At 48.2% G+C, this 138,426-nt stretch overlaps 8 protein-coding genes and 1 long non-coding RNA gene across 20 annotated transcripts in view; 5 read left to right on the plus strand and 4 right to left on the minus strand.

The window, feature by feature from the left end:
• The first annotated feature begins 16,966 nt into the window (after positions 1-16,966).
• Positions 16,967-18,919, plus strand: HIPK4 (homeodomain interacting protein kinase 4). Its single transcript, XM_053963184.1, has 2 exons — positions 16,967-18,415; positions 18,586-18,919. Exons 1-2 carry the CDS (start codon positions 16,967-16,969, stop codon positions 18,886-18,888), a joined length of 1,752 nt encoding a protein of 583 aa, XP_053819159.1. The 3' UTR covers positions 18,889-18,919.
• A 5,752-nt stretch (positions 18,920-24,671) lies between these two features.
• LOC128798922 (uncharacterized) lies at positions 24,672-27,041 on the minus strand. Its single transcript, XR_008434596.1, has 4 exons — positions 26,730-27,041; positions 26,119-26,224; positions 25,548-25,629; positions 24,672-25,449 (listed from the first exon to the last, which is right to left on the minus strand). It is a non-coding gene; the product is annotated as an uncharacterized LOC128798922 (long non-coding RNA).
• A 23-nt stretch (positions 27,042-27,064) lies between these two features.
• On the plus strand, positions 27,065-35,326 carry PPIH (peptidylprolyl isomerase H). Of its 2 annotated transcripts, none has more exons than XM_053962884.1 (10): positions 27,065-27,181; positions 27,552-27,616; positions 28,221-28,244; positions 28,738-28,782; positions 29,195-29,237; positions 29,686-29,778; positions 31,305-31,392; positions 32,252-32,292; positions 33,455-33,543; positions 35,129-35,326. In XM_053962884.1, exons 1-9 carry the CDS (start codon positions 27,116-27,118, stop codon positions 33,521-33,523), a joined length of 534 nt encoding a protein of 177 aa, XP_053818859.1. In that variant the 5' UTR covers positions 27,065-27,115; the 3' UTR covers positions 33,524-33,543; positions 35,129-35,326. The 2 variants fall into 2 exon arrangements, with proteins under 2 accessions (XP_053818859.1, XP_053818861.1); XM_053962886.1 differs by lacking the exon at positions 27,065-27,181 and adding an exon at positions 27,365-27,451.
• Positions 35,327-38,869: 3,543 nt separating this feature from the next.
• YBX1 (Y-box binding protein 1) lies at positions 38,870-48,310 on the plus strand. 3 transcript variants are annotated; one of them, XM_053962906.1, is made up of 8 exons: positions 38,870-39,213; positions 39,561-39,624; positions 42,965-42,998; positions 45,062-45,151; positions 45,371-45,673; positions 46,027-46,106; positions 46,197-46,474; positions 47,940-48,310. In XM_053962906.1, exons 1-7 carry the CDS (start codon positions 39,057-39,059, stop codon positions 46,441-46,443), a joined length of 975 nt encoding a protein of 324 aa, XP_053818881.1. In that variant the 5' UTR covers positions 38,870-39,056; the 3' UTR covers positions 46,444-46,474; positions 47,940-48,310. The 3 variants fall into 3 exon arrangements, with proteins under 3 accessions (XP_053818881.1, XP_053818880.1, XP_053818882.1); XM_053962905.1 differs by having other exon boundaries at positions 38,871-39,213; positions 47,935-48,310; XM_053962907.1 differs by having other exon boundaries at positions 38,875-39,213; positions 46,209-46,474; positions 47,935-48,310.
• Positions 48,311-50,470: 2,160 nt separating this feature from the next.
• On the minus strand, positions 50,471-63,843 carry LOC128799013 (claudin-16-like). The gene is given in 9 exon segments (XM_053963062.1): positions 50,471-50,579; positions 51,147-51,338; positions 51,488-51,652; positions 52,614-52,716; positions 53,018-53,080; positions 53,082-53,214; positions 61,411-61,498; positions 61,731-61,895; positions 62,808-63,843. Coding segments are annotated over 9 exon segments (1,236 nt in total). The 5' UTR covers positions 63,031-63,843; the 3' UTR covers positions 50,471-50,475.
• A 493-nt stretch (positions 63,844-64,336) lies between these two features.
• On the minus strand, positions 64,337-72,160 carry P3H1 (prolyl 3-hydroxylase 1). 2 transcript variants are annotated; one of them, XM_053962785.1, is made up of 15 exons: positions 71,666-72,160; positions 71,123-71,275; positions 70,772-70,961; positions 70,181-70,312; positions 68,237-68,376; positions 67,444-67,533; positions 67,281-67,333; positions 66,797-66,918; positions 66,494-66,621; positions 66,293-66,388; positions 66,029-66,179; positions 65,442-65,559; positions 65,191-65,266; positions 64,885-65,025; positions 64,337-64,807 (listed from the first exon to the last, which is right to left on the minus strand). In XM_053962785.1, the coding sequence occupies exons 1-15, from the start codon at positions 72,158-72,160 to the stop codon at positions 64,688-64,690; spliced, it is 2,205 nt and encodes a 734-aa protein (XP_053818760.1). In that variant the 3' UTR covers positions 64,337-64,687. The 2 variants fall into 2 exon arrangements, with proteins under 2 accessions (XP_053818760.1, XP_053818761.1); XM_053962786.1 differs by lacking the exons at positions 66,797-66,918; positions 67,281-67,333; positions 67,444-67,533; positions 68,237-68,376.
• Positions 72,159-77,279, plus strand: C22H1orf50 (chromosome 22 C1orf50 homolog). Its single transcript, XM_053962787.1, has 4 exons — positions 72,159-72,491; positions 73,383-73,469; positions 75,759-75,890; positions 76,555-77,279. Exons 1-4 carry the CDS (start codon positions 72,159-72,161, stop codon positions 76,744-76,746), a joined length of 744 nt encoding a protein of 247 aa, XP_053818762.1. The 3' UTR covers positions 76,747-77,279.
• A 2,786-nt stretch (positions 77,280-80,065) lies between these two features.
• Positions 80,066-108,003, plus strand: CDC42 (cell division cycle 42). Of its 4 annotated transcripts, none has more exons than XM_053963118.1 (6): positions 80,066-80,140; positions 92,785-92,926; positions 97,230-97,302; positions 100,539-100,648; positions 100,744-100,941; positions 106,597-108,003. In XM_053963118.1, exons 2-6 carry the CDS (start codon positions 92,822-92,824, stop codon positions 106,684-106,686), a joined length of 576 nt encoding a protein of 191 aa, XP_053819093.1. In that variant the 5' UTR covers positions 80,066-80,140; positions 92,785-92,821; the 3' UTR covers positions 106,687-108,003. The 4 variants fall into 4 exon arrangements, with proteins under 4 accessions (XP_053819093.1, XP_053819092.1, XP_053819091.1 ...); XM_053963117.1 differs by lacking the exons at positions 80,066-80,140; positions 106,597-108,003 and adding exons at positions 80,645-80,899; positions 105,120-105,993; XM_053963116.1 differs by lacking the exon at positions 80,066-80,140 and adding an exon at positions 80,660-80,899.
• Positions 108,004-136,267: 28,264 nt separating this feature from the next.
• WNT4 (Wnt family member 4) overlaps positions 136,268-138,426 on the minus strand; it is a 14,993-nt gene continuing 12,834 nt past the window's right edge. For 3 of the 5 annotated variants that reach the window (XM_053962934.1, XM_053962938.1, XM_053962936.1), the window contains exons 3-5: positions 137,687-137,818; positions 137,178-137,320; positions 136,282-136,957 (exon numbers count right to left, since the gene is read on the minus strand). In XM_053962934.1, coding sequence (XP_053818909.1) covers positions 136,490-136,957; positions 137,178-137,320; positions 137,687-137,818 — 743 coding nt within the window. In that variant the 3' untranslated portion in view covers positions 136,282-136,489. Of the gene's footprint in view, positions 136,958-137,177; positions 137,321-137,686; positions 137,819-138,426 lie in introns of all 5 variants that reach the window. The other 2 variants (XM_053962937.1, XM_053962935.1) reach the window with 2 other exon arrangements.

A 138,426-nucleotide genomic window follows, 5' to 3' on the forward strand; every position in this document is an offset into this window, starting at 1 on the left:
GGACATTTTGTCCCAATGGGGTGCCCGACTTGACATCCCTAGTCCTGCGTGGGATTTTTAGTCTGGGCCACTGCGGAGCGCACCTCCCCACCGCTCAATTGGAAAACAGACACACCGGTGTGGGTGGACCAGTGGCCCTTACCATCTGAAAAATTAAAGGCGCTCCATGAACTTGTGGAGGAGCAGGTGCGCCTGGGGCATTTAGTACCTTCCACCAGCCCCTGGAACACACCTGTCTTTGTGATTAAGAAACCCGGCAAAGACAGGTGGCACCTGCTCCAAGACCTACGCAGGGTTAATGATGTCCTCGAAGATATGGGCCCCTTGCAACCAGGCCTTCCCTCTCCCTCCATGCTGCCCCGGGATTGGCAGCTTGCAATCCTTGATATCAAGGATTGCTTCTTTAACATCCCTTTGTATCCCGGAGATGCTCCCAGATTTGCCTTCTCGGTTCCCTCCATCAACCGAGGAGAGCCATATAAACGCTATCAGTGGACCACTCTGCCCCAGGGATTGAAAAATTCCCCTGTGCTCTGCCAAACTTTTGTGGCTCAGATCCTTTCCCCGGTCCGTCGCCTCTTTCCCGAGGCAATTGTTTTGCACTACATGGACGACATTTTAATTTGCGCCGCTGACGCGACCTACTTGAAAGCGGCCTTGGAAAAGACAATAAAGACCATCAAGTACTCAGGATTCCAAATTGCAGAGGAGAAGATCCAGCTGTCATCCCCCTGGAAGTATTTGGGCTTCCTAATCACGGGAAGAACCGTCATGCCCCAGTCCCTCACCATCAAGGACAACCCTCAAACCCTGCGGGACTTGCAGCAGCTCTGCGGCACCATCACGTGGATCCGACTGCTCCTAGGACTCACCACAGAGGAGCTGTCGCTGCTGTTCCAACTGCTGAAAGGAGACGGCGACCTGGCATCCCCACGCCATCTCACCCCGGAGGCCCGTGAGGCCCTGGAGAGAGTCGCGGCTGCTATCAAGTCCCGCCAGGCACATCGGGTCGTGCGGTCCCTCCCCATCAACTGTGCCATCTTAGGTAAGTCCCCGAACTTACATGCCCTCTTATTCCAGTGGGACAACAGCCAGAGGGACTCACTTCTGATCATCGAGTGGTTGTTCCTCCCACACCAGCCTGCAAAAACAGTGACACCTTTTCTGGAATTGATGGCAAAACTTATTATTAAGGCCCGCCAGCGCCTCCGGACCCTTGCAGGGTGTGACCCAGCATGCATCTACTTACCATTAAATTTGGACCAATTGGATTTCCTCTTACAAACAAATGAAAATTTACAGATTTCGGTAGACAGCTATCCTGGTCAAATTTTAATACATTATCCCAAACACAAGCTTTTTAAAGACACCTTGTATTTGGCCCCAAAATCTTTCAAAAGTAAGATTCCATTGAAAGGTGCTCTCACGGTGTTCACCGATGGGTCAGGTAGATCCCACAAGTCAGTGATCACCTGGAAGGACCCGGACAGTCAGAAGTGGGAGTCTGACGTCCAAATAGTTCAGGGTTCCCCCCAGATCGCTGAGCTTGCAGCAGTCGTGAGAGCCTTCAAAAAATTTCAACAACCTTTCAATCTCGTCACTGATTTGGCTTATGTGGCTGGGATAGCAGAAAGGGCTGAACACGCCCTGCTCAAAGAAATTCACAACAAAACATTGTACAGATTGCTTTCAAAACTCATTTGGCTCATCTCCCACCAGGAGAAACCATATCACATTCTGCATGTTAGGTCACACACAGACCTGCCAGGTGACATCACTGAGGGAAACTGGAGAGCAGACGCCCTGGCGATGCTGGCCACCTCCACCTCTGTAAACCCTACAGTTCTAAGACCCACCTTGCCAGATGTCCACATGCAGGCTAAGATGAGCCACGCCTTTTTCCACCAAAATGCTCCGGCGCTTTGCCGTCAGTTTAAAATCTCCAAGGAGCAGGTGCAGGCCATCTTAGCCACCTGCCCCAATTGCCAATCCTACGCCTTACCATCCTTAGTGACGGGGGTTAACCCCCGGGGATTGGGGGCATTGGAAACCTAGCAAACAGACATAACACACTTTCCCTCCTTTGGGCGGCTGAAGTACATCCATGTGTCTGTAGACACGTTCTCGGGGGCAGTGTTTGCCTCCACCCACATGGGTGAAAAAGCAAAGGATATCATCAAACACTTATACATGGCTTTCTCCACCTTGGGTGTCCCTAAAACGATCAAAACAGACAATGGACCAGGGTTTGTGTCCAAACAATTCATGGAATTCGTGCAACAATGGGGCATTGACCATATTACAGGTATCCCACACAATCCTACAGGACAATCAATTGTGGAGACAAAACATCAAGAAATTAAAAAACTGCTAGAGCAGCAAAACGATTTGGCCCTTACCACAAGCCCTGTAGAGAGGTTGTGCAAAGCCCTATATGTTCTCAATTTCATGAACTGTTCGGACCGCGAGCCAAACCCCCCGATACTACGCCACTTTCACAATAACACCAGGGCGCAGTTGAAAGAAAGACCACCAGTGCTCGTTAAAGACCCTGAGTCCAGGAACATCAAAGGTCCGTACCCGCTGATAACGTGGGGGAGAGGGTATGGCTGTGTCTCCACAGAACAGGGCCCCAGGTGGATCCCAGGCAAGTTTATAAAACTATACTGGGAAGACATCGTGAAGGAAAGCCACCCCCCGGACCATTCCCCTGAGACGACAGCTCCAGCGGAGACCACCGTTGCCTGGAGTCGGAGGAAAAGGAAGGGAAGCAGACCCATCGACGCCGCCACAAGGATTTTGATAACTAATCGATACTTCCCACCGGCTTGGACAGTTTACCCCCTGACCCCATCCCCAACCATTCCTTACCCTTTCCTGTCCTACAACTTTCCTCGCCCCCCTTATCCTCACACCTGACCCCACAATTTTTCTGTTTCAATGTTAATTTAAACGGGGGAGGATGGGGATTTGAGGGGACCCTTGGTCTTATTTCTTTTTGTATGTTCGAGTTATTAGATTATCGACCACCCAGATGGCGATTAGATCAGCCAGAACACCCCGCAGTGACCGGCTTCCTGCAGCTGCCTTCGTCACCATCTTATGGCTCCACCTGGCAGGAAGCTGGCTCGTGCCACAGCCCAAGGAAAACGTCTGGGTCACGCTGGCAAAGTCTATAGGACAAGAACAGCTTTGCATGGCCATGGGCAGTGTAGACAATCTGTTGTCTACATGCCTGGTGGGAGTCCCCCTGTCCGAAAATAATTTTCCGTTCACAGGGATGAAACTCAACCCGGCGGACTCCTGGATGAGTTGGATGAGGACACTACCACAGGCACCACAGGAACCCCAGGAATTGGACCTACTGGGGTCCACAAGGGTCCACTTTTGTATTCGGTTTTATACTAAGGCCCCACAAAACCAGGGCAAAACATCAAAGACGTAACACCAGCAAATAGAAAATACATCAATGAGTGGTGCAATTACACAAGCCCTGTGTTGTCCAAGTCCTACCCATTCCCTAAGGAGCTCCCTCGGGGTGTTTTTCTCATCTGTGGGGACAGGGCGTGGGCTGGGATCCCCTCCAATACCAAAGGGGGTCCCTGTAGCCTTGGCAAGCTTACGACACTAACCCCCAACAAAACCCAAATTCTGGATTGGAAGAAGAAAAGTCAATTGGCACGCAAAAAGCGATCGTATGGTGAATTTGACCCAAATTGTGATTCCGAAATTTATGATTGGAGTGAGAGAAAGAGGGTTGCCGCTTCTATTTTTCTACCATGGTACGCGGCAGCGAAAGCCCTCGGTGAGATTTCTCACCTGGGGTGTTGGATGAGTAAGCAGGCCAACGCTACATCTGCCGCATTATCAGACCTCTTGGCAGAAGAAGAGACCACCAGGCACGCCACCTTACAGAACAGAGCGGCCATCGATTTTCTGCTGCTCGCCCATGGCCATAGCTGCGAGGACTTAGAAGGGATGTGCTGCTTCAACTTGACATCGAAGAGCACATCCATCCAAGCCAGCATCCAGTGGATCCAGGCATTGGTCAAAGACTTAAAGACTGAAACCAGGGCTGTGGACACAGTGAACAAGACCTTCTCCCAGTGGGGTGTTCCTGGGTGGGCCATGCCAATCGTTAAAGGTTTAATTTGGATTTTGATTATTATTTTCTTAATTTCTGTAGCCTTAACTATCTTAAAGAAAATGTTAAGGAGGAACTTGGGGAATGTTTTTTTAATAAATCAGAAGGGGGGGAGTTGTGGGAGGGGTTCCTGCTCTCCCTTGGGAGGCAGCAACAGTGTAGAAAAAGGTTGCCAACCAGCTGCTGCTCTCCACCCCAGAAGAGCTGTCCATCAATGTTTAGCATACTCCCCAGTTCCAGAAAGTTCAGTTATTCTGTTACCCCCATTGGCTCCTGTTAGAATACCACTCCTCCTCTGTACCCCGATTAGTTCTCTGTATGTCACCCCACTCTGTCTCCCCCCTTTACCTGTTGCCCGTTGGCTGTTTTGTATCCTAACCACTCCCACTTCTTTGCCCTTAATACCCAATCCCGCCTTTCCTCGGGGTTTCTGGAGTTCGCTCCCTTCTGGAGAGTTCGTGCCCCTCGTTTCACCCTCCTGTTCCTGCGACGCTCCTGAAATAAAACCTCTAGGAATAAAGCCACTTCGGAGCCCTCTCGTCCTTACGGTGGAGCTATCCGGGTCCCGCCACATCCTCCCCACGGACCAGTCCTCTGAGGGTTTTCCCCCGGACAGGCTGGGCACCCGGGTGAAGCCCGGAGGACTTGTATTTTAATACAGGATAGCTGATGAAAAACAGTTTCAGGAAGACTAGGGGTGTCAGGGGCTCTATCTGCTGGGGACAAGAGAAAGAATGGAGCCCCTGGTAAAGCCAAAGATAGGTCCCCAGCAGCAAGAATACGAGTTCCTTGTGGACTCAGGGGTGGAAAGATCAACCGTCCAGACCCTTCCTCGGGGGTGTAAAATTTCATCTGACACGGTACAGGTAACTGGGGCAAAAGGGGAGCCTTTTGGAGTACCTGTGATAAAAGATGTCTTTTTGGAGACTGATTCTAAAGTGGGGGTGGGATCCTTTTTATTAGTTCCCGAGGCAGATTATAATCTACTCGGACGGGACTTGATGATTGAACTAGGAATAGGAGTGGAAGTAATAGAGGAGAAATTGAGCGTAAAACTGTGTCCCCTATGGGCCGTGGATGAAGCTGAAATCAATCCAGAAGTGTGGATTGATGTCCACACTGTGTCCCCGATACTGTAGGAAGATTGAATATCGAACTTTTTTTTGAAGTAACCATCCGGGACCCTGAAATACCTGTGAGAATAAAACAATACCCTCTGTCTCAAGAAGGGAGACAAGGGTTAAAACCCAAAATTGAGAGACTCTTAAAACAAGGTCTCCTCGAACCATGCATGTCTCCTTTTAACACACCCATCTTACCTGTAAAGAAACCGAATGGTAGTTACAGGCTAGTTCATGACTTAAGAGAAATTAATAAAAGAACTGTTGAAAGATTTCCCGTAGTAGTTAACCCATATACACTTTTAAGTCAATTAGGCCCCGAAAATAAATGGTACAGTGAATAGACTTAAAAGATGCTTTCTGGGCCTGTCCTCTTAAAGAAGCCTTCAGAGATTATTTTGCCTTTGAATGGGAAGACCCGGATACCCATCGAAAGCAACAATTAAGATGGACTGTCCTCCCTCAGGGATTTACAGAATCCCCTAATTTATTTGGACAAGCATTAGAGCAAATATTGGCAGATTATTCCTTAGGTGAAGGAATAGCTTTGGTATAGTATGTAGATGATTTGCTAATCGCAGGCAAAGAGGAGGAGATAGTAAGAAAAGAAAGCATAAAGCTACTAAACTTCCTGAGTTTGAAGGGAGTTAAAGTTTCAAAGTCTAAGCTACAGTTTGTAGAGGAAGAAGTTAAATACTTGGGACATAAGTTAACCAAAGGAACTAAGAAATTGGATGCTGAAAGGGTCCAAGGTATACTCTCATTACAAGCCCCACAGAGTAAGAGACAGATACAGCAGTTGTTAGGACTTTTTGGATACTATCGACAGTGGATAGTGAACTTTAGTGGGAAAGTTAAATTCCTGTATGAAAAATTAACTCAAAAAGGATTACTCAAGTGAACACCTGAAGATGAGGACCGACTAAAGGCCCTAAAGGTTGAATTGGTAAATGCACCAGTCCTCAGTCTCCCTGACCTAAAAAGACCATTCTTCCTATTTATTAATGTGGAAGAGGGAACTGCATATGGGGTGCTGGCCCAGGACTGGGCCGGGAACAAAAAACCAGTGGCGTATCTCTCAAAACTTTTAGACCCTGTTAGTAGAGGGTGGCCCACCTGCTTACAAGTAATTGTAGCTGCTGCTCTCCTAGTAGAAGAAGCAGGGAAAATAACCTTTGGAAGTGAGCTGCGGGTCTTATCTCCTCATAACATCCGGGGAGTTTTGCAACAAAAAGCTGAAAAATGGATAACAGATGCCAGGCTGCTTAAATATGAGGGCATCCTAATATCATCCCCTAAATTGACTATAGAAACTACCAGTTTACAAAATCCTGCTCAATTCCTATATGGGGAACCAACTACTGAGCTGGTACACGATTGCCTCCAACAAATTGAGGAACAAACCAAAATACAGCCAGATTTGGAAGAGGAAGAACTAGCCTCAGGGGCCCGGTTATATGTAGATGGATCCTCCCGGGTTGTTGAGGGGAAACGGAAATCTGGATACGCTGTGGTGGATGGAAAAACCTTCAGGATAATAGAATCTGGCCCCCTTAGCCCTAGCTGGTCAGCACAAGCATGTGAATTATATGCAGTACTCAGAGCATTAGAATTGTTAAAAGAAAAATCCAGAACCATCTACACTGACTCTAAATATGCTTATGGGGTAGTACACACTTTTGGTAAAATTTGGGAAGAGAGAGGATTAATTAACTCACAAGGAAAGGGGTTAATACATGAGGAATTAATCCGACGAGTTTTACAAGCTCTCAGATATCCGGAAAGGATAGCAGTAGATGTCCGTGGCCATCAGACAGGAATAGGAGCCTCCATTAGGGGAAACAATTTAGCTGATCAAGAGGCCAAGAGAGCTGCGCTACTGACTTTAAAACATAAGCTTGAGGTTACACAAAGGGAGGATTGCTCTGCTTGTGGAGATGATTCAGGAACAACACTGTGTTGGTCAGGTTGTAAAATGTTTAGAGATGATTCCATCAGAAGTGCTTGTGGTAACCCCCAAAAGAAACATTGCTGGTATCATGGCTCAAAGAAATATTTATTAACATTCACAGTACAAGAAAAAGAAAAATTAGACCAAATGGGAATACGGGAAAAGGAGGAAGGCAAGTGGGTATTACCCGATGGTCGAGAAGTACTCCCGAAAGGAGTAGCCATGAGAATCCTGCAGGCTATACATGATAAAACCCATTGGGGCACTCAGGCCTTAGTCGATCAGTTTGCTATCAAATACATGTGCATAGGAATCTATACCCTAGCTAAACAGGTAACCCAACGCTGCCTAACCTGTCAAAAGGTAAACAAGCAGCAACAAAGAGAGAGACCAATGGGTGGGAGAGAGTTAGCACAAAGACCTTTCTCTCATATACAAGTAGACTTTACTGAACTACCCAAAATAGGGAGGTACAAGTACCTGTTGGTATTGATAGATCATTTGACACATTATGTAGAAACATTCCCCACCGCCAGAGCAACATCTCATGCGGTGGTTAAGATACTTTTAGAACAAATCATACCTAGATACGGGATGATAGAGATCCTAGATTCTGATGGGGCCCCCACTTTACTTCAAAAATAGCAAAAGATGTTCTCACCGCCCTGGGGACCCAGTGGAAGTATCACACTCCATGGCACCCGCAAAGTTCTGGGAGAGTGGAGCGGATGAATGGGGAAATCAAGAAACAGCTAACTAAATTAATGCTAGAAACAAAGATGTCTTGGGTCAAGTGTTTGCCCTTGGCTCTATTAAATATCCGCACTCAACCCCGAACTGATGTGGGGATATCCCCTTTTGAAATGCTATTTGGAATGCCCTATGATATGGAGGCCCCTGTAGATCACCCTTGTTTGAAAGATTCTCAGACCAATACCTATATTGTGCAAATTATGAACAGAAGGAAAGAATTGAGGGAAAAGGGGCTGTTAACTCAGAGACCTCCATTAGACCTAGCAATACATAAGATTAAACCTGGAGATAGAGTACTCATTGAATCATGGAAAGAAAATTCTTTAACACCTCGTTGGGAAGGCCCCTTCGTTGTTTTGCTCACCACAGAGACTGCAATTCGGACCGCCGAGAAGGGATGGACCCACGCAAGCCGAGTTAAAGGACCGATCACTACGGCTGACCATTGGAGAGTAACGAGCCAACCCGGAAACCTGAAGGTCACCTTGAAGAAGAACTAATGGACTCAGTGTGGGTAATCCAAATAGACCAAGAGGGGGAACAAAAAGGATACACTTACCCCTCGGCTGATGATTATAGAGTAGTATCTGAAGAAATACCTTGTGACTGTTATCCTTTTGTGTGCTTTGTTTGTAAAACTTGCCAAGAACGGTGGTAAGTCCATTGCTACAAAGGAAAGCCACCTACTGGGATTTGCTCCAGCTGCTACAAGCTAGAGCGAGGATTAACAAGAATCATATTAGAGTTAGGGGAATTGGAGAATAAGTGGGTAAGGTCCAAATCAGAAGACTGGTGGGAGGTTTACAGAAAAGGGGTTAACCCTGAGAATTTTTGTTTCCACCTGAATGAACCTGCCCCCTTGTTGCCCATATTGTAAACCGGTGTTGTCGGAAAGAGCTGAAAGAAATCCCATGTGACTCATCCCCGGTCAAGGATAAGAACTGGGAGCAGTATAAGGCTAGAAGGGGAAAAGGGAATGGATGCGCTGGAGAGTACCGCTGCTGCCAAGAAAATGGTAATCCCCGCGGCTCGAAGCACCCGAGTCAGCGGGCGAGGCAGAGGGGAAAGAACCAGGCTCTTCCCAATCCCAAGTAGAATAATGCAGAGATACTCCAAATATTACCGACTGGGTATTGATAATCTCCCAAAAAGTACCGACTCAACCACCCCGGGTAAACAAAAAGGGCAACAAGCTAAAAGGGAAATGGTAGGAAATTATGAGTTAAATGCAAAAACAGGACTCCACCCTCCTTGGCAAGTTATCATTATTGTACCTCTGATTATGTTATTGCCAGGAGGATATTCTCAATTCTCACATCAACCCTTTAAGTGGATACTAACCCAAGTAGATGGGAAAGAAATCCAAACTCGGATATCATCCGGATCTCCTAGCTTTACACTGTCATTATGCACACTGGCCCCCATCGAACCATGTCTAAATAAAATAGGTTTCTATATGTGTCCAGCATCAAATCCAGGAAAGGGATATTGCAATTACCCTGGGGAATACTTCTGTGGGTATTGGGGCTGTGAAACAATAGCATCGGATTGGCCAGTAGAAGGAGATCAATGGCTTACTGTTTCTTGGGGACCCCACGGCTGTAAAGCTCCACAGAAGGACTGGTCGGGCGGCATAGTCAATCAGGGGAATTGTCAATTTGTGTATCTGAATGTAACTAAACCATTAGATCCAGGATGGACTGTGGGACGGACATGGGGTTTTCGGTATGTGGAACCTGGTAAGGACAGAGGCAACATGTTCACCATAAAGAAGGAGCCTATCTCACCAGATACCCGACCAGTAGGCCCTAACCCGGTAATAGCTAAAGATGGAGAGCCAAGCCATGTTGAAATAATCAATAATCAAAGTAACGCAGGAATGGAAAATTCAACTGTTGTCACCCGGACAATACCACCCCCTAGCAAGGATTCTCGATTTAACACCCTTTGGAAGCTGGTAGAGGGAGCATACTGGGTCTTGAATGTAACTAACCCCCGGCTTACAGAGCATTTTTGGCTCTGCTTTGATGTTAAACCCCCATTTTATGAAGCTATCGGAATATCAGAAAAGGTGAGACGTGCAAATGGCAGTAACCCCCCTTCATGTAATTGGAAAGATCCGCGGGGGCAAGGAATCACATTGGCCTCAGTAACAGGGAAGGGGAGATGCATTGGCCAAGTGCCCCAGCACATGGAATTCCTGTGCGAAATAATAACTACAGCAAAACGAGAGGATAAGCCAGCCAAGTGGTTACTCCCTGCTAAAAACACAAAGTGGATCTGTGCAAAAGGAGGACTCACACCCTGCATCTCCCTGGAAATTTTCGATGAGACCTCAGATTACTGCATACAAGTAGTCATAATCCCAAAAATTATCTATCACCCTCAAGACTATGTATATAACCTACAAACTACCCCAGCACACCATCTACAAAAACGAGAACCTTTTACTACACTTACAGTGGCTGCTTTAATGCTCATGGGGGGAGCAGGTGTAAGCAGGGGAGTGGCCTCCTTAGTAAAACAAACGAAAGAATTTCACTCTCTAAGGGTAGCAATAGATGAGGACTTAGAGCAAATAGAGCAATCCATATCAGCCTTAGAGAAATCAGTGAGATCTCTATCTGAAGTAGTTTTGCAAAACAGGAGAGGATTGGACCTCCTGCTCCTACAGCAAGGAGGGCTATGCGCAGCACTCAGAGAGGAGTGTTGTATCTATGCAGATCACACAGGGGTAGTCAGGGATACAATGACAAAACTAAGGGAAGGATTAGAAAAACGAAAAAGGGAAAGAGAAGCCCAACAAGGTTGGTATGAAACCTGGTTCAACAGGGTGGCTGACTACCCTATTGTCCACAATGGCAGGGCCCCTAATTTTACTGATTTTGGGAATAACCTTTGGACCGTGCATTTTTAATAGGATCATAGACATAGTAAAGAGGAGATTGGAGGCTGCTCACCTCATGTTAATAAGGGCCAAATATGAACCTGTACTGGAGGATCCTGAGACTAATGAAACCTTAGCCCTTAGCTTACAAGAACTAAAAAGGTTTGATGAACAAAATAAAGAAAAAGAAAAGGGGAGGGATTGTGATAAGTTAGAAAAGACTCTTTGTTCATCAAGACAGAAAGAAGAAGCCTTGTGTAGATAACAGAAAATCAAAGGAGAAGCCTTGTGTAGATAACAGAGAATCAAAGGAGAAGCCTTGTGTAGATAACAGAAAACCGCCAGACAGAAACTAGTTAGTATGTTAAGCTGGTTGTGTAATTAGAACTTAGGTGCATATGGAAAAGACCATTGCAGGGCTGTGGACTTTCGCCGGGGAAGAAGAGAGGAGCTTCCCTCGGGCGACCAAGAGAGTAGAAGACGACCCCCTAGCAACAGAAGGCGCAAGCGCAGAGTACACCCAGAGATACCGCGGCCCCGGAAAAAAAAAAAAAAAGTATAAAAAGACTGTGGGAAGGGGGAAAACGGTGTGTGGGCCGTTTTGCGGAGCGGGGACTCCCCGGCTGCACCCAGCGCTGTTTGCTTGCCATTGCTTGCTGTAATCAATAAATTTCTGATTGACTCTTGAAAGGGTGAACAAATTATTCGCCTCTATTTATAACAACTTTCACTTTCGCGGCAGCTGCAAAGAGCTGCCGAGGAGCGCCAGCACCAGGGAACAGGCTGGGAGGGGACCCCGGGCTGATTGGAGGCTGTGGGGTCCGCTCCTGCGCAGAGCCAGGCTGCTACTGCTCGCTGCTGTCACTCGCCGTGTCGCCTGGAGACCCAACGAAAGCCACGAGAGGCAACGGGACAGCCAGGAGCGGCAGGGCCGGCGCAGGCGGCGCTTCATGGCCGATGCCGGCGGCGGCGCAGGGGGACTGCCTTCCGAAGGCAGCGGGGGGCAGAGCGAAGCTGCTGCAGAGGCAGGTCGCGGATCGGAGGCTGCAGCCACCACAGGCAGCAAGCACTCGCCCTCCGCGGCGTGGTGTGCGAAGAGAACAGTCGCTTCCGGCACGGCGGGACCGGCCGCCGCCGTGGAGGGATCGGCCACCGCCGCAGGGGCCACGGCCACCACCGCCGGAGCGGCGGCTCTTTCTTCAACGTCACCGCTTGCAACGAGAACAAGTTCCGGGCGAGCAGGAGGGGCCAGAGGCGCGGCTGTCGCCGCCGGAGGTGTGGCCGCCGACTCCGAAGCTGTTTCAGGCTGGCTCTCAGCGGCGGGTGTTTCTCTCAGCTCCGAATGGAGCAGAGGAGGCGGCACGGCTGCTTGCGGCGGAAGCGGCGGGCGCAGCGGTGCGGGGAGCAGCCCTGCACCCTCCGAAGGGACGTGGAGGCGAGGCTCACATGCTGCAGGAGGAGGAGGTGGTGAAAAAGGCTCCTTCTGCGCAGAAGCAGAAGAAAACTTCTGAGCCAGGGACAAAGTCTTTGCCCCTTCTCCGTTCACGGGGGGCACCTGCAGCGAAGACTGTCCTTGAACAAACTGGTCTCCGTCTGGCCGTAACGGGGAGGCCAACTGTATTGGGCCGCCCGCGCCCAATACAGACATGCTTACTGGGGTCGTACTTGGACTATCGGAAAAGGGGTCCATTTCTGGACTGTCGGAAGAAGCTCTAAATAAACTCTCATGTACTGAACTGCTTGGAAATCTCGCCTGATGCTTTGCCGGATGAGGAAATACAGGGATCTCCAAGCCTCTGGATTCAGGGAAAAAAACAGATCCATGAAAAAAACACAACTGTCTGCATATTCAAGAAACTCCAATAAATCATCATCGGGGACATAAATTCTATGGTTCTGAGCCAAACCTCTCCAGACTGCAAGTATAAGGCCATCTACACAATAAAAACCAGTGCTCAGCTCTGCAGACATCTTTTCCCAAAGTTAAAGTCCACCCCAGGTCAGGGCAGTATTATAATCAGAAAATACCTTTCAGAGGCAGGCAGAGGCGCCTGATTACAGCAGGTGCTCGGGCCTGCACCTGTTCCTATAGAGAGGGTTCCCACGGCGTCTCTCCTCTCCTATCCCTCGCAGGGACGTTGGACATGCCTTTGCAAGAGGGTTCACCTCATTCCTGTGTTAAATCACAGCTGTGAACCAATCCAGGTCCTGGTTCTTTATCCAACATTCGGCGTCACTACTCGTTGTAGATACCGGTAAACCCAATGGGCAGAATGATGATGTCTGACTCAGTTCAGAAGGCTGAATGATTTCTTTATTATAATTATGCTATAATACAGTAATATACTATATAAAGGAGGATACTAAAAACTACATGCTACTTTCTCTAACTAGCCTATCTAACTACTCACAACTTGTGACCCTCTCTCCAGAGTCCAGACACAGGTGGATCTTTTTGGCCATCAGGCCCAAACAATCCACCATGATCCAACCAAGCATTCACTCCAGGTAAACAATTCTCCAAACACATTCCACAAGAGAAAAACAAGGAGCAGAAATAGAAATTGTTTTCTCTTTCATTTCTCTCTGTGCATCCTTATGAAAAATCCTGAGACAGAGAGAGAAATGTACTTGCCACACAATTATATCCTTTTTGGCCCTTGAAATACATTCTCTAGAGGTAATCTGTGCCAAGGATGCCTGAGGGCCTCTGGACCAGTCACAATCAAGCACCTGAAGGTCCCCTGGCACCTTTTGGAGACAAGGGTGCTGTCTGTGAAGAGAATCCCAAGACACTGGCATAGGGATGAAGCTGCTGTGGTTTAGAATTGGTAAGTCATGGGAGGGGTGGTGGGACATGAGTGGAACCAACGTCCCACAGGACCTCTCAGCTTCAGGGGGGGCATCTGTGCTGGTTTTAACACCAGCAGGAAATTAAACTTGAAATAAGCCACTCCCCTTCCCCCACCCCTTCTGGTAAAGATGGACAAAAAGCCAGAAACTATGCGTTGAGAGAACAATTTACTAAAAGCACAAAGCAGTGGAATAAGACATGCATAATGTTATGGATGGATAATGAGATGATTGGCTTTCGCAATTAAGGGATGACTATTGTGTGTATATTAAGAGAAGCTTTATTGATGTATAGTTATGTTATTGTAGTTTAAATATCCTCTGTTGTCTCCATAGTCCCCTTTTTCCCCCTCATATTGTTGCCATCAGACAGCCTGGCTTGTCTAGGACATGTAGAAAGAAGGCATGCACATGTGCCCCTTCCATGGAGCAGCTGGGCATGGAAAAGCTTGTTGCTGGGGGGGGGTGAGGGGTGTGGCATGACAACCCCTGACCCTCCCATCAAGTTGCAAGAAAGCAATCTCCACCAATAAACGGCAAAGAAGAGTTGACTGACAGACTTTGGGAGGGGCCAGATGTGGCTGATGCAACCCCCAGGAGTCTAAAAGACTGAGCATCCATCTTGAAGATGAGCTAGCCATGTGGTAGGCAGCCGTGAGGGCAGTTCCCAGCACTGTAATTTTTCCTTATTTAGTCCTTTTGTTGTGTTTTTGTACAGGTTAAATAAACTCTTTAAAAATTTTAAAGTGAGCAGTTGTTTCTCACAATAATTACAATGGCAATATTAATAGCAAAAGTATACAAAAAGAGAAGGTGTTTCACCCACAGAAAGGTGTTTACCACTGGGAACAAAAAAAGATAGTACATGCTTCCCATATATTGTGTCCACATGACTAATATGGTGAGCATTCCCACACAACACCCATGTGGCCATCAGGAGCTAAGGAAAGATGGCAGGGAAACTCCTATGGCTAACATTTCTTCCTTCCCCAGCCTGAAATAATGAAAAACAGTGACAAAATAAACCCCTGGAAGCCAGGTCATCCAAGTAGAGGTTGCATTGCCACTCTGCTGAGCTCAGTTTTGCATGGGTGCCTCTGGCACTCATGCAGCATTGTGGGGTCTCCCCTGCCAGTCCTTTCCTGCAGTAGCCTCCCTGTCAGTGTTGTCAGTTTAGCACTACAGTCAATAAGTGTTTTGTATGCTGTCCATTTCAGCACTCTGGAGGAAAAATTGGAGAGGGGACTGTCGCCCATTCCTTTGAGAGTTTTAAAGTTCTTCTAAAAGTTTTCTATGCCTTCTGATGTTTGCATATTTCTACTGGAACTTTCTCACACTGTTCATATAAACAATGATGGTTTTTCATTCTTCTTTGTGGGTGGAGAGAATTGATGAACTGTTGGTTTGACCAGTGTGGTTGGAGAGGTGGCAATTTCACCCTCCAGTCCACTGTCATTTTTGAAATTCTATATATAATGGAGTCAGAAAATAAAATCTCTCTTTTGTTATGAACAGTTTCCACGTGTTCCCTAGAGATGTGGGCAGAGCCTTCCTAGTTCCCATGGCAACACTAAAAAAACGACTCACCCTAGCTAAGTACCGATATTGAAATGCTAAGTAGCTAATTGCTCTGTTTGTTTTCTCTAAACTACCTGGAGATAACTGGCCTCCCACCCCTCCACGCTGCCACTCTGGGACTAACATGCAAATAAAAACCCTTAGGATCATGGGAGTATTTTTAGGAGATAAAGAGGAATATAAATCAAAAACTGAACACAATAGAGGAGTCTAGACAAATGCCCTAGCTGTGGAAGAGGGAAACACATCCCCTGATTGACTTTTAACCGTCGCCATCACCTAAGAAAGAACAGACTATATTAGGCTCTGAGAAGCAGGGCGATAGGGACAGAGAGCCCTGGTGCTGCCCCCATGGAAGGAGCGGGAACAGCTGTTGTTCTGGACTTCAGCAACAGACTCTGCACGCCACGCCTCCTCACACTCTGGCCACCGGTGTGCCACAAGGAAAGGAGAAAGGACAGCTGCTGCTCTGGACTCCAGTGACAGACTCTGCACGCCTCCTTCCTTTCGGCTGCCTGGGAAAGCTACAACCGCGGGGGCGAGCTCTGCGTCGAGCCCCCTGCCCAGCTGATCTTTTTAATAAAAAGCTGAACATTAATAAAGGCATTAGCCCTGTTCATTTCACTGTGGTCGGTCCCCACCAGAGCCCTCCATCACCCAGCACAAGGGGAAGAAGAGGCTGTTACCTTGAGCTCTTCCTCAGGCGCCCCCAATTCAACCACCAGCCAGTTTCAATCTGGGGTGAGCCCAGATGTTTCAATCTGGGGTGATTCAGGGGTGAGGGTACCCTTTGATTTCAGCTGCATGAGCTAGCACTGAGCCCCCAACTCTGTGGTGAGCAATGAACCCCCACCAAGCATGGGAATCTTTGGCGATCCCTTAAAATGGTGGTGGAGTGGTGGAGAATCATTGCCCCAAACCCTCTTTAACTCACTTACTCCCCCAAATCCATTTTTTTTGGAGGGTGCTCAAAGATTTTATGCATACTTTCAAGCAGTGGGGGATGTTTAATAGCTCCTTGCACTTGGCTTGGCTGAAATAAATGTTAACCCCCAAAAAAATCATGAGAATGTCTGTGCAGTCTGGGCATGGGGTTTGGGGAGCCAAAGACAGGTTCTCTGGGGCTGGCAGTAAGAGGGGGGAGTTGGGCTGTGTTTTAGGAGATTTGGGGGTTGGGGATGTATCATGGAGTGCTTAGATGGGTTTGGGAGACTAGGGAGAGGTTTTGGGAGCCTTGGATGGGTTTTGGGGAATTGGGGAACTTGGGGGGCTTGAATGGCTTTTGGGGAACAAGGGACTGTGTTTAGAGGACTAGAAATTGGTTTTGGGTGGCTGTGTATGGGTCATGGAAGACTTGGATGGGTTTTGATGGACCAGGGAAAGGGGTTAGGGGGTTGAAAATGAGTTTTCAGGAGGCTGGGATCCATTCTGGGGGGACCAGGGATGTGTTACTGGGTTTGTGGATGGATCTGGGGACAGCAGGGCTGGATTTGGGGGAGCCACTGTTGGTTTCAGGGGGTTCCTCCACCCAGGTTGCTTCTGTTGTGACATCATGTGTTGTCATGGTGATGTTGGAACCGACAGTGCTGTGAGGCTGGATTGGGAGAGTTAGGTGTTTCCAGTCCCCTCTAGGTGTTGAGCTGGAGGATCCTGAGCTCCTGGTGACGAGCCAACCCACCATGGTGACACTAGTGGTAGGTGCAGAGTGCTATGACATAATGGCCATGGTGGGGAAGGGGACTTTTGGACAGGTGATCCAGGGGCAGTGCAGGAGCACTGGGGAGATGGTGGCCATCAAAATCCTGAAGAACTGTGATCATGATGGCCAAATAGTGAAGAATGAACTGAGGCTGCTGCAGGCTTTGCGGGAGGGGGACACAAAGGACTCTCACATCATCCATTTCCTCGAGTCCTTCAGTGACACAGTCTGGACCTACCTGGTCTTTGAGCTGCTGCAGCAAAACCTCTTTGACTTCCAAAAGCAGAACAACTTCTCACCGCTGCCAGTCCAACACATCCGTACCATCACAGCACAGGTGCTGGTGGCACTGGTCAAGTTGAAGGAGCTCTCCATCATCCATGCTGACCTTAAGCCAGAGAACATCATGCTGGTGGACCATGCACGCTATCCATTCCGCATCAAGCTTGTTGACTTTGGCTCAGCTATCCTCCTCCCTGAGGTCTGCCATATCCAGGAGCCCTACATCCAAACCCGCTTCTACCGGGCACCAGAGATCTTGCTGGGGTTGCCCTTCTGCGAGAAGGTGGACATCTGGTCTTTGGGCTGTGTGATGGCTGAGCTTCACTTGGGTTGGCCACTCTACCCTGGCAATGATGAATATGACCAGGTACGCTACATCTGCTCCACCTTGGGGCTACCCCGGGGTGAGCTGCTCTGCGCTGCCCAGAAGACACAGTCCTTCTTTCAGCATGTGCCATGTTCCACTGGTACCTGGCAGCTCAAACCACCAGGGAAGGTGATGGCAAAGCCAATGGAGAGGACGGAGCATATCTTTTCCTCACTGGATCAGTTGGCAGTGGTTAATGTCTGCCCAATGCCTGATCCTGATCAGGAGGAGATAGCCAAGCACTGTGATCTGTACAGGATGGTGGAGCTGGTCAAGAGGATGCTCACTTGGGACTCGTGTGAACGAATCACACCCAGTGCTGCCCTTCATCATCCCTTCATCTCCATGCAGGAGGTGAAGGCCAGCTTTGAGGCCACCCAGTACTACCAGCTCAGTCAGGAAGACGTGAGGGCATCCTGTAAGGATTCCAGCATAGCCAAGATCCTCCCAGGCACAGAGAAAGGTGCCTTCATCCCTGCCAGCCAGAGAGGCATCCAGAAGGCCACTGCCCAGATGGACGGGCTCAGCCTGGCTGAGCCAGCTGGGGACACTGGTGACAAACGTCAGAAGGATGTCTGTCAAGCCCCCAGTCTCGCCCACTATGGAAGCCAGTACTGTCAGCATCACTGGTGTCCTCAGATGAAGCCTACCGAGGGTCACTTGGCTGTACTGCAGTCTCCTAGCAAAATGAAACAGTACAGCCACTGGTATGGCAGCCCAGTCAGTGGCATCATGGAACAGAACCTGCCCGGAAGATGCTACAGCTCACCATGTGCCAAGGTACAGGGAAGGGGCTCCCGGGCATGGGCACTCTGGGACAAAGGGTGCTTGGGGTCCCTTACATACTTGGGTTTCCTGGTGTCACATGTCTCCAGGTGCCTGAGGTTCCCACGAAAAAGGAGGTAACACTCACCCCTTCCCCATGCTTTCCCCCCTGTTCCCCACCACAGAGAGCTCTTGTGATGTGGCGCAACCCCAGTCCTCCAGGGATTTGGAGAATGGGCTCCAGAGGCTGGGCTGGGATGCCCCTGCAGTACTCAGCACACTCCTTCTACCACAGAGCCAGTGGCAGTCCCAGCACCACTGAGACCCCACAGCAACCCTTGCAGCCCAGAGCTTGCAAGAGACCTTCTTCTTCTTCACCCTCAAGCACTCCAACCACCAAAACCCAGCGCCTTGCTGGTGGAGACCACAGTCAGGGCTGCAACAGAACATACTGTGCCAGATGCTACCGGCTATGCTTCTCACATTGATCCCTCAATAAATAGTTTTGCCAAAACCTGAGCATTTCAACTGATTATTTGCCAGGGGAGTTTGGTACTGCCAAGACTTGAGGGGTGTCCCAGGTTCTCAGCCGGGCTGGCAGAGCACTTGGCAAAGGCCTGTCACTTTTCACCATCGCAGCATGGAGGACCCTCATCCCCAGGCTCAACAATAACACGTACTCCGGAAAATTTGGGTTTTCTGTTTTTTCTCCTGTAGCAGGGCATCTCACACCCCACAAAACTTATCTGTAGCTTGTTAACTGGTCAGATAACTCAAACAGGGCAAGTTGTCTTGTATGAATTATTTTGGTGCCATGGGGTTAATATTAGTCTGGCATCTCCCAACTGCCAATAAACACCTTATTGTTGAAGTGAAATTGGGCAAGATAAGCTGGATTTCTGACTGACAGACACCTCACTTCACAAACTATAAAAGCTACTTTCACAAAGCAAAAATCTGCACATTTTTCTGGAAATGTGTGTAGTTTCTCCCCATCACAGGGATGCCTGCTTTCCAATTACTCCTCTGGAGGCTGAGTAAAAGAACTCTGTGTACATTATCATCATCTTGGTAGTAAGTTACATCTGACTCCTAATCAGTACTATTTCTTTTACTAGCTTTAATATAGGTACCTTGGTATTGTGCACTGTTCTTTATGATCTACTAGTTGTTCCTTTGATTTTATACTGAGCAGTAAGTAACTCTGATTAAAATCTTTCATGTTATTTCCTGTCTGCTTAATAAATAGCTCATTTTATAAATAGACCTTATGTGCTATCCTTAGAACTTGTGGGCCAAGGTAATTTCTTAAATTTAAACTGGCAAGGCTTGTCTAAAGCTTCTACTCACCCTGTGACATTCCCCAAACTGGAGTGGGAAGCCAGATTCAGCACAGCCAGACCCAGTGGTTCCTCAGTGGTCTATTCCTTGGCCTTGAATGGAGCCGCAGAGGCTCTCCCAGCACTTGGCATTGCCTGCTTACAAACTGCCTGTAGCTGCTCTTGGGTGGTGCTGGTGGCATGGCGTGACCAGCACCATCTCCACTCTCCCTGAGCTTCACCACCAGCACTGAGCTTTCTGGCTGCGCAAAGTAGTCCCAAGACCATTTGGATATTCCTGCAAGGAGATTTTTGGGGAAGGACAAAACAACCCAAGAACCACCCCAAAGCCACTGTCAGCAGCAGCTTGTGGTGACTCAGCCAGAAGCATTGACCCCAACCAAAATCCAGAGTGGAGGTGACACAGGCATTCAGGACACCCTCCACCAATATCCCCACATAGCACCCTCAAATGCAGCAAGGGGCAAACGTCCCCACACCACCCGTGGGATGCCCAAAATGAGGGCAGGGAACCCCTCCATGACACATGAGGCCCCCTAAAAGAAGCCAAGACTCCCAATAGGACAAAGACAACCCCCCAGCACTCCTGTGATCTCCGAATGGGGTCTGGAACCCTCCCAAGCTGGGTTCTGAGTCCCCATCCACACTTTTATCCCAGCTTCTCATCTCCCAATCATGCCGTTGTACTTGTGCTGGTGGGAGTCAATTTTGGGGGTTCGTCTCCCCACAAACTCCTGTCACACATGTAGGGGTTGTCCTGCTCCTCCAGAATGGTATCCATGATTTTCTTCATCCCCATCCTATACCTGGGGGAGGTGGGGATTCCCAGCTGTCCCTCCCTGCTGCCCTGCAAGGAGTCACTTTGCCCTTGTTCTTGCAGCAGGGATAGTCATTGTCCAGCTCGTCCCCTTCAGGGTCATGGGGGAAATTTGGGGGAAATTGGGTGGAGAAGGCTGATTGAGGGGGTGGGGGCCAGGGATAGATGGATGGACAAACACCTCCCTCTCTCCACTGGGGGGATGGATGGATGGATGGATGGATGGATGGATGGATGGATGGATGGATGGATGGATGGACGGATGGACAGCAGGACTGGCCAGCCATAGGCCATATGGACAGACAGACAACAGAGATGGCCAGGCCAGGGAGACAGATGGCAGGGATTATCTGGACAGATGGATGGATGAATGGCCAGATGAAATGATGTTTGGGTTGGATGGCTGGAGAGATGGACAGCAGGGATAGGGATGAGGGATCCCATGATGAGGGATGGATGCACAGCTGGATGACTGGCTGGGGTGGTGTCATGCCCCGGTCTGCTTGGAGGGTTTAGGGGAGGGTTCTTTGATTTACTTTGGGCAGTGCGTGGGAGAAACAACAAAATACTCAGGAAGTTCAAGAACAAACTTTTGTTTGCAAACTTTAGAACATTAAGGTAGAATAAGGTTTTTAGCAAGTTTTAAAATGTAGCTCTTTTGGTTATTATCTATAGTAACAGGCAGAAAATCACACAATGAAAAGCCAGTGTCCATAAAGAAGACAGAGGAGTCCTGCAACTTTATTTGAATAAAGGGAGAGAGTCCACTGGGGCCAGCTGGGTTTTGTCTCTCAGATTTTCAGAGGGCGCAGCCTCCTTCTATCCTAAACTCCCAGCCACATGTTGCCCTCTTCCTTTCCCCATTGGCTGAGGTACTAGGAACATACAGCCTTCCCAAACCACCTACCACATATTCCCCCCTTAAACATATAATTTTGGCCCAAGTTCAGAAACTCAGACTTTTGCAGACCCATTTGCCATTGCAGGAGTCAAACAGTCTGGGTTCTGTAACAAACCTGTGGCTGAAAGTAGAGACATTAAGACTCATTTCAAAGACATTAATACCCATACCCACACCCATGGAATTGTTTGTAAAGACATTAGTATTCATCTTTCCTATCAGTAATATAAAAGCATAAAAATAACATTAAAGAAAATTTATAAAGAAAAAGAAAGAGAAAGGATAAGAACAGAATGGTTATGTAGTTATCACCCATAGGCAGGTCCAGCGACAAAACCTGGTTGTTGCAATTTTCATGTAAGTTGGTCAAAATGATGTTCACAGTCTTGATCTATTGGGTGGAGGAAGCCTGAAAAATGCAACAATCAATAGGATAATATATGCCCAGGCTTGGTGGGAACACCCAGGTATCTGCCTTGGAGCAGGAGTTCTACACTGTATGATGTAACATTTCAGATGTGGCACAATTGTTTTGAGTCTTTAACCATAAACTTTCCAGTCTCTCATAGGTAGATGGCTGGACAGATGGAGAGAGCGGGGACAGCCAGGCCAAAGGGAAGGATGGTGAGATGGATGGGCATAGGATAGATGGGAGAGTGGACAAATGCTAAGTTGCCTGGATGGATGGACAGACAGAAGGACAAAAGGACAGATGAATGGATGGACAAATGGCTGAGTACTGATGGACATCTGTGACAATGGGTGTCCCTCAGGGATCTGTACTGGCACCAGTGCTATTCAATATCCTCATCAATGAAACAGACAGTGGGATCAAGTGCACCCTCAGCACATTGGCAGATGACACCAAGATGAGCAGTGTGGGAGACACGCCTAGAGAACAGGGCCATCCAGAGGGACTTGAACAGGCTCAATCAGTGGCTGATAGGAACTTCATGAGGTTCAACAAGACCAAGTGGAGGTGCTGCACACGGGTCATTGTAACACTCAGTATCAATACAGGCTGTGGGATAAAGAGATTGAGAGTAGCCCTGCCAAAAAGGATGTGGGATGCTGGTGAGAGGCTGGACATAAGCTGGCCATGTGCACTGGCAGCCCAAAAACTAACTGTGTCCTGGGCTGATCCCCACAGCATGGGCAGCAGGTGAGAGGGGGTTCTGCCCCTCTTCTTCGCTCAGACAGGACCCCACGTGCAGTGCAGCCTCCAGCTCTGGGTTCTCCAGCAGAGGAAGGATGTGGACCTGCAGTCCAGAGGCCATGGAACTGCTCAGAGCAGCTCTGCTCTGGAGACAGACTAAGAGCCAGGGATGTTCAGCACAGAGAAGAGAAGGCTCTAGGAAGATCTTAGAGCCCGTTCCAGTGCCTAAAGGAGCTCCAGAAGAGTGGGAGAGGGACTTGGGACAAGCTGGTGTGACAGGAAAAGGGAGAATGGCATCATACTGATATCTGGCAGGGCTAGATGGGACACTGGGAAGAAATTCTTCCCTGTGAGGGTGGTGAAGCACTGACGTGGCTTGCCCATAGAAGCCGTGGAGCTGAGAATGTGTCACTTTTACTCAAGAGCATCCCTGAACCAGCCTTGGGACTTGATGCCAACTTGCCTGACTGGCAGCCTAGAGAGCTGCCTTCCAATCAGCTCTACCAGCAGGACATTGCCGAGGTATTACTGTGAGTTTCACTCTTCTCCTTCAGGAACCATGTTCCACACACGGAGACAAGCCTCTACTGGGAGGTGCTGTGATGGTTCCCACCAGCTGTCCAGGTCAGAAACACGCAGGTAAGGCACCAAAGAGGAGACAGCACCATGGAGGAGACACTGACTGTCACTCCTCTAGCAGGAATTGGGTTTAACAGGAGGAGGGAACCAGGGCATAAGGGCTCATAAGATCAAAAAATGCATCAAACAGCAGCAAGCGAAGAGGAAAATGTGCAGATCACCAACCCAGGATAGTGCTTTTAGGTAACATCTACCAGCACAATTACAGTGAAAAGCATTGGGAGGTCAGTGAGTGACAGAAGAATGCCCAGCAGAGAGGAGAGCCCAGGGAGACAGGAGAAGAAAAAGAAGGAGATGAAAAAGATGGAAAGTGGAAACTGAGGCCACTCATAGTGTGCAGGCCCTGGAGAGAGACACTGTTGGTTGAGCAGATGATGGGGAAGAGCAGTAACCTGGCTTGTATTGCAAGTTTTACATGATTTGCAAAGGTGTTTTTTCATGTTGTGTGTACCTGAGAAGGTAAGAGGACAAGGCACAAAGAACTGGTTTATGCAGATGCAATACATGTAGCTAAATAATAAAATCATTTATCTTGGTAATTCTATAGTAAAGTATCTTTCCCTTTCTCTGAGGCTGCTGAAGAAGTGACTTTTACACAGGTCACCAGAACATGACTGATGCCAAGGAAGATCCCTGCACTTGGATGCTCATCTGGACCCTGCTCCTGCTCACATCCCCTACCCCCAACATGTTTCTCACTGGACTAGGTTGCTAGAGGGCACAGCAGTCCAGAGCACTGGCAGTGGAGCTCGAAGAGGAAGCTTTCCTCATTTTGGAGTGAGCTTCACAGCAGGCTTGGGAGCTGCTGCTTTATACTTTCTGTGGTAAGAAATGCCTAAATGTGTCTTGGTTTTGCCTCAGAAACTGATTTCTGGGATACCTGAGAAATAGGGCAGAAGGTATATGAACTGCAGCTTGTGTGAGACACTGCAGAATCATCTTCAAGGTGAAGTGTTGTGTTTTTTAATCAAACTCCACTGCTCAAGTCTGCCAGGAAACGAATTTCTTCACCAGAAGAAGTAGAAAGAGTGGAAACCCACCTGCTTAACCAAACAACCCTGTTGATGCGGACTGTTAGTGTCCATGTTTGCAGTTGCTTAGTTTCTTTGTCTCTCTTACAGAGACATCTCTCCCTGGATGTTGCACTTGGGAGAACATGAGCCACACACAGGGGAGCTGAGCCTCTGATCCAGGAGCCCTGGAGGCACTGTTCCTGAGAATTCTTTTTCCCTGAGATAGCTGCATGCTCTTTCAATACAGGTGTACAAAGCTCCCACCTTTCTGCATCACAGGGAAGTGTTCATACAGGAAGTCTTGAGTTAAACAAATTTTTAAAAACCCTGTATGTTGTTTCTTGCATGTCCCTTTCTGAGTAGTTTTTCACCCTCAGGAAACAGTGACAGACAAACTCTCTATAGGACAATCAGAAGCACCACTTGGGACTGGGTTTGGTTTGATGGTTTTATTGTTTCAATCATAAATGTCAGGTTTAATGGTCAACATTCTTCTGAGATATCTGCAGCCTTTAATGGTCACTGGCAGGTTATGCTGGGAAGCTTGGTGACCAGTACTGAACAGGTCTATACAGAAGCCATATGCACTTGAAATGATTGGCAAGGAGTGAGGCAACTGTTGCAATGTTGCTACTTTTTAGTTCTCCTCTCTTGATGATGAACGAAGAAAGTTCCCTTTCTTCATTCTTGCACCATCCTCCCCTGAACTTCTGCCATCAGGAGGCTCTTTCTCTCCCTGTGGAAACAGCTAAGCAGGTTCCCATGGCCATGTCCCAGCTGGTAGTGAGGGTGCCCTGCATTTCCTGGGAGGTAGAATGTCTGGCTGGCTTCTATTCAAGTTCTCCCCCTCCTCAGTGTGTGTGGGCTTTTTACACCTCCTTCATTTCTTGCAGTCTCCTTGAGGCTTCAGCCCTGTCATTTTCTGGCACATTTGACATGACATGCAGAAGACTAAAGCAGCACAAGGCTTTGGAAAATAGATCACAGTTTTCCAGCCATGTCTGGCCCTTTCAGGCAGTGACTCATCTTTGTACTCTCAGATGTCCATTTTGCCCCTTTTCACAGCTGGCTCTTCTCAGAGAGCATGCATCTGGCAATTTACACAAGCCCAGTTTAGTGCCAGACTGCAAGGGAGAAGAAATGGCAGGACAGACAGAACTCACCTGGACAAAGTCATTCTCTCCTATGACAAAAAAGCAAAACCCATCAGAGAAGAACAGCAACAGGATCAGTAACACAAGAGAGAGTATATTCTGAACATCCGTTCACACTTGTTCCTACCTGGCATAGAAAAGTAAATATGTATTTTGGCAGAGAGAAGTCTTGAGGCATCATTCATCTTGTACCACTGCCCATCCCTGGCCTGCAAAAAAAGGTATTTTCAGATGAACTGCAGGAGTTTTTTAAGCAAAACCACAGCTGGGACACACTGAAGGACACAATTCACCAATGCAAATCACTGAGTAGATTTTTACCCTCAGGAAGCAGTAACAGACTCAAAAATTATCTTTAGAGTTGTTAGGAAATGCCCTGAGAAAACTGTCACTAATCACAGGCTGAAGGTGTAGAAATAGATCACCTTTGTTCACCAAAAGCAGGCACTGCCATTTTGGCATTTCAGTGGCAGAACAAGTGTTCTGTGCCAGCCCAGTTCTGTACATGCCAAGTCAGATCTTCACACTGGAACCTTCTCTTGCCACAAGGAAAGGGCAAGGCCCAGCTACAGCACTGATTGTACTCAGACAGCTGCACTCAGCCATTGAGTGCATACATAACGATTTCCAAATCAGGATTCTCATGCAGGAAAGGTCTCTTTCCAAGCAGAAAAGTTGCAGTGCACTTGTTTACATACCTTGCTCATCCGTCTGCCACAGAAAGCATGACTTCTGCTCAAGCACAGTCAGGACATTGAAGGATGTCCTGTAAACCTCTCAAAGGCAGTGTTCAGCTGATCAAACCTTGAAAGCAAGCACAGACCTAACTGTTGCAATCATGAAATTAGTAGAAAAGATCCTGAAGATTGAGACCAATTGCTCTCCCACCACTGCCAAGGCCACCACTAAACCATGTCCCCAAGTGCCACATCTACACAGCTTTTAAACCCTTTCAGGGATGGGGACTCCACCACTACTCTGGACAGTCTGTGTCAGGGCTGGATAAGCCTTTCCAGAGATTCTTAAGGATGTCCAACCTGAACCTCAACTGCAACAACTTGAGGCCAGTCCCTCTTGTCCTGTTCTTTGTTCCCTAGGAGCACAGCCTGACCCTCACATGACTGCATCCTCCTGCCAGGGAGTTGTGGAGAGTGAGAAAGTCCCCTCAAGCCTCCTTTTCTCTAGGCTGAGTCCTCCCAGCTCTCTCAGCTGCTCCTTGTGCTTCAGACCCTTCCCCAGTTCTATTCTCTTCTCTGGACATATTCCTGCCCCACAATGTTTTTCTTGTAATGAAGTACCAAGAACTGACCCCAGGACTAGAGGTGCCCCACCACAGGTGGGTGGTCACTGCCCTGGTTCCACTGGCCACACTGTGGCTGGTACAGCCCACGTGCCATTGGGCTCCTTGCCCATCTGGGCGCAACTGGGCTCATGTTCAGCCGGCGTGTGCCCAGGGGGGCAGGGAGATGAACAGGCAGGCCTTCCCACCCGAGCAGTGGTCTACTCTGGGGAGCCCGAGCTGTCCCAGCAGGATGGAGCTCCGGACGCCACCCCGATACCACAGACACGGTCTGGACACACCACACACATCCCAGACATCCCGGACGACCTCCCCCCCACAGCCCGGCCCTGCCTCTCCTTCCGTCGCCGTTTCCACTTCCGCTGCCATTTCCGCTTCCTGCGGTGGTAGTCGTGATGTCGGCCCTGGCAGCGAATCCAAACAACCCCGTAGTTTTCTTCGATGTAACCATCGGCGGGCAGGTGGGGGTGCTCCAGGACGGGGAGCGGCGGCGCTCGGGGAGGGACTGCAGGGATAACTGGGGATGTCGGAGTGTTGTGGGGATGAGAGAGCACAGGATGTGCGGGGGTTCAGCGTGGGGCTTGCGGGGCCGCAACTGGAAGCGCTGGGAGGGGCGGTGCCAGGAGACGGCTAGCGGGCCTGTGAGGTCACTGGGCCCGTCGGGAAGGGCTCGCAGGGGAGAGAAGAAGGATTACGTCAGGAGGGGCCTGGAGGGATGGGCATGAATGGGGGTGAGTGAGGTAACCGGATTTGTGGGAGTACCCGGGGTCGGGCGACAGGCGTCTGTGTGTGAGAGGACCTGGAAGACTCACCTGGCCCCCGTCTCCTCAGGAGGTCGGCCGCATGAAGATCGAGCTGTTTGCAGACGTTGTACCCAAAACAGCAGAGAACTTCAGGTAACGAGCAGCTACCATTCCTGCAGCTCAGCCTGGACTGGAACTGCAAAGGCTTTCTGGTGTAGGAATGGCTTTTGGTGGCAAACTGATTAGCTGACTCCCACCCCAAACTGCTTCACCTGCTTTGTGTCTCTCTGTTCTCAGAGATGCTGTGTGGCATCCTGGTCTCTCAGGGGACCCTGTTTGGCTGGAAGGGGTCCTCCTCTGCCCCCTCTCTGAAGCCTCCTGATTTGCTCCATGCATTTAGAGCAGGGAGTGCCTTGTGCCATGGTGGAGGTCTCCTGGCCACCCAGATTTCCTGCCATCAACTGAGGGATGCACCATGTGAAATCCCACTTCCATTGGAGGGATGGACATACCCTGGTCTCTGTCAAACACAGTGCCTGCCCCATATTCACGGTCTCGTACAATCTTGATGTTAACTCTCTGACCACCTCACTACAAAGAGCACAGAATATGTTTTGAAATGGCAGGGGGAAGGAGTTGCCATTTCCTGTTTCTCTGGGAACGTCTCTGACACAATAAGGAAATTCCTGTGCACCAGTTGGTGCAGCCCTCAGAGTTCACATGCACCTAACACTCTGCTCTCTTTTTTGTTTGCCAGGCAGTTTTGTACAGGTGAATTCAGGTAAGTGGATTATAATGTCCTTTAAGTGTCCCACTGGAGAAATAGGGCTGGGTGAGGTAGAAAGGGTTTGTCTTGAGCTTTTTCATGTTGTAGTAGTACAAAATGGAAGAGAAACCTGCTTTGAGGAAATTGTGAGGGGCTTGGAGACTCACAGGGATGGCAGGTTTCTCTTTCTGATATGACTTTTTTTGTGCCCATGTGGCTCTAAAAGCCCTATCTGCAAAGCCCACCTGCTCATGCTGCACATTGCAGTGGGATCCTGTGAAGGTGATGATGTGGGTGTTGCAAGGAACAGAGTCATTCATGTAGAGAGCCCACTTGAGGCTTTTTTTTTTGCCTTCAACAGCAGCAGCTGAGAGGCTGTGGCACTTGGTTGTATTTCAAGGCAGCTGCTAATGTACACAGCAACCCTTTGGGACTCTGAATTGCTGGGACAATTTTGTGTTGGGATATCCAGTAGGTTGCACTAATTCTCCCTTTCACTTCCCTACAGGAAAGATGGTGTCCCTATAGGTTATAAAGGAAGCACTTTCCACAGGTAAATCATCTACCGTTGTTTAGACACTAAATAGCAGCCTGAGCCATATGGAGTTTTGTGACCTGCCTTGAGCTATTAGTCGTGTTGGAGACATTTGCGGATCATGGCTAATGTAATTCTATGGCTTTGGGGGACCTGGGGATGCTGTCCTCCCCACTGGGAGGAGTCCCCTGTTTCTGGTGTGCTACGTCAGATAAGGCATCTATCACATAATCACTATCTCTGTTCAAAAGCAATGAGTCCTAAATGACCTCATATCAACCATTAATTAATATTTGTTGTAGATTTTAGGCTGCAGCATTCACAGACTGTTAACTTCTGTTGCACAGCAAGGCATAACCCCTTTTCATCTTACACTGAGCTTCTTGAGGCTTTTGGCCACTGGGAACTAAGTGTTGTTTTACTTCTTTAGGGTAATAAAGGATTTCATGATCCAAGGAGGTGACTTCGTAAATGTATGTACTCCGGTACTCTTCTTGTCCTTTTCCTCTATGGTATAACATGCTACTATTTCCAAGGGTCTGTGCTGATTTGTGGGATCTCTTTGTTTTTTGAGGTATCCAGTAGTAACTGGAGGTATCCTCATAGCATTACTGCCATCCTACTGCAACAGACAATAAACCTCTTGAAAACAAATCTGGAGCCTTGTGGACACACATTCTTCCCAAAATATTTTCTCTCTGCAATAGCCTGCCAAAACCCGGGAAGCTTTCAAAACTTGAGAAATTTTGTTTGCCCTGTTTTCCTTCCCCCTTCACTGCTGGTGTATGTAAATGGCAATACAAAATCCATTTTGTCCTTTCCTCTTGCTTGGAGATTTTAAAATAATTTTTAAATTGAATTGTTCTGTAGCAGTTCCTACAGAGCAAATGCTGTAGCTGACTGGGTACCTCTGTCATGCAGGGAGACGGCACTGGAGTAGCCAGTATATATAGGGGTCCTTTTGCAGATGAAAACTTCAAGCTGAAACACTCTGCTCCTGGCCTGCTTTCTATGGTGAGTATAAAATAATGACATTACAGACTAAAAAGCTTTGGGAATTTTCTCTGTGCTCTTTTCCTAAGCGTATATAGTATTTGCTGGACAACAACATCTCTGCCATTGGGTACAAGGTCTGTTTTGTAGCTACTAGTCAAGCAGATACTTCTGGGTTAATATGTTGAGTAACACAATAGTCCTGACCCTGCAGCGTCCTTTCTTTGCTGTCTCTTGGAGCGTTGGGACAGGCTTGGCTTGATTGCTTTCAGAAGAGCTTAATTCTTACAGTTTTCATACAGTGGTGAGTTGGTGGTGTTTTCGTCTTTCCTGGTACTGTTATCAAACACTGACCTTGGCAAGGATGAAACAGAGAGATTTGGGAGTTCCAAAGCCACAGCAGTATTACCATGGTATCTTTTAAAATAGACCTTCCTATTCAACATAGTAGGAGAAACTGCAACCATTGCACATTGTCTGGTAGGAACAATACCCTGACTTTTGGAATAGAAAGCAAATTGAGCCAGTGCTTCAGTATTCCTATCCACAACTGCTTCTTCCCCAGCTCTTTCAGCTGCACTGCCCTTAAAACCACTTGCTTAGGACATTTAATCATTTGAATTACGTATTCGTCCATGTTGAAAACATGGCCCAAAAAGAGGTGTCATGGCACAGCTAAGCAGCTAGTGTACTGTGGTGTGAGAGAAGGGATTCACTTCAGTTTTGCCAGCTTTGTGTTAAAGTGGCATGGCTCTGAAGTCATTATACTGTGTCAAACCTTGGATCCCAGGAACTATGGATCCCAGCTGGATCCTTTTGAAGCTGACTAGCATTAACTAGAAAGCCAAAATGACCCTGTCCTTTGCAGTCCTGCAGCTGCAAAACTTGACCAGTTCACTCATCAGGACAGAAACTTGCTTTAGTAGCTCATGGTTGTCAATATCGCAAGTGGCCTTCAGTGTTGCAGACATGTTTTCTTAACAGAGTGCAAATGCTCTGGGTTTTGTACTTGGGTGTGAATAAAATTTCACATGTGCATCCCACAGTTTCTGTGACTTCTGTGTCAATATAGTTGTTACTTTTCTCATCATTATCATTGGAAATTTTTAATTTTTATTCTGAGGAAACCTCCCAAAAACCAGAAATCAATTGGGTATTTTTCTTGCCCTGGTTTCTGGTGTTCAGTTTTCCTCAGGGTAATACTGCAGCCAATAAATAATTGTCATTAAAACGTTCAGCCTTTTTTCGGGAGTGTGCTCTAAAGCCTGGACTTTGGCACAGTCTTGTATTGAACACACCTTTGTAGAAGTATAATAAATAGTTGGTGACGTGGCTCTTACGCATTCTGGTGTGACCAGAGGTGGTGACATGCTACATCCCAGCACAGGGTGCTCTCTTGCAGATACGTATTTTTTTCCTTTGGTTTGTCTAGCAATAAGCTAAAAATAATACCTACTTGAGCAACACCTCTTCTTTATGTGTCTACCTTCGGTTTTGGTCAGTCTGAAATGGTATACTTCTTGTAATTTGCCATTCTCAACCCCCAGGCAAACAGTGGTCCGAGTACCAACGGCTGCCAGTTCTTCATCACTTGCTCCAAGTGTGACTGGTTGGATGGGAAACATGTTGTTTTTGGTGAGTACCTGCAGTAAAAGTCCTGGAGTGCCAGCTCACAGACATCCCTGCAGGGCAGCTGTTAAAATAAATAGTGAGAATCAGAATCTTCTGAACTGGGAGGAGCCCAGAGGGATAATCAAGACCAACTCCTGACCCTGCACAGGTCACCCCAAAAATCCCACTCTGTGCCTGAGAACACTGTCAAAATTCTCCTGGACCTCTGGCAGCCTTGGGGCTGTGATCATTCCCTGGGGTGCCTGTTCAGTGCCCAACCACCTCTGGGTATGGGCTGCTCATTCTTCCCTCCTCGCTTGTGCTATCTGAGGGATCTGTGCAACCTGTTACTGTGATGGATCTCTGTTGGATCACTGTTGAAATGAATCATTTTTTCACAGGTTAGCTTTAATCCAGATCAGTGTTCAGCGTACTGTATTTGTACACAAATCCTTGTACCAGTGCAGAGGGCACAGATGAGTGAAAGGATTCCTTTCTTCTCCACTGTCAGAGAGGGCTGAGCTCTCACCAGAGTTTTGGACAGTAATTCTGTGAAACCATATCTGCTAACTTGCATTTACTGCTGGTTGAACTGTAGGAGTTCCAGGCCAGTCTTAAGCTGGTGGTCTCAATCCCCAAATTTCTACACACATGGCCCCTGTGATGGGAAAAGGCACTTAATCTGTGCTGAATGTGGACAATGTTTGAAGAGGGGTTGTTTCCTTTATGAGTTTAGAGATCGGTAACAAACCCTGAAGTGCCCAATAGCTACACGCTGCCCAGGGCTTTTCAGGAAGGACAGAAATGCATGTACCTGTGATGAGTGGGGGGGAACAAAGGTAAAAAACAGCCATATTGAAGTGGATAAATTTTCTCATTCTAGGTAAAATTGTCGATGGGCTGTTGGTCATGAGAAAAATTGAAGTAAGTTTGAATATGGTTACTTCCTTGTGAATGCCTGCATTGGAAAGTTATGTGCATGATTAAGTAGAGTTGTCCTGCTGTCTGTTTACAGGATACCAGGGAATACCAGTGTTGATAACTGGCATTATTGGTTATCATCATTATAATGTAGCAGGAAATCTATTGAAGCAAGGCTGTCATATGAGTTGGCTTTGGAAATGCTAGGATCTTGTGACTGTGATAGTCTTTGAGTGGGGATTGTGCTCCTGGCTTTATTTGCTTTGCATTTGTTCAGAGGCTGAATTAAAAAGTTGTTCCATCAGCAGCTCAGACAAGAGCGTAAAGCATCTCACTTCTTTGCCATTGCCTGGGATTATTCAGTGGATGCAAAATCATCAGTTCTGCTGATCCATGATCAGCATGTTTAATAAGAAAAATTAAGCTAATCTCCTCATGGGCTTCCAGGAGCTGAAGATAAATACAATCCAGGTGATGATTGCTGCCAACATCAGGCCTGGGTGTCATGGCAGCATAATGAGTAGATTTAACAGATAGCAGCAAGTTCTCTGAGACAGCCAGCATTAACTCCATGACACATGTGGGATAATGTGCATAAGGGTCTCTAATCTAGAAAGCAGGGCAAACCACAGAGCTGTTGGGCTTTGAGAAAAGGTCACATGGAAGGAGTAGCACAGCGTGGTATAATTGTGGTGAGCCTGCTTTGGGTATCAGTACAGTGAGACCAAAGTAAAGAAAATTAGAGATTCAGAGAACAGCTGAGTCCAGTGCACCAGGAGTTTCAGAATGAGGGTTTCTTTGCCACTGTCTCTTTCCTTTCTGTGTGAGCACAGGTTCGTTTTGCTTGTGGCAGCTGCTTTTAGTATCAAAGCCAGAGCAGCCTCAAGTATCTCCATGAGGAGCTCTCCAGTTTTTACTCTATTCCTGCCCTCCAATTCAAAGGACCAGCCTCTGGTCTGTGTCCCAAACCTCTGCTTACAGAGGGAATTCACCAGCTTATGATTGGGCCTGTTGCCAAATGTGTAATGGTGCTCTTCTGCTCCTCAGAGCTGTGTCTGTTCCTCATGTTACAGACATATCTCTTAGCCAATCTTCCAGTACTTGTCACTGCCTGGGTTTGCTGTGCTTTTGTAAGTTTTAATGTTCTACATTTGTTTGTCCCCAGAATGTGCCTACAGGTCCCAATAACAAACCGAAGTTGCCAGTTGTGATTTCTCAGTGTGGGGAAATGTGAAGCGAAGAAAAAGCAATGTGGTAAGTCTCAGTCTTCACAGGCACAGTGTCATGAACTCTAGGCTGCTCTGCTTCTTACTTTTCTCTTGACTTATTTTCACATTTCTTTGAACCTGCAGAGAGCTGTGTCAGCTCATTGAAACACCAGAAAGTGCTTCTCTAACAACATTTATTTTTTGCCAGCTGAAGTCCCAGAACTGGCTTCCTTCCAAGCTGCACAAACACCAGAGGCAGCACAGGACGAATAAGATTTTGCAGCTGTAGTCGAGGGGAAAATGGGTTTGTGGGAGCTTTTTTCTTGGATTGGGTTAGGCTGCCTTGAAGCCTCAATTGTAGAAAGTGGATGAAAGGGAATTACAGCAGTCATCTCTCTAGCAAGGCAGTCTGGTTGGTGAGAAGCCTCACTTTGATCTGCAGATTGGAGAACTTTCAAACAGCTACAAAAAGTAGACTATCCATGGGTGGGACAGGCAGGGATCAAGAAGAGGAGAAGAGAAAGGGTAGACTTGAGCCTCCTTGCTCAGTATAGCTGTAGGACCGACACTTCTGAAGGACCAAGGAATTACCATTTTGCATAGTCTTGACTTGAAAAAAATACCACTGTCTTTATCTGAAGAGAGATGTTTCCACTATTTACTATTACTTAGGCTTCATTTTGGTTAAACCAATAGTCTTGGGCTAATATACAGTAAGTATTCTGTCTCCATTTGTCTGCTCAATTTACTGTAAAAACTACAGGTATTTAAACAAATCTGTCTAGATTTCAGTGTGTTGGGCTGCAGCTTGTCAAAAATCTGCTGTATTAGCCTTCTGGTTGCTTTATTTTTCCGAATTTCAGGAGGCAGTTTGGACTCACAATTTTACACTCACAATACTCACAATTTTTGACCTTCCATTAAATTATAGCCAATCCCTCTTTTGTAATAAAGTCTTAGAGACCTGCAGCACTTGCAACTCTTGGAAGCTCTTGCTATTTGATGAAGTGACAACAGGGAATGTAATCATTCTTCCATTCCCCTGGTACTTCTGGTGGCATTTACAGGCTTTTGAAAAAAGTCTGCTAGCAAGGGTGTCCCTTTTCTTGCAGAGCTGTGTTGAAGGGTCAGGTCTCCTTTAGGGTTGTATTCAGTCCCAGACTTTCTTACCATTTTAGTTTGGAGTACTGGATCTCTGGCCAGTGCCCAGCTTGAGCTTGGAAGCTTTTCATTCATAGGTGCAAGGCTGGTGCCAGCTTACTTGTTTCCTGGACAGGTCTTAGGAACAGCCTTGCTGCACTCTCATGTCTTTCATCTGACTGGGGACGAGAAGAGCTTTTGCATTGCCTGATGTCAGACAGCCACATCAGCTACTTGTCAAGATCCTTGAAAATGAGCTGGGAGAAACAGGCACTGTTGCTTTTAATTTCAGAAGTAGATGCAGTTGCCTGGCAGGCAGACCCAGGAGGATTCCTGAGTTCTCTGGATGATGAAAGCTGGTGTGTGTAGCAACTGGCATGCACTTAAAATCGCTGTGTGGCCCCCAGTGTCACTGCACAGCCTGGCTGTTGTAGGATCTGTTGGGAATGGTTGTCCAGCATTTAGACTTACTTGTTTCTTCTTCCTTTCAGTGTTCCTTTACTGGTGATTAGACCTGTGCTGGCTCCATGCAATTCCAATTCCAGCCAGCTCACCCACTGCCCCAGACTTCTCCACAGACCAGATCCATCTTCTTGAGGTTCTCCTGAAATTATTTAATAATGGGCATCTTTTTTCTTTTTTATTTTTTTTAACATTTTGAAATGTAAATAAAAAAAATTTTAAACATGTGCAGTGCACATCAATTAACATTAGTGGGAATGGATTCTTCTCTAGGTGAGAAGGGCTGTAACACCTTCAGCAACATGCATTATCCCTGGCTGGTTCAGTCAGGAACATTTACTGCATGGTATTGAGAGGAAGAAGGGGTGAAAGGAGCTTGGTAGAGCTGTGCTGCACCAGCTCTTTCACTCGGCAGGTAACTACAACTGCCTGGCTGGCAGAAAGGTTCTTGGTATCTTGGGAATCTCCAGAACCTTTGTGTGTACAGCCTTTCTGAGGCATGAGGAAATTGGTATAGCACAGATTCAATCACCATGAGTGCTGCGCTCTGAGGAGAATTCTGATGTAAACAGGTGTCTTTCAGCCATCAAGCTGTTATGTGCCGCATATGTTGGAGGAGGGGTTCACCTGAGTACTTACAAGGGTGTTGGAGCAGGCTTGTCACATGGGAAAAACAGAATGGTAATGCTATAGGAATGAAACTGGGGCTGCTTGTCCTGTGTAGTGAGGAGAGTGCAGCTGAGGCTGCCTTTCTTTTCCCAGAACAGGGCTGGGAGCTCACCCTCCTGGCAGGGGACAAGGCAGCACCCTGCACAGGGCTGGGTTCCAGCAGGAACTTCTCATCCAGCTGTTTAAAGGAGCTGATGGAAGTTAGGACAAAGTTCTGTCACATGCAGGTGATTCATCCCATGCAGAGAGATCCCATCCGTGCCTGGGCAGCGGGTGTAGGGTGCACTCTCTGCCTGAGTTGGGCCTTGCCCAGCACTGACAGGCTGGAGGAAGCTCCCACAGGCTTGGCTGTGCTCTTTTCTCTCCTCTTTGAAATCCTGGCAGAAGGCTCTGGCTGTCAGGATTCCTATGTCCTCATTCCTAGAATTGCACAGCATCTGAGAACACTCACTTCTCTCCAGCCTGAGGCATGTCACTTTGTACCTGCAGAACATCAGGTGATAAAAGAAGCACAGACACCCCAGTCCTTTCTGCCTCAGCCCCACAAATGCTTTACAGAGGGCTCTCCTGTGAGAGGAGGGTTGAAGATTCTCAACAGGCTGGCTCAGGTGCCTCAGGGAGCTATGCTTGGCAGTGCTCTGCTGAGGTTTGCGCTTCTGGCTGCTGGTACTCAATTCACCATTTTTTCACCAGGGAAACCAGTTTATTTCTGGTCCAGGCTTAGCAGCACTTTTTCAGCCTAATGTATTTATACCACTGCCATCAGCTGGCCTCACTTCTTGCATACAGGGGTCACAGAGCTATCCCAGATTAATTAACAGTGGCAAATCCATTACTACTTCTTTGTTGTTAGAATGGCTAATTACATCCCATTATATTTCCCTTAAACATGGAATGTGCAGGATTCCAGCTTGTGTGCCATGTTCCTTACCTGCTGGCTGAAAGTCTTCTCAAAAAACACTTTTTTTGTTTTAATTCCCCCATGATGATGTCACCCTTGTGTTGTATGTAGCAAATCCTGGAATATCCTGTAGAGGAGATGATGGACCTCCTCTCAGCTCCAGCATCTTCCTACAGCTGTGGATGCTGCAGCTGGAGATGGTGTTTCTGGTTGCCTGTGCATTTCCCTGAGGGTCTGAGTTGCCTCTGGATCCCACAGTGTTACCCCACAAAGACATCATTGGGGCCCACAGTTTTGGCTGTAGGTACATGGCCCTGACATCCCCACAGATTTCCTCCCTGGAGTTTTCTTCCTCATGGGTCGCTGCGTGGTGTATTCCCTAATTCCCATTCTATAGTAAGATTATTTTTCAGGTGACTCACTGTAGTAGTTTTGTTTGTTAGTTTAAGATTTCTTTAATTTTCAGATTTTTTTAACTAATGTGTTGATGAGTGTGGTGGGTTTTAGTGTTGGCTAATTGCTTATATATTTATTTCTTGTGAGATAGGAAGATAGGATTAGGAGAAAGGTAAAGTAGGCTTAAAATTTTTAAAGGGTATAAAGAAAATTTTATTAACAGTAATTAAAAGAAAAAAGTAGTAAGAATTAAGCTCTTTAGAAGATATTTCTTTCTTTTATAACTTTTTTTACTGATTATGTAAAGAAATAATTTTTTTAGTTCATTTATTACTTTATTTATACTTTATATATTATTTATTATAATATATTTATAATTTATGATTATATTTATATTTATATTTATATTTATATTTATATTTATATTATTTATTTATTATAATATATATTATTTATATATACTTTATATATTACTTTATTACTTTAAAATAGGGTGTTTTTTTTTTTCTCGTACAAAACTATGACAGTCACTAAGCAGGATCCAATTTTGACATCATTCTAGCTTCTTTATCCAGGTCATCATCCTGGTGTAGATCCTTGTGGGACTGTGTTATGGTTTTCAAGCCCTTCCCTTCATTAACTGAGTTGAAGATGAGGTGGAAGAGTTCCCAAGAGAGCAGGATGAGACCAGTATTCCTAGTGGGTTGATGTGGTGGGTTGTGCTTGGCCTCATTGGAGTCCCTCACCTGGCCAGGGTGGAATGTGGGGAACTCTGATGGCAAACTGAACAGTGATTTGTGTGCAATGCTGAAAGGGCTGATCCCAAGGGGATACGTATTGGTTGCAAAAATGGTGGAGTGGTGCGTCATCTCCCGGAGACCTCCTGGGTGGTTGCTGATGTCCTTTCCCTCCTCCCATGTCAGATGAATGACATGGCCAAAACAGGAAATGTGGCCACCAACCACATTCTTCAACGGCCTAAGGAAAATTAACTTGTTGGACAAGGACAGGGCTTTTCTTTGCACCTTCCCTCTGGGGAACCCAGCAAGAGATGTTGGGTATCTCCAGGCCGCTGTAAGATGAATACATAGGGGTAGGGAGGCAAAGAGGAGCGGAGAGGTGGTGGTTAGAGAAAGGCTCCAGCAGGGTAAAGGACCCAGCACTAATGCTTTCCCGACAGCCTGGGTGGGCAGAAAGGCTCAGGGTGAGGAGCTGCTCCTGCCCTTCCAGGGAGGGAAGGATGGGATGCTTAGGGAAAAGCTGATTCCCCGCGGGTCAGCTCAGTGCTGTAACTGCACGTTACATGCATGGACTGGGGAGCTCTGACACGGCTCCAAATCCGTCATTTCCCGCTGGTATTTAAAGCTCCTGGGCCCTTTCTGACAATCATTAGCGGGAGTGGGCGCCCCCGGAGCACTAGGACCGGAGCCGCCCGGAGCATCGCTCTGCCCTGGGTCTTTCCAGCGAGCGGAAGCGGGGTCGGGCACGGCACAGGACAGAAGCCACCGCCACATGGTCGCGCGCACTTCCCCGATCGTGCCCGTTGGGGGCGGGAGCGGCGGCCGGAAGGGCCAATCAGGGGCGGGGGCGGGGACTCCTGGTCGGCCGGTGAGAAAAGCTGGCTTGGCACCCACGGGCGAAGCAACCAATGGGCGCGCGCTCTTGAGGAAAGGCAGGTGTCGCCGCCAATAGCTTTTCGGTGGGGGGCGGTGGCGGGTTGGGGAAAGGCCAATGGGGTCGCTCTCCGTTTAACGGGCGGGCGGGGTGGCGAATTGCGGCGCGTGCGGGCGGGGCGCGCGGGGTGGCTAGCCGGTGCGCGCCGCCATTGTGGCCAGTTCGATCGGTATCGGGAGCGGAGAGCGGAGCTCAGCGAGCCCGGAGCAGGGAGCAGCCCCCCCCCCCCCCCCACGGCCGGCCTCAGTCACCATCACACCGCGGGAGGCGGCGCAAACAGCAGTCACCACCACCGTCCGCACCGAACAGCCGCCGCCATGAGCAGCGAGGCCGAGACCCAGCCACCCGCCGCCCCCGTCCCCGCGGCGGCCCCCGCCGCCCCCGCCGACTCCAAGCCAAACGGTGGGACCGGGAACGGGGGCAGCGGCCTGGCCTCGGCGGCGCCTCCCGCTGGCGGGGACAAGAAGGTCATCGGTGAGGGCAGCCTGGGGTCCCGGGGTAGGGTGGGGTGGGGTGGGAAGCCTCGATCCCCCTGCCCCTCCCCCTCCATGGCTGAGGGTGGCGCGCGCTCCCTTTCCCCCGGAGGGGCGGTGCGCGCCCCCTCCCCGCCCCCGGCTCGTGTCCTCGCTCGCGCGCGCGGCGGCCGTTAGTCGCCCCCCTCTCCCTCCCCACCCCGCGCGCCGCCGGCCCCGCGTGCCGGGTGGGGGCGGGGCGGCGCAAGATGTCCGCCACGCGGGGCCTTTGTGCGCGCGCCCCGCCACGTGCCCCTGACGTGCCGCTCCCTCCCCTCCTTCCCCTCTTCACTCTGCCCCTTCCCGCAGCAACGAAGGTTTTGGGAACAGTGAAATGGTTCAACGTGAGGAACGGTTACGGCTTCATCAACAGGTGAGAGCCCAGACGCGGCGGGCCTTGTTACGGGGGGCCCCGGGGAGGGGGCCGCGGCGCTTGCGTCGCGCAGGTGACAGGCGGGGCCGGGGGCGGCGGTGCCTTTGCCGCCTCTAGCCCTGCTTTGTAGAAGGAGCTGGTGCTGTTCGCCCTTTCTCCACCCCGGGGTTTCTGACCTGCTTGGGGCTTGCCTGGTTGGCTTTTGAGTCCTTTAACCTGGGCAAGAGCTGCGCTCTCGAAGTTAGTCTGTTTCCACGGCGATTTGCCTTTTACATTATGGTCCATCCTTTTATGGTGTTTTGGTTTTTTTTTTTTTCCCTTAAAGATACAAAAGTATACTGGCTGTCAGCACACACAGTATTTGTTTAAACTCCTGCGTAAAGTTCAGTCAGTGCTAGCAAAAATTGCTTTTAGCACTTGGTAGTTAAAACACACTCTAATGAGGACACCATCAACATATGGCAAAAGGAGCACAGTTCACATAGTCTAGTGCCACACTCAAGTGTATGGACTGGTCTCATGAAATAAGTGCCTAGAAGATTCTTTTTATGACAGTAGTTGATGTGAAAGAATAATTTGACCGCTTTGAGAGTTATGTAGGTACCTGAAGTGGGCCTGTCAAGGAGAGGAAGTGCTCTGCAAACAGGTTTTTAAAAACTGGGCAATTCTTGGCCCCATTGGCTGGGGGGGCCTCGCTGGAGTGTTGCCAGAGCTGTTTCCCTTAATTCGTGGTACTTAAACTCCCCAGTCTCAGAATGAGGCTACATACTGGGAAATCCCCCTTTAGGCCAGCAAGTATAGTGTTATTATTGGAACTTCTGTTTATGTTGGGTTTAAACACTGCCTTTTTGAACTGCCTGTTACTTTATGAACTAGTCTAAATTGTCAAGCTCCTGAATTGGTTTTGTGTCTGCAGCTTTACAAACTTGCCTCCCATTCCGCCCAATTTGCATTGTTCATCATGCCATGCTTCCCAGTGTTGTGGAGTCACCAGTGCTGAGAGCTGTTGTGTCTCTGGCCTTGGAAACGCCTCCCAAGTCCCAGCCACAAACCCCACCTCGAGGGAAGGCTTTTCCTGTTCCCTCAGCAGTGAAAATGTTCTGTGATGTCAGTCAAGCAAGGAAGCAGCAGCTAGTTGAGACATCTGAGTAGCTTCCCCAGTCATTAATTTGGCAGCTGTTTAATCCCTGAGGTTGCCATTTGTAATGAGAAACCCAGCCTGATCTCGTATTATCAAGAGATTAGAGCCTGGTAACTGAAGGGGAGGACATTTCCTCAGCTCTGAAATCTTTGCCTGGCTGCAGGGAAGCTGTGCAGGAGCTCCTGCCCTTGCATGGCTCTGCTTTAGCCAGGTCTGCTTTCAGATAAAATGAGGCTATGGAACTGAAATTAGCTTTGATGTAGGTGCATGCTCACTTCAGGTATTTTCTGTGTGTTTTTAATGTTAGAAGTGTGATTCTTTTACAAAATAGGAAGGAGTTTGAATTCTGGAACTTTGATGGTTGTTTCTCATGTTTGCCAAAATAACAAGTAGATGTGCAAAAGCCACTGGCTTGATCTGTACCATAACTGGAGTTGCACTGTCTGACATGGTATTTGGTGCCTTGCTGGACTTGGCATCTTCTTTGTCGGCTTATCTATTTCCCTTTTTCTAATATATTTTAGTGGATAAAAGATGTGAATGGAAGAGTGGCATAGTGCAAAGATCGGTTAAATTGTTTGTTTGGCCTTCAGAATGGATGTTTTTCTTGTACCCTTCCAAATTTTCTTTTAAAAAGTGGTTGGTCCTGCTCTTCCATCCTCCACATGACAGCATGCTTGCTGCTTCCAGATGTACTTGGTGGAAAAACAGCATTGGGAGTGATGTGGCCAGTGGCGTGAGGCTGTAAAATGGCCTGGTGTGTTTTTCACTTGATTCAGTGAGCTTTGTGTGACCTCGTCAGTTGTTGAGCCAAAACTCCAATGTCCTCTTGAATGGAAACTGCTTTGCAAATGGATTTTAAAAATAAGTATCCGGTCTGGTTGTCCAAAATTCAACCTAGGCAACAGTACAAGGCGTCCATGTTTGTGGATGAGCCCTTCCTACCACTGTTTTTTAGCTGAGGATGAAGGAAGGTGCTCAGCATTTTTACTAGAAACATATTACTACTCTCTTGTGAAGGTTTTCAGCATTTTGGACATTGTGTTTTGAAGAAGAGTCTTTCAGCTTTGGCTTTGCAAGGGCTTCTGAGTGCTGCATTCTTGGGGCTTTGGAGATGAGATCAGAATGGCTCTGCTCGGCTGCCTTTTCCCAGTAACCTTTGAGGTCTGCAGGCATCAATTTCAAGAGGAAACAAGAGGACTTATTTTTACTGGTGATGTCTGATGGAATAGCTGTAGCTTGCATGGAGTTTCTGGAAGAAGTTAAATTGTCAATTCTCACTTTTTAAAGCCGGGCGCAAGGAGCACCTGGCTTTATCTTACTAAAAACCAACCCAAGTATTCTGTTGCCCCTAGCTATGAGCACTTCAATTTGGAGCATGTTTTCACACAAGCTTACTTATGTCTTTAACTAGGAAATAAAAGCCACTTGGCTGTTGATTCAGACTGTTCCATGCAGTAATGAAACTTAACACAGCAGTGAGGGTGGGTTGATGTGGTGGGATCTGGGATGCCCATGCTTGAGGAGTGGGGGAGATGGCTTGTGCAGCCCTAACCAGCACAAGGTTGTCCCTGTTGTACCTCTTCAGAACAGAATAGAAACTTCTGACTGAAGCTGGTACTGAGCTGTGGTTGTTGGGGCTCATGGCAGTTGCAGAAGCTCTGCCAGGGTCATGCTGAAGGATGGGCGCTCTTGGGTCCTTATAGATACAGACCCGAGCTGTTTTCTGTTTAGTGAGAGGGGAGACCAAGGCTTGACCAACTGTGCTGCCTACCCGGGCAGCTGGTGTCGCTGTTCCTCAGGTGAGTGAAGCATTGAGCCTGAGGGGGATGTAAGTGAGGCTACAGTGGCAAGGACAGAGCTGCTTCCAAAGCTGCAGTAGCCAGTCTACCACAGAGCACTGCTTGGAAGGAGTGAGTGCTCACTATCAGGTGTTCAAACATCTCTGGTGATGGGATGTGAAGGATGGAGGGGTGTGCAGCAGTGAGGAGGAATGTGCCTTACTGAACGTTCAGCATGTGCTTTGCACTTTGTGTAAGCTGATCTTTTCCTACACACAGTAAGCTAATAGGAAGTAGTTGAGGAGTAATGCTCAAAGCCTGTTATGATACATCTGCATTCTGTCTCTGTACCAAACAACTGAATCTTTAATTTACTGTGCATTTTATTCATGAAGTTCAATTTCTTGTTGTTTTGCAGGAATGACACCAAGGAAGATGTGTTTGTCCATCAGGTAAGATTTCCTTGAAACTGAAACATATTCTTTCTCAGAAATTGCCTGTTCCTGACCCATTTAAGTAGGATTGAAGTTGGTGGAAGAGCCTTGCCTTTTCACTGTTACTTGAACACAAACAACTGCTTCTTGGTTGCATTGCAAGTAGAGCCTGCTTGCACTTTGGGGTTTTGCATCTTGGCCGAGTGGGCTGATGGTGTACAATGATGAGAATTGCACTGGATGCTAGCATGGACTTGCTGCATGGAACTGCTTGGAGTCCAGTAATCTTGTGGATTCATACAGGGTTAAGTAAGCATCTGGAAATAAAGTTAAATGAAAAGCTTGCATCAGGGAGAGAAATTAATTGAAATTAGGGATGAAGTGCCAAAGAAACTCTTTTTTTCCTAGGCAGAATTACAGATTTTATTGCTCTAGTCTTTCAATTAAAGTCTACAAATATTTTAGTAGAGGCTTTTCAATTTAACTGATATGTATCCTTAGCTATAATGTATGGCAAATAGGTAAGCCTCTGGAAAACAGACCAAGACTGCACACCACACCTGTGTCTTACTTTATGGAGCAGACTTGCCTTGGTTTAGTTCTTTGTCTGAATTGAGAAGCTGTGATCAGCAATTTGCTTTTTGCCATTTCTGGATCAAGATCTCCTTAGTAAGCAGCCCACAAAGAATAATTAGTGGAGCCTACATTTCTCTGGCATTTAGGAGTCCATGGGTCATTCTTTTGTCTCAAGTTAGGGATATGCTGCTGATGTTAACACAAAGGAAGGGAAAAACAGTGCCTGGAAAGCGTTTTGGTTTTGTCATCTTTCTGCTTCATGCTTGTTCTTTGTCTGAATTACCAGCTTTTAGAGGCACTGGTTTTTGAGAGGTTATACATACCCTGTGGGTACGCTTTCAGACGCAATGGGCAAGTAGGGCCTCCTGTAAGTGACCTTGACTTACTGGTTGTGTTATAGGACTTTTCATGTAGCTGCTATCTATGTTTCTGAAATAACAGTTTGGTAATGATTTGTTTTAGTGTAATATTTTTACAATTAAACAGTTATAGGACTCTAATCAGAAAGAAATCAGGTTGTTTGAGAAGTCTAGCTGTGTAGGCTTTTCTCCATCCCTGTTACATAGCTCAGGTGTCACAAAATGCTGTTGGACTGGTTGCTTCTTGTAATAAGGCTTTCCTTAAAGTTACTGAGACTTGTGGGCATGTTTTTCCATTGATTCTGTACAATTTAGGTGGAAGAAATCTAATCGAATTGTGTGGCAAGTATTTATATTAAAGTCATTACACTTTTATTGCCCTTCAGTTAAAGTGTTTGATAAGCAGGACATGCCTGAGCACAGTGTGTATTCAGTGTTAACTTGTCTGTTGAAGATGTCATCCAGTACTGCAGAGCACTGAAAACTGATTCTGTTCTAGTAATGTTGTTTGACAGGTGGCTGCTAATACAGAGGATTGTCTGGTGCTGACACCTGGAAAAGACCAATCTTTGTTGTGCAGTACACAGCTGGAGTAGATTTAGGATTAATTGATTAGCCCTGTAGTAGAAACTATGGTGTTGGAAGCCTTGGAGGAGGAGATCTCTTGATGCCATTTTTATGTTTACAGAGTATGGAATGCATAAGCTGCTGTGTCCTGTGGTGTGTGGGAAATAATGGAGGGCTGGAAGTCCAAGAGGGTGATTGGAAAGGCTATGATATTTTGGTGTATTGGCATCAGAGGAATGTGTAACTATCATAGTGGTGTTGAATTTTAAACTGATTAGGAATGCTTTAGCCAGTGCATGGTGTGAGAGTTTTCCTCTTTGTTTTCAAACTGCCTTTTTAGCCAGCAGACAGCATGTTGACAGGTGCTTCCAGTTAACGGTAAAGCTGTTGCACATTTCAAATAATCCAGAGCGTAATACAGGTACATTTTATGACTTCCTGTATTTTCCCAATGATTCAAGTGCTTTTTCAGGAGTACAGGTCTTTCTCCTAATATAAAGAAACTGAGTATTTAATAATCTTTAAAAAAAATACCTTCCTTCGTATTCTTATGCTGTGCCTGCACTGTTGTGTTGTTAGACTGCCATAAAGAAGAATAACCCCAGGAAGTACCTCCGCAGCGTAGGAGATGGAGAGACCGTGGAGTTTGATGTGGTTGAGGGAGAAAAGGTAAACACGTCTCTCGGGTGTCAGAGCGCACATGAAAAACTCAGATTGCAGGCTTTGGTGTGGTGCCTGTGGTTTGAGTTGATGCCTGATGACATCCAAGGAGGTGAATGGTTTTTAATTTCTTCACAATACGGATGTAAATCTTTGCTCAGTACTAGACTGTTATGCTGTAGCTGGTGGGATGGTGACTGTTTCACTAATGCTATTTCCACTCTTTAGGGTGCGGAGGCAGCCAATGTCACAGGACCTGGTGGAGTTCCAGTGCAGGGCAGTAAATACGCAGCAGATCGTAACCATTACAGACGATATCCACGTCGTAGGGGTCCTCCACGCAACTATCAGCAGAACTACCAGAACAGTGAGAGTGGGGAAAAGAACGAAGGAGCAGAGAACATACCAGAAGGTCAAGCCCAGCAACGCCGTCCCTATCGCAGGCGGCGGTACCCACCTTACTATATGCGTAGGCCCTACGGGCGTCGTCCACAATATACCAACCCTCCTGTACAGGGAGAGATAGTGGAGGTAACATTTGCCTGACATGTGATGCTAAATGGGCTTGGTTGCTTTGGAGCAGGGTAATGGGATGCACCTTTTGACACTCCTTGTAGGTACTACAGATGATTTTGGAAAGGTTTGGCAGTAGCGTGAAATGAAGTAGCTGAAGGTCTTCATATTACAGCTTCTAAAAACCAGAGTGTTTCAATTCGCATGATTAAGTGGAGGATTCTCCATCATGTGCACACCTGTTCCCTCAAATTGCTGTCCACCTTGACTGAACTGACGACCTTCCAGCTCCTTTTTTACAGTGTGACAAGCTGTGGAGTTAGCACATTTCTGGTTGGGGCTGAGACGGTCTGTGGCCTGATGTCTTGCAGGGTGCTGACAACCAGGGTGCAGGAGATGGCAGACCAGTCAGGCAAAACATGTACCGGGGTTACAGACCAAGATTTCGCAGGTATGCTGCAGATCAGCTGCTGGTTTTAGCCTTGTTCAGCAACAGAGCCAGGACATGGTGATGCTCAGGTGCTGCATAGTTAAAGCTTAGCTTGACTTTCAGGGGTCCTCCTCGTCAAAGACAGCCTAGAGAGGATGGAAATGAAGAAGATAAAGAGAACCAAGGGGATGAAACCCAAAGTCAGCAGCCACCTCAACGTCGGTACCGCCGTAATTTCAACTACCGACGCAGACGCCCAGAGAACCCTAAACCACAAGATGGCAAAGAGACGAAGACAGCCGAACCACCAGCTGAGAACACGTCCGCTCCCGAGGCTGAGCAGGGCGGGGCTGAGTAAATACCGGCTTAACATCTCTACCATCATCCGGGTGCGTGACCGGGGCCTGGGGATGCTGTTTGCTGACTTTTTTTGTTGCTTTTCATTTGTGCCTTACAACGTTTGGACTCTTCTTGCTCATGCATGCTGTAACTGATCAGTGAGTGTCTCTGCAGAACTAAACTGTGAGGCTTTGTTGCATCAATGCTGACTAATTGGGAGGACTTAGTTACAAGCTTTAATTGTCGTAGATGGAATAGTGTTCCATTTAAAATCTTGGCTGTGTGCAGTAGTTCAGGTATACAGCAGTCTCTGCTCACCCAGAAATTCAAGCAGTGCAAGTGTAAAGACTTGAAAAGAGTCAGGAGAAGCGCACGCTGAGATCTACCTAGCTCCATCAGTGCCTAAGCTGAGTCCCTGTAGGGAGGTGGATGGCATTGAGACTTTGACATCCATTTCTACAAAGGTGATGTGGAATTAGCAGGAGTGTCTCAGGAGCAACTTTTTATCTAATCAAAGCATTGGAAAAACTGGTAGAAATGGCTGTTTTGTCATAGCATGTGGGAGCTGTGTTGCAGTGCTGAGACGTGTACTTGGGAGGTTTGTGTGCAGGGCAGGGGCCAAAGACTGGTTTAGTTGCAAGGGAACCTGTCTCTGATTGGGGCATGTTTGGTGCTGACTCCTGAGAGACAGTTCTGCTAATTTGGGAATATTTTCATTGCCAACTCTACTTGTTCTGCATTTCTTGTCACCCGTGTGTGTATCCCGTTCCTTTTGTCCCTCACTCCTTGCTTATTACTTGGAGAGCAGGAAAGTGGAAGAAGCATTTGGGCTGTCGTGGGAGCAGTCTGAGTGGTCACATTGATGGGATGGACTGGGGCTGGAGGAGTTGGGCTGGGAGAATGCTCAATGTTGGCAGCAGCTGCAGCCTCTCCCAGCTGTGGGAGCTTGGGGATTTGATCTGCATGGGCTCTACTGCTTCATGTTCCACTTGCAGATGGATCATTCACTCACTGTCCAGGCTGTGCTGCAGTGATCTCTCTGTACTTTGGGTGAACATTTGTATCGTGGTATTCATCTTTGTGGTCAACACTTCCTGGATGAATTCTTAGAACATGGGCTTCAGAAGGATGTCACAATGGCACCTTGCCTCCTCTTGCTCTCTGGTAGCATTGGAGAATATTGGGTTTCATTTCTGTGCTTTGCGCAATGGCTGAATGTTGGCAGAGCCTCGTGGAAGCAGCCCTCCCCATGACTGGAGGGATCTCTTTGGGTTTAAGTTGACTTCTCTCTTTGGAGTCCTTGGCATTGTTCCTGTGCAAAGGTGGCTGGTGTGGTTGTGGGGGATGGAGTGGGGCTGACAGGGAGAAGTAGCTGGTGATGGTTGGGCTGTGAGCTTGTGACAGGCAGCTTAGGATGAATTTTTGAGTTGCAGGTGAATCTTGGTACACAGAGCACCCCTGTAACCTTTGACACCTGTTTGATCAGCCTTTTTTTCCCCCTCTTTTTCAGTTTAGTCATCAAAGAAAAGACTTCAAGAAATGAAGAAGAAAAAGAAATTCCAGCAATAAGAAATGAACAAAAGAATTGGAACTGAAGACCTTAAGTGCTTGCTTTTTGCTGTTGACCAGATTACTAGAACTATCTGCATTATCTATGCAGCATGGGGTTTTTATTATTTTTACCTAAAGAATTCTCTTTTTGGAAATGATAAACGCGTTTTTTAAAAGCCTGGTTTTTCTCAATATACCTTTAAAAGTTTGTAAATTGTTTCATATCTGGTCACGTTGAGATTTTTAAGAACCTCATTTTTAATTTGTATGAAATATACGCCTGATTTTTTCAAGTCAAACTGCAAGCATCTGTTAATAAAGGTCTTAAAGCGTTACCATGTGTCCTTAGATGTTTTAAAGGTTTTAAGTAAAAAGGTTTAAAGTATTCATAGAAGGTTTGGGGAAAAAAATGACCGCTTTACTCTTTGGGCATACAGGCTGGTGGGGTAAAGCAGAAAAGTTGAAGTAAAAAAAGCCAATGAAGGTGCAACTGAGTCACATTGGAGAATGATGGGCAGGCATGGAGGGGTGGCAATTTCTAGTGCTAGCCCAGTGTGTTTCCAGGAGCTGTTTGCTGGTACAGCTTGGCTGGAATGCAGCACTTGCAGACCTGAGGTGGTGTGAGGGTGCTTAAAAAAAGAAAGGGTGGGGAGGAACCCTCCCCCAAAAATGGCAAAATCACACATTGGTTTGGGTTGGAGGAATGAGGAGCTTTAAAGCTCACCTCATCCCATACCCTGTCAGTGGGGCAGGGACACCTTCCACTTGACCAGGTTGCTCCAATCCATGTCCAGGCTGGCCTTGGAAACTTCCAGGGATGGGACAGCCATGGCTTCTCTGGGCAGCCTGTGCCAGGTTCTAGATTCCAGAAAATCCCAGACTTCTCACTGGGGCTGTGCTTTAGCACAATTGCTCCATGAGTGCACTCCAGAGCCAGCTGGGTGCAGAAGCATGGAGATGGAGCTGAGCCTTATGACAAAACTGGCTTTGGCTGCACCCCACTGCCATGGTGAGAGCCTGGTGAGTGGGGACTGCTCCCTCAGCATGGAGCTCACAGCTGTGCCATGGTCTGACAACACTCATTAGAACCACTGCAGAGCACCTGCAGGACAGGGTGGCTATCCAATGGCAGCTTTTGGGACCTTTCTACATACTAGTCAGCTCTGTGCTCTTACTAATTTTTCTGTGGGGTCCAGTGTCCCCCTGGTGTCCCAACAGTCCTAGTGCTCCAGGCTTTGCTCTCTCCAAGCACCTGCTAATGCTCCCACCTGCCCGTCCCCTGGCTGTACCATCTGTGAGGATCCTGCCCTCCAGACACCGCTGTTTGACAGCACAATCTCATCTCTGCTCCTTCCTGTCACTCAGTGTTTGAAATTTTCTCCTTTCCCAGGTCCCTGGGGTCCTGGGAAACAGGGACAGACTTGCCCTGGACATTCCATCTTGCACAAGTGTGAGAAGTTGCAATAAACAACAGCTTTGCTGCTTTTTGGCTTCATGTGAGGGGGCAGATGGCTCAAGAGGACCCTTATAGCACCTCTAGGTTCTGGATGTAGGTGCTTTGCAGCCTGACTGGGCTGCAGGAGTGGGACTGCAAATTTTCACATCTATCTGTTTTGGGGACTGATTGTGCCCATGCAGCACCATCTGCTCAGGCCCAGAGCTTGACCATCCTCCTCTCAGGGTGACAGTACTGAGGAGCTTCTTAGTTTCCGTGCTGCAATTGTGTCTGTGTGCTTAGCTTGGGGTGAGAAGTAAGGGATGAGGCCACAAGCAGCAGTCAGTAATTGAGGGTGATGGGGATTGTGTTAGTGGTGGTTTCAGGTTCTAGCTTGTTTTCATAATGGTTTACAAATGCTGAAAGATGATAATTCATTTGGAAAACAGAATTCCCATTTTGTGTGAACGTAAAAACTGCACTCTACTGGTAGAGCATCTCCATCAGGCTTCAGACTGACTTGCCTCCTTTTGTCTGGTGTGTATGGCTTTGGTGTTCCTTCATGATCCCCCATGAAAACATGGATAACTAAGTGTTCCAGACTCCTGGTTTTACCCAGTTTTTGAGCACGAGCCTTGTGCTGCCCTGAGTCCGAGCCCAGGGAAGGTTTCTGGTGGGGCTGGTGTGGGAGGGCTACCAGCCACATGGAGTCAGTGCTGCTCCGTGTGGAAAAGACTTCCCACTGAATTCCCCCAAAGCATGGGCTGAGCAATGTCAGAGGAGCTCCTCTGCCCTCAGTATCCTGACAGCTTGCCCGGGGAACAGGGGTATCTTTCCTTAAAGCAATACCTTTCTGGGATTTATTTTCATGAAACCTGGCTGGAAGTGGGGAAAAAACCCTTCCCTGGCTGACTGCTGCAGTACCTTTGCTTTTAGCAGTCAGCTGTCTGTGTCAGAGCCTGGAAGCAGCTGCAGAAACTCAGTACAAATGCTACTACTTTAATGGGATTGGACTGGCAGGGAGTGTCCCATATCGGGGCTGGGTGCAGGAGGTGCTGCTGGCCATCACACACAGGAATCCATGGCGTACATCTTGCTGGTGGCTGTCCGGGTGGCTGTTTGGCCCCAGGGCTGGGGATGCCTCTGGGGTTGACAGCAGCTGCTGGGGGCTACCAGGAAAGAGTTGGAGTTGTGTCATGGCCAGCAGTTGCAGGGTGACTTGGGACTGCCACACCATGTGGGGACACGGCAGGAGAAATTAACATGGACAGCCATCAGGGTTAACTTCCACCCCCTAGGACCAGGCATAAGGATTGGAGATGACATCTGGGGAGGCATCAATGCCCAATGTCCCTGGTTAGGGGGGCTGTATTTCAACCAGCACATCCCTGCAGCCACTGTCTTAGGCTTTGGCTGATGACAGGGATTCAAGTCCATCACAGCCAATGCTTTGAGTAAACATTAGCACATCTTCACCAGGACCTGGAGGCCCACAGATGTGGATGGATCCCTGCACCCCCTTCATGCACTTACAGGATTTATGGAGCCCCTTACTCAGCCCTGTTCTGCCTTGTATAGCCTTCCCAGCCAAGGGGCACAAGCTGGGCACAGAGGGGTTCCCCTTGGTTAGGCTGGACCCAGCAAGAAGCTTCTGTGCCCTCTGAGCTGGTCCTTCACCCCTTAGCCCTGCAGGTCAAAAAGCTACTTAAGATAGGATGGGGTAGAATGAGACTGACCTGTGCAGGAATAGAGGCAGCAGGTCAGCAGGACAGATGCCACAAAGCAGCCCGTGGAGCCAGCCATCCCCAGCCAGCACGACCACCCAAAGTCATAGTGGACTCCCAGGAATATATTGTGTGATACCAGCATGGCCCTCTCCACGTAGACGTCCACTGCATACCACACAGAGCCTATGAGCCCCAGGATGCCTAGGAGGAATGGGGCTTGTTAAAAAGAAGCATACAACACCCCATGCTCCCCAAGCCCCACTGAGGAGGTGCCGCTAGCTCCCGGCATGCTCCCCAGCTCCCTGTGGGACATGAGGTCTGTCTGCTTCAAAGCTCTCCCAGCCACGCACTCCCAGTGCAGAGTATGACTCCAGCTCCATAGCACATCTTCAGTTTGACACAAGGATCTTCCTTGAGGAACGTGATGCAGTCGAGCCCAAGGACCAGTGTAGCCAAAGCCAGGCCAGCCAGGAGATCTGCCATGATCATCAGGGTCCGTGTCACCACGATCTTCACTGGGCGGGGAAATTAAAAACAACCAGAAACAGGAATGAGGAATTATCAGAGGAACAGGTGTCTCCACTTCAGATTTCTGCCCATGTCCTGTTTGACTCACCCAGCTCATCAGTGGCCATCACATTGGAACCCACCAACCCCCATCTCTGCCATGGGCCAAAGGAAGGTGCTCAACAAGCTCATCAGAAACTTAATAAGGACTTAAACCCATTATTAGACCAGCTCAAGAAACCAAACAACTCAAGGTATACCAAATTAGCACCTGGTATGTGGTCACCTGCTCAAGCCATTCTTGAGCAGAAGACCCTACTGTCCACACTGTTTTTTTCCTCCAAGTTGTGTAGCAGGTGTTTTGAACAGCAAATGTCAATATACCAGTGAAAAACTAGAGCTGGCATGGATCATATCACCAACTGTGATGGGACTGTGCCCTGCAAAGCTTCCTTCTCCACAGAGCAAGGTGGCAGCCCCCTTTAGTCCATACCATCTACTTTCCTTCTCCGCTGCCTGAATCTGTGTTGTTCCATGTCATGACCCACACAAAGGTTCTCTCTGCAGGGCTTGATGTGCCCTGTGCAGGCCAGAAGAAATGTCCCTGACAGTCACTTTGATGTGACTGTCCCTGAGCTGTGGGCATGAGTCCTTGGCCAGTGGGAATGGTCCTTGCTCTGCCTACAGCATAGCGGGTAGCAAATCCTAGGCTCTGCATGCCGGAATATGTTTGTCGTGAGGTGGCACAGCTTCACAGCCTCTTTTCTGCCTGATGACCCCATGGCAGGTCTGACTGCCAAGTTTCTGCCAAGACCAGGCTATTAGGGCAGGAGACCAAGAGCAGCCCTAGGCTGGTGTGTCTTACTTACAAAGGGCAGCTTGGTGCAATGAAAATCACTTTCCCTCTTCCCTTTCAAGAAGACTATGAGCTGTCAACTTAATAAATGCCTCCAGGCCAGGTCAGCTCACCTGGGTGGTCAGCCAGAATCGAGTCATATTGGTCACAGGTCCTGACCCCATCCTGCATGTTGGTGACACACTCCCTCCAAAGGCCCCGGCATTTGTGACTTACCTGGAAGCAGGAGAAAGGCACTCATGGAAAAAGCACCAGGGTCTCCCCAGCTTCCCATGGATCTCCCAGCCCAGCAGGGCAGATCTCAAGCTCCCACCACTACACCTGGACATTTCCTGGTGACTCCCTGCCCATACCTGCTCTCTGTTTTCTCCTGCTCTGTCCCTCTATCTCTATAATTGTCTAATCCTCCAACACAAAAAGCAGTGGGTTTGTCCCACCGTGTCCCTTTTCCAAGCTGGTGGAGACATGGTGCAACCTCATGGATGGCAGGGTACCCACCTTGCTCTCAGCTGCTCACCTTGAGGATGACGGTTGCTCTGCTCACCTTAAAGGTGGCTACTCTGCTCACCTTCCAGGTGATTTTCTCTGCTCACCTCCAAGCTGTCATCAGCATTGACCATCCAGCAGTCTGTACACGTGGCCAGGAGTAGGAAGAGTGTTGAGAGAAGAGTGAGCCCAAATGCTGTCACCTGCAGGGCTGCGCTCATGGGTGACCTGCAAGGGCACAGAGATGTTCACCAACTCTGCTCTGGCTACTTCCAGACACCCAATCTTACAAGGACAAAGTGCCACCAAGGCCAGGCATCCTCTGGATACCTAGGAGTCATCTGGGTCCTGTCTCACAGTGCTCACTTGCTGCCAAAATGCTCTAATATCCTCAGCCAAGGCTGGGTCACCAGGTTTACGTTTAGAGAGAGCTTTTAGACACACAGTAATTTTGTAGTGGATACATTCCCACATTGGCTCCCTCTCTTCCAAATAGAAGATGCCAACCATCAGCACTTGCCCTTTGGCAATCAAGAGCTGCTGGAAACCACTGTCAAATAACTGCTACTACAAAAACCTGTGACCTAAGCATGTCTCCAGAGAACCTCTAGAGACCTCCATCCCTGCCATATGACTTGGTGGGTACATCCTCTGCCTTTTCTTGCTTTTGTTTTTCACTCCAAGAAAACCTGTGAGGTGTTGAACGTCCAGGTTCGAGCACAAGCAAGTGTCCCATGGAAGTGTCCTAATCTTAAGCACAAGCCCAAAGACATATCTCCCATTCCAAGGGGGACAAAGGCTGCTTGCGGCATGATGTCAGTGTCCTGAGGAGCTGCCAAAGCTTTCCACACAGGAGAAGGGATGGCACCATTTGTTTTTCATCCTAGATGGATGTTTTCCATTCCTAGATGAAGGGACTCTGCAGAGAGGGGAGCTGTGCCCAAGGTATGAGCAGAGGACATTGTGTCTGCAAACCCTGGGCAGGAATCCTACTTTGTCATGTTTTTCAACCCAAAGTGCCAAATATTTTACTGCCTGAAGTTGCAACCACTGCAATAGCCCTTTGGACAGGGGTTCATACAAATGTGTTAATTAGCAAGACCAGATGAGTTTCTAAGCTACATGGGTTAATTACCATGAGATGATAACTCATCATCAGCAGGTTTAGTACCTCCAGCCAGAGGCTGCCCGCCCTGGCATGGCACAGGCTCCCTGTGGGGCAAAGGTGGGAAGGAAGGTTGTGGTCCCCACACCCAATGTGCCCCATCTACCCCCACATCCCCTCTTGGGATGTCACTGGTACTAGAGGCATCACTCTCCTGTCATCTCTGAGCACTTCCATCAGCTTCACTCCAAGTGGGCAGTCTCTTAGACCCCACTTTACAATAAGTTTTTTTAATTCCCCAGGCTCCCTTCTGAGCTAATTCCCCGGAGCCTTATTTGTTTCTGCTAGACCCCAGCTGTTTTGGAGCCTTTGAAGAAAATCTGTTCAGCCACTTCAGCTATATAATCAAGAAAAAAAAGGAAGAGAAAGAAATTCTTAATGCTGGGAAAAATCAGCTCTAAACCTTGTTGATAATAAAAGGTGTTCATGGGGAGCATTACCTTTACTGCAGGCTCATCCTTGTTGCAGAGGGGTGATGACAGAATGTCTTTGTTGCTGATGATTTGGGATAAGGGATGTAGACCTGGAAGGCTTTTAAGTGCTGATGGAGTTGGATCCTGACTCATCTAATGGAGTCAGGGATACACAGCACCAGCTGGAGCTTGTGCTGGGCTATTTAAGGTTTGTCCAAGGCAGGTCAGCTGGATTTTGTGCTCTGAGACATGATGGGCATCCCTGCAGTTAGAGCAGTCATAGGCTAGGAATGGAGCCTCCCCAAAAATGTCACATGAGAAAACCATTGGAAACCTGCTGGGAACTCTCCGCAGGTGGGGGAACTATGTGTCCTGAACAAATGACCCGTTTTTAAATTAGACCTTTCAATTACTGCCTAAGAATGAGTGGCCTAAGACACTGGAATGGCCTAAGATCCAGGAGTGGTACCAGAGTTCAGAGGGTCGGAAGAGGCCAAAGAAAGGAGCTGGAATGCCAGGGTGGTAATGAGCCTCTTTGGCTGGTAATTAAGACCTTTCTTTTTTCCCCATTAAGCAGAAAACAAGTGAAAACTACTGCAGTGGTGATGGCTCAGGCACCACGTCTGGTCAGCCCCCAAGAGGTGCCTGTGAACCTGGATAGCAGCACCCCAGCTGTCTGGCACTTGGAGCTGCCCTAAAAGCTTCAGGTTTGTTCTCTAATCCCCTACTGTTTGGGGATTACACAGGATCTGTGTTACAGCATCCTCTGAGCATCCCTGGGCTCATCTGCGCCTCATGGCTCTGCCACCGCTCATAATAATTTACTAAAATATGAATATCGATCTAATATCAATATCCAACTGAGACGGACAAAAAACTCTCTAACAGTTTAAAGTTAGAAAGTGTATATTTATTGCAACGGCTGGGCAGTACGTGGGATAATTCCCTAATGCGCACTGCAAAAATCACAGGTATTACAAAGCCCTTTTATTTACAGAAGTCTTGAATACACAAAATATGAAAGCATATTCATATCCCTGTCACTTCCTCTGCTCCGCTTCATGTGCTAATTGGCAAAAAGGCTATTAAGCATGCATAGTTTTGTTCCCTGAAATGAGTCGGGGGTCCATTTTGAGGAGGGGTCTCCAAAATGAGGAAGTAAAAGAAGTCTTCCTCGTTCTGACTTTTCTACCTTTTCAATGCATACGTGACAAATGAATCCTTGTAGCTTTCCTGTGTTCAATGTTCCTCAAGTATGGGAAGTCTGCAACTGTTTTTGTGTTCCTGAAATCTGTTTATTAAAAACATTCTGTTTTTCATAAGCACAGCTACCCAAACATAAAGTTGACAAGCAATGAGTTACTAGATCCTGGATATCTTATCTAAGATCCGGCTACTGTTAACTATGAACAAAGCCTATTTATCTACTTCGGCTAAATCAGCAACATCTAATTTAACTATCATCTGAACTTTCCTAAAATTCTTAATTCTTCAAAATTAATGTCTCAGTCCTCATCTCTCATTTCTATTTGTGGGTCATAGTTGAGGTGCACTTGGGTTTTTAGGGCAAGTTTGGGTTTTGTTGTGGTTTTTTTTTTTTTTTTTTTTTTTTTTTTTTTTTTTTTTTTTTTTCCCCACTCTAGGTAATCCTCTGCAGCATTTTGCTATGGGCATTTTGGCAAAACACCAATCTTGGCAAATCCTTCAGCCCTGCAGAGACGCCCAGGTACCTGATGTGTAAGATTCCTGAGTTATTCTATTTTCCCAGAATTCTGGCACATGGCAAATCTAATGCTTTGGAATGTAGCAGTGAATCAAGGCCAAAAATGTTCAGAAGGGTTTGTGAACCTTCATTTTCCAACCTTTACAGTTCAAGAATTTATGTTTCTTGGACATCTGTGACACATTAAATACTGTGTGACCCCAAGTGATACAAAACTATATCTCCATGGTCTTGGCAACACCTATAAAATAGGTGTATTTATATTTTCTGCTCTCTCTAAACACTCAATTTATGATATATCAAACGAATTCGCCTTGTTAATACCCAACTGAAATCTTTTTGGGGGTGAAAAGAGGCAGGTAGAGGAGCAGAACTAGGAGTAGTCTGTCACAGCACAGCTAGTCTGTAGCTGAACAAGGTAAATCTGGCCATAACAAATCCAATTGAACTGACCTGGCTCATTCTGGAAAAGAGGTAACAAAGACCTAGCCAACCCTGTTCAAGCTTAGATGCAGATACACCAGTGGCCAAAGAGCTGGGGGGAGAGAGGTCCCATCCTATCAGCTATCTAAGCTGGAAGATTCAAAGGCCTTATAAAAAGGGCAGCCACATTAAGCTCAATGCTCTTTGCTGATGACTCTCCGTGTTGTGTCCTGTGTCTGTCTCCAACCCACACTCCACATGACAGTAGTCAAATGATTAAGCTCCTTTCCCAGGTTAATGACAGTGAAAATCAGATCTTGGGTTCTATGAGGTTTGTCAAAAGCATGTGTTAAAAAAGCGCTGACAAGATCCAAACCTTGAACTTCAGCAAATATTTTATTAAAAAAACCTCCCCACCAGCTGTGGCTGGAAGGGAAAAAAAGAAAGATGTTTTCTGAGATGGGATCATCTCAGAGAACTACAGAGGACCCAGTAGATGCTGTAGGGACAGGACAGTGAATAAGAATTATTAAAAACACCACCAAATTCAAACAGCCATGGGTCAGATGTGTGAGAAAAGCTCTTCTGCATGCCTATGTGTGGGAGTCATTTTCCCTTTTCCCTCATTTCTGCCTATTTAAAAAATGGCTGTTATTTCACAGGGTTCTGGCTGAAAGCAAGAGGTATGACCCAAAACCTCAATACTGCTCACTAAACTGGTGTCTTGGTTTGAAGAACAGGTGTCTGCTAGGGAAGGCAGGAGCCTCCCTTGGAATAGAGAATGTAAACCCCCTCCCCCCGAATTATTATAATTTTGAAATTAAGGGGCTCTCAGGCAAAGATATGAGGATATAGATAAGAGTTCTTTACTAGTGTGTACAACAAGGCAAACAAAACAATAACTATGACGTTAACAGAACCAGGGACCCAGTAAAAGCCTTTTTGGCTGCTGGCACTTTCCCCTTTGGTGCAGTTACCGTCACAGCTGGTAGGAATGAGCAAAAAAATCCCGGGGTGGTGGACTAGATGTATTAGAAGTTCCGCAGTGGTAGCTGGAACTCAGGGACGGTGCCGGCTACAGCATGAAGAAATCCAGAGCCGTAGCGAAAACACAGCGGGGACGGCCCGGCTCGGGGCAGGGACGGCCCGGCTCGGGGCCTTGCAGGGAGAGGCGAAATTCAGGATTCTCAGGGCGCACGAGCAGTTGGGGATCGGTCCCTCAGAGCTGAACTCTGGTGCCGGTTCTCCCTGCAGTAAGCGACAGCCTGGCCGTCCTCCTCCGATGCCAAAGAGCAAGAGCACCCAGCTGCCTCCAACCCTGTCTTTTTACCTGCCCCCCATTCTCGTGGTATCTCTGTCCCTCGGAGAGAAACTCTCCGAGAAAAAAAAAGGTATAGCCAGATGCTCCATTCCTCTCCCGACTTCAGACACAGTCTTTTGTCTTTCTTAAGTACCCATAAGTATCCATAAGTACCCAGTAGTAAGTTTCCTAGCAACGTATGGGAAAAAAAAAATCTGTAAGTAAAAGTAAAGAAACCCAATCCCCAACAACTGGTTTAATGACCAAAAGATGCCTGTTTCAGCCTGCCTGTGCTGTGAACAAAGGCAGATCCCCCTCTTCGATGTGCTTCCAGCCTAGGTGTCCATCCCCAGGGAGCCTTCAGGTGACTATTGTGACTATGTCACAGCAACCACCAAGGACAGCAACCACCCAGGACAGCAAATCCCTGGGTTTGAGGTGGGATGGGATGTATTTCCGGACCAGGTACAGGGGGCAAGACGAGGATGCTAATACGACACAGCAGCCATGCAAAAACCTGGATGGAAAACATGATCTCTGAAGAAAAACATGCATAGCAGGGATCACGTCCCTGCCTAGGGGAGTAGAAATCAGCTTAAATTAGTAAATACCCAATTAGGCACAAGTCAGCTCTGAATTCACGGAAAATGGGAGAAAACAGGGAGACTTCAGCTATGAGGGCTCATAAGAGGGCCCATAAGTGGAAGATGCTGGTGGCATTTCAGCCTTGGGAAGAGACTTGTGGAGGAGCCAAGCTGGATTCCCAAGGATTTAACCTGAAGTTAAGAAATTTGTAAGACCACATCCCTACCTTTGAGAGCAACACGTGGCAAAAGATGCAATATATTTAGCCAGGAGGGCAAGAACCATTGAGGACTTGGGGAGAGGCTCCTGCCACACTGCAGAAGTGGCTCTGAACCAGCACTGGAGTCACTGGAGGGGACTTGTGCAGATGGGGAGTGAGGGAAGATCAAAGAGACAGTTCCAGAAAGATGCCCATGACTGAAAATATTTTAATACCACCAAATCACAATTTTGAGTACAAAAAGCAAAGAAGAAAGAAAAAGGCATTAAAAAATCCCCACCTCTCCCATTTCCAAGGCCATGCATCCCATGGAAAAGTTAATGGAATTTATATTAATAGAATAAAAACATTCTTTACACTGAAATATAAAAAGGCCTTTTTAGTATGGTGTTTTTTTTTTTGGGGGGGGGGTTGTTTTTGTTTGTTTAAAACTTTGTTTTAAAGCACAAAGTTCCTTTTCAATCCTTACTGCAGTGGCTTAGGTTGGTGTTTTTCAAACCCCAAAATCTGGGTTCAGCACCTGATGAGTGATGTCAGCCTACAAGCACTGCTCTCCCCTGAGGGGTGCAGGTCCCAGTTTTACAGGGGGACTGCAACCTAAAAGAGATAAAGGCAGTTAATGCCAGGGAGAAAGAGAGAAAACACCCCTGCTCCACCCGGGGGGAAAAATAGCATTGTTTCTCCTCCAGCACAGCCAGGGACCCAGACCCGGGCATGGCCATATCATCAAATAGAGGGAAATTAAATAAAACGTAAGGAAAGAAAATAAAACAGAGAAAAGTAGAGTAAAATAAAATAGAGCAAAATAAAACAGAGAAATAGAAAATAAAATAAAACAAAATAAAATAGAGCAACCCAAAATTAAAAAAAAAATCAGCTTTCTCTTCATATTTGGGTTTAAAAATAAAATAAAATAATAGATAATGAAGCTGTTTGGATAATTTGCTGTGTCCTTCCCTGTGGGTTGGTTGGCCCAACACCTGCAGCAGGGCTGGAGAGATGGAGTACAGAGAGTTTGGAGGATTTACAGAAGAAATCGGAGCTTTGGCAGTCGCAAAACAATTAGTAGCAGTAGAATAGAGGTACAAAGTGGTGGAGGTAATTAGCACGTTGTGTTTGGAACCTTCACTGTCTGCTCTAGGGGATCCTGGCAGGTAAGAGGGATTTGGACACAGCAGGGAGGCACCAAAATTCAGGGCTCTGCCCATCTGCCACTCAAAATAGTTGAGTTGGGCACCAAAACTAAAAACAAATAATTTGTGTTCAGAGCCCCTTTTTGCTGCTTTAATTTGCCCAAACTCATTTATTCTTGTTTAACAAGGCACAGCCTGGTCCTGGACAGGAACGGGTCCAAGGTAGGCTTGGGCTGGCAGAGCTCAGCTGGAGCAACTGGCCTCCAGGCAGAAATCAATAATAATTAATAATAATTTTAAGTGTTGCTTTTCAGTAGCAATGAGGCAGGGGAATGGTGCACCCTGAAAGCATCCCTCTGCCAATAGCGGGGTGTGGGGATGCTTGAACCCCAAGTTGGGCTGGTGCTGTTAGAAGTGAAAACCTCATCCAAGGAAAACCAAGCACTGGCTTTCCTCCCTGCTTGCTCCTGAAAACATGATGTGGGAGAAGTGTGGCCATGGTACAAAGTGCTTCTGTGCAGCACACCCCCGTGGGATTGGCCAATTGGCTCTGTGCCTCTGTGCCACTGGCATCAGCCTCTCTGCATCACCCCCACATCATCCCTGTGACAGACAGACATGGCCTGACCACAACGTGGGGCTGGGGGTGCCACCCCGCCCAGCTGAGGAGAACATGGCAATGATGGATATGGGAGGTGTGGCACTTAAATCTCTACTTTATAGGCTGGCACTGAAAATGGTGCTGAAACCTGGAAGGTAAGAAGGAGAAAGGTCTCACAGGGAATTCAGGGTCTAGGCAGGGTGGGAGCACCAGGGTCTTGCCTGTTTTTGGGAGGGAAGGGAGCCATTGGGCAGCAGGAGCACAGGGTTAGGGCTCAGACATACTCCCGGGCTGCAGAGGGCTGTGACTGCTGATGGTACTGCTGTCCTCGGCGCTCCTTGGCAGGGCAGGAGCAGCACAGGAGGGACCCCCCCAACATGGAGAGGCTGGCGGCCCCCCAGCCCACGAAGAGAGCAGAGCCAAATTCGTACCTGTGGTGAAAGGGGCGAGGGAGCATCAGGGAGGGGCAGAGAGGCACAGGTGCAAATGAGATGGGCAACAGGATACTCGAAGCCCTGATGAGGTGATCAAGGTGATGTCAAGGCAGATTTTGGTTCTTCCCTCTCCATCCTCATCTTTCCTGTTGGCTGTATCCAGCTCCCACGTGTCCCCATCTTTTAATCCTCCCCTGGGCTGGAATTCCACATGTGCACCATTACCCTTTCCCAGCTTGTAACAGCTAAAGCTTTAAGCATCAGGGACATCTTCTGCAAGGTGGCAGCGAGGGCTGGCAGAGGTCCCACCCATGGGGCACACTGGCCCACAACGCTTTGCCTCACCAAAACCAGCAAGTGAAGGTCCAATGGGAAGTGCAGGGACAAGACAGGATTCAGAAGGGCACCCCCTGAGCCAGGCTCTTACCTAGCGTTGATGGGGATGGTGCTCTCTCTGAAGAACTCATAGGTCACCTGTGTTGCATACAACGACACGGCAGCCAGTGTGCACAGACCTGGGCACAGAATCATGGAATCACAGAATGTTTTGGGTTGGAAGGGACTGTTAAATATCACCTAGTCCAAAGCCCCTGCAGTGAGAGGGTTGTCTAGCTTTTCCACTAGACATCAAACGTTGACTGTCAGTGATATCCAGCCCTCACCAAACTGCTCCCCTTCCTCTATCAGTGTTGAAAGGAGTTTGAGGATTCCTGTACCACTGATGTATGAAGGCTAGAGCTGCCTTACCAGAGAGAATGAAGAGAACACCTCCAGCAACAGCTACGCGGCTTTTGGTGACAGGATCCTCCTCCCCAACTTTAGTGCATTTCATGCCCATCACGCTCACGATGATGCCAAAGAAGCCCAGGAGGAGAGAAATGACCATGAGAGCCCGGGATGTCTGGATGTGAACTGCAAGGGGAGAAGAAAAACTGCTTGCAGCAGGTGCCTTTGGCCACAGCCCGGCACTGGAAGCAAGGTCACTTGTTCCATGCTAGTGATGGATCTGTCCTTAACCATGTCCTTGCTCTGTAGCTCCTGTGTCATATCCTCCCCACTTGACAGAAATGGGGACCTCAGCTCAGCTCAAGATACTGCTCCCAATGCCTTCCCTGACCTTCCTCCCTGCCACCCTCATCCTGGTCATGACCAGGCTGGGCTAGGAAACACCTTGCCAGGAACAGCACCACAGTCACCAAATGCCAAAAGGGTGATGCACAGTCATAGTGGGGGGGGTTTGATGTCCCCATGTGGCACTGTTGGTATCTAAATGTGATGCCCACACGGGAGCTCAAACCTGCAGGGGCCAGGAGTGTCCCAGCCACACAAAGGGGCTCAAACCCACAGGGCCAAGAGAGGCTCAGTCCTGAGATGGGGAGGTTGCGGCCCAAGAGTCACAGATGGAGAGGGAAGCTTGGACCCACATCGAGGCTCAGCTCAGTGGATGAGTGGACTCAGACCCTTCTGAGGAGGGTCAGAGATACAATAGAGGTGGGGGCAAGAAGGACTTGGACCTGAAGGTGACTCAGGCTCCAGGAAGAGCCAGGGGAGCTCAGATGCATAAGCAAAGGGGGCATCCAGATGTGAAGAGGGTACAGACCTGTTGAGGATGTTTGTTCAAACTCATACAGGTGGGTTCAAACACAGAGAAGGGCTCAGAGCCATGTGGGGAAGGGTCAAACCCACAGCGGGGCTCAGACAAAGGGGCAAGGACAGCTCAGGATCCCAGGGGAGCTCAGACCGAAGGCAGACACGGGGAGGGGGGACTGCACCCAGGAAAGAAAGCGGGGCTCATCCTACGGAGCCCCGGGCCCCCGTACCCACCTTCGAGGGAGAGCAGCGAGTCGTGCAGGCGGCACTGCACCTGCCCGGTGCTCTGGGCGGCGCAACTCATCCACAGCCCCTCGTGGAGCCCCACGGCCGTGATGATGGCGTCCCCGGCGTATGAACTCTGCCGCCACTGCGGCAGCACGGCGGCCGCCAGTCCCGCCACCCAGCCGGCCAGCGCCGCCAGATACCCGGCCAGCTCCCGCGCCCCGCCGGCCATCGCCGCCCCGCGCCCGGCCCCGGCTGAGGGAGAGCGGCCGTGGGAGGAGGGAAAAGGCCGGAGGAGGGGCTCTGAGGGGGAAGACGGGCCGGCGAGGGGGGGGATTTAAGGTGAAGGGAGAGATGTGGGTCTTGCGCGACGAGATTTAGGTCCCGGGGGGGGATCTTTTGATTCTTCGAGTAGGAGAGTTGGGGCCAAGGGAGTGGGTTACTTGGAGCTTAGGGGGAATTGGGTACCGGGAGGCGGGAATTAAGAAGCCTGGAGGGGGAGCACCGGGGCCCAGGAGAGAGCATTAGGTCTGACGGGGAAAGATTTGAATCTGAGGAGAGTGATTTAGGGTTGGAGGCAAGGGATTTGAATCCTAGAGGGAAGAATGTGGTCTTAGGGGAAAGCTTTGAGGCATGGAGGGTATTTGGGTACTACAGGAGAGATTTGAGTCTTGAGAGAGATGGAAACCGTCAAACGACAGTGGAGGGATATGGGAAAATGGAGGGAGTGGGTTAGTGGGAAGTTACCATCCTTGACCCCCTGCCGTGGGCTGGGAGGCCCCAGTAGTCACTCCAGGAATTCAACAGGGAGCAGGGAAACGGTTCATTCAGTGAGGGAATTCAGGCACACCATGCCACCATGGCACCAACAAGAGAAGCCATTGTCAGTGCAGGAGAGGGACCGGGGGTGTGGGGAACACGTGTCACCACCCTGGTGACACCAAGCCCATTGCAGCCCCAGGACCTGGCAATCGTTAACTGCCATGGCCTCATCAGCAGTCTGCTCACGCGCTCAGGCAGCTGGGGGTGGATGCTGGGATGGTGGGCAGCCTCCACTGGGACCGTATGTTCATCCTGGAGAATACATCCTCCAGATCCCCCCTTGCCCACCCCAATGCTGAATGGCCCTCCAAGTGAGATTGGGGTGTTGGGTGGCTGCACATGGGGCAGGATTAATTTGCTCACATTCCTGGGATGGTTATGGTAATGGCCAGACATCTGCGGGAACAATTCAATGTCGGGGGGGGGGGGGGGGGGGGGGGGTGTGCCAGGGTGCTCAATGTCCTTCTTATTCAAGGACAGTTCCCTCCTCACTGGAATATCCCACTCTATGGGAGCAGGGTCCAGGGGATGCTCAGCTGGAGATTGCATTGCCCCTACTGACCCTGGGGCACCCTGTCTCCCACAAACGCCTTTGTGAGGCTACAGGGCTACAATACTCCTGGGCAGATGCTTGCCAGGAGGGAAGGTTGTACCCCAACACTGACGACAGCCAAAGGGTGGCACCAGCCTTCAGTCCCCACTCGGAAAGTAACAGCTTAGAAAAAAAATACTTTTATTCACCCATTTTCTGCAGAAGGCACTTAAATAGCTGCAAATTCAGGAAAGGCACACATCTGTACCTGCTGGCACCAGGGCCCCACCCCTAACACAGCATCCCTCCCTTGTCCCCATGTCACCCATCCCTGAGCCTCCATCACAGACCCCAGGTCAGTTCCGCAGAGGGATACGGGATGCTGCAGGGGTAGTACATGGCATTCCCCAAAGCCCCATTCCAACTGGGTTGGGGGCAGAGGGGGTCCTCTATGTTACCCTTATGACTGTGCAGCCCAAAGCCGCAATGCTGACATGACGAGTCCCAGCAGAGATGTCCTGGTCCCGGTAGGATGTCACAGTTCATCCTTCCCCACCACAATGGCAGCTGGTGATTCCTTCTCTGGCTGTGGCTCCAAATCCCCCTCTTCCATGCCGAAAAGCATTTTCACCAGGTCATCTGCCTGCACACGCTCCTATGGGCAGACCCATGGTGGTAAGCATAGCCACTGTCCCACCCAAAAACCCTACGCACTGCCAGGAGGGAGCTTACCCGCTCACTGTGCCGAGGGTCCAGGGTGAACCAGAGGGCAATAGCGCAGCGCTGACCCTTGGTCACAGCTTTCACCCCATGGGGGTTCTCTGAGCCAGAGGAGAAGCCCACGGCACGGCCACACTGCGGCTGGACTTCCGCCTGTCAAGGGTGGGAGACCAGGAGATCTCAGTCAGGGGTGAGTTGGTTCCCCTCAACCCAAGTTCATCTTTTGCAGTGGCTCAGGGGATATTCCCAGGGGACAAGGCCAACAGGCAGGAGCTGGATTTGGTGTTGCAAATGGATCCTTGGAGCTGAGGTACTCACGGTCTCAGTCTTGGCATCCAGCTCAGTGAAGTAGAAAGCGCCTCCTTCAAAGTCCCCATTGAGGTAGAGGATTGCACTAAAGGGAGCAGGGAACAAGTGGAGGTGACAAGTAACCATCACCAGAGCTCCCCAACACCATGGCAAGAGCCAGAAGCAAGAAAGCCCAGGTTTGGTGTCCTCTGACCTTGCTTCTCCTAACTCAGGTGCCACCCTTAGGTGGGGAAGCTGCAGCTGACAGCCACCACCAGTACCTGTAATCCCGGAAAGTGTAGGCTGGGGGTTCCTTCATGCACAGCAGTGCCTCTGCATTGAGAATGCAGTTGTCCACATGCACCTCGTGGCTGTTGTCACTCCTACCTTCTTGCTTCTCTAGGGTAGAACAGGACATGTCAGGACCCCTCTGTGCAAGAAAAGGGTCCATCCCCAAGTATCTTGTGCTTGCAGATGACAAGAGAGTCATGTGTTAGCCTAAAGCACTTCCAGTTGCTGGAATGTGGATCGTGCAAGGCCATTTGGGTGGCACGAAACACTGTTGATTTGTCCCATGGCATTTCCATGGCCCTCCAGGCACAACCTCTCTCAGCACCCATGCCAAAATGCCTCAAAGTGATGAAATCCTGTATGGCATGAAGCCATCTGCCCTGTTAGAGGCAACCAGCAGAGCTGCTGCTCATCTTCCCAAACTGGGCTTAGGGACAAGCTTCCTACACCCTCCTGGGAAGAGGAGTGGGTTAGGGAACAGCAAGGAGGTCTCCAAAGAAAGGTCCAAGACTACACCACTCCAGTTGCTAGAGGAGATCCAAACAGGACAAGACGTGTTCCTCTGGGCCACACTCACCATCAATGGCTGTGCGACACACTAGATGGGAGTAGGAGAAATGGAGTGGGACCTCCAGGCGGAAGTAGGACTCAATCATGTGCCGCACCTTCTCTGTCATGTTGTAGTACAAGTAGGCACTGTGCAGGGGCACCTTGCCCTCCTGGCCCAGCTGTAGAGGACAGACAGGACAGGGACTCAGCCCCAGATGGGCATGGGCAACCATCTCCCCCAAAACTACCCTCCCTTGTCCCCACCGCCTGTTTCTCCACACAGCCACCCAACCTTGAGGGCCTTGAGGACAGTGACGCCATAGAAGGTCTCGCTGGGAGTGTGAGGAGAGGTCTTCCCCCGATAGCCATCTCCAGCCAAGGCAGCTGCCTGCAAAACCCAATTGGTGTTACTGGTCTGATGTGTGAACTGCAGGATGGGACCCCTTGGCATCCTCTACCCATCTCTGCCTGCTCCACCTGTTCTTGCACTCACGTTAGCGAGTCTCTGCAGCTCTCGGCACTCCTCGGCAGAAAGGACTCCATCCACCACGACACGCTGGGAGCCATTCAGGGCCTTGGAGTTCATGGTGACACTGGCTCCTTTGTACACCAAAGGGCCACCTGTGGCACAAATGGGATTGGTGGACGTAGGGAGAGATGCCACCAACTCTGGTGTGGCTGGGGGAAGCTGTGGTCCCTCCACTACTCCTGCTGCCACTCATGTGTGGAGGGACTGTGAGCTGGCAGCAGGGGTCACAAAGGTCTCCATCCCACCTCCCCTCCTGGCCTTCTCCACCTTCTCGGATGAACTTGCTCATGTCGGCAGACTCTTTGGCCTTCTCCTCCACCAGTGTCTCAATCTCCTTCATGAGGTTGCCGATTTCCTCAGAGATGCGTGCTGCTGTCTCCCGCTCCACCCTGGGCATGCGGCAGCCATCAGCACCACCACCCCACTGTCCCCACATCAGAAATCAGGGCCACTAAGACAAGGGCAGGACAAGTTGTCTCAGGTGCTGGTAACAAAGCTGGCACTTAGACTGGAGGGAGTCACTCAATGCGTCCCTCACTCTGAGGTATCTGGGGTGACCTACGCATGCCCATCATCCCATGGGTTGATGGGAAGTAAAGTTCTGCCCTCCAGCAGCCTCTTCCAGTCCCAACATCAAAACTTCCCTGGGCAGAAGCTCTATGCCATGTCCTTTGGCCCAAAGCCCACAGAGGAAGAAGGGTTTGTCCTGTCAGACCCCCATTGGGTGAGCTTGGCTGGGGACAGCACTCACTTCTGTTTCTCTCGCAGTCTTTTTGGTATCACCTCTTCAGGTGTCCATGTGTCCTGCCGCCAGAAGAACAACATCAGGAGCTGGACAAAGATCTGGCCAGGACACAGACCCCTCATTTGCATTCCATCTGGCCACTGCATCACCCTGGTCTCACATCACCCACCGGGTCCACAAAAGGGATGCCAAAGACGTCATAGCTGAAGAAGAGCAGCTCCTTCTCCATCAGACTCTGCTGGTAATATACCTGGATCTCCTGTGGCAAGGGGCAGAGGGATGGGGTGAGATACAGCAGGAGGATTCTGAAAAATCCTGAGTGTGGGTAGGAAGATGCAGGTTTACACCATTCCTGTGATCCTTGCTCCAGACCCACAGCCTGGTTTCCTTCTCCATCTGGCAGCTGGGAAGCAAGTGGCACTCCCCATCCTGTCTGAACTTCCCTGTGGACAAGCCCTGGGGAGATGACAGTTGATCAGAGGCACATGTGTGTCCCTTCTGCAGGAAGCTCTTTAGGAGCAGTTTCCCTTCCCCTACTCCAACTGGTGTGGGGCAGAGACTCCCATCATGCCTGTCACGTCCCAGGCAGGACCTGGCCATCCAAATTTGGCTATTTTGAAGCCAAATCCTCTGCTTTTTAAGCACTTTCACTTTGGTTGTGGAAAAGTGCAACAGAGGTGGCCTCAGATCCTCCTAAAAAGATCGTCCACCTGCCTCTCACAGCCCCTTCTCTCAGGAATGGGTCCATGTGTGCCAGTCAATCAGCTTCACTTGGCCTAAGACATTTTGCCAGTGATGTTTTTCAGCTTTTCAAATACTTTCCAGCTTGTCTGACCTTAAATCCACCCATTCCTGTCCACCTTCAGTAGCTGGCATGGAGGAGACCCTACAGCTTCTGCAAAGGTCCCCAGAGAGGAGAGAAGATGTCCCTCACTGAGCAATTGTCCTATCTGATTGCTCACCTCTCGAGGTTGGATGGGTCTGGCCAGGTTTTCCCCCAGGACGGCAGTGTAATAGGCCAAATTTTGGTTCATCACCTCGTCATGTGGGAAGAAGAGCAAATAGGTTTTGGCACATTCAATGGCTTTTTCATAATTCCCATCTGCAATGAGAAATGGGGCTGTTAATGGCATGTCCAAGGACACTGGAGGCAGAACAAAGACAGATATGGAGGAGAGATGAAGTTCTAAACAGTGTCACCAGTAGAGCAGATCTCCTGGAGCAAGGATAACTGCTGCCACAAAGGCAAAATTCAGACTATATGGTGCTCTCCTGTCTCCAGAAACCATCACAACAGAAACCAGATGTACTTGTACAGCTTGGGTACTTTTCTCACTTGGAAAACGTTACAAAGCCTATTTAGAGGTAGCCAGACCCAACCATTTACTGGCAAACCTGCAGTTTCCAGCCACTGAAGCATCCTACCCCACTTTCATGTGGTCTTTCACGGAATCAATCAGATTGGAAGGGACCACAGTGGGTCATCTGGTCCAACCTCTCTGCTTGAGCAGGATCCTCCGAGAGCATACAGCACAGGACTGTCTCCAGATTGCCTGCAATATCCCCAGTGACAGAGACGTGACAACCTCTCTGGACAATCTCTTCAGTGCTCAGTTGCTGCATACGTCCTCATATCCAGGTGGAACTTCCTAGCCATGAGTTTCTGCCTCTTGTCCTATTGCTCAGCACCACAGAGCAGAGCCTGACTCCATCCTCCAAAACTACCCGCAAATACTGACAAACATTGAAGAGGTCCCCTCACAGCTGTCTCTTCTTGAGGATTTCCATCCTCTTGGACTTCATATTTTTTCTCCTCTTTTTGAAGAAATTCACACAGAAACATTTTATACTTTTCTAAAGAAGTAAATAAAAAATGAAACCAAATCAGGTGTATTTTCCTGGGTTGTAACTCTTCTGCAGTGGGAATGTGCTGCTGTGAATTGAGGCAAGAGGTGGACAGTTGGCGAAGAGGAAAAAAAAAAAAGCCTCTCTTGGCTGTTGTTTCACTTGAAAAGTGAAGCTGCCCAGTAATAAAGCAACGTGGAGAGTGACTGCTGCCAAGCACAGAGAGATCCAAGCTCCTGGAGAATGTTTCAGGCAGGAGGAACATGCCTGTATGAACCTCATGAAGTACAAGGCCTAGTGGAAGGCTCTCCATCAGTATCAGTGAAGATGGGGGGATGGATGGGATTAGAGTACCCCATGGAGAAGGATATGGAAATAATAGCGGATAAAAAATTGCACAGGACCTATCCAGGTGCACTAGCAGCTCAGAACCCCACCCCCCAGGCTGATCCCTGGCAGCATGGGCAACAAGTGAGGGAGGGATTCTGCCCCTCTGCTCCACTCTGGTGGAATGCCACTTGCAGTGCTGCAGCCAGCTCTGGGTTCCCCAGCATAAGGATATGGACTCCTTAGAGTGGGTCCAGAGGAGGCCACAAAAATGGGCAGAGGACTGGAGTCCCTCTGTGAAGAAAGGCTGAGAGAATTTGGCTTGTTGAACCTGGACATGGGAAGGCTCCTGAGAGATCTTGATGGCCTTCCCATACCAAGAGGGGCCACAAGAGAGATGAAGGCAACTTTTTATAGTTTATAAGGTTTATAGTGACAGGACAAGGGGAATTGTCTTAAACTGAAGAAGGGCAGCATTAGGTTGGCCATAAGGAAGGAATTTTCTCTGATGAGAGTGGTGAGGCCCTGGCACAGACTGCCCAGTGTTAAAGACCAGGTTGGATGGGGCTCTAGGAGATCTGAGTGATCAGTGCTAGATGTCCCTTCATCTTCGGTTGGACTGATGAGATTATTTTTGAAGCTCCTTTCCCCACCCAAACCACTCTGAGGATCCATATTTCAGGCAGAGTGCCCAGTGCTGACAACCCCAGAGGATAAGGTGAGGAGCTGCTTACTGTTGTAGTAGGCAAACTGCAGGTAGTTGAAGTGCGAGGGCAGGAAATCCTCCAGAGGCTTCTCCTGGCCGGGCTGTGAGGCCAGTTCTGTGACGCAGCCCTGCTTGCAGCTTAGCACTTGCATGGAGTGATCTGGCAGAGAAAAACACCATGTCACTGCTTACAGTCACCCATGGGCTGATGGGCAGGACACTGAGGGGTATCCAATCTCCTGCTCATACTGGGGTTGTTGCATAGTGGAAAACCCTCAGGGATGGGGGTTGTCCACCTCTGAGTTGATCAGTGTGGGGTTATGGTGCTCTCTCATGACAGACTAGCCATCCTCAGCCTCCCATCACATCCTGGTGACCCTCTCCTGGTCTCTCTTCTGTCTTTCCAAGTTCCTCTGGAATTTGGAGAATTCCTGGGCGTCAGCCCTCGTGCTAAGTGCAGGTAAACACTTCCTGCCACTTACTGGCCACACTTTCCCTAGTGAAAGCTAGGATGGGGTTTCCACTCTTCAGGGACGCCCTACCCCCACCCCAGGTCTTTGTGGACCAACCCCTGAAGAATTGTACTCTTGTGACAGGACCCAGAAGGCATGGCTCCCACCTGTAACGGCCTGGAAAAGGTCTGCATTGTACTCAAGATAGTTGTAGCCCTCGTAGTCATACGGTCCCTCGCAGAGAGCACGGCACTCAGTGTCAGCCACAAAATACTCCTCCAGTGCCTTCTCCAGGTGCAGGATGGCAGCAGCTGGCTGCTCCTCCGTGTAAAACCGGATGCCCAGCTGAAACTCGCTCTGCGGAAGGATGAGAAATGATGAGGGGATCTCAATGTTTCACTCCCCATGATGGATCACAATGCCACAATGGCATCTCATGAGCTCTCTGAGCCAGCAACTGTGGTGTGATTGCCCTGGGTTGCACAGCGGACAGGGGCTTTGGGAGGGGAGGGTCTTACCAGGTGGGGTTTGGCCTCCAGGTCAGTGAAGTCATCCTCGTGGACTCCCACCATGGCCTGGTAGTACTCCAGGTTCTGCCTCATCTCCTGGTGCCCGGGGTTGGCCACGAAGAAGGTGTGAGCAGCCGCCGCTGCCTGCGCCGGCCGGTTCATCTGGGTGGGACGGGGGTGAGACAGCGCGGATCCCACGCGGCGCGGAGCGGACACCCGCCCCCGGGGCATCCCGGCAGCGGGGAGGGAGGGCGGTGACAGGGGCGGCTCCGGCGAGCTCCGACGTGGCACTGGTGGTGGGGGAGCGCGACGGCGGGGGGGGGGGGGGGGGGCAAGGCCAGGACTGCCGGCCGGCAACCCCACTCCGCCGGGGCACACACACCGAACACTCCCGGCGTCCCGGGACCGGGATCGCCACCGGCCGGTTCACCCGGTCCCACCTATCCATCTTCCCGGCCTGATTCCGGGATCGTCCGCGCATCTCGCCCGTCCCAAAACCCGTCGTAGCGGAACACCCGTTCCCCTTTTCCTTCCCCGCCGCTAGTGCCGCACCTTGAAATAGGCGACCTGAAGGTAGTTGTAGGGGCTACGCCGGCCGAACTCCCGGTCCAGCTCCTCGCCCAGGCGGTACCGGGAGGGCGCAGCGGGCCCGCAGCCCCGCAGGCAGGCGGCGCGGCGAAGCAGCGCCCGAAAGAACCACAAGTCCCGGAGCACCGGGTCGGTTTGGGACTCGGTTCCCTCCGCCGGCTCCGCTATGGCGTTGGCGCAGCGCAGGCGGCACCGCACCAGGCGGGAGCGCACGGCGGCCCGCGCCCGCAGCGCCCTCTCCATCTGCAGCACTACGGTGGGCCAGTCCCCCCGCGCGTACGCCTCGGCACCGGCGGCGAACAGCGCGTCCGGGGACTGGGCGGGCAACGGCGGGTCGCCCGGTGCTAGGGTCGGGACCGGGACCTGGACCGGTTCCGGTGGCGTGGCCGCCCGCGCCAGCAGCGCCATCAGCAACGCCGGCAGCAGCAACAGCAGAAGAGGCAGCGGCGACAGCGCCATGTCCGAACGGCGGCCGAACCGCGGCACCACACGCCCCGGGCACGGCGCGATACGAACTCCGCCCCCTCCGACCCGCCCGCCGGCCAATCAGAGACAGCAGAGCCCCGCCATGGCCGCACCCCTCACTGTGCGTGCTGACGCCTCGGCGGAAACCTCTCCACCGGGCGGAAGCGGTGGGTCGTGGCTGCCGATGGCGGAGGGCGGCGCGGAGCCTGGGGACGAGGGCCCCGGCCCTGGCCCCGGGCTGGCCCTGGTCGAGGGCAGCGCCGGCCGCGCCGGCCGCGTCGGGGAGCCCGGGGACCTAGTGGCCCTGGCCCAGCAGGTGCAGCAGGTGAGGGCCGGGTCCCAGCGGCGGGGCAGCGGGGGCAGGGCTGGGCTCGCTGTCCACTGCCTCCCGGACGTCTCCCGGGCCTTCTCAGGCGGCGGCGGCCTTGGTGCCTCCCAACGCGTCCCGCTGCTCTTCGGTCGCCCTGGCAGCCTCCTGGTGTGTCCTGTGCTGTTTCCCACAATTTCTCACTGTCCCCTCCCAGTATGTTGCAGTGCCCTGCCAATATCTTCCCGAGTTCCCATGTTGTTGGTGTCTCCAGAACCTCCCATTACACTTCAGTACTTCCCACTGTGCCTTGCTGCCCCACAGTGATTCTTAGAGCATCCCACTTAAGTCCCATCCCAGTATGCTGTGCTGCCTCCCAGTATGTCCCACTATATATAGTTCACAGCAGCATGTACAGATGCCTCCCACTACCATCCTCCTAGTCCATTCTAGCACCCCTGATATGTCCTATGACTCCTTCAGTGATTCCCAGTCCATCCTGCCTCTCAGTCCACCCCAGTTTTTCCTGATCTGTTCTACTGGTCCTCCCAGTGCGCTCCAGTATGTTATACTGTAACCCCAGTGCCTCAGAGTACATCGTACTGATCTCTGGTGATGTGTCCCAGAGCTTCTCAGTTCATCTAAATGCTTAGTGTATGTCCTACTGCCTCCCTGTGTATTGCACTACCTCCCAGTCCAACCCACTGCCTCCCAGTATGTCCTACTGCTCCCTCTCACTGCCCCTCAGCCTATCCAGACAGCTCCTGGTCCTTGCTCCTGCCTGGGGGTGCCAGGACAGCTCCTGCGCCCTCCAACTGTTGGTGCCTTGAGCTTGACCATAGGTGGCTCAGCACAGTCCAAAGGGCTGTGGTTCTTCCTGTTCTGACCAGCCCTGATTTTCTCTCCCAGGCCAATGACTTTGTCCGAGCAAATGCCTGCAACAAACTGACAGTCATAGCTGAGCAGATCCGGCACCTGCAGGAGCAGGCGCGGAAGGTGAGTAAGGATGGGCAGAAGGCTCATTGCCTTGTCTTGGGAGATGAGCATCTGCTGCAGCTGCTGAGCATTTGGGGAGAGCTGTGGCCTGTGTGTGAGTTGGGGCCAGGAGCTGAGCAGAGGAGATTTAGTGGAAAAATAAGGAGGTTTATTGTCCAGTGTCAAGGGGGATGGGGGAGGGTTGATTTTTGTGCTTTCCCTGCGTCCTCAGCAAACCAGGAAGGACTTTGTGAATAAAGTAGGGGAGCAAGGGTGGCTGGTGTAAAACAGCTTGCAGGTATCAGGACAGAGAGAGATGACTCTGGTTTTGGGACAGGTGACTTGTGTGCACTGCGCTCTTGGAAGGATCTGATGATGATGTGGCCCTAGCTGGATCTGAGGCCCTGGGATAAAGTGGTGCGCTTCAATGGGTTCCTCTGTGAGCAACTAGCACTTTTGAGGCCTGGAGCACAATCACTATGATACCTGACAACAGAGGCAAAGGATGGGTCTTTGTATGGAAATCTAGGGACAGTTTATTGAGCTTCTAAGGGAATCCAGGAACAAACTTGGATTGAGGGCACAGGTTTTATATGGTGAAAAAGGGGCGGATCTCAGGGTCAAGGTCCAATGGGAACAGGTGAAAATGGTGCAGAGGCGGGGCAGCCAACCAGGGGAACCAGTAGGGTAACAGAGGTGGAACACGGCCTCGGACTGGGACCAATGGGGATCAGGAGAGGGGAGAACATTCTAGGAAATATGGTGAAGAGGGAGCTGAACTGGGGTGGAGCGACTGTACGAACCAATGGAAATTAAGACATTAACATGTGCCTGCAAAAGCCTATGGGAGTGAGGCACTTCTCACCTTAATCTAAGAGGGGTGTTTCTCCTTGCCTGCTTCTGCATCCCGAAGCTTAAAGGGTGATAGCCCTAGTGGTTGGCTCTCAGGCCTCCGTACTGGGAAAGATGAGTTCTCTACCTAATGGTAAGCTTGGTTTGCATGTTTATTCTGATTCATTTGCTGGAGTGGGTGGTCCCAGGAGTACACAGCAGGGCTTGGCTGTGTTCATCAGTCCAGCCTTCCAATCTTACGAGTAAAATCAGGAGCCAGAGTGGGGAAGGATCTGCCAGTCATTGCAACTGACCCACTGCCATTGAGGCCATAACATCATGTAATCATTAACTGGTGGAGCTGTAGCAGTCAGGTGGTGGAACTGGGAAGATGAATTCTCCTTTGTTTGGTGCCCCCACCTGGTTTTAACAGGAAGGCCTGTCTTAGGTTGCAAATGCAAGTTGTAGCTGGGGGTGTGTATTCAATTACCATCTGTTAGAGGTGGGGCAGTTATCTCCTGTTAATTGGGTCACCTGTTAAAACCAGGTGGGGCAGTTTTCTTTATCTCTTCTATGACCCATCTTCCCTCTGGGGAGATATCTTCTGGCAATGGGCCATTGAGTGTCACTGCATGAGTGATAAAATTACATCATCCCATTGGGAGAAGCTCCACCCAGGGGAGGAGCTAAGCATTCCTACCTGAATATAATCTGACATTTGGAAGACCACAGTCAGCCTTTTCCCACTGGGTTCCCAGTGAAGCAGCTTTTTTTTCCACTGGATTCCCAGTGGAAGACCAGGCCCATCTACACCACCACTGGACCTTCAGAGGAAAACTACATCCTTCTACAGGATCACTGCTTCAACAGAACCACATTTGTCATTCCAGGAGGACTGCAGCCATTATTTAATCAGACTGCTACCAACAGCCTGACCAACAGGGTGTCAGGTCATATTTCTGATTCTGTCAGTGTTGTTTTGTATTACTGCATTTTTATTTTTATTCTTTTCCTAATAAAGAACTATTATTCCTACTCCTGTATCTTTGCCTGAGAGCCCCCTTAATTTCAAAATCATAATAATTTGGAGGGATGAGGCTTACATTTTCCATTTCAATAGAGGCTCCTGCCTTTCTCAGCAGATTCCTGTATTTTCAAACCAAGACAAGACCCCAGTCCAGCAGCTGTGTGTGGAAATGAGGAGTAAGCCCAGCATGTGGTGGCGTCAAGTGTAGAGGTGAATCTGGGGTGAGATGCAGAGGTATCTCCACCTCTGTGGAGAGGTTCTCTTAAGTCCTACTGATAGGGAAGAATTGAAAAAAACTTGATCTCTTTGGAAAGCATCTCTTCCTGTGTGCCAGGGAGATCAAGGCCTCGTGACCCATAGGTCAAGTGATGTGCCTTGGGCTATGGCTGAGAGGCAATAGCATGTTGTCATGTTATTTCAAGTGTAAAGATGTTAACTTTTGTGTATTCCAGGTCTTGGATGAAGCTAACAGGGATGCTGATCTGAACCATGTGGCCTGCAACCTTGTGAAGAAGCCAGGAAATGTTTACTACATGTACAGGCGGGAGAGTGGGCAGCGGTATTTCTCCATCCTGTCTCCTAAGGTGGGTGATTACAGGCCATGAAGAAGCAGGGAGGGGAAAAAAGTAATGTTTCTGGTGCTTGGGAACATATGGACCTCAGGCAAAAGCACCAGCTTGATGGGGATATTTGTTTGTCCCTACTCAGGTTTGGTGTTTGCCCTTGCTCTTGGTTCATCTGCTGGGGCCAGAGCCATTTTATGGAGTTCTCTGGCTCTTGATGGAGAATGGCAAGAAGCCCTTTGGGTCATGGACCTGAATATTGTCTTTTGGTACCTGTGGTTCTTTGTCTGAAAGTAAAGAACTGACAACATGCCCTGAGCCTTCCCTGGCTGGTGTGGCTGCCTGGCAGGATGGTCTCTTCAGGTACTTCAGCCCAGGAACTGAGTTTGCCTGCAGCTGAAGGGATGGTCTTGGAGATCTCTTCCTTCCAGACTACCTATTTTCTTACATGCAGGGTGAAGGCTTCAGGGCAGGTCAGGGAGATCTTGTGTCCACAAGCCTTCCTCTATCAGCAGTGGTGGTGCTCGACCTGATCTTGGACTTGGGGTAGCTGAACCTATTTTTAGGTTAGGAAATGGTATGGTCATGTAGCTGGGACTGCTTCAAAGGTAGTAGGGCTGAAGGACAGCACAGCCCACCTCCAAGGGAAACTGAACACTGATGGAACCTCTCTTTTCTCCACCAGGAATGGGGTACCACTCCCCATGAATTTCTTGGCGCCTATAAGCTCCAGCATGACATGTCCTGGACTCCGTTTGAGGACATAGAGAGACGAGATGCTGAAATAACTGTCCTGGAGAAGCTGCTGAGCCATCCGGCAGCACTGCCCCTGTGCATGGAGCCCAACTTCCAGGGCCTGACCAAGTCACACAAGTGACCACACAGGACCCCCTGAGCAGAGTCCCTGAGTGAGGGGACACAGTACCTGTACGCTGCCAAAGGCAGGGTGGAAAGAGACCAAGAAACAAAAATGCTGATTGCTTTTGTGCTTTAAAGAGACTAATTCTGAATTCAGCCTTACTGGATTTTCTAGTAATTCAATAATTGACTTCATTGACCTATGCCAAGCTGTAGCAAGAGGCAGGTGATACCAGGAGGTGTGAGTTCCAAGAGTGCTCGGAGCAAAAAGCAGAAATGCTTGGGATAGATGTGCTAATACTGTAAAATAATATCTCCTATCTGCCTGGCTCTGGTGTACCTCCCTGTGAAATGCATCAGGTAATGATCTCAGGGCTGGATTTTCCCCCTTATTAAAATGCACATTTAGAGAGCTCTGTGGTCTGGGAAGAGTAGTCAAAAGCCTGTGCAAAGGGTCTGCTGTGATTCTTCTGGTCTCTGTCCTAGCTGGTCTGAATCCCTGAGCTGGGAACATGAAGCTTTTCTCTGGAAAGAGCATCCTCAAAAGTGCCATGCAGGCTTCAGGTGTTCTCCAGATGATGTGTGTTTCACATCCTCATGCATTCCCCCTTGGATTTGAGTGCATGAGCTGCTAGGTAGAGGCAGGATACCGGATGACTTTATGCCAGAGCAGTGGGGAGAGTACAATAAATCAACTATGATCTCACATGTACCACCAAGACAGGCCCTGTGTTCTTCCTGCATGGCAAAAATACCTTTAGTTTTGCCAGGAAGACTTAGTGGCATGTGGAGCTGGTAGGATACCTCCAGCATGTTTTTTTCCACCTAGGAAAACTAGGGAGAAGTAAAGATCAGAGCTGCTGAGGAGATATCCTCCCTCTGCCCAGCCACACAGGGCTTCTTCAGGAATTTCTGTGAGGAACCAAAGTTGGAATTTGTTGTCAGAGAGGATGTCCAGGTTGGATCCTGGTATGTAACATTAGATCTGGTCGGATTCTCCCATACTTGCTCACTTTTCTGACATGACAAGACGATCTTGTATGCTACTCCAGGCATTGCATGTAGACAATCACCTTGCCATCTCCATGGGCAACATGAGAGTGTTGGGGACCACTTGTAGGAGCTGAATTCTGACCCTGGGGTCTGGGCCAGCTATGGATGGAATTGGTGCTTCTTGGTGGAGCCTGACTGTGAGGGCATCTGCAAAAATGAGACCCTTGGGGACCAGCACTGTCACTGTGTTTTGCCATTGCTGGAGTTTATTCCCCCTTTGCAGGACACAGCCTTACCTCAAGTCTCTAGCATCCCTCTGTCCTCATCCCCACACACTGGGAGTTGCCTTGGGAAATGCTCAAGGCTGCTGGCAGTGACAGTTCCACATGGGAAGAGCTGTCTCCTGCTGGTGTTACAGAAGATTGGAAGGTTTGGGGCAGCTCCCTAGCCCAGGATTTTTTTCGTCCCAGATTTTCTTCTCTTAGCTCTGTCCAGTGCAGTAGCTCACCTACATCCCAGCATGGCTGAGCCTCTGTTTGGCAGAAACCTTGGATTCAATATGGGACATTTTTTCTCAATATCTTTCCTCACTTGGAGCACAAGGGCATATTAACAGCAATTTGTTATTAGTAGTAGTAGTATTAGACCAGGCTATAATTAATTCCTTTACAAGTTACAGGTGCTGAATTTGACAGGGTTTTTCTCTGCTTGTTTCACCGCCTTGAGTCTGATTTTACTGCATGCTATTATATCTTAACTTGGAAGGGAGAAAGTTAATTACTGCATGGACTTTGTGTGGTGCTAATTACAGCAACACCAGATTTTCATGTGTGTTGATTTATGTTCCTCTGGGACGTGAGGATTCCTGCCCTGGTTTTATCTGTTTCCATCATTAATATCTGTACCGTGGTATGCACAAGAGGATTGGGGGATGTTATGTGTGTCCAGCAGACACCCCTGGCTCTCCATACCCCACAAGTCACCAGTGTTCTGCAGTTCCTCTAGGCACTGTCAAGTCTTTCTCTAGGATTTGCCCCCAAAAAGCAAAACCACTATGGCTTTGTATGAAAAGACAAAGGAGGCCTCAAGAGACAGGACATTGAGGTGATGAGCTCATAGTCATGCTCAGTGTTCTTGGCGCTGTGGGAAGTGGGGAATGAGGCTGGTGCAGGGAGCAGTTGATGGAAAGGGGGAACCATTCCCTCAATACTGCTTATGCACTGTTGGGATGTAATTAAAGCCAAAGAACCGAGGCATCATCAGAAATATTGGAAGGTGCTCTAGAGCCAAAACAACACATAATCTGGAACACAGACAAGGATTAAGCTGGTTGAGGTGGAGACTCCTGTGATGCTTGCGGCGAGGATGAGTTTCTGGAGGAATGATGAGATGGTGCTGTGTGGGAGACCCCAGGGTCTCTCCAGGTTCTTGATCTCATCCACTTTGCTCAGCCTCTACCCAGCTGGTGCCTTTGTGCTAGACAGGGCAGGGATTTAATTGAAAATTATCTGGAAGACACAGTGAGACACTGATATCCATTCATGATTTCATCTTAAAAATTCTTTTGAGAATGTTCCTCTTCCTTTGCTCTTTTGTGAGTGCTCAGGGCAGCAATGAGCATATTTGGAAGGCACTGGCTCTTTCCAAAATCCCCAGGGATGTCGAATATTTGCAGAAGGCACAGATATGCTTCTGACACCATTGCATTGGGCAGAGTGGGTTTTGTTCTGTCTTTGGCCATGCAGATGAACCAGGGCTCATTTAAGAAGTCCAACACAAAGATGCTCCGAGGGTTTGACCCATTCCAGGTGCTCTCCAGAGCCAGTGTTTGGTGACTTGAAGCTGCTGGCACTAGTACTTGCAGCTCTTTCCAGCTTTTAAAATTTGAATTACTCTGAAGTTTTCTGTTTCAGGCCAGATTCTTGTTTTGCTTCTCAAAGTAGTCGTGCCTGGAGGTTTTCTTTCTTGCCTCTTGTTCCTGAACGATGGGGGTGGTTGCCGTAAGTGCCCACTGCTCTGGGGTGTAATCTCCCAGCCACGAGGAGTGTCCCAACAGGAGGAACTGTGGATCTTTGGCCCTTTTTATGTTAGCTTCAGGTCCAGGGAGAAAAGAAAAAAAAACCAAAAAAACACGAAAAAACCCAAAACAAAACAAAAAAACCCCACCAAAAACCAAAACCAAACAAAGCCAGAGGGAGTTCCGGCGCTCCCCAGGCGAGCCCCACATCGGGCAGGCCGTGCCCGCGCGCCCCCTGCCGGTCCATGCAGCGCGCTGCGAGCAGCGGCGCATGGCCGGCAGGGGGCGCCGTAGCTGGCACGCCCCTCACCAGCACGCTGCGCGGTGACGTCAATCGGCTGCCCCTGTGCCTGCGCCGAGGAGACCCCGCAGTGAGCTGCCAACGCCCGGCGGAGCGTCCGAGGTGAGAGTGGGGGGGCGGGGGGCGGAGACGGGACTGGGACCCCCAGCCGAGCACCGGGACCTCCGGGACCACCGACCGGTCCTGGTCTCCGTGCGGCACCCACCAATGGACTCCCGGCCTTCACCTCGGCCGGGGCGCCCGCTGTGCGGGAGCCGCCCTGCCGGGCCCGCTGTGCGTGCGGGCCCGCTGTGCGTGCCGGCCCTCCCCGGCAGCCGCCTGCCTGGAGGGAAGGGCGGCCTCCTCCCGGCGGGTCCCGGTGGCTGCTGGCCGGCGCTTGCCTTTGTGGCCCTGATCTGCTGAGACGGTGGGCATGGCCGCCGCTTCTCCTACCCACCCTTCCCCCCCTTCCGGGCGGCGGACAGACTGGACCCTCGGAGCGGCGCAGGAAGCGTTCCCGCGGCCATGGCGGGGCCCGCCCGCACTCCCTTGGCCCTGCCCGTCCCAGCCCCGCTCTGCCCGTCCCGGCCTCAGCCGCGGCCCTCCGCACTCAGTGCAGCCCAGCTGCGCCCGGAGCTGTGGGAGAAGCCTCGACGGGCTGCGGGCACAGGAGCCCTGAACCGCAGCGGGGTGCGGGCATGGCAAGGAGTTGAGCTCCAGCTACGTGCCCTGCACAGACAGCGCTCAGTCGAGAAGTCGCAGACTCTTCTGGGCATCTGCCTCACGAGCAGTGCTGTGGGTTACCCAGAGCTGTCCCACAGCTCTCGTTACACCGTGATGCCGCTGGCTGTAGCTAGGGCAGGAGCTAGCACTGCTTCGAAGGTTGGTGTTGACATGTGTTTTTCATTCTCCTTGGAAATCTCATAAAATCTCAGCAGCATAACGCCTGTCTGTGTTTTAAAGGTCTGTTTTAGTGATCTAGATTTCAGTTGTGTATCTGTAAGTAGATAGAACTTGCAGCTGGTGACAGCAGTAGGAGACAGTCGCAGAGCCAGGTAGCTGTGGACAGCTAGCATTGGAAACCTGTGCTTAACAAAGAATGGTCAGGATTCCTGGTGTCTTTTCTGTGTGGATGCTGTGGCCAGGGCAGCCAGAGATCCTGTCTTGACAGCAAGCAGCATGAGGAAGACAAGCTCTGGCAAAGAGGCCATGTTAGATGGCAACTGGGTGATCAGAAGTGGCTTGCTTGGTCTGGCCATCTGTGATTGTCTTTGTCTGTGCTTCTCTCCCAGGGAAGGAAGTGTGGGCTGTTCAAAGTATTGAGTTGCAGTGCCCCAAACACTTTTTTTTTATTTTTTGGAAGGGGCATTTAAAACCTGGATCAAGCTCTTTGTATTGCTGATTGGGATAACTCCGTAAAGCATTACAGCTTCTCTTTTTCAGTAAATAAATTATATTCAGGTGGCTGAATGTGAGGAAGCTGTATGTGAAGAAGCTGTTCTAAATTTCCCTTCTGTTGTAAACTTCTGCTTTGTAAACTCTTGTTGTCAGTGTAAGGTTCTGAGGAAGATAATATAGGCAAGTGTATATTTGAGTCAGGTTTAGACATGCATGTAAGGTTTGAATGAGTATATTGCTGACTCTAAAAATGGTTTGGTGTTTAAACTGTTCTCATTTATGCTTCAGTAACAAAAAAAAAGAAAAGGATTTTTAAGTCTTGGCAAGGAATAAAAAATTGCTGTGGTGCAAGATAAAACATGTTTTCACTTTGGTAACATATCCCAGGCAGAAATTTTAATCACTAGATTTGCATACTTTGAACTTGGTTATTCATGACCTGCAACTGATGCTCTGAATTCCTTAAGTGCTCTGCTTTAGGGTTGTTTGTTTGCCTAAAACTGATGGCTGGGCTGGGAAATTCATGATGTTTTTACTGTTTAAATAGAAAAGCTCTGGAAGCTTTAGAGTGTGAAGTACCTAAAACTGAAACTGTCGTTCTGCTGAAAGCCAACAGTAAACATAAATGGAGCCCCTGTGAAACTCTCAGGGATTTCTCTTATAAGTGTGCTGTGGGCTTTCCTTACTGTAAACTGTGTGTGAGGCTGATGGAAAGTGCAGCATGAAGCTGGTCACTAATCTTGATGTAAAGTTCTTTTTGATTAAAATGCAGCTTAGTACTAAAATAATTTTCCAAGTCTTATGAGCATAGATAGTTGGACCTTACAATTAAAATCTTTTCAGCAGCTCTCTTGTTACCATGGGGGGGGTTGGTGTAGCTGGGTTCCAGCTCTGCTGTTAGCTCCAGAAGACTCGGACAATAAATGAACATGCTGCACTACAGCTGAGGTTTGTGTAAGATGTTGCAGGTGCGATGTGTATAATCTGCTTGATGCCCATGTGATTGCTCACAGCTTTTAAAAGTTGTCTGTGGGCTTGTGTGTTTTATCCTGCTTATTCCTCTGCCTGCCCTTTGTGGTCAGCTGAGCTCTCCTGCTGTCATTTGGCTCCATCATGAATTTATGATACGAGTTTCTGGAGCAAGAGACAGGAGGAATTGTAGGGGGTATAGTTATCTTTGCCATTTAGGAAAAGGTTCTTTGCTGACAAAAGAATGACATCTTTTTAGTTTTAGAAGATGAAAGTTCTGTCAAATCAAATGGAAGTGAAATTGGTTTCTGGTGCTTCAGGTAGCAAGAAGCTCTCTTTAACCGCTTAGTTTTCTTCCTTGGCTCCTTTCACTCCCTTACATTAAACGTAGGTGAAAGCACCCTATATTCAGTAGTTAATATATGACAAATAAAACAACTTATTGACCAGATAAGCTTTTATGCAAAGCTTTAAAATAAATTTAAAGTATCTTTACATTTCTGCAGCCTGTCAACATTTAATTATCTGGCTTCCCCCAGACCCTTCACTTTACACTTTATTATGGTTTTACACTATACAACCTAAGTGTATATCCATCAGGAGGGACTGCCATTAGGAGTGGTAGGTAAAGAAATCCCTTTCTCCGGAGTTTCTGCAAGGGCTGAAGCTTGGCATAAAAGTTCTCCCTCCCTGAGGATGTCTGGCCACCCCAACATAGTGGTCAGCTGCCTCTTGCAGCCCACGGTGTGTATGTCAATACATGAGGTGAGTGACAGGAATGGCATTAAGGCAGGTAAATGCCTGGTGGGGGATCCTTTAGGTTGCTTTTGTGTGGATGGACTGGATTTGATTACCTGGCCCTGCGTGTGCAGAAAACTGCAAACAGTGAGAGCAAGAAGCAGAGTTCATGTAATTAATCTTTGTAATCTCCCCTTGGAGTTTCAGAGAATGACTCTGACCTAAAGAGTTGTAAAACTTCATAATACTAATTGGCCTGTTTTCAGTAGAGCGGTGTTGAGAATATTGATTTTTCTTCTAAACAAGTGATATTTTATTAAGAGAAAACAAAGAATTTGTTTTCAGAAGCTTTTGAAAGATGTTATTCTGTTTTAAGCTCTTGTGCTGCCAGTTCACCCCACTACTTTAGAGTGTTGTGGCATAATTCCTACCAGGAGAGTTGGTCCATGCACCATTTTTTGTCTCATGAAAAACCAATACAGAAGCTTTTTAAATTAAGTAAGATGGGGGCTTCCCTGGGACCTTTGTCTGGAGAGGGTGTGTAAGTACTTCCAGCTACATTTTTGCCAAGTTGTCCATGCCTATGATCAGATTGTGTGAGATCAGCATGTGTTTTCCAGCATAGACCAAACACTGGCGGGTGAAGGTTTTCACCAAGCTGAGATGGTGTTAGAGCAATCCTTAGGCTGTTGTGGATTGGGACCAGTAGAGACCCTGGGGGAGCTGCAGAGGATTGCTGTGGCATGAGGCTGCGAGTTGTCTTGCTTTGGAACAAGCTGGTTTGAATTGCTCAGCTCTTCTCAAGTTGAAGGATGCTGTGCAGTGTTTCTGGCCAATGATGAGTGTTCTGTTTGGGCAAATAATGACAAAAATGCTCCTGCAGCTTTGTATGCAAATCAGGAAGGCCTCTGCCACTCCATGAGCTGGATGACTGTGCGCACCAAAGAGCAGCTGGGGAACAGCTGAGTGCAGAGAGGCTTGTGTGGGGCCTGGATCTGACTGCATCAGTGTGTTTGAGCAGTTACCTTGAGTTCAGTGGTACTTCAGGGTTTAATGCATGTGAAGTGTTGCTGAGTCTCCCATGTCCTGGAGTGCTGTTACTTTTTCGTGAGCCTTTTGTGCATCTGGCAATGGCTGAATAACTGCCAGTTGCCCAGCAGGCTCTTGGTCCTGAGGAGGGGGCTGCTAAGGCTCATCTTGGGCTGGGCAAAGTGGGATGGTTCCAGCTGCTCTGTTTCCTTCTGTTGGTTAGGTGAATGAAGGGCAGCTCCCCTGCTGCTGTCATGGTGTTAGTGAGCCTTCCAGCTACTTTCTTTTAACAGCAATCCAGGATAGCTCAGTATCTGAAAAAAGTTGCTTTTGCAGTGTTTTTTAACCAAGCTTTATCTTTGGAGTCTTCAAACAGCATGTTAGTACACAGCCTGAGCTATTCTCCCTGAATACAGTGCATCTTCCCAGGAACTTTACGTTTGTGTGGATGGAGGACCTGCAGCTGTCCTGTTCCCTGAGCATAAGCAGGAGTAAGCAGGATCTGCTGCAGTGTGCAAGATGGGGTGCTTCTCATGAAGGAAAAACATGCCTCAAAATAGAGGAACTTCTGCCAATGTCTTTTCTGCCTCTGTTGAATATAACTGGCCATGGGAAAGTGGGGAGAACCATCAGGCCACGTGGGCCTTGGTTGGATGCTGTGTCCATATAAGAGTGTAGGTGTAGCTTGTATTTTTAAATATTATCAGTAAGCAACTAAGTTAGTGAAAATAGGTTTTTTTCAGTGGTAGTAAAATACTGAACAGGATTTTGTTGCATGGTTGAGGAATACAGCCTCCTGTAGAGTATGAAAGTGAAGACTAATAAGATAAGATTAAAATGGCTTTGGCAGAAAAGGACTGAATGTAACCCCACGCATTTCCCAGTGCTTAATCTGGGGCAGGTTTTTCCAGTGGTGATGCCACTTTTGACAGTGTAACCTTAACCAGAGTGTTAATGGGAAAGTTGTCACTTTTTTCTGCAGAGTTTGTGTTCAGGTAAAGGTGGTTGGTTGGAGCCTTGAAGTGGGATAGTGGGATACCTGTGGTAAAGGAGGTGCAGGCACAGCTGCACTGCAGTGTAACTGGTGTGGCAGCAGAGCCTGCTGAGTCAGCTTTCTGGTTTTGAATTTAGGGCTAAAATGGGATGACATGTTTTTCCTCTTCTTTTTTTTAAAGTTGCAAAACTTGGAATGTGTGTTACGGTGCTGCTGGTAGTTTGGGCTCAGGCTATTCAAATTTCCCTGCCCAACTGTCTTCACTTCCTGTCTTGTGCGTGTATGTACCAGGTGGTTGTGAGGAGTCTTTAGCAAGATGTGCAAAGTAGCTCTCAAATCTTACAGAATTAGAAAAAGAAAATTGCATTAAGTATTGAAAATATCAGTTGACCTCAAACAGTGGGGTCCCTTCCAGCTCAGCATATTCTGTTCTGTTCTATGATAGCTCTATGATAGTTGCATTTTGAGAAGAGATCTCTTACTGCTTCTTTGGCAATTCACAGTAATTTGTCCAGAAATGGGACTTCAAACCTGCAGAGGTGCTAGGGTATGCAGGCTCTGTTGAGTGGCAGATTAAGGGATGTTTGAGGACCTCAGACACATGCTTTATCTCCCAACAGAGATTCCCATGATGATAGCAGACTTTGTGAGAGCAACTGTTTCGGGAACCTGTGAGATAAATCAGGGCTGTCATGATATTGATCCAGCTCTATTGATGATGGTGATCCTGTGGCTTTTCCCACTGCTTGTTTTTGTGTGCCTACCCACAAATTTCTCATGCTGATGTCCCGCACTAGCTTGAGACTGTTGATGTGAGCAGGCATGTGGGATGGAGCCCAGCAGTATCCTCTGCTACTGTTGGTCTCTTCAGCCTCAGATAAAAACCCACCCACTACAGATCCAGGTCTTTACCTGAATTCTTGTGCTTATCTTGACAAAGCTTCTAGTGCAATTGAACTTTAGTGTCTCTGTCTCCTACTTAGACATGCTTATACAGTAAACAGCAACACTGGGTTTTGGAGACAGAATTTGTACTCTGCAAGGAGAACTGGTACTATTTAAAGGATTGTGTCTGATCTGTTAGTGACAGTTAACCCCAAAACAATGCTTAAAGCAGGATGGCTTTTTCAAGATCCTGAACTGATGGAGTACAAGATTGTGTCTCAAGTCTGTCCCTTGTGCTTTTGCAGGCTTTAGCTTGGACTTCATGATTTGCCTTGTTCTAGAGGAGTGGAACTCCAATACTGTGCCGGTTGTAGTTCAACAGCCAGTTTAAGCTTCACCTAAGAAACTAAAGACCCAGGCAATAAGCTTGACATGGAACCTCTGGGAACAAGTGTGTTTGTGTATAGAGATTAAGTGTCTGCAGCAGCCTAAGCTCTGGGCAGGATGGGCAGTTGAGCTTGGGTACCAGGCAGTTTACAACCTAATATATTCTTTTATGTGTCATTTACCACCTTACCTAATGTAGAAGTGGCAGATGTGTTTAGTTCTGGGGTGAGATCTTCATGAAGAAGATGATTCCTAGCAAGCTGGAAGATGGGCTTTGGGCTGGAGGATTTCTGGCCATCCTCTTAAAACCAGTTTTGCTTTCTGTGCCAGTTCGTCCTTCTGTAGTTAACTCTTAATCAGAGAGTGGCTTCTGTTTGTGTTTTGCATCACAGATTTGTGAATGTACCAAGAGGTCCAAGGTCTTCTGCCTTTGTGATTGGCAGCTGAGCTCATGTGGTCCCTTTGTTAGTGGCTTGGGATCTCTGCAGAGAAACAGTGTGTTGTATGTGGTGACCTTTGTCATGCAGTGTTTATAATACAGGCGTAGAGTATCTCCTCCATGTAATGCTGGTAGGTATCTCTTGTGAGGCAAATCAGGTTGCTGGGGTTGTAGCAGCCAAGTACCTCTTCTCAGTGCCCCTGTGACTAGAGAGATTTGTCACTTTGAAAAGCAAAAATGTTAGTTTGTAGTAGGGCTAGAAGAGGTGGCCGAGGGTAAGGATCTTGAAATGGATTGGATTCATTTGGGAAGCAATTATCAAGTATAAAGGAGGACTTTATTTAGAACTGTGTGGTTTTATAGGATATGAAATGAAACTACTGTGGAAGGCCAAAAGTAGTTACCAGAGCTCATGAATAAAATCCTGTGAGTATTGTTTCTGTCAGTTTGGACTCCTGAGTGCTTTGAGTTGGATGAATAAACTATAAACTATTAACTGTAAAATGACATTGGATGGGAAAAAAAAAAAATCTTGTTTTCTTGGAATGAGGAGCAGGTGCCCAAACAGGATCTGGAAACTGTGATGGACTGGTTAAGGTTCAACTCTTATGTTAATGGTGTATCCCAGAGAGCCAACAAATTGGTTCTTGGTTGGCAGTACCTTGCAGTGAGCCAAGGTAGCTGATCCTAGTGATGAAATGGCAGCAGTTTCAGTGCTGCCTGATAGAGGAAGTGGTGGTGCTGCCGAGGCAGGAAGCGAGTTCAGGACATGCAGACAGATCTGACGGCAGTTTCCTTTGGCTGAGAGAATGTGCACATTTTAACCTGAAAACAAACTGCGGTAGCTTAAAAGTTAGAGAAATTTTAACAAGCTTGAAGGCTTCAGATTACACATGAAGTAAGAGTGAAGGTGAGATTGTGCAGATTCTTAACTCTGGGTGTAGTAGGGAACACTGATTGTGTACAAAACCCCACAAAATTTCACTTTAATTCTCCAGTTAATAGTGCATGTGGGTACTGGAACTGATTGGAGCCACTCTTAAGTTACAGAAAGTCTGTGAATGCCAAGTGCTCCCATAGTACCGCCATGTTTCATATGCTTGCCTTGTCTTTAGGATGGGAAAGTCAGACTTGCACAGGAGGTGCAAGTGTGTTTGGGATGGTACGGCTTGTACTTAGTCAGTGGGAACCAGCCACAGGTACCGTGGATTTCTTCAGCCTCTTGTGATCGGTCAGTGTCTTGGTGCTTGAACAGGCCTGTGTGACCAAACTGCATCAGTCCTGAATTTCCTTTATGCCAGGAAGGATTACCAAGCTCTGGAATGTCCTGCTGGAGACTTCAGTTCCTCGTCTGTTGTATTACTCGCATCTCTGTTAACACTTCTGGAATTAATGCTAAATGCAGATCAGCTGTCTTCCACAAAAGTGTAATTGAGTTTTAAAGCAAGTTTTTCTAAAATGGGCCTATGAATTTGACAGAGTTTACATGGCTGTGTAATCCACAGTTTCCAGATGCCAGATCCCAGTTCTGTAGGACAGCATTGAGTTCTCTGAAATCCTGCTGTTGTGATCACATGCTGAGCAGGTTAAAATTCAGCAAATACTGCAAGTGTCATTAGTTAACATGTACTTTACTGAATTGCTGAAGGTTTTGGTTACACTACAGAGAGGCTTGAGGGATCAAATCAGTGCAATGCTCAGTTTCTTTTTTTTTTTTCCTAATTTTTATTTATGTTTTTAAGAAGTCTTCAGAACTCCTTGAACAGAACTAAGTCATATTGACCTGCATTGCATTCCCAGTCTTTATCAGCTCTCCTGTCTGGGCTTGGCCAGATGGCGCACAATTACATGGCTCAAAATCCACTCGCTGCCCTCAGGCTGGGATGACTTCAGTGCTTTCCAGTCTCTTTCAATTTCTTCAGATATTTAAAACTGCTTGGAGTGGTCTCTCTGCTGGGTGTTGTACATACAGACTCCTTCTAGTAGGTGGTGACTTCTGAGGGGAAACAAGACCAATGCCTCTGTAACTTCTTTGTTTGTATTTCCCTTGTCGTTGCACTCTGGGGATGAGTTATTCTGTGGTTAATCTCAAATTGGATTAAATTACTTTTAAACCTCAAGTCAATGATGTAGGTAATCTTAAAGCTATTCCTATGGAAGAGGAGATCTCAGAATAGTGAATCTAAGCTCCTTAGAAATGAGCTTGTTTTCAGCTGTGATCTGTGGACTTCTTACAAGTGCAAAACATTAGCTCATCCAGCTAATCTAGAAGGTCTACTAATCCAAGGAAAATAACTTAACAACTCCACTTTGCCGCTGCTAAGACTTTGGCGGCCTGTGCTGAATACTCTAAATCTATTTAAAACTTACACCATCTTCAGTATTTAAACATAAAGTTATACATCCATTTAAAAAAATGGGGGGATCTCTTTACCTAAGAGATGTGCTCCAATTTCTGTTTATTTTAATGTGTAATTTTGAAATGTCTAATTGTGGTGGGGGCAACCAGAATTGAACAACTTGTGTGAGAGCAGTGGTACTTGCTTGTTTCATATAGAATTTCCAGTGATCCAGTTCAATTGTTTTCATGGTAAGTGCTGTTAGTTTTGTGTTTTAGAAAGGAGGAAAAAAAACAAAAAAGAAAGAAAGCAACCCTGCCTGGGCTTTTCCAGACCCCTGTTGTGCCATTCAGATTCTGCTTTAGGCTCCAGAGCAAGGCCTTGGTTTATTTGCTCTCTGTTTTGTTCCCACTGCCAGAAAACTGAAAGGATCAGGTCACCTGGTAGAAAAAGGTAGTGTGTGCTGTCTCACCTAGTGCAGTGGTGTGTTGTTTGAGTCGTTGATCTGCACCACACCAATGCTTCACTTCAGGATGGAATTGGAGGTGCAGAGAGAATGAATGAGCAGTGCTCCTGTAGATGCTCTTGATTTGCAGTGCTGGTGTTCTCTGCAAGAGAAACTGTGTGGATAGGGCTGATAGCTCACTGCCAGAGTCGGAGCTGTGGCAGGCATAATGAGATGTGTGCAGCTGGTGCTGTGTCAGCCCCAGTCTCTGACCTGAGCTCTTGCCAGAGAGCAACAGCTTCTCTCCCAGTGTCAGCGTGGGGACTTGGCTGTATCCAAGGATAGGGAAGAAGTGAAGGCTTGCAGCACACTCTGTGACCTAAGACGCTTTCTAGTACTGTGGCTTGCTTGGTGCTCTCTGGAGTAATAAGCTTTAAAGAGTAATACTAAACCCATGTTTTTTTTTCTTTTTACAAAGGTGTGTGTGCATTTTTTTGGTAATATACAAAATCTGGGTTTACAGAGAGTCATGGATTGGTCTGTTGCAGTGAGCACAGGGAATGCTTCAGAGCCAGGATTTTTTCTCTAGTGTGCTTTCTGGGCTCTGGACAGGTGGTCTGAAGCAGATGTGTAACCCGAAAATTAAAGGTAGAACAGGAAGGGAGGATTACAGCATGGAGGAGTTCTGGTCTGCCAAGGGGAGCGCTGCATGGAAAGAGTGCTTCTCTAAAGGTTTGACTGTAAGTGCTGTTACGTGGGAGGGATATTCCTCCACTTGTGCCAGCCCTGAGGTGAGCAAGGACAGCTGGAGCAGAGGTTCCAGGGATTGGCTAGGCAGTGTAACAAACTCGAGTGGAAATTGGAAAAACATATGAGAAGTGGCTGGGAAACCCAGTCTGGAGATTTGCTTTGTACTACATTTAGTAACTCTCAGAGGAATTCTTGGAAGCAGCAGTTTACCTGCACTGAGCAGCACCAGAGCTGAATGCTTTGGGCTTTGCCCAAACTGAAAGGTAGATGGTAGAATTGCGTTGCCTATGTGAGTGGGGCATACTAGTGACTGTGGCTCGAATTAGCTGGAATGCACTTGGGTTCATTTGCTCTGCCTGAATTTTGGCATGTTTTCCTTTTGAAATCACCTTAATGAGTGGCTGCATTCCTTTTCACCTTTGCTCTGAGCATGAAGACTTTCTTAATACAGTCCTGAGCTTTGCTGTTCCACTGCCTGCTTTCTGCCTGGTTGCTTTTTGTTTTTTGTTGTTCTGAAGTGCGACTTTCTCTGGGATCAATCAGTGCCGACAGCATGGCGAGGCAGAACAGCGGGAGCCCTTTGCAACTGAGGCAATATTGAATAATAGTACTTGAATGTAAGCAGTTGAACTGGCCTGAACACAGAAGATGTCTTTTGAAATGTAAACAGTTACTTTTTTCTTCTGAATAAATATGTGTTTGCTTCAGGGCCAAATTGCTGAGCTTTTTGTTGTATTAGTGAGGGGCCTTGTTGATATGTCTGCACAGTTCATCCTTCTGGATGTCTGCTGGGAAACAGATCTGCATAAATCAATAGATTCTATTGATATTGAAAAGGATCACCAAATAGAGGACTGGTGGCAACACCTGATGCTTACACACATAATTTATTATCTCTGTGCTTGCTGAAAGAAGAATTATAGATGAGGATAGCAATATGAGTGCCTGGTGTACTGGCAGGCTGATGGCCTGCCCTGAGAATCTTTGCTGCCATTTCCTAAAACTGCTTGTGGTTTTGTCCAGGTCTTGTGGGAATGGTCGTGGCTAGTATTCCTCTACAAGCACTGTTCTTAGGAACTTTTGAGGACTATTGTGAAGGTAGCTGGCTTTCTTGAAATCTTAGAGCAACCCTGTGATATCTAAAGAAGAGCTGGGAGTGGTATGTTTCTTTTGAGTCCCTAGCAATTTCCTTTCATTGCGGGCATGATGGTGTGATACAGTATCAAATCATGTTGTTGGCTGTGACTAAAGCCTCAAAAATCTGGATTTGCACTTACTTTCTTTACATTACTGTAAGAAGTGAAATCCCCAGGAAGTGACCAAATGCATAGTTCAGGAGGGATTGATTTGGATTTTTAATACAGTACCCTGACTTGCAGTTACCCAGACCTGAGAGCTGTGGCAGCATCCTTGCTTGCTAAAGCTTTGCTGTTCCTATGATGGCAAATTTGCTGCTTGCAACACCCCTTGCCCCCCATCAGGACTTTACGAAGACTTTGCAGCAAGTCTTTGGTGCTGTAAATAAAAGTGTTTTGGATGCTATTATGCTGACAGTCAGTGAGAGCTTTGCCACTAATTTCCTGGGGTCAGGATTTCACATGTCTGTGTTAAGGCACAACCAGATGCCTGGAACACCTCTAATTAAAGTAATACACAGATGAAAGACAGCTGAGCAACACTGGAGAGAACTAGCAGTTTGGAGGAGATATTGGTGATGCATTCTGGTTTAGTTCACGTACTATAGTTTTTGCTGAGACAGTGTTGGAGTAGTTGGGTGCATTTGGATTTTGTGATGTCTGAAGAGTAATCCCATCCCCTTGGGATCTGAATGCCCTGTTCTCAGTGCTGTTAACACTTCACAGTGGGCATAAAGGTGTGTGTTAACTAGCAGCTTTAACCGGAAAAATGTAAAATGGTGCTTAGGTCTTAAAAAAAGGCAGAGAAAGAAAAAAATAATGATGTTTATTTCTGCCTGTACATGTTAATTTTTATTCCATAAACACTTCTGGTGTGTCTCACGCTGAGCTGCTCTCCAGTGAGAACTCTCTGGAAGGCAGGTGTGTTCCTGAGCAGCTATCAAGACCAGAGCTTACACTTACAGCTTCCATTGCATCTGAGACTAGATGCTTCCATGCATAAAAAATCGAGTCTGGAAAAGCCAAAAGTTGTTTTTGCCCACCTCTAGATAACTAGGCAAAAATTCTTCCACTTACGAATGTGAGCAGCTTTGTGTATGTGGTAGAGGGAAAGGATCTACCAGCTCATTTAGGAATGTCATGTTTCATATCTCACCTGTGCTGTTAGTGGTTTGGGCTCCTGTCAAAGGTAATGTGAATGGCTATCTAGTGCATGTGGGAAACATCTAAATATATGTATCTTTTTTTTTTCTTCTAGGTTCTCTTTGGATTTGATATTCTAGTAGATTTCAGCAATGCAGACGATCAAGTGTGTAGTAGTGGGTGATGGTGCTGTTGGTAAAACTTGTCTCTTAATTTCTTATACAACAAATAAATTCCCATCGGAATACGTACCAACGGTAAGTGTGAGAATGGCTCAAGTTGTTCTTTGGGCATGATGGAGTGGGGTAGCATGAGTTCCCTTCTGAACTAACCTTGATGGCATGCATGCCCTAATATGTGTTCTTACAGCCTCTTGGAGACTGACTAATACAGCATGGAAAAGTGAAAATCAGTCTGATACTCTGCTGCTGCCTTCCATATCAGCTGGTAGTGCTAGTCAGTTCACCTGTTCATGGTCAATTCTTGCTACTTGACTGCTGTGCAGAATCTGTGTTTTCTTTGTGGATGGATTCTGTGAGTGAGATAAGCAGTGCGAACAACTGCAGACCAGTGGAGAGCAGGCAGTAGGAACACCTGCTCTTCCAGTTGTGCTCTTACTTCCTGCTACATCTTTCTTTTTAGGGGAGAGTTTCATGTTGCTAGAATAGTCAGTGACTACAGTTAACATTTTCTGAGGTTCATTTTTCTCACTCATTTTTCTCACCCTCACTATGGAGGGTGATTGGTCAACTTCAGCTAAGTATGAGGAGTGTGTTTGGATACAGTCACATTCTTTTGTACTTCCAAATGTATGCATAGTCCTTAACTACATTGAAGTAACAGTTTTGAGTTTCACAGGCTCAATTTTTTGAAATACTGAATCCCTTGACTTATCCAAAGTTCAAGTTGAGAGCAGTTTGACTGCCTGTGAGGCATGTGCACAGTCTTCCTGTTAGAAAAGTGCTTTTCTACTTAATATTGCGTATGCAAGATCAGTGTACTGCCACTAAGGTGGGTCAGTTTTTAGTGAGGTTGCTGCAAGAGTCTGACAGCTGCATGCTCTTCTTACTAATTTTCTCTGTTATGGATTGAAAAGGCCATCTTCTATTAATACACAAGTTGAAGAGTTTATCTGTGTATCTCAAACAAATTTGGACATGGAAATGCATCACAGAGAACATCTGCCAGTGAAAGGATTGGTAATAGTCTCTGTGTTACAAAGTAACTCAGAAGACCAGCTAGCTCCTCTAAGATGCCAGGTAGCTCTGCCTGGTAGCTCTTTCAGAATAGAGCTTTACAAAAATGTCTTCTCTTTGTGGGAAAGAAATTGCAGTAAACATGATCACATCTTTTTGAGATACTGGATTTGTATGCTATCCAGAATTTTTCAACTTGCCAGATACGAGGTTTGTCCTGGGTAGGACAGACTTCCACAAAATAAAAATGTTTATCTTTAGCTGTAGATCAGGAGCTAAAGGGGAAAGGACTCCCAAACCTTGTAGTGTTCAAGGTAGAGGCAGTGGCCACTATTGGGAACTTGTGGATTGTGTGGTAAGCATGGAGACCCAGGATCAGCCTCTCTCATGGGCTCTGTTACGGATTGGTAGAGAAGTGGCATTTGAAACTGTTTCGCCATTCTTAAGTTTTTCAGTCGCGTCAGGTGTCCTGATGTGATGCTTGTAGGGCAGCCACATTCTGTGCTGAACCTGTGAAAGGCTGCTTGTCCTATTTAAGCTGTTCTTTATAATCAAGGCAAAATAAAATTGATCAGTGAGTGCAGCAGTGAGTGTTTCTATACTTATCCCTTAAGGGAAGTGATTAAGCTGAAAAATGTTATAATCTTAAAATCTATGTTTTGAAAGCCTTCAAGTTGGTCTTCTGTCCTGCACACAGTAGTACTAGCTGTAAATCTCTGCTAGCAAGGAATGTGGAAAACTTGCTAAAAAGTTAGTTGCCAGTGAAGTGTGTTCAAGGTGTGCTAAGGCTTCTCTATAGTGCATTTTAAATCTGCCTCATGTTTCCAAAATTGTATTTACCTCTGAACTTTATGGCTTGAGGAACTCACTGTTCCGGAGATATCAGAGGCCCGTTCCTAATTCTGTGAACAGCCTAGAGGCATACTTCAGACTCTGTAAACTGGTACGTAACCTCTGATATTCCAGCTAATGCTTCTAGTAATAAATGGACAGGGAAATAAAACGGATACTTCTGTTCTTATGCAGTGTCCTGGCCACAGTATGGATGGAGAGCACACCATTTCAGACCAATAGATAGTTCTGTTCAGTTGACTTTGTGTTTTGCAGTCCTTTCTCTTTATGGAGGATATTTCCCAGTGAAAAATGGGTTTCATGGTGGTACTGCATGTAGTTTGTTACCTGTATGTTTTTGATGTTGTTGCCATTCTCAAAAATCAAGGTAGTGAGGGGCACGTCTTTGGAAAGGCACTGGCAACGTTTGGGTTGTGACAGCTCAAATGTGAATCTTATCCCATGAGAGCTTATGTGAGTTGCTGCAATGGGCTGTCTGGCATTGGCAGGAACTGCTTTGGGCTCTGATTTTTAGCCATTTTGGCACAACTGAGGATGAAATTGTCTGTGAATTGTACTATGGGACTATAGTTGCCTGGTTTCTGTGAAGGCCAGCCTCGTAACCCTGGCCTTCTTAGGGCTCTACCCCAAACATTTCAATAGAAGCTGTACCTTAACAAAAATATTGAAATTAAAAAATCCAATTTGCAGATAGGGAGCTTTAAAAACAATAAAAAAAAATATAGGAAAGGAGACACGCTAATTGCCCTGAAAGGGCAGCTACTGGTGGTAGCTGAGCAAAAATGGGGGGATATTGCTGGGCGATTGAGCTGCTGACCATCTTCTGACATGTGGAAGAGGAAATACTCTGACCTTCATCATTCTGGTTCCTTGTTCTGCTCCTAGGAACAGAGGAGTCCTCATCCTGATCTGTCTTTTGAGGTCTTGAAGCAGTACAGTCATGGGATATTGAATGTGCTCTGTGGAATACTTTCCACTCTCCCTCAGCCTCAAGGTGTGATTTGGAACTAGACACTTTCTTGTGTGCTCAGTAAGGCAAGCCCAGTGCAGTGTGTGATGGATTGGGTTGCAGGTAGTGGGGACAAGTGGTGTTGTCTTTTGCAGTGCTTTAAAATCTTGAATGTGCTAATTCAAAATAGTGTGAGAAGTGGATTTCTGCTTCTGGATGATGTTCTGGGGATATGCAGTGTGCAGTGGCCGTAGTTGCTTTCTCAGTCATTGTAAGTTGTGAAGAGCTGAAAAAATTAGGGTAGTGTTAGGTCTGTCTTTAACCAGGGCAGTCAGGTGGGAAGGAGACATCTGAACTCTGGGGAATACAGCTTTGAAGTGCAGTCTCACTGCTCTTACCTCAAATTTTGTTGCTTTTTTTTTTCCAAGGACCTAAGTTGTACTATAGTAACAGCAGATGCATGTGACTATTTGTTTTCCACATCACTCCCTTCTCACTTCCATGAAAAGCCTTTGAGGTGGCTGCTGACCTCTTTCCTGTTGGGGTTTACTTCAGCTGTTAGAGCTGCTCAGGCTGCAGTTCTGTCAGTTCTGTGAGGAAGCAGAATTTCCCCATCATTCTTTGGAGATCCTGACTGGCCCCAAGTGACCGTGCAGCAGGTGGTGGGTTTTGGTTTTTTTTTTTTTTTTTTTTTTTTTTTTTGCAGCAGGGAGGATCTTTTGCCAAAGGTAGCTTCTGCAGTACTGTCTGATGTGGTTCTGAAGATAACATCATTATTGGAATGAAGGATGCTGACCTCAGACAGTGCTCTTCTGAGTGGCTGGGTGTTGGAGTTGAGCTTTTGGGTAGGCGCTTGTGCTCAGTTGTACTGTAAACCACTTAGTGTGTGAAAGACTGGGTAGTGCTGGTTTTAATCTGTGTAACATCCTGGGGGGCAGTACTATTGTGCCAGGTGCTGTTGCAGAGGTATCTGGAGCCAGACTCTCCTTTTAGATTGAATTTGACACAGATTGATTTTTTTACCAGATACTGCTTCCTTCAAAGATGGAGGATAAATCCCTCTTGAAAGAATGGACTCTATTATAGAGTTCCCTAGATATTCAGAAATATGGACTTCAGAGGATTTAGGTACTGTGAGATGCAGCTCTCTCACTGTGTGACCTTGAAGGGCTGGGCTGACTTTACCTGTTCTTTCCTTCTGAGGATGTGTTTACTGTGTCAGACTAAGGTTGAAGTTTGAAATTTCTGTGGCAGCATGGGAAACCTCCTTGCAGTAACAGGCAAACATTGTTGTAGGTGTTTTGCTCAGTGGTTTTTACCATGTGTTATTCAGTGGTGTACGTTATATGCCTTTGCTTGAGTATGTCATGGAAACAGCTGGAGTATCCCTATTCCATATGTTAATGGTATTAGTGCTAATAGCACTGTAAGCCTGATGATTCTATTTTCCTGTAGAGGTGTCTCTTGTTCAAATTGGAGGTACTCCGGCAAGGTGGGTAGGATGATGGTTTGAGAGATGGCTTAGTCATGTCTCCTTTAAACATGTGTCTCTTTTGTTGCCAGGTTTTTGATAACTATGCTGTAACAGTGATGATTGGAGGAGAGCCTTACACCCTTGGCCTCTTCGATACTGCAGGTGAGAAATCAAGTGCTTGTGTCATTGTACTTGACCAAGATTTACCTGTGGTGATGTTGAACATGAAGACATACAGTTGGGCTTTTTTTTGTTGAGATTTTTTTTTTTAAGAGAAGGGGAAAATCTCTCTTGAGTCTGTCAAGACAGAATGACTAATATAAGAACCTCTTAAATGCATGTACGTCTCCGCATCCTTAATTTGGATGAAGTCAGGGAGTGGATTTCATAAGCCCTCTCACTGCTTGCTTTTAAAAATTAAAAATCTGCTGGCCTCTTGTTTAAGCTGCATCTCAGTTTTAGGATGGAGAAATGTGCGGTGATGAAACAGTTAAACATTGCTTTGCATGTGTGAAAAGTTACCAAGAAACTGGTTCAGCTGCTGGATTCTCAGTCCCTACTGCCTAATAATACTGAAGTGATGTGGCAGCAACTGGTATTGTAAACTCTTCTTCAAAAGAGTCCTTCTAGAGAGCTTAGTTCATAAGCTTTCATCTAAAATTGTCTGATATAATTTAATCTGTTTCCAGCATATTCTTACATGAATCATTAGCATCTAATTTGATTAATGAAACAATCTTAGATTCCCAGTTAAACCCTATAGCTGTTAAAGAAACTTTCCTTTTTGGCTATCCAGTCACACTTCACCACCTAAGCTGGGACTGAAGCCTGTTCGTAGTGGCAACTCCAGTGACCCAGTGGTGGCGGGTCTTAGCTTGATTCTCAATGTGCACCACACTTCACAGTCAGACGAGGTCTCCTTACTGCCTCGGCCTCAGGTTTCCCATAGATGTCTCAGGCATCCAGAGCCTTAAAATTTATTTGTGGTGCAAAACCAAAATAACAGCTTGAGCTAGTGCCTCTGGGAAGAGATCCTGAACAAAGCAAACTGTGGGCTTTTATATCCCTCACAGCATGTGTTCAAAAGTCTGGGGTCTTCCAGCTGTGTTGCTGTTGCGTAAGAAACGACACAGACTCACCAGAAGGCTGGTTTGCACAGCATAGGCGCTTTACTTCGAATTCTCTCTTTTTATATATTGTTCCAATACAGATAGACCGGATTGGTATAGATAGATTAATTTCACTTGATTGGCTAATTAACAAAATGCCTTTCTTATAAACAATCTTTGAGAAAAACAGGAAAACAGACAGTAGGAAAACAACACCTGCAGGTTGTTTATAATAATAAGCTATCATTGTTTAACTCCCTAAAGTCTCACAAGCCGATTCTGGGAAAACTTGCCTAGTTTTCTCACTCTCTGACCAGGCTGTCAAATCCAGACAGCTGAGTCCTTGGCTCCTACTGTATTTCTGAATGTGCATCAGCTGACTATGCCACAGATCCCTGGGCCCTTTGTTTTGCAGAGGGTCAGTGCCAGCTCCTCTGGGGCTCCCGGACACCCAGAGCTCAACCTGCAGCTGGCACTGCATCTGTACCTTGAGCTGTCTGTACTGAATGTATTCTTCAGCATGGCTTCACTTAGCTCTCCAAGTTCTCCTCCCAAATGTGATTTGTGTTCCTGTTGTTGTAAGCTCCCTAGTTCATGGATGAGGAGTTAGGTGGAAAAGAGAGACTCCTTCGTGACACTTGTTGTGTGGTCTGCTGTAGGGATCTTAGTGGTCCTACGGCAGTTCTAGCATTGCATGGTCCCTTGTGTGGGGAGTTGTGTTGGGTCCTTCTCTGCCTGTTTTCCGGCTGAGGGTTCAGACGTCTGAGAAGTGTTGTGTGTGTAGTTACGCACATTTTCTGTTATCAACATGAGCAGTGATCCAGGTAGTAATTTTGAGAAGTTACCAAATGACTTTAATGCATGTGGGTGACTCTGTGCACTTGTAAAGGCTTTCTTTCCAGAGCTGGACTGCTGAGGGGAAAGTATTTGTTCTTAATGATTGCATGCTTTTTCTAAATAGCAGGCAGCACAGGTGACAAAATTTAGCGATGTATGAAACCCTTATTGCTAGTTCTCAGATTAAAACCCAAGTCTTTGTTTTAAGCTTGTACTTGGAAGACAGACTTTTGGAGTAGTCTGTTAATTGCAACAAGATATTTTAGATTTAGATTAGATGCTAGGAAGAAATTCTTCCCTCTCAGGATGAGGAGGCCATGGCACATGGCCCAGAGAAGCTGTGGCTGCCCCTGGATCCCTGGAAGTCTCCAAGGCCAGGTTGGCTGCGGCTTGGAGCAACCTGATCTAGTGGAAAGTGCCCTGCCCATAGCAGGCGGTTGGAATGAGATGATCTTCAAGATTCTTTCAACCCCACACCATTCTGAGACTATGATTCTGGTCAGTGCTCACTCTTCTGTGTCCAGCCAAGCTCAGTAGACAGGACAGGCTGTCTAGATTTCCATCTTCAAACTGTAGGTCTTCTCCATTGAGGTGTCCCAGCTGTTGTGTCAGCTCCTTCAAGATCTTGTAGGTCTTTGTCCTGTATGATGAGCGAGACAGCATTAGTTGGAATCTGAGACATTTTAAATAAGTGTTTCAGATTTTGTTGCTGGTAAGTGCAGCAGCTTCAGTGCCAAATAGGGTTTCTAAAAGCAGTGCTGCTGAATTGGGCGGGAGGAGGTTTAAGAATGAAATTGGACAGTGAGGCTGATCGATCAGTGCTAATGGTGCCTTGCAGAGACTGTGTGCCCAAAGGGAGGTGGCTGGCTTCTTCCAAAGCACAGCCCATGCTGGGACTTCGGTGAGGTTTTAGGAGAATACTGCTGGGTGGCCTGGTCGCAGTCATGTGTACCAGCAACATTCTCCTCCTTATGCCTGGAGACACTTCACTGAGTGCTCCCAGCATAAGTCAGAACATTCTTGTGAGCAATACTATTTTTTTCTCCCCTCCAAAGAGTTGGGGTTTTTTTGCAGGGTAATGAAATTTGATGGCATAATACTTATGAATGGACTAGAGGACCTCACCTATAACTGGATCGATGTTCTGCAACTTTCCTTTATAACTGAACAGAGTGTTATGCAGTCCAAGGGTGTTTGATCTCAAAATGTATTGGAGGCGTCCCAGCTTTCCTGTGATTTTGAGCAGCTCACTGTTACGTAGCAACTGAATGAATTCTGGATTTGAAATGTAGATTTTTCAAATGTTTGAGTTCACTATATGCTTGGCTCTCTGTTAAAGAGTTAGGATTAATCACAGCCATGTTATTGTGATGAAATGTGCATTCTGACTCCCTGTAAAGGGCAGGATTTTGTTGTCTGGGTCTAATACAGTGTTAATTTCTTCCTCTCTAGGTCAGGAAGACTATGATAGATTACGACCCCTCAGCTATCCACAGACAGATGTATTTCTGGTCTGTTTTTCAGTGGTCTCTCCTTCTTCATTTGAAAATGTGAAAGAAAAGGTTGGTTGAATTCTGCATGAAAATGGAGCTGCTGAAGTATGTCAGGAGTTATCTTAGGTGGTTAGTAACAAATGCTGTGTCTCTTCTGTCTTTAGTGGGTACCTGAAATTACTCACCACTGTCCAAAGACTCCTTTTCTGCTTGTTGGGACCCAGATTGATTTAAGAGATGATCCCTCAACAATTGAGAAACTTGCCAAGAACAAGCAGAAGCCCATAACTCCAGAGACTGCTGAAAAGCTGGCCCGGGACCTGAAGGCTGTAAAATACGTGGAATGCTCTGCACTTACGCAGGTAAGGGTTGGTCTTTGACCAATTTTGCTTGCTTTTATTCCATATTTTTTTTTCAGTTCCAGGGAAAAACAACTCAATGTGGATGTGAAGGGGTGTAAAATCTTTTTCTGCTATTTACAGTGTAGCTTTCTCATTGTCATGTTGTTCTAAGGCACAGAGAGTTGGCAGTGGTACAAAGAAAATCAGCCTGTGTGGTTTAGGCCTAGTGTGGGTGATGGCGAGGATGTGCTTACTGTGTTTGTTTCTGTGCTGGAGAAAAATAACTGTTGAAAACTTAGAAGGTACATTTTGGACAATAATTGGGTTGGGACACAGAGTGCTCCTCACTGCTGAAACAAGCAGGCAAAGGAAAAAAAATGCCTCTCATTAAAGTTAATGCTAGTACTTTGAAGACTGGAAACCTTCATAGTTGAGAACTGCCTTCTCTTCCTGTGCAGCTGGTGGTGAGCTGTTTCCTGTGTCCTTCCTTCAGATAGAAGTTCTGTTAAGACAGAAAGTAACAGTTAAATAGTTCTTAAGGCAGTTCTTACATGATGTTTATTACTTGTGAATGTGAGTAAAAAGACAACTAAAGTAACTGATTTAAGAGCAAGAAACTCAATTATCTCTTCAGTTAGGAATACTAGAGTGGGAGCCATTTTCTGGCTAGCTGACCTGTTGCCTTGACTTTGGATGCTCTGGGAACTTAATCCTAGGTTCTTACTCTTGCAGAATTGACTATATATAACATTTTGAACAACTTCCTTAATACTGGTCTGTAAAGAATTTGTTCCTCTCTGATGTGCATGGAACCAAGGGTGCACAGTATCAAGCCCCTCACTCTTTCCAGTTACATTGTGCATTCATCTCCTTGAGCACAAAGCTATTATCAAACTTCACAAATCCTGAAGTTCTACTTATCTTGCCCCTTTTTCCCAGATTGCATGTTTACTCTTCCATTTAAAATCCTCAGGCTTTTTTTGTAACAAAGATTTGCCTGGGTGTCTCCTGTGATGGAATTGGCTTTCCTGGAGTTGTGCAGGACACTGGCACTGGAGGTGGTGTGGTGAGGCATGCTGCTGTTCATCCTGGGAATCCCTGATCAAAAGGTGGTCTTGGCCATGCTTCCTAAGTGCTCACAGGCAAGCTGAAGTCTGTTTATGCTTGAGCTCTAGTTTTTCTTGGATCTGTTTAGCCCCAGAATACTGTTTTAGATGGTGTCTGTCACAGCCTGAATGCTGCTGCTAACTAGGTTGTAGAGCCTGCTAGTTGGGTAAATACCTGCCAGGGCCTTTGTCCTGTTTTGCTCTCTGAGACCCTTTCCTCTGTAGCTTTGGACTTGAGCTTGTGTCTGCTCAAATTGCATGGAATCACTTAGAATTACCAGAGCAAGAGTTGATATGACAAAAAATGTTGGTGTTTATCCATTCTTTCTATTTCCAGATAGACTAATCTATATCTGTTGCAGTGAACAACTTTATGCACTTGGAAGCTCAGCCTGAGTTTTCTTCCAGAGCATTAGTGCTTGTATACCAAGTGATGATTTTAGGAGTCAGGAGTGACCTGGGAGGAGGATTCAGAAGCCTTCTCATCTGGACAACTAGTTGGTTTGCATCTGCTCCATTCTTCTCCCTTCATTTGTTGTTGACTCACAAAACACTTTTTTCCTGGGTCTGTCATCAGTAGCTGGTGAACAGCAGTGTAACTGATCTGCAAAGGGTTGTGTGAAGCTCCTGCAGTGGTCTCACTGGCAGCTTGCTGAACACAGAAACCAGCTGCTTCCCTGGCCTGGAGGGTTATTTTCATACCTGCAAGGCAATGCTATAGTAGCTGATTTCAGCTGAAGTGAGACTCAACTAGGAGTTCAGTCTCTCTTTGCCTAGGATGCTGTCTGTGCAGTTCTCCTCAGCAGTCCAGGGTGGTTTTTTTCTTCCCAACTAATTTACAAATTACTTTGACACCACAGTAGCAAATACTCATAGAATCATGGAGTTGGCATTATTTGTTTTTGTACTATATGAGTCATGAGAGGCTGGGTTTTTTAGTTTCTTCTGTAAAGATAAGAGTATATTCTCCCCAAGTTTGGATAACTGCTCTATTGAAGAGTGAGTTCTATGCCCCTTTCCTCAGATTGTGGAATTCCTTTTTGTGATGAAGGCATTTTCAGTATCTGTCTCCAGCGTTTCTTTACAAAATGGCCCAGTGCCACTGTGACAAGTAGGTAAGGCTTTGCTGTTAGGAAAGGGTGACTGACAGATTGCAACTACAGTGATTGTTACTTCTGTTATTCTTGGGTACAAGTGTCTGGACTTTCTGAAGCCCAATCCTAGTACCTAACACCAGAGAGAATGCTGAATTTGGTTTCTTTTTCCTCCTGATGGTGGGTTGCCAGTTTTGACACAGATATATCAAGTGCCTTAAGCTGTCCATAAACAGCGGAAGCCCGATCTCAGCCTGTTTCCAGTGTAACACAAAAGTCATGATTTTAGCAGGCCTGTGTGCCTGTGGTATTGAACACAGTTTCTTCCCTTCATGTTGTTACTCTTGGGCATCCAGGCTTTTAACCCTGGTCCATTTTCACAACAGTTTTGTCCCAGTCCTTTTTTTTTAATCCTCTTCCTTTTTTTGCTAGGTCCTTCAAAACAAATTCCAAATTCTGCACTGCTGAACAAATTTCTTGCACGAGATATGAAAATAAGAGGAGTTCCTGAATAGGGGAATTTAAGTAAAATTGCCTGGGTTCTTAATCTAACAGTACATAAATTGATTTTATGCTACAGCCTTATTCTCACAGAGAAATTAAATCTAATTACTATTTAGACTTCAGAGGCGTTATTTATCTGAAGTCTTTAGCTCTTTTGTGAGCCTGAGTCGCAACTCGCTTAAAGAAAAGAAAACTTGCTGGGGAGGATGTACAGAATATACATTGTAGTTTCCTTAAGCTATTGTTCTTTCAGGTATAATATTGCATGTTATGTGATGGCCATAAATGCTTCCAGATCGCACTGCCTTAGAGGTCTCTCATGTCTGTGCTTCAGTAAAATAAGATTAAAGACCTTCTAAAAGGGATATATCCAGTATAACCTGTAAGGGAGAAACCAGTTACATTTAAATTATCTTAAAAGAAGTCTAAGTTTTGCACAGATTGCAGTTGTTTACAGGATGTAATTGAAGCTTTTCTGTTTGCCTTCAGCTGTCATAAAGTAGTTCTCCTGAATTTTTGAAAGGTGCACTCATGACAGTAGATTTAGGCGAGTCCAGTTAGCCTAAACTGAGCCAGGTTTCCCTTCTGGTGTGGTGTGTAACTTAGCAGAGTTGGGTGGGAGTGGTAACGCCCTGCACTATTCCTGTTGTGCTTACAGCAAATGCAGTGCATACTCTGTGCTCCGATGTAACCCCTGCAGAGTCCTGCAGCTCTGTGACTGCTTTTCTGGTGTTGGATCCCAGCTGTTGCACTCATAACACTGTTCCTGTCTTTCTGTGGTTACACTTGCTTTGGCAACTAAACTGAATAACTGAAATGCACCCTTTCCATGCTGGCTCCCAGTGTCAGTAGTAGTACTGGTAAGGTATTGCATCACTTCTAAAGACTGAGAGTGACTGCCAGTGATGATGGCTTACCAGGGTGGTCCTGCTTCCATCCCAGAACGTGTATTCCCAGCCATTTGGAGACCTTCAGTTATTCAGGGGCTGAATTCACAAAGCAGAGGAGTTGTTTGGAGCCTTTGCTCTGGACTTGGGGAGTTGGGAGCAATTGTCTGTGCATCCGAGGTCTTCACTTATCCACAGTGGGTGATGACAAAAGGTTAACTGACCTTTTAGGTCCCCCTGCTGGGGCAAGCTGCTGTGTGCTTGATTTATTCCCTTGTAAACTCCCTCAGTGTAGTACAGCAGTGGAGTGGAAACCGTCGCCATTTGTGTGGCCCCCTCCCCTATGTTCTTGCTGTGTTTGTGCCTCTGCCCTTCTGAATGTTAATTTTGTCTAACTTGGCCTGTCACATGTTCTGTCTGTCTCTGTCATTGACTTCTGGGTTATCTAAATGAGATTTTCTCCTGGGATCTACTTTGTTTTTTTGCAAAGTAAATCTGTTTACTACCTCTGTGAATTCAGCCTGCTCCTGAATGCTCTTTGTATCTGCTTGTTTTTCTCTAATCCTCTAACCTGGCTGCTGTTTTTTCTCCTCCCCTCTGTCTTGTAGAGAGGTCTGAAGAATGTGTTTGATGAGGCTATCCTAGCTGCCCTCGAGCCTCCGGAAACTCAGCCCAAAAGGAAGTGCTGTATATTCTAAACTTTCTTCTTCCCCTCTTGCTGCTGCTTCCTCTGTCCCACTACTGTAGAAACCCGGTTAAAAATGAATCAAACCATCTTGATTGAAAGCTGTTGTGCCTGCTTGCCATCTTAGAGCAACCTCTGTATTAGCTCTTGGACTGAAAACAGTACTTGAGATCTTTAGTAAAACATTGTGACTGTGGAACGTGAACTGGACTCGCTTAACTCCCTGCTGCTTGGGTTGCCAGGTGTGGCTAGCTTTATAATTCAGGCTGTTGGGGGAAAGGATCTGGTTACATCGTTATTTAAAGAACGACCAAAAAATAAGAGATGATGTTTGATCTTCCTGAATCCATCTGGAAGAAACGATGCCATGCGTGTGTTTTCCATTTCTGCTTGTGACTCTTAACTGTATTTGCATGACAAAAGTACCTGAACTGGTGATCTGCAAATGATGCTGTAAAGTGAAGGGTTTTCTGGTTCTCCTGTGTGCAGTGAGATGTTTGCTGTTGCTTTGATTGTCTGTGCTATAGTGGAGTATCTGTCAGTCCCTCGGGGAAGGAAATACTGATGTACTTGCTACTGCTTTATGAACTGTTAAAATTTTTGCTTTCACTAACATGGTAGAGCTCTTCATTTCAATAATAGATCCTTAAAGCCTGTTACTGTAAGATGTAAAGCTGCTGCCTACTATCGTGCTTCTGATTTTTATTGTTTTAAGGAAAAAACATCAATTGTAGCTTGTCTTTAAATTTTGAAATTAAAAATTGCAGTTGTTTGTATAAATGACTGATGAAACTTTATTCAAGTTGCATTTCCTGACTCCAGTTTAATCCTTAACAGAGTGTATTGGTACCCCTCTGTACTCCCAGCTTGACTGCTCTGCTACTATGGTAGCTTCTGGGCTCTGCCTGGCTGCTTCTGACCCTGGGGTGTTTAGGGCTGGATGCCCAAGCAGAGCATGTACTGGACAAGGTTATAATTGCATACTTACCTTGTCTCTCCTCCACTGACACACCGGGTGTGTGTTGTTGCAGGCGTGCTCCAGGTTGAGTTCTTCCATCTGAATGCAGCACTTTCTACTTTGTCATTAGCATGTGAAGTATGAGTAGCCAGTTACTCATAAAAGTTGCCTTAAGGAAATTACTTTGATGCACATGTTTTGCTACTTCTGAAGCACACTGGTCTGCTCTCTGAGGATTAGTTTTCGTGTTCTGCAAACGAGATGCTCTGCTCAGAAGCTGCTGAGAGCAGTGGTACGGAGCCTCACTGGGCAGGCAGGCTTTGGGGATGGTAAATCTCCATGTGTTCTTAGAGGGGTGTGGCTGCCACTTGGTTTTCTGGGGTTTTGTTTGTGTGAAAACTCAAAAATGAGACTGCCCCTTTCTCTCTTTGCCCCTTTTCAGAAAGGCCTAAAGAATGTATTTGACGAAGCGATATTGGCTGCCCTGGAGCCCCCGGAGCCGAAGAAGACTCGCAGGTGTGTGCTGCTATGAACGTCCCTCCACAGCCCTTTCTGCAAAGCTGGTGTTTGATGTCATACTAAAAGCAATGTTAAAATCAAACTAAAGATACAAATTTTAAAATTTGTTTTTGCAATAATGACAAATGCCCTGCACTCCCATCTCCCCCACACGATCCTTGTGTGAGATGAGAATGTTAGTGTTTATTCCCCAGTGCCCCCTCAATTCACTTAAACTAGTTAATTTTGAGTAATTATGTATTATCAGAAGACACTGATCATTACTAGTTTTTTTTTAATTTTGTTTTTTGTTTCTAATTTTTTTTGTTTAACATCAAGGCATGCTCAATGACTTTTTCTGTAACAGACTAATTTTAGGCAGTTTAACTGAAGTCTTGCCCCTTACACTAGTGTGGCAAGACTTGGTTCTGGATTTTAGACCTTGTAGGGCTGTTCTGCAGCCAGCCAGCAGCCTGGGTATGAGCAGACTTTAGTCAGGAAAGCAAAATGTCCCAAGCTAGTGCTCCTCTAAGAAGGATTGTAGAAAATACATCTTCTCTGAAGTTGCCTTGTATCTTTTTCCCCTGGCTTTTTAACTGTGCAGGTAATAAATTTACACCCCATCCTCTAAGTCACAAAGCCTTAGGAACAGGAGAATGATTTTCTCTGGATGCACCATCAGACTTGAGACTAACTTGCCGGTCTCTTCCTTAATCTTTGCCATGATAATCTTTTGGCTTGTGTTGAAGAAATAACCATGCCTTTGGAAACACACCTAGCTGGGTCAGTTGGCTTTTAATGAATCTATCTTCTGCCAATCCTTAATTATTAGAGAAATGCTTACAATGACCAGCACATACACTGGCGCTTGGACACCCTGAAGGGACCTGGAATATGCTTCAATGGGTTTTAGAGCTGGCTCTGGTGGTGCATCTCTTGCTGGATGGCTTGGCATCCTTCGGGGAGAGGTGGAAAGATAGACCTCTGCCAGTTGAAAAGAAGTGTAGGGAGGAGCTTCTGGTGTTTGGTGTGACACCATACTGGGACCAGTTAAGGGAACCCCTTTTTCTGCATTTTGCTCATGAGTGACCTTGAATCTGTAAGAGTGGCTCCAACCCCTGAGGATCATGTGCAGTGTCTCTACATAGACCATCTGCAGTATCATAAAGATTTTACAAAAAATATATTTTGGTTTGCAAATTCAAAAAAATTTAAGACTTAGGGAATCTTCTCCATCTTCCACAATTTCAATTTCTTGTAGACTCATTAGTGTTGAACCAATGCTTTTTCATGTCTAAGTTCCTTGTATATGCATTCTTTTCAGATATATTAAAGTATCTTCACAAGCCTGCCTGAGGGTAGTTATTTCCTTTGCCTTTCTCCTGAGTGTGAAGGACTTGTAAATATGGCTTTTATCCCTTGTGAGACCCTTCTCCTCCTTGTGAGCTAACTCGAGTCTTTCCTTAATGTTTAATCCTTGTCAGTCTGCTTCTGGCCTCAGTCCTGTCAAAATTGCTCTAATCTTTGATGCAGCATCTTTGATGCAGCATCTTTGCTGTCAAACCCCTATGAAGAAGAGGGATTGGTAGTTCTTAAAGAAATATTCAGTGTGCTCCCAAATAGTAAAAGCTGGCTTTTGGGGCTTATTGGGTTCCTGAACATCTTCTGTCAAGAAATTTCCTGTTGTTCCCTGCTCATGGGCAGATGGCTGAAAGCCTAAAGGGACAAACGATGTCATACCTATCCCAGTGTGAACTGCACACACTTCATCACACCTTTTTGTTCCTGCTCGAGAAGAATAGTGAAGTCTTACACTGTTGATAATAACTTACATTTAATATTAAAACACATTAGAAAGAACCTCACTTTTCTTTTAAGAAGCTGTTTTTTGGGTACTCTAATCCCAAATTTAGTGTAAAATGTGTGGTTTTTTCACTTTTCATAGTGATTAGTGCTGCTGTTCAACTTTGCAATTCAGTTTTAATTGCTGCCTTCTATAGGGAGGTTTGGCTGGAACTCTGGGCTTCCTGGAGAAGGTTATGCTGGTATGTATTGGTGGCTGTTCTTACAGCTTCTTCACCTTGTAACAGCCAATCCTAATTCTTATGTCTAAAGCCAGAAGCAAGACCAAGGGATTGCCTGCATGAAACTGCCTTTGGAGTGGAGGGAGAACCCTTATGACTTCTTCAGGGTTACCCTGTCAAGCCTTTTCTGTCTTGGATATGTACTTAAGTGGTCCCTCTGCATATGTCTTCATGGCAGTGATCTGTGCCAGTCCTTTCAGCCAAGCAATAAAGTCTGTTCTGTTGAATCAAGGCCACAAGGTTAAACTTGGCTCTGGAGGGAATCCAGGAGGTGCTAGATGATGGAAAAACATACTTTTCAAGGAGTGGTGCTGTTTCCTTCTTCCTAGTGTTGCATTAGCTTTGCAGAAGTCTGACAGCTCCCTGCATCTGCTAGGATATAGCTGTCCCAGGCCTGTGACTGGTTAAACAAGCTCAAACAGCGCTCATGCTGTTTCACACTATGCCTGTTTTTTTCTGGAGTGTGGTGGAGAGGTTTGTCTGAGGCTAGGTGTGTGAGATGTACTCTATCTTGCCAGGTTCTTGAATGAGCTCTGTGGTGACTGCCTTCCTGTGTGAAAGCATGAAAAACTGTCAAAAGCAGGCAAATCCACCACTTGCTTCCCCTTCTGGAACTGCCACTTTCAGCTAGTGGGTTTGAGAGCACAGGGCTTGGAGGCAGGTGGGAATATGTGGCACTTTTTTCATCCTAGTGTGGCAAACCAGTCTGTAGTGTGAGCTGGGATTTCCTCATGTTACTGACAGAGGATTTGCTTCTGCAGATGTACTTGTGGCTAATGGCTGTTGTCCTCTCACCTGTAAGGGCTACTGAGGTACCTGCAGCAGCTCATGCGCACAAATAGGACACGAGTTTTGGACTGGCTGCTTAACCAGCTGCTACATAAAATGCCAGAATCCCAAACTGGTTTCGGTTGGAAGGGACCTGAAAGCCCATCTCGTTCCACCCCCTGCCATGGGCCGGTACACTTTCCACTAGACTTGGTAGATCCAAGCCTTGTACAACTTGTCCTTACATGTGCTAATGTGGTCCTGTGTAAAGGGCCAAACATCTCTGATGGGAAGATGCCTGAGAATTGTATCAAGCTTGGGTTGAGGGCTGCATGGAGGCTGAAGAGCAGCTTTGTGTTTTATTGGCTGGGACACTGCAATTTCTTACTAAAATTTTTGGGTTATTCATATAAGTCTTTTACTAAACAGCCACTTCTTCCTGCACAAGGATTAAGTTTGTGTATTTGAGGGTTTTGGTTGGCTCTCATTGTGAACCACTAGTTCCTAATATTAATCAGCTTCTTGCTTCTGTTGTCTACTCAAAGCGAGTGGCACTTGATCAGCTGGTTGTTGTCTCTGAAGCAGGAATCATTTCTTTTCCCTGTCTGGGCTATATGTTCTCACACGTCCTTCACATCAATTCCATCAGCTCCTGTACAGGGAGAGAGTTACATTCACTGCATGGAAATATGACATCTTGCACAATATTTTCCTGATGAACTAGTGGACCCTGTTTTTTTAGGGTCAAGCTGATACCAAAAAGAGTGCAAGGTAGGAGGTAGGAGAGCAAATCTGCTGTAGAGGGTTAGGGAGTAGGTGGGAGCATACCCACAGTGTGACCACTACAGCTGTATCAGGTGAACTCCTGTGTGCTGTGGTGACAAACAGCATGAATCAGTTTTGTTTTCCCACTGCGCTGTTGTCAATGGAGTTGACATATGGAAATGGAGGACTAAATACGGTTAATGTGGAGAAAAACCTTGCCTCTTGTAGGGGACATACTTGCACCTGAAATCCAAACCAAGACACTGGACTCAAAGGTTGATTACTGGTGGGAAGAGTGCTCCAGGGCAGCACTTGCTTTCCTGAGCAGAAGATAATTTTAAGTATACCCTAAGCTCAGTCCCTCCCTTGCTGATTTAGATGATATGTGGAAATTTTCCACTGTATATAAGATGATTCAGCTAATCCTGCTGTTTCTGTACCTTCTGGTGCAGACATAGACTCTCCATGGCTGCTATAAGGCTGACTGGTGCTAAGATTATATTAAACTGGTGGCTGTTTTTCCCTCCAAGCTTTCCTGTGCTCTACTGTCATGTTGGAGTCATGAGCCTTTTCTTGCTGTCCCTTGCCCGTTTCCCTGTGGGGCAATGGGAAACTGTTATGCCATGGAAGAAATGGTACTGTTGAACATCAGATGCAGTGAGGGTCATCTTTACTGAAGTGTTTGGGAGATCAATGAGACAGGCTGAGCTCTGCAACTTTCCCAGAAGGCAGCTTCTTTGGTCAGCTGTGTTCTTCTCTCCTCTCTCTCCTTCCCAGTAATCTGCTGGGCATTTTACATAGTGTGGGGATTAAGTATGGGGAGAGTATCAAGTAAGGAGAGATGGGCACATTTGATAGGACCTCTGAGAGAAGAACTTTCAGGAGCAATGGCATCTTCCCTAACACAACTGAGTCACCCAGGCTTCTGAACAGTTGGTTTCATGGCATTACACAAACCTGTCATACACCCCCAGTTAGCTGTTGACTGTGGCCTTGAAGGGCTTTCTGAGGATTGTGTTAGTTCCTCTGACCTAGGATGGTTCCCTTTGTGCTTCACTTTGTGCCTCTGCCTTGATTATGTGTGTCTGCCCTTCCTGTCCTAAGGGGTTCTCAAAAAGGAGATTTGACAGAATGCAGCTATGCAGCTGCTTTAGTGTTACATTGGACTAATGTACAAATCTCCTGAGTTTTCTGTCTTTTATGTGCTCTATTTCACATCCTAGAGTGGTTTTGGAGTGTGCTAGTAAGATTTGCACTAGTTGAAATGTGTGTATTTCCCTTCAGTAGAGAATGGAATTTGGGTCATCGGGGCCCAACTGGAGGGAGTTTGAAGGGCTCCCAGAATCTCAGTGTTCTGTCAGGTTGGTTTTGCTTGGTGGATCTGCTCCTGCTGCCTCCGCTGCTTGCTGCTGCACACAGCTGAAAACAGAGCAATGGTTTTGTCATATTCCCAAGAGACAGCAGTGTCCTCTGGTACTTGGCCACCATCTAGGTCTGGATTTGTAGATGGCAGAAGCTGCCTCCTTTTAAAACCAGATTTTTGAATGGTATTTGCAAGAGCATTGTCAGCACTGACCTGACCCAGCCTTCCTGCTGCCTTATCTTGTGTTAATCAGCCTCTTCTCTCTCTCCCTGTCCAACTCTTTTCCATGGGGTGCTTCTGGGGTGCTGTGCTTGGAAGGTGTCATACTTTGCTTCCCCTGGCTGCCCACACTCTGCATCCTCTGAAGAACTTTCCTCAGTATTGTTCTTTAAAAAGATCAAGCATGACAGAGGAAGTTACTGCTTCAAAAACTGCAAAGAATAATCCTGAACTGATTAAACTATAAATAAACAAGTTCTAGCTACTGAAATGCACTCGTGAATTTCTACTAGTTTTGTTACCTTGGTCCCATTGGTGATTTGTCCCTTTCATGGGCTGAATCAATTCCTGAAATAGAGCCTGGGAAAAAAGCAACCATGATCTGGGAATTGGCTGGAGCTCTCTGTGAACTTCTGCCCTAAATGACTTGTCCAGGATTGCACAAGAACCTGGCAGCATTGGTGCAGGCTGGAGCTCAACAACAAGGTTATCTTAGCTAGAGATCCTGCTGCTCTGCCACAAACACACCAGCAAGTCCAGGGCTCCTCCCTCTTGTTCCTCTGGAAGCTGATGCTGACCGACCAATTCCTTGCTACAGTGAGGTGAGATGAAAATACAGCTTAACATGGGCTTAGGAAAAAAGCCTGAATGCAAAATAAATTGACTGTAGAAGAGATGGAGGAGCTTGGATGAGGGACAGGGGAAATCCTGATCTGCATCTAGACTTCTGTCTCTGTATTTTTTTAGACCCACCCTGATGCTGCTACCCTCTGCCTACTGCTCAGCTTTGGAAGAGGGTCAGAGTAAGCAAGGGGGTATGTTTATCTGATCACCCCCTAATGCAGTGGTCCCTGGAAGTTAGTAAATTTGCTAACTTATGCCAGGGAGGTTTTGGCTTGAATTGTCAGTGTGAGCCCTGTGAATTAAAGACCAGCTGAACATGGACCCAAGCTGGACACGGGCCCTGTGTTCTGTCAGGTCCCTGGCAGTTGGCAGAGGGCTTCCCTGAGGCATGGATGGGGGGGCAGCTCCTGGCTGAATGCTCAGCAGTGGAACATCTCACCTTGTGTGCCTGTGGTGCGTTTCCAGCTGCCCTCTGGTGGTTTGCAACAGAAGGGCTGATATTGGAATTTGTCCCATGTTCCTGACATTGCATGCTCGTGAGAGCCTCCACGGCCAATGGGACCTTACAGAGTTGAGCAATCCTTGGAGCCGGAGACCGCAGGGTGGGACATGGTAGGCTTGACTCAAGCAGCCCTCCGGGCCTCCTGGGTGACCTGCAATGATGCCTGGGTCACAGTGCTGCTAATAAAGCCTGATGAGATGCTAAACGAATCGACTGTAAGGATCATACAGGTTGGTTCCTGCATGGGAGTTGGCCTCAAGGTGAGGGTTCTGAAGCAGGAAAATTAAGTCTAAAGTCTCTACAGTAGGTGTCTTCATGGACTCTGGTGAGAAATGGGCTTGGGCTCTGAAGCACAGATTTGCCATCACCTTTAATCTCTTGCCTTCAGTATTAGTGCTGGAATAAACTACATAAAATTAAAGTAGATATATACTGAGTTCCTGACCTTTAGTCTTGATGTATGTGTGAAAATACTTCTGTTAGTTTTAAATTTTCAGCTCTTCCTTGGTTTTGAAGAAATCAGGACCCTGCTGAGGGTTGTGTAGGGTAGCCTGGGGTGACTGCCTGCACACATGGGAAGTCTATGTGCATCTGCTCACCCCCCTGTGCTTCTTTGTGCTGCAACTCTCAGCCTGAAGTGGCTGTGTAAATGTTGTTTTCAGTGTGTGAGGGAGAAGCCTAAACCCCATAATAAAAGTGATGTACTGGTTCTGTCTGTACAGTGCTTTGGTGCTCACCAAAGTCTACCTGTAATTGCATGGGGAGGAAAGAGGATTTCTTTCCACAGGGGGGAAAGGTTGGTTACTTAATCCAACACCCAGCTCTGGAACGATGGGGGTGTCAGAAGCAGAGTGCTGCATACATCTTCCTTGAATTTAGTATAGGACCTAAGTCTAGGCTGCTGTCCCATACATAGCTGTGACAACCTCCCTGTGCTCCCAACCACATAGTTAGAGCTGGAGGGAGCTTACCCCAGGAGAAACACACCTCTTGGCCCTTCCTGAGTGTTTTGGGAGGATCAGATTGGAGCAGAGGTTCCCTTGCCAGATGCTGTGGCAGCAGAGAAGTCCATGGGTTTCTTGTCCCCTCCTTCATAGTTCTCTGCTGGTTTGGTGGTTTTCTTCTTCCCATCAGGTGGGAACCTTCAAAAAGCCCTGTGCTCCTGATCTACAGCTAGTCCTGGCTTGGATCATGTGCTTCTCAAATCTCCTCCCTCCTACCTTTCACTGTTGGCTATCCAAGGGGAACTGGAGATGCTAGCACAATGCTGCAACACTTCCCAGAGTTCGTAGCGAGGTGGGCTCCTCCTTGATGGTTTCTGAGTTGTTGGCTGTCTGTCACCTGCCTGTGCCATTCTGGGCTGTGGACCTTCCTTATATCCCAGGGTCAGCGTAGGGTGAGAAGCAATTCCCTTTAAATGCAGCTGAGACTAGTGGGGGCAAAACTCAAATGATTGGAAGCTTGCAAGAGTTGAGACCTGATGTGTTCCAGGCAAGGTAAGTGACTGATTTGGACCTCAAGGAATGTTCCAGCCTCCTCAGCCATGGCCTGGCAATGCAACCAGCTCCTTCCTTCCAGTGTGTGTGCTGCAGAGGTGCAGGACTGTGCTGAGTCCACGGAAGATGCTTGGATATATTTGGGAATTTAGAGCATGAAAGAAGCTTGTCCTGGAAACCTGCTCTAGCTTATTCTCTTCTCTTGTGGAGAGTCTGAACTGGGCATCACTTTCAGAAACCGCTGAGGCATCATCCTGGCAGCCAAGAGGCTTGGTTCCTGTGAGCCTGGTGAGCTCTGAGATCTGGCCATGTCTGAGTGGTTCTGCTGCAGAGGAGAAGCCACTTTGTTTTCTGGAAAACAGAGGAGGCAGGAGAGCAGGGTGACGGGCTGGGGGGGGGGGGGAGGGGCGCTGTGATGGGGCTGTGTGGTTGTTCTCTGCTTTTATCCAACATGTGGCTTTAAGAGACGTTGGCAGCCCACTCTGGAGCACAGCATCTCTGGCTTCATTCCTAGTAGTGACAGTGCTGGGATATGTAGGTGGCTGGTGAAGTCACTGTTCATGGCAGGGGATACTCAGGAACTGAGGGGGTTGTTACAGCAGATCATAGAATCCTAAAATTGAGTTTGAAGAAACCTTAAAGATAATTTAGTTCCAGTCCTCTGCCATGGACAGGAATACCTTGCAGTAGACCAGGTTTCTCCTGTCCAACCTGGCCTTGAGCACTTCCAGGAATGGGGCAGCCACAGCCTGTCCAGATCCCTGGAGGCATTCAGCCCTACTTCAGAGCTGGAGTCTCTTGAGCAAACAAAGGGTGAGGTAATGAATGTTGATTCAGCCATGACTGACTGTGGTTGGATCCTGGTGGAAGATAAGGTCTTCTCAGTTTTCCAGGATTGCTATGTGCCAGGAACTGGAGCTCAGTGGCTCCTATGGAGCGAACCAGAGATTTGTGAGCAAACTGGTGTGACATGGGACCCTTTACTCGCTGTTGGGGTTTACTGTGGGTGGGACAGTCTTGTCCTATGTTGCCTCCATTCAGCTCAGCTCATAGAAGTGTGCATCAGTAACTTGCAGCTTTCCAGGGATCTGCCTCTGAAGCACAAGGAAAAAGCCTTTTCCATGAAGCTGCATTTCCCAGCTCATCTTCTGCACCAGGAGCAGAGCTCCAGCAGTAAACCAGGTAGGTATTGGTACAGGCATGGTATTTGCAGGGCTGGGGTGTTTTTTTGGATTTCAGGACAAAGAAATTAAGCCACTGAGCCCTAGTGAGGCTGGCTGGCTGTATGTTTTACCTCAGGCAGATAAATCTGGGCTTCTGCACAGATTCTGGTGGTGGTACCCAAGCTCCAGGGATGCTGTGAGGCTGCAGACCTTTTTTTAGTTCCTTTGAAAGAATGAAAAGAAAATGGGAAAACTGAAGAAAAATAAGTCTCCTATGGCAAACGAGGGCAAACAAAAAGGTGCTAGCTGATAGCTAAAGGTTGTTTAAAATAAACCTGAAAATGTTTTGCACAGCATTTTTTTCTTTCCTTGTTTGATTTACTGATCGCTGATTTGGGATGTGTTTGGATAACATGGGAATTTGTCACTTTTGTGTAGTGGGTGAACAGGTGGAGATGGAGTTGGCTGTAGGAAATAATCTGGAATTTCTCACTGCTGCTTGGCATGTGCGTCACTGGGGCCTGTGCAGACAACCTCATCATGGGGTCCCCTCCTCTGGTCATGGGGCTTTACTTGAAATCAAATCCAGCATTTGGGTTGGTAGTTTTCCATTTTTCCGTCATGTGCCACCCCTGAGCTCCTTTTCTCCAGGCTGAGGCCCTCCAGCTCCCTCAGCTGCTCCTGGTGTCCCAGTCCCTTTCCCAGCTCCATTCCTTTCTCTGGACACGCTTCAGCCTCTCAATGTCTTTCCTATCATGAGGAGCCCAGAACTGACCCCAGGATTTGAGGCGGGGCCTCACCAGTGCCCAGCACAGAGGAACAATCACTGCCCTGGTCCTGCTTTGCCATTGGCCTCTTGCCCACCTGAGCACACGCTGGCTCGTGTTCAGCACCCCCAGGTCCTTTTCTGCCCAGCAGCTTTCCAGTCTTTTCTGCATGCCTGGAGCACTGCCTGGGTTTGGTGTGACGCGAGTTCAGGAGCTGGCACTTGGCCTTGTGCAGTCGTCTTTGGCCCGTCAATCCAGCCTATTCTGATACCTCTGCAGAGCCTTCCTCCAGCAGATCCACACTTCCTTCAGCAGATCCACACTCCCACCCTGCTTGTGGTGTTGGATGTGACAGCACCACCCTGGCTGCCTGTGGTGGATTTTTCGGCTCTCACCACATAAGCACAGCCTCCTTGCCATGCTGGATGTTATCCCCAGCCACGTTCTCCCAGAGCTGGGCTTTCATCGGCAGGATGCTTTGCAAGGTGCTGGTCCACCTTGCTGTTCTGTCTGCACCACAGAGCATCAGGGGGTTGAACGGGGACACTGCCCTGCCCCAGGCAGAGGTGAGTTCTGGCTGTCTCAGGACTATCCACGTCAGGTTTGTTCCCAGCCCACTAGATGGCAAACATGTAAAGGCTTTGCTCGTTCCTGGCCAGCCCGGTCCTTGGCTCCAGTGCCAAGAGGAGGAGTTGGATTTCTTTTCGCTGGTGCCGTCTGCACCAGCAGTCACCGGCTGTGAGTCCAGTGCAATCATTTCCAGCTCCTTTGTGTAACATCAATACTGGGGCGTGCACTAACTGCTGAGCTGTTTACAGCTGTGCTGGAGCTGCAGCATTGGCTGAGCAAGCCACATCCAGCTGTACTCCCATTGCTGCTGGTGTTGGTTTTGGCTTCCTCCGGATGAACCCAGCCCTGGTTAACAGAGGACCAGGAGGAAGAGGACAGAGGCTTGGGGGTTTAGTGGGATAGTTTGTTCCACTGACTATACTGAACAGTTTAGGTTTCCCTGAGTCTCCCTGGCTGCTAAGCAAGCATATCCTCAGTGACTGCCCTGACACTGTGTCCCCTTTGAGTGCTTTATGGGCACAGTGCCCCTCGGGTACCCCGATCCAAGACCTTATTGCAGTCCACAGCTTCCTCACAAGGGGCAGTGGAGGGGCAAGTGCTGATTTCTGCTCTCTGGTGACCAGTGATAGGTCCTGAGGGAATGACATGAAGCTCTGTCAGGGGAGGTTCAGGCTGGATGTTAGGAAAAGATTCTTCCCCCAGAGGGTGGTGGGGCACTGAAGAGGCTTGACAGGGGATGGTCATGGCCCCAAGGCTGCCAGAGCTCCAGGAGTGTTTGAACAATGCTTTCAGGCACAGGGTGGGATTGTTGGAGAGATGTCCTGTGCAGACCCAGGGGCTGAACTCGATCCTTGTGGATGCCTTCCTGCTTAGGGTGTTCCATGGTCCAGCGTGGTCCAACGTAGAATACTTCCCAGACACCCTGTCTATCTCTGTAGATGTTCCTTCAGTGCTGTCCCCTGTTGTCTTTAGCCCTGGTGAACCTGGGGTGGTTTGGCCTCTTTGGTCAAAGAAACTGCTATAAGTTGGATGGGACAAACCTATCCGAGGAGTACACTGCCAGCAGACCAGTTCCTCTCTCCAGCTTTGGCTCCTGGGCCTTTTATCTTTCTCGTGTGAACAGAAGGTGCCACTTGAGTTTCCAGGCTGGGACTTTTCCTCTGTGGTTCAGCGAAAGAGTGGGAGCATCTTCTGTTTGCTGAGAGTGATGAAGCTGGAGTCTGCCAAGCTTTTATGGGACATGGAAGAGCTGCTACCACTTACAGATACTGGCTAGGGAATGTGGGGACATGGCTGTTGCTGCAGCAGAGCAGGGGGCTTTTGAGATGCCTTAATAATTCAGGAACTTGATGGATGCATGTACTAAGGTGCCTCTGAAAATCCCTCCAGACTTTAATCTGTATGATGAGGAACTGAAATACCTTTGAAAAACTGGCTGTGGTGTCTGGCTGGGGCTCAGCTGCCATGATTAGAGAGCAGTATTACTTTGAAGATGGGATTAGGTTGATTGATGGGCCTTTAGAAGTATGAGCTTTGACCTCATGCTGTGATCAAGCCTGTCCTGTCCCTCAGTCCTGTATAGAGATGGAATAGGGCATGATTTGCCTGGGGCGACCTGGTCTGACTGAGGTGTATGTTCAGATATGCTATGGGCATCTACTTTTTCACAGTAATCCAGACTAATTTGGACTGGAAGGGGCCTTAAAGCTCATCTTGTTCCGTTCCCTGCCATGGGCAGGGGCACCTTCCACTAGGCCAGGTTGCTCCAATCCCTGTCCAACCTGGCCTGGAGCATTTCCAGGGATACGACAGCCACAGCTTCTCTGGGCAGCCTGTGCCAGGGCCTCACCACCCTCATGGGGAAGAATTTCTTACTAATGCCTTAAAAGACCTACTGTCTTTCTGTTTAAAGCCATTTTGCCCTGGTCCTTCCTGGGGTCGCTGCCCACTGCATAGTGCAGGCTCTGCCTCTGCAGTTTGATTCCTGGCTCAACCTCCCCTCATTCAACTGTCTTCCCCTTACTCTGCTCTCCTCTAGTTTCATCCTGCCTTGGCTTCAGCCTGGCTCCAGCATGGGTTAATCTGTCAAACTGTTTCTAACAAGCCCACCCAGACAATGGATGATCATGGATCTCTGCCTCCTCTCCCCTCCTGTGACCTACAGCAGTTTAGGTTAGAAAACAATAGTCCTGGTCTAACAGACCTGATTTCATTCTCAGGAAGATTGCAACTTTGGTTGTAAAGATAACCAAGTTTGCATAGGGGGCTCCAGATCTGCAAAAGGTGCAATTTACAGTTGTGATATTTAAAACTTCTCACAATACACTGTGAGCTGAGGGTGCTGCTTGCTCAGCCTGCTGCTCCTGTCCTGTGGGGGGGCCAACCTGATGAAGAGAGCAGGAAATGGCAAACACCCCTGCTGTGTTGCTGAGGGTTAGCTGAGGCTGTGGCCTCCCTTCCTGAAGCACAGAGACTCAGGACACTGCCTCTAAGGCAGAGTTTTAGGGTCAGAAGGGGATGGAGCACTGGCCATCTCTGTTGAGGGGAGTTCCAGGGTGATGGCAGATGCTGAAAACATTTTGAGCCAGCTACGATGCCATTATAGCCAAGGATGATGTCCAGTGCCCTTTCCCAGCTTTAAATCTGTAGAAGGACTTGTTCGTGTACTTAGAGGTTCATTGCTCATGCAGTAATGCCAAGGTGGTGGTTGTGTTGGAGGTGGAGGTAAGTCTGGCTCCCACCTTTGCTTTGCCTGGTAGAATCACAGCCCAGTCCCAGTGCCCTGGTTTTATTCCAGGTGTGCTCTCCATAGGTGTCATGAGTGAAGCCAGATTTCCATTCCATTTCTTGCCTGTCCCCTGCTTCTGAGGAGGGACATCTATTTGCATACTGATAAAGAGCCTCTGAGCTACAGCCATGTTATTCCTTGTCTTTGTGTGCTGATTTTGGCTGGGATAGAGTTAACTGTCCTCAGAGTGGCTGATGTGGGCTGTGTTTTGAATTTGTGCTGAACACAGGGTTGATAATATAGAGGTGTTTTTGTTATTGCTGAGTGGGGCTTACACAGGGCCAGAGCCTTTTCTGCTTTTCTTAAGGCCATGCTGGGGAAGAAGTTGGGGGGGCAGGGGAGGTTGGGAGGAGGCACAGCCAGGACAGGTGACTCAAACTGACCAAAGGGATATTCCAGATCACATGACATCATGCTCAGTATATAAAGCTGGAGGGAAGAGGGAGGAAGGGGGGGACATTTGAAGTTATGGCGCTTGTCTTCCCAAGTTTCTGTTCCATGGGATGGGGCCCTGCTCTCCTGGAAGTGTTGAATACCTGCCTGCCCATGGGAAGCAGGGAATTAATTCTGTTTTTCCTTGCTTGTGTGTGTGGCTTTTGGTTTCCCTATTGAACCGTCTTTATCTCAACCCATGAGTTCTCCAGCTTTTACCCTTCAAATTCTCTCTCTAATACCACTGGTGGGGGAGTGAGCGAGTGGCTGTGAGGGGTTTGGCTGCTGGCTGGGGTTAAACCAGGACAATGTGCCAGATGCCTTTTGTTACTGTCTTGGGTGGAGTTAGGAACTGCTGGAAAAGCAATCCAGGAAGTGCTGGAAAGCATGGTGCACCCTGCAGGTCCTGCCACAGCTGGAGCTGTAGGGGAGACTCCATGTGCTGTATGTTCATTGCCAGATCCCCTTGTCTCTCAGCACCAATCCCCAAGGCACACCAAGAAAGCTGGGGGGACCTAGGCTCCCTCCTGGGAACCTGACCAATCCTGCAGCTTTGCATCAGTGATGCATGTATCCAGAGATCAACACTGGGTCCTGGAGTCTTGGAAAATGAGGATGAATAAGGGGGGAACACGAAAGCAAGTGACACTGGAGGAGCTACTGCTGACTCCAGTGACCCATGGGCATGTCTTAGGACCAGGGTGCTGATTTGGGAAGGTCTGTGTTGTATTTCCATTCCTGGGAACAGCTCAGGGAAACAGAGCTGTAGTATGCAGCTGGGTCTGTCAGTCTTTTGACACTGTCCCATCCAAAAAGCCCCGGAATCTGCTTGCTGAGCTTGCCAGCTCTGGCTCCTTGCATGCTTCCCTCCTGAGGGCTGGTTGGAAGGCATGGGTATGGGAAGAAGGAATCTGTCACTGCAGTGACAACAAGGATAATTTTGGTCACTAGAGGTGCTGTCAAATCTTGAAGGACCAGACACTCTCAACACAGCCAACACCAGAGGTTGACACCCAGCTGGGTGGTTGGCTGTATGTTGGCATCTCTGGCTGGGAGGTTCTCCTCTATTTTGGGGAGGAGCTGGCAGCTGGGAAACCAAGACAAAATGGAAACATTGTTTTTTCTAAGCTTTCACCAGCCCGAGCAGTGGTTGCCGCAGGGCCCTAATTCCAAGGGAATCATTCTGACTTCAACTGTGGCAATGCTGGGTTAGTCTGCTCTGTGGCACCACTGCTGCCATGGTGTGCTGGGTCAGTCCCAGCTGGCCTGGAGTTTGGGGCATGTTCAGTCATGGCTTTCAGAGGTTTATTCCTCTGCGTCCCTGGCTCTTTCCTTGTCTTTGAAGTCCTTGCATGGGAAGGGTGGGAATCTGAAGGGTAGATGTCCTAGGAGTTCAGCTGCCTGCACAACATTCCCAAAAGAAGCTGCCACTGCAGTGGAATTTGTAGAGACAGTCTCCAACCACGTTTTGTGCTTATGGCTTCCTTCATTCTCCTGTCCACCCTGCTGAGGATAAGACCCTGGGGATATGGCAGCAGCCATTGGGTATGCTGGAATACACTGAGAAGACACTGAACCACAGAATCACAGAATCAGTTTGAAAGACCTCTAAGATCATTGAGTCCAACCTGTGAACACCATCATGTCAACTGGACCATGGCATTGAGTGCCTTAAACACCTCCAGGGACAGTGACTCCACCACCTCCCTGGGCTGGTTGCCTGGGAGCAGAGCCTGACCCTCCATCTGGCTACACCTTCCTGTCAGGGAGTTGTAGAGAGCAAGAAGGTCCCCTCTGAGTCTCCTTTTCTCCAGGTCGAGCCCTGTCAGGTCCCTCAGCTGCTCCTCACAGGACATGTGCTCTAGACCCTTCAGCATCTTTGCTGCTCTTCTCTGGACCTGCTCCAGCACCTCAGTGTCCTTTCTGAATTGAGGTACCCAGAACCAGACACAGCACTTGAGGTTTGGCTTCCCAGTGCCCAGTACAGGGGGAGAATCACTTCCCTGGTCCTCCTGGCCACACTATTCCTGATACAGGCCAGGATGTCATTGGCTTTCTTGGCCACCTTGGCCTTCTTGGGCACATGCTGGCTCACGTTCAGTTGCTGTTGACCAGCAACCTCATGTCCTTATCCACTGGGCCGCTTTCCAGCCACTCTGCCCCAGCCTGTAGTGCTGCATGTGGTTATTGTGGCCAGGGTGCAGGACCCAGCACTTGGGTGGGTGATGCCAGTGATCTCAGCCCATTTATCCAGCATGTCCAGGTCCCTCTGCAGGGCCTTCCTATCCTCCAGTAGATAAAGACTTTGACCCAACTTGGTGTTCATGAATTTACTGAGGGTACACTTGATCACCTCATCCAGATCATCAGTAAATATATTAAACAGGGCTGGGCCCAGCACTGATCCCTGGGGGACACCATTAGTGACTGGCCACCAACTGGATGCAGCACCATTCACCACCACTCTCTGAGCCTGGCTGTCAGCCAGTTCGCCGTCCCCCAGTGAAGATATACCTGTCCAAGCTGTGGGCTGCCAGCTTTTCCAGGATTATGCCATTGGAGACCATGTCAAAGGCTTTGCTGAACTCCAGATAGACATCTACAGCTTTCCCCTCATTCCCTAGGTGGGTCACCTGGTCATAAAAGGAAAAAAGGTTGGTTAAGCAGGACCTGCCCTTCTTAAACCCCTGCTGGCAAGGTCTGATCCCTTGGTTGTCCTGTATGAGCTGTGTGATAGCACTCAAGATGATTTGCTCCATGGTCAGGCTGGCAGGCCTGTTGTTTTCCAGATCCTCTTTCCGGCTCTTCTTCCCAGACCAGCTGTCTGGGGAAAGTGCTCAGGAAGAGCTTGGTCCTGCCAGGTATGGTGGTCTGGCTCTCCTGGTGTCAAACTTCCAACTCTGATCCATCTGCCAGCTGATGCCCTGGTTGCCTCACATTTTCCTCTTCTGTGTCTTTGCAGATGCATTATGGGGCTGGAAGCTTCTGGGTACCCACAGGCACCATAGGAGGGAGCCCAAGGGCTAGGCAGGAATGGTAAAGGGGCTGCTTTGTGCCTAATGGCAGCCTTTAGGCCCTCCTGGTGCTAGAAGCCCCCAGTCCTTGGGATACTTGCACTGAGGCACAGTTTGCTGAATGCCACCAGGTGCTCCAGCATGGGGAATCCTCGCCAGGATGACAGGACAGCTTAAGACTCCACACAGACAGGAGCTTAACAGCTTGACTGTGGGACCTCTCCATTACCCCCTTGGGGCAGCAGCTGTGATTTTATAGTGTGGGTGGAAATGTCTCCTGAGTAAGTCTGGACACTGGAGTGAATTCCTGGCCGTGTGCTGCAACAGGGACTGGACAGACCCCAGCTCATGGCAGAGAACCGAGTGTCTGTGGGCCAAGGCCTTGTGTGTGCACTGTGACCCTGAGACACAGCAGCAGAGTGTCCAGATGGGCTGTCTGAATCCAGCTTTTCAGGATGTCATGGTTACTCCACTGTTTGGTCATGGAGCTGGTTGGGGAGGATGGGCAGCAAGCCCCTGCCTAAGTGTACTTGAAGGGACCCCTTCAAGTAGGTCCCTGAAGGAGAGGTTTGTCCCTGGCCATACATGGGAAAAGTGAATTGGAGGACACTCCTTGATGACACAGCTCTCATCTCTCCTCCAGCAGATGACTGCAGCATGATCCCAGCTGTGTCCTGGCATGGATGCTGGGTGAGCTACGTACAGCTCCAATATAGTGAAAGGTGAGGAGGATGGCACACTGGGATCACAGCTTCTCTGATGCCATCTGGGATCCCCAGTACCTGCTGATTCCAGGCAAGACACAGTTCTCAGCATCACCATAAGCCCACTGACTTCTCTCACACACTGCTCCCAACACATCTCCTGGTGTGCCAGCTCTGGTGTGTTCTGGCTGCTACCCTGTGGCTGTCTCAGCACACTTGGTCAGACAGGCAGCTCTGACACTGGGGATGCATGAGTGGCATCTTGGCCTGGCAGCAGCTGCACAGTGCCTGGTGCCAAATGGCTCCAGGCAGAGCTGGCCTGATGCAGGCCAGCATGCCAAGGGGCAGGGTTTGCTGCCATTGTGCCTCCTGTCCTCAGCTGTCAGTCTCCTGGAGAGCAGCCTGGGTCCCTTTGTTGTCACATGATGTCCCTGGAGAGGAGGGGCCTGGTTTTAACCTTTTTCATCCAAAATCCTGATGTGCCTCAGAAAAGTCTGTCCACCCTGCTTGCGCCGCTGCATCGAGTGATTCTAACATGAGCAGGAGGTCTTGGCTGAGTCCCAAAACCCTGCCAGGGACTGTCACCAAGCCCAGGAACATCCCTGGCTCCAGAGGGGATGGGTTGATCTTTGTGGTGACCCACTGGCCTGCATCCCAGCAGTGCCTAGCCAAGCAGGGCTGGGGCAAGGGGGCCCAGCAGTGTTTTCTCCCTTTCCCCAAGTTGTTATTTCAGCTGCTGGAGCCTTGGCAGAGCTGATAAACACCCTGCAGGTGCCGTTTGCAAGTACCTTCTCCATGAAATTACCCCCGTGCCCTGGCTCGGCGTTCCCTCACTGCCTGCCCCCCGCCCTCACGCCTCTTCCCCAGGCCCCTGGGACAGGCACTGCATACACAGACCCTTGTACTTGCCTCCCTCCTGACCCACTGGTTAACAGAGGCTGCTTTTCTGTGGGCATAGAAGCCGGCAGCAGAGTTCAGCCTCAGCCATCGTGCTCCAGTCCTCTAGGGCTGCTTCTTAACCTGGAGAAGCAGTGGGTTATTTATGTTGCTCTTGGCAGGCACATCCAGGCCCTCCAAAATGCATGGAGGTGTGGGGCATGGGCCAGTCTGTGCTGTTTGTGTTGGATCCAGCATGCTAGGAATTAATTCAATTCAGCCGCTAATTGCTTCAGAGGTGTGGGGCTGCGTCAAACAGATGCATGATAGGGACAGCAAGCATGGCTGGGGAGGAAGGCTGGCCCCATGCTGTTTTGCTCAGTGCTTTCAGACTTTGGTATCCTCCCCTGGCTGCACCAGCCCCAGTGAATCTGCAGGGAGTGTAGGTGTCTCTGCTGTGACCCTCTTTCTCAGGAGCTTCAGTATGGAGATGTGATGCTCTGTTTCTAGTGGAGAGAGAGCAACCCCCTTCCCTGCTGCACATCATCTCTTCTAGGATGGAGAGCAGAACTGGTGGGCAAGAGGCTTTCCCAGCCCCAAATCCCCATGCTAAGTCCTGCTGGTTCTTCCTGCATTGGCTCACCCAGGTTTGCTCTCATGCTTGTTTGTAAGTTCCACAGTGTTCTCACTGGGGGGAATGGAGGATTTTGCCCCACAGAAGGGCTTCTCCCTTGCTCAAGCATGAGCTGACCCCCTCCATTCCTGTCCTTCCACTGTGCCTGGTCCCTGACATAGTGCTGCGGTGGTGGTAGAGTTCACTCACCTTGATATGAGCACAGCTGAGGGCAAGGAGGAGTGGAGAGGCCTTGAAAGCACAATCCTGTGTGTTGTACAGTGCGTTTCTGGGACCTCCAGACATGCTAGCATCGAAACCCTGGATGCTGGTTGTGGGCTGCTGAGCGTTTACCATTGCAGGCTGGACATGCCATCATTCCCCTTTGAGCAGGTCCGCTTCACCACTGTTTCCTGCAGCATCAGCTGTCCATCCAGGTGGGAGGGGATGTCCTTTCCCAGAGCTGGGTGGGATCTAGGGCAGGCCAGGTGCTATCCTGGCCTTGGGAAGAGGCCACTAACCCTACCAACCATCTTTCATGCAGCCATAATCATGCTGCTGATCCAAGGCATGTTGACCCCAGGGCAATGTGCAGGGAGAGGGCTCTGTGCCAGGTCAAGGACTGAAAACCCCAGGCAGACTCAGGTCTCTGGGGTAGACATGGTCCCTTGGTCCTCATGCCTCTGAGATTTAGCATTGACTGTTGCTTTTGAGCCTCTGTGGGCTAAACCAGGATGCCTGTCCTGCGGTTTCATCCCTCCTGGATGCTTAGCCCTGCCTGGCTTGCTGCCCCGCTGGCCTGCATCCTGTCATCCTGCCTGTGCTCTCTCCCACCCTTCTCTCCCTGCTCCTGCTTTCCTTCAGTAATTGTCCTTTAAAAGCCGAAACACCTATTGTCCAAACGGGGATTAAGCACCATCTGTACAAACTTTGAGGCCATTTTCAGTGACTGGAAGGAAACAGATAACTCAGATAGGCATTGTGACACAGATCATCAGTGACCCTAGCTGAGCCAGAGGATCTCAGTGGAGCAGCCCTGTTAACCCTGGCATCTCCCAGCAGCCTTTTGAGGCTCATGGCAAAAGCAGCTAGCAGCATTTTCAGAGCAGTGGGAATCCCCCTGATTTGTGGGCTGTTTCCAAACAGCCATCCCTCGTGGCATAGCTGTAGTCTATCTGGTCCTATTGTTAGACCCTGAGTCCTGGTTTGGAGTGGTGCTGGTGAGAAGGTGATGCAATGTGTGGGCTTCATGGCAGAGTGCTTAGGCCGGGAGGTCCATGGTTAGTGTGGGACCTCCCAAGACCTTCATGCTGTGGTCCTTTTCCTCAAAATGGTGACCAAAGATCAGTGAAGGTAGCCCTGGAAGAAGGTGACAGCATCCACTGATAGATGTTGAGAGATGTCTTCTCATGGGAGCAGAAAAGTTGTGCTCAAGTCCCTTCTCTCCACATCACCTCACCTGCCTTGTACATGACATGTTTCTGTAGCCCCTTGGGACTGGGATGGCATCCAAACTGAGGACATGGTAGTAGTGCATGGGAGGCAGAGGACCAGGTTGCTGGCTGTGGTGGCCCAGCAGTGAGGAGCACTTGGTCAAAGTAGGATATGCAGCAGGATGTTTTGCAGGCAAAAGCAAAACCCTGCTTTAGCAAAGTCCAACAAAAAAACCCTTTGATCCTGTGTCCTGAAGGAAGTTAGGGGAAACAAAACAGATTAAGGTTGGGAAGACTGAGTCGATTAGATGTTTTGAAGGATTTGAGATGATTTAGCTGATCCCATGGTTACAGGAGGTGGATCCGGGTCCTGAGGAGTGCAGGCACAACTAAGCCCAACGAACTGAACAGGGATACCTGGATGATGGATGTGAGGATGAGGAGTGAAGTGCTCCTGTTTTTTGTTTGTAGAGGAACTGCACTTGCAGCTTTTTCCCTTTACTTGCTGTGTTTGTTATTCTCCAGCTCCACCATGGCTTGTTTCTGGCTTGCCCAAACTCTGCTGATTTCCACGATGTGATGCTGGAGCATCTTTGAGCTCAGATCCAACAGCAAGGGTGAGGCAGGCCTGGACTTTGGGTGATGGCTGTGGTGTGGGAGGAGCATCAGGAGAATGTTTCTCCTTTGAGAGTGTTTTGCTCAGCTCCTGCTCATGGTGCTGTCCATGCTCACTGGATTGGGATGGAAAACTGGTGTGAGATATACTGGAGTGTGCACGTATCTGAATCTCGTATCCTGTGCACAGCTCAGTGCCTTCACATCCTGAGAGGTGATGGCTGGGACAAGAAATAAGTAGGTCTCAGTAAGGAGTGATTAAGACAGCTTTACTACCACAAGTGAGGCCTAGACAGATACAATAGGGCGAGAAGTTTGTAAAACTATTAGGCAGAGTTTAAGTAAAATGATCGGAAGACAGTGCTAAGGCAAGTAAGATTTTGCTTGGCTTAACACACAAAACAGAGAAGAAAAGGAGAAGAAAGAATATCCCTTGTGGAAGTCTCAGCTGGTTCAATTTCTTGTGACAGTCAAAGAGTTAAAGTGATACGTTGGGAGTTACGAGTGTTTATCTAAAAGAAAAGTGGCAGGTGAAAGGGATAAAATAACACAGTTTGTAAAGCAATGCAATATGTTTGAATTATCCAAGGATCAGAATAGGAATTTGGAAGGTAATATTGGATAGAAGGAAATGAAAGATGGAGACAAAAATAGGATGGGGCAAAACCAGCTTGAGGTGGCTTTCCCATTGGTTACTGCAAAGGAAAAAAAAGGGCTTGGTATCATTAGGACCATTGTGAATTTGCCTGTTAGAGGGGATTTTTATTATACTTTCAGAGTTAAGCTCAGGACCTCTGCTGTATCAGGATGCAGAACAGACCCTCCTGAGCTGGGTTTGGCTGGAAAAACATGTGCAGAGTCTGTTACTGTGCTCAGAACATCCCTGAACGGCCCTTGTGCTCAGATGACTTGTGGAACACCCAGTGCCGTTCCTGACTGTGTGCTGCATCCTTTGCTTCCTCCTCAGTGTGCTGTGAGTGCTCAGCCCCATGGCAGAATTGTGTTCCCCCCAAATCTCTGGTGGGCTCAGCACTTCTTCAGCAGTGCTGAAACAACTGCTTTCCATCTGCCCAACCAGGTGCTTCTGCTCTTGCCTCCATAGTACTAGGAGGTTTTCTTCATGGGGAAGCACGTGGGTGAAAGGGTGTTGGCACCACAGGAAGATGCATGGGATGCAGCTGGGAAACTGCTCTGCTGGGAGAGCTTGGGCACTTCCAAAGGGCTGCTCTTAAACTGTGGCAGAGCCATGTAGGAAGATTTAAAATAGATGTATCCCACTGCCCTCACTCTCAATTGGCTTATACAACCTTGTCTTCACCTGCTCTCCAGGCACCATCCCCACTAGCCCAGAGATCAACTTTTCCTGGGCTGTTTGCTTGGTTCTGGGACATTTCCAGCTCATGCTGGCTGAGAAACTCAGAGAGTGTTTGGGGAAGTTGCAACACCACCATTGCCTCTGCCCGGACAGCTCTGAAATCTCTGCCTCCTCAGCCACATCTTCATCCTCACCTCTGCTCCCCTAAATGGTATGTTGTTGCCTCCAGCACCTTCATCTGACAGAGTCCTTGGATGGCAGCTCACAGCTGTGATCTTGGAAGATGCTTTCCCATTCCATGAGTGCCTTTTCTTATAATGGTTTCTGTGCGTTTGGCACTCACCAAGGAGACCAGAACTGTGTTCCAGCCTTTGTGAGGTTTACAGGTACAGTGACAGACACCAGCCTTCTCTAACCAAGAGAAGGTAAAGGAAAAAAATATAAGGCAAATGAATAATTGATGCCTTGACTTCTTGAACCTGCAGGCTCCCCAGAGCAGGGGCTCCGAGGTCACCATAACCCCAGTGACATTTCTTATCAGCCTGACATTTCCTAACTGTGTCACATGGAAAATTGAGATGATGAAGTGACTTTAATGAGAAAAAAATATCACAAAGGACTGATTTAATTTGCATCTAACTCAGATCTGAGGCCCTCCCAGATATGCTAGTTTTCTTGATGGAAATTAAATGGTGGTATATTTTTCAGCTAGTCAGGTAGCCGAGTACTCACCCCAGGCCAGGTGTCAGATGAGCTATCTGCAGGGCTTCCACTGCTGCTTCTTTACTTTGATTGTTCTGCCTTTTCCCATGGTCACCTCAAAGTTCACTTTTCTTCACAGCATCCTGGAGGTCTGGTCTGTCCCACTCTTCCCTTGTGGTCCCAGACCCCTTGAGAGTGTAATCATTCTGCAGTGGCCGTCCAGAGAAGCTGTGGCTGCCCCATCCTTGGAAATGTTCAAGGCCAGGTTGGATGGGGCTTGAAGCAACTTGGTCTAGTGAAAGGTGTCCCTGCCCATGGCAGGGGATGGAACTGGATGAGCTTTAAGACCCCTTCCTGCCCAAACCACACTGTGATTCTGTGATCTTCATGGTGTCCTTGAAAGTGGCTGCAGGCAGACCATCACTTTGTATTGGACTCATGGAAGTTGTCTGTGCAAGGTCTGTTACCCCTAGTAATTCTGAGATGCCACATGAATACTGATGTTCCTTTTTATTTTTCCCCCAGAATTCCATGTTTTTTTCACACTTCAAATTAAGCTACATAGTAATCACAGTGCCTAGACCCTCTGCTCTGTTCTGAACATATTCTATATTTCTCTGGTCATTCTTGTACATCTTGTTTTACAGCCAAGGCCTCTATAACCCTGCTACATTAAATTTTCTGCAACAACTTCCTTCCTGGACAGTACCTTAACAACAAATTCTGCAGTACAACAGGATGCCTGGACTGTCTTTTTTCAGAAGCAGCCTGAAAACTCCCTTTTGAAAGTTCTAATTCTTGGGTTCACGAGCTATTTGCTGATAAACTTCTATACACCATCTTCCTCTCCTTCAGAAAAGTGGAGACTTTGAGGCTATAAATTTGATGCTATCAGATGCTGCTCTCCTGGGTGTTTTTGGTGGAAGCTGTAGATATGTGGGAAGATGCAGCAGCACTTCTGGTTCCTACATCCTTTCCTGGCCAAAGCAATTTTTCTGACAGTTCCTTGGCATGTTGTGGGGTCGTGCATCTCTTGTTTCTTAACCAGCAAAACAATGATGTACATGCAGGTAGTTGAAATCATCTTGCAGACCAAAGGATGGGAGCTGGAGAAGCTGATGGCTTCTCAGATTATGCTGTAGGGAAGAAGTCACAGTCCGTTGTGCTCTGACTCGGTGAGCAAATGGCAGGTACATTGTTCTGGCAGTAGTTTATGCAGCTCTATGAGATCACCTATGGGCACCTAGGGATGATAAGATAGGTGAGAGGTGACCAGCATCGTAGTTTCAGTTCCTACACTGCAGAATAGTCACCAATGAAGACAAATTACCTACCTGCTAGTTGCCTGCTTTGCCACCCTGCTTGATAGTCTTCCTTTGGAAAGGGCTTGAGGTAGTGGTGAGACTTTCTCATGGACTGTGTTTGGCTACTCCCAGCTCAGGAAGCTGAAACCCCTGAAGAGACAGGCTATTGTATTTTCCCACCTCTTCTTAGTAAGCTTTGCTGTAATAGCCTCACAACCCTCTGGGTAAAGAATTTCTTCCTAACACCCAATCTAATCTCACCTCTTTTAGCTTAAAATAGTTTCTCATGGTTCCGTCACTATCTGCCCATGTAAATTATAGGAGCAAAGCTGTGATAATGCAACAACTGTCCTAGACCAGGGCCAAGAGGGACAAGTAGGCTCAACAGCCACTGAGGGGTTTGGGGTGGGTTATATTTTTGCACTGCTGAGCAAATGACTCTAATTAAGGCTTTCAATTTGTGCTTTCATTTGTGGTGATGAAGAACTGGAAGGAGAGGATCATGGTGGATCATTTAGCTCTTTTGGACCAAACATCTAGTTGAGGCACTGCCAGAGCAGTTTGGGGATCCACAGTGGTATGGAGCTCACCTAGGCAACACTCCTTGCACATGCACTTGAGAAAATAATGATGGTCAGATCTGGGATGGGAGAAGGAATGTGTTGCCAGGTCTGGAAGCCAGCCTAGGAGAGATCATAGCTCCTGAGGACTGAACACAGGCACAAGGATGGGACTTGCATGTAGCTGCATTTCTGGATCCCTGGTAAGGAGCTTGGTGGCTTGGTGGCTGCAGAAACACCCTGGGCATACATGTGAGGGATGAGAAGGGCAGAGCCCAGTGCAGATGCTGCTCGAGCTCCAGGTGTTAGTGTGGTCCAGCCTAAACGCTGTGATGCAGGGCCTGATCCTCAGCGCAGCTCCTGCCCCTTTCTCCCCTCCACCCAGTGGAGTGTTACAATTCAGTCCAAGGTAGGTTGCACAATTTATTTTCCTGTGATTAAAGCAGGATTTTGGCAGTCAGGGTCAGGAGGCCTCTCTGAGGAGCGCTGGCTGTGTGCCCTCCTGTTGTCACGGTATCATGCTGCTGTCAAAGGCTCTGCTTCTGCTGGGTGTCTGTCCTTCAGCATGGCCTTGTGCTGCAGCCTAGCGCTGCTGAAGGACACACTGCATGGCCAAGGCACCACTGACATCTTCAGCAAGTGCAGGTGGAAGTGATGGTCACCCCAGCGTGGGTTCTCCTGTGCCAGACTGATGTGAGGCCTGTCATGTCCAATTACAGGTGTCATGACGTGTGTGGTGTGGCGACTCTAAGGAGAACTGATCCTCTTCTTTACCTGCCCATGCAGTGAGATGCCATTCTGTCCTTGAAGTATCTCTTTGGTAGTCCTAGACACTTCTTTCCTACTGTCTCCATCACCTTGCTTCCCTACAGCCAGCTGGTAAAGTCATGTGGATAAAGGGAGAGAAGGACATGCAGGAGAGTTACTGTGCTCATTGCTGAAGGAATATGCAAAGGGATTTTCTGTAATGTTCACTGATGGTGTGAGGGAGGGAAAGGATGTGAGTGCTAACTTATACTCCATCTGCATCATTAATGTCACCCACAGTGATTTAATTGCTTTGCAAGGAGCAGTGGGTGAGGCTGAACATGCCCAGGGAGGGAGAATGAGATAGTTGCGAGTGATGGAAATGTCCTTGCCTAATAAAGGGCATGAGGGTGATGTGGTCAAAACAGCTGGAGAAAAATACCAGCTCTGCACATGTGCTTGGCTGTGCTGGGCTTGGACTGGATCTGGGATGGAGAGTTGGGAAATGTGAAGCCCAGAGTTTGAAATAGCTGAGGCTGAAGGTACCTGTCACCTAGGTGGATTTTCCAGTAGAAAAGGCAAAGAAAACAAAAGAAGCAGATCATGGTGGTAAAGTTTTGAATTTGGGGAATGGGAAAAAAATAATGGATTTAGCCTTCGGAGCAGGGTGGAGAGGACTTGGAAGTGATGTCCTATTTTTGCTATGATGATCTCGAGTTGGCAGTGGGACATCCAGGAAGGTTTATGAGGGGGAGAGGCTGGGTGGAGATGTCAGCCTGTGAGTTCTAAGAGGAGGGATGAGCTTACTAAGGAAAAGGTGTTGGGGGACTGAGGATGAGGACGTAGTTCTGGGCCTGTGGGGCTGGAATGGGGCTGAGCATGTGGCAGGATGCAGTGGTGGGGAGAGGCATAGTGTGATGTGGTCTGATGTGTGTGGAATGCAGGGTACAGCTGGAGTAGGCGGAGGAAGAGGAAAACACAAATATCTTGCTCTGTCTATGGTCACAGAGAAGCTAGTGTCTCTGTACACCTTGTTTCAGGAGAAGAGTGAGGCATCTTTTTTTTTCACTGGAGACAATTCCTTACCTGAGGCTGAAGCTCGAGTGGGGAAAAGAAGTGCTGGAGGAGTGGGATCTACCAGGGGAAGAAAGAAGCTGTTGGAAGTGAGGGTTTTTGGGAGGCTCAGGCATAATTTTCTCCCATCCTACTGTGCTCTTTCTACAACAAGTTAAACTTAACAAAATATCCCTCAAGCCCTCTCCACCACAGAGGCCAAAGGGAGAGAAGACATTGGTTTTGCCATGAGCCTATGAAAAGGTGAGCTTTGAGAGCCAAAAATGGAGAGCTACAGCTAAAGAAAGGAGACGAGTCAGGGTGTACAGCTGGACCCAGCAGCAACCCCTGCTGAAGCAAGAGTCTCCAGACTGTAGGGAACAGTGTGAAAAGGATGCAACCAATGCTTCTGGCTTGAGGGAAGGGACAAGGGACAAGCAAAATGCACTCTGTGGGCAGCTTGGAGCATACCTGTGTATCAGGCACGGCATCCGCTTCAAATCCAGCAAACTGCATCACAGTGATGGAGACAAAAGGCAGCAGCCCCCTCCCAGCTCAAATGCACCTTGAGCCCACTGGCAGGATGCTTCCAGCAGCACACAAGTTAGCTGTGGCTCCTTGGCTGTGGGCAGGACAGGGGAGCACTGTTCTAAGCAGATGGATATTGATGCCCTCTCCACAGGAGGAAGACTTACTGAGAACTAAAATAAGTTGCCTCTTAAGCCAGTGGTGTGTCAAGTGGTTAAGGCAGAAGCAAGCTATACTTCCACTGATGGGAAAGCAGGGATGCTGTCTGTGGTCCAAACACCAGCATCTCCTGAGGAGAGACTAGAGGAGGGACAAAGAGAACTTAAGTGTTCTCTTTGCATTGTCAGGAGGCACCATGTGGGCACCTCTCTTCCCAGCTAAGGACTATTGGGAGGAGACCAGCAACCATGAGGTGTCTGCAGCACATTATGGTTTTACACAGCCCAGTGGAGCTGATTTCAGGACAGGAAAACCCCATGGCTTGTTCAGCACAAACTTACTATTTCATAGACAAAGTAAATATGAAAATGCATTTCTAAACCCCCCTGTGGTGTTGAAACTTACAGTTATGAGAAGAACCAGAGCGCTGCAGAGTGAAACTAACCCTGGGTGGCATTTGCAGGGCTTAGCTTTCATTGCAGCCTGAAAAAATCCCATGTACAGAGATTATATCCATGTTGATTTGAGTTGTCTTGTTCAGCTTTGGCCCTCATCCTAGATGGACAAGGTGCAGAAGACTTGGCCAATGGCCTGAGATTTGTGACCTCCTCTGCATGAGCTGGAGAGGGAAGAACTGTCTCTAAGGTATTTGAGGATTTGCAGCCTTGGGTTGCTGATGAGATGAAACCACAGGAGGCAAAGCTTAAATTTAACACCCCCCGCCCCCCCCCCCCCCGGAATTTAATGCTGTACCTTTGGCCAACTGAGAGAGGCAAACCTTGCTCTAGTGAGGAGATCTCTGGTTTGCACTGAAATGGATCAACCCACAGTGCTCCACCTCAAGACTCACCTAGGGTGTCCCTCGCCACCATATGACACATTTATTGGAACTGGTGCTGAGCAGGCAAGAGAGAGGCAGCTAGGGTGTGCTGGGGTTTGCCCTAATGCAAACCTCCCTCACCCTGCACTGCTTCAAGTCATTTGTCAGCAGATGGTGTCTGGAGACCTTCCAGTGGCCACAGGCTCTCCCCCAGCCCATCGCTACTATGGCACAGATGGGATTTCACATATATATGGGGTGCATTCCCCCAACCTTTTCCCTCTCAAGGAAGAGCAAAAAACTGCAGGTTTTTAAGGGATCCCCTCCTTCAGCTGGGAGGGCGATGGCCACAGCTCTGGGCTTTCCTGGACCATGCAGGGAGCTCCCTCCTACACAGGAGGGCTTGGCAATGCTGAGCCTCACCTGTTGGCTTGAGGTGTCATTTTGAGGTTTTTCTCTGCTTCTCTTTTACTTCTTGACTCATAGACCAGTGGGTGAGGGAGAGAGAAACTGGTTCATTTTCCACCTTCCCTCACAGTGCCCCTCTGCTTATTACTTCTCCAAATACTTCGTACTGCAGCCCAACTGCAAAGACTCTGCTCAGTCCTAGGCAGAGGGAAGCCAGAGCAGGCAGGACAGCACCTTATCCTCATGGCAGTGTCCCTGGGAGGAGGACAGGACAGCTGGGGCCCTGTTGCACTAAATCTCTGTGACCAGGGCACACATGGCAGCATTCCTCTGGCTGAGTCCTTCTCTTGTGGCTTCCTAAGGGTGATACAGCAATAGTGACAGATCACCAGCATTCCTCCACCTCCAATTGCTCCACTTTATACTTTTGCTTTTCTCAGCATTAATCAGGATAGGTACTGTCCCCCAGTGTCTTCATGAGTGAGGAGAACAGGCACATGGAGGAGAAAGAGGAGACCTGTTGTAGGATGCCTGTGAGGTGGGGGCAATTATGGGACAGAGGAGAAGAAATCAACTTGGTTTTTCTCCCATCAGCTCTCAGCTCCATGAAGTGTCAGTGGATTGCAGGTATCACTGCCCTTCACTGTCTCCAGTGAAACCAGGTACTGGAGAAGAGATGGGGGAAAGGGAGCATGATGGGACCATTGTATTCTCCAACAGCCTTAGGCAGCCACTGAAGAGCTTCTGTAAATCAGAGCAGTCCCTGGAGCTGCTCCAAAATCCACCCATTCCCAGAGGGCCTTTGAGCATCCCACAATAAGGAGGTGCACGAGTGCCTCACATTGCCCTCATGAACTGATCACCCTGGCTGGGTTCCATGTGGAACTTAACTCTTGGAGGACAGTACCACCCTGTCACCACCTGCCTGTCCCTTGCCATGCACCTGGCTGCACAGGCTGGCTGTGCTCCTTCCCTTCCTGAGGCTTAGCCAGGCCAGCGGCTCTCCAGGATGCTCAGCACGTGCCTTTAAACAAACCAAAATAACTACAATAGAAGATTTCAAATGCTGTACTACCCTTGCCTTATACACTTGTCTGCAGCACTCCAAAAGCAGCAGGAGCCCATCCGATGGGAGCTGGCATCACACAGGTCCCCAGATAGCCAGACAGCAAATGTTTGTGCCGGCACAGGACACCAAGGGGCTCTGGCTTCAGCAATACATTACAGCAAAGCAGACAAAAAAAAAAAAAAAAAGCCAACAATGATCAGTTTTTTAAAACTTTAAATATTTTTTTCTTTTAAATCTGTTTTTCTCTGTGGTTCTGTCTCTGTAAAGAGCTGTGCTCTCCCTGCAGCATCTGGGTCACTTCCTCAGTCCTGGCTGGGGGGCAAGGGAGAAGCAGGGTCAGTTAAAGAGGATACGGGTGGGTGCCCTCCCCCGTGCATCACCGGCACGTGTGGATCTCCACCACCCGATGGCAGGGTTTGCACTTGACGGAGCAGCACCAGTGGAATTTGCAGCTGCACCTTTCCACAACCTCCACTTCGTCCGTGTGAAAGCCACGACCACAACACATCAGCTCGCAGCCATCGATGGCCTTGGAGGTCTTGTTGCACTGCCGCCCACTGGTGCCCAGGACCCCATTCTTGAGGTCATGGTCACAGAAGTCGGGACTGGAGTCTAGGTAGACCAGGTCCTCATCTGTGTGTGGCTTGAACTGGGAGTTTTTGGGCACCAGCACTTTGGTGGATCCAATCTCGCTCTGTTCAACCTCTGTGGCACCATCAAATTTCTCCTTCAGGACGTTGCCCACTTTGCGGAAGGGGGGCATGGCTTTCCAACACGTCTTGAACTCGCATGAGCCTGACACACCATGACACTTACATTCCACCCGCATGTTGTTCAGGATCGCCTGGAGGAACAGACACAAGGAACAAGATGGGATGATCAGTGCGGGATGGACATAGCAGGGAGGGTGCAATGGATAGGGCCTGGGAGGGCTGTGCAGAAAATGCTGCTGGGTGGGTATGGGATTAAAAGAAGCCCAAATGGCTCAAGCCATGGCTGCAGAGCCTGGCTGGGATGCTGCAGAGCGGTGCCAACTGCCTAGGTTTTTTTCTCCTTGCCATTACCTTCCTCCCTGCCTCGTTGTTGTGGAGGTTCATTAATGCTCTGTTGGAAGAGGCCCCTTTGCTCCTCTCACGGATGTCGACGAAGGACTGCGAGAAGGCCACACCATAGGCGATGTTATCGGAGCAGCCCGACCACTGGAAGCCTGAGGCAGAGAGCACAGATGAGACAGGTACTGCCACCCTGTAGTGCTTGCACTCTCCAGCCCTGCTCTTCCTAAAATCCAGCTGGCCTGCCCTCTCTGTCTTGCTGCCTACTAGTCTGCACCACATGGGAACAGGGGAAGCTAGGGAGTGTGGCCCTGGGGAACACATGGACAAGATGTTTTCAGTCCAGTGGGTGATGCACCCAGGTGTTTTTTTGAGGCAGTCACATGGACTAACCAGCGTTTTGGTTTTTTTTAAACTTTTTCCTCTTTTCTGGATGGCTCCAGAGAGTGAGTTTGAATTGCAGGTATTTTGGCTACTTTGGTCTCCCTGCAGCTGCAGCTGCTCCCTGTTCAGACACTCACCCTGTGGGCTTCCCCCCTGCACTGTGCGGTCACATCCACACTTGTCCAGCTCGCCACTGCTGCAGGCGCGGGTCACGGCGAAGGCCACCCCTGCTGAAGAGATGGCATAGACGAACGCTGCCTCTCGTGTCCCTGCAATGGCACAAACCATGGTGGGAAAAGTGGCATAAAGTCTGAGGCAACACAAGCGGGAATGCTGGAGGCAATGCAGCCTGGTGGCCAAAGGCCGTTGGTAGACTGCCACATGTGTCTCTTCTCCACTCCCCTGTTAACTCTGGTGTAGCATATAAACTCCCCTGAAAAACTGGTCTGAAAGACAGCTCTTGGCAAAACATGCTATACAGAGCTATCAGGCTAAACCCTTTGCTCTGTTACTTCCTCCTAAGATAGAGGCAGCACACGCAGGACCCTCATTGTCCCCAGCCCTGGGGGTGCTGTTTGCTTAGTGCCAAGCCTGGACCTGACTCATCAGAGACCCCTGGGTGCTGGGAGGTGTTTTGCAGAAGTGAGGGCCCATTCTTGCAATAAGCAAGAAGCTGGGAAGCTGGGAACTGCCCCACAACATTAAAAACATGAATGATGGGTGAATGATAAAACCTGGCAATGGGAGAGACAGAAGCTGCACTGCCAATGTGGGCAGAGATCTCCCAGAGAGCTTATATGGAAGACTGTCTTGCCTTGTGCTTGCCCAGCAGCTCTGCCATGAAATCTGTCCTGCATCCAAAATAGCTGTCTGTTTT

This window comes from Vidua chalybeata, chromosome 22 (assembly GCF_026979565.1).
Source record: "Vidua chalybeata isolate OUT-0048 chromosome 22, bVidCha1 merged haplotype, whole genome shotgun sequence".
Lineage (NCBI taxonomy): Eukaryota > Metazoa > Chordata > Aves > Passeriformes > Viduidae > Vidua > Vidua chalybeata.

Coding starts and splice junctions, on each gene's coding strand:
- HIPK4 (XM_053963184.1), top strand. CDS start 16,967: ATGGTGACACTAGTGGTAGGTGCAGAGTGCTATGACATAATGGCCATG. Junction 18,416..18,585: donor ACAGCTCACCATGTGCCAAG/GTACAGGGAAGG, acceptor TCCCCACCACAG/AGAGCTCTTGTGATGTGGCG.
- PPIH (XM_053962884.1), top strand. CDS start 27,116: ATGTCGGCCCTGGCAGCGAATCCAAACAACCCCGTAGTTTTCTTCGAT. Junction 28,245..28,737: donor TTTTGTACAGGTGAATTCAG/GTAAGTGGATTA, acceptor ACTTCCCTACAG/GAAAGATGGTGTCCCTATAG. Junction 28,783..29,194: donor AAAGGAAGCACTTTCCACAG/GTAAATCATCTA, acceptor TTACTTCTTTAG/GGTAATAAAGGATTTCATGA.
- YBX1 (XM_053962906.1), top strand. CDS start 39,057: ATGAGCAGCGAGGCCGAGACCCAGCCACCCGCCGCCCCCGTCCCCGCG. Junction 42,999..45,061: donor AAGATGTGTTTGTCCATCAG/GTAAGATTTCCT, acceptor TTGTGTTGTTAG/ACTGCCATAAAGAAGAATAA. Junction 45,152..45,370: donor ATGTGGTTGAGGGAGAAAAG/GTAAACACGTCT, acceptor TCCACTCTTTAG/GGTGCGGAGGCAGCCAATGT.
- C22H1orf50 (XM_053962787.1), top strand. CDS start 72,159: ATGTCCGAACGGCGGCCGAACCGCGGCACCACACGCCCCGGGCACGGC. Junction 72,492..73,382: donor TGGCCCAGCAGGTGCAGCAG/GTGAGGGCCGGG, acceptor TTTCTCTCCCAG/GCCAATGACTTTGTCCGAGC. Junction 75,891..76,554: donor TCTCCATCCTGTCTCCTAAG/GTGGGTGATTAC, acceptor TTTCTCCACCAG/GAATGGGGTACCACTCCCCA.
- P3H1 (XM_053962785.1), bottom strand. CDS start 72,160: ATGGCGCTGTCGCCGCTGCCTCTTCTGCTGTTGCTGCTGCCGGCGTTG. Junction 65,560..66,028: donor GTGTCGCACAGCCATTGATG/GTGAGTGTGGCC, acceptor GTTCTACCCTAG/AGAAGCAAGAAGGTAGGAGT. Junction 65,267..65,441: donor TACACTTTCCGGGATTACAG/GTACTGGTGGTG, acceptor TGCTCCCTTTAG/TGCAATCCTCTACCTCAATG.
- CDC42 (XM_053963118.1), top strand. CDS start 92,822: ATGCAGACGATCAAGTGTGTAGTAGTGGGTGATGGTGCTGTTGGTAAA. Junction 92,927..97,229: donor CATCGGAATACGTACCAACG/GTAAGTGTGAGA, acceptor TTTTGTTGCCAG/GTTTTTGATAACTATGCTGT. Junction 100,649..100,743: donor TTGAAAATGTGAAAGAAAAG/GTTGGTTGAATT, acceptor TTCTGTCTTTAG/TGGGTACCTGAAATTACTCA.